This window comes from Typopeltis vanoorti, chromosome 2 (assembly GCF_054136105.1).
Source record: "Typopeltis vanoorti isolate ZY-2024b chromosome 2, IOZ_Tvanoo_1.0, whole genome shotgun sequence".
NCBI lineage: Eukaryota > Metazoa > Arthropoda > Arachnida > Uropygi > Thelyphonidae > Typopeltis > Typopeltis vanoorti.
Window position 1 is genome coordinate 168,172,346 of NC_143550.1, and position 144,179 is coordinate 168,316,524.

The window sequence follows — 144,179 nt, forward strand, 5'->3', positions numbered from 1 at the left end:
ATGTGGCTGTTCTTCAAGGTTAGAGTTTGCCGAGAAAAGGACATGACTGGAAAGGGCGCTCGCTCGTGCTCTACTGTAGGAGATGTCACGTCTATGTTCCTCAAGACGAAGTGAAACAGATTTGTCTGTCTGGCCAAAATAAGGTCGACCACAGTTGCACAAAACTTTATAAACACCAGGAAAATGCAGATGGTTGTGTTTTGGTTTTGGTCGACTCAGAAAAGAACGAAGTTTTGGCAGCGTAGTATAGTCGGTCTTTATGTTGAATTTTATGCTGATAAGAGTATCTTATCAGCATAATTTATTAAATAATAATATGTGTAGAAATTTATGATAACTAAATATATATGTAAAGTAACGAAAAGTGTATTATAAATAATTGTATACGTAATGAAAGAGCGCTGATTAAGTAGCTCAAATATTCTGTTTATTCTTATTTGTGAAAATGTAACGTTATGTAATCACTTATGTAAGAGTAGAGCGTTGTGTTACATTAGCGAAATGTTTACGTTCATGCGTTGTCATGGAGACGCATGAAATAAACAAGCACGAGTCGAATACAGCGTGACCTTCGGACTGAAAGGGTTGGAAAAGAATAGAAGATTATTAATTAGAGAGAAGAGAGGAAGTTTTTGCGGAGCGGAAAGGAAGGTAGGATACAAGCAAAAGAAGTGGAAGAAAATTATAAGTTCTCTAGGGCAGAAATTCATGAGAATAGTGTTTAGAAGTGAGCCAAAACATAGTGAATCATATACTTAGCTGCAAGTGAAATCAGCTGTGGTTATAGAGGAAAATTGATGTCGTAATCGGATAAATAAAGAACTGGACATTCAATGGGAAATTCTGATTAGTTCCAGTTAATCTTGGATTACGTCTTAATTCTGTGTTGCCCTGAGAAGAATATAATGAATTTATCTAGTTGCAGAAAAGTAAACAAGGAAGGATATCAGTACCATATTGCTGTTGTTTAGAGTAGTGAAGCGCGATTAGCAATAGTTCAGTTAAAGCGTTGGAGAATTTTATTTAATGTGCTCCGCTAGCTCAAATAAGTTAATTCATAAGTGTGTTCGCAATAAATTGATGTATTGAAGATTGTATCTGGTAAGAGTAGTCATACTTGTTTGTTTGTTCTAACATTAACATATCTTCGAAGTTCAAGGTCCGAAATAAGATTGCTTGGAATAATGTCTACCTTGATTAGTGCCTGCTGTGAATTTAAACATTAAGTACAACTGATAGATATGTGCAGACTGATCAAATGAGAAGTTTTGTTTTATTAACTTGAGTTAAGAAAGCTTGTAATTTTGAAGCTGTGAATTGTATGTTAAAGTTTAGAACATTGAATTGGAATGAGTGACTTAGCAAGATGTATTAAGTTATTTGTATTGTTTCATTTAAAAGTAGAATTCTTGTATTTGTTATATATCATATATTAAATGTTTTATTTTGTTAATCTAATTATTGTGTTTGCCTGAATTCCTTTTTATTGCACCGTTCATAAATATTCGAATCTTGCAGGAACCCCGAGTAAAATAGAAATAATTCGGCCTAACTAATGAGAAGACTGCTAACTTAATTAAGAATTGATCCTACTATTTTATATACTAATCTAAAAATAGGGTGGCGCAGTATAATTATAAATTTCTCTATTTTTTGGATCGGTGATCAATTTGCGATTAAGTGTTATATTGATAAAAGTGACTTGAACCAAGATGGCGGATTTAGAACATAACATGAAAATAGAACGTCACGACAAATGGCGCAGCAGTCGACAGGATGTGATTTAATAGGTAGGAATTAAATTTAACAACTATAAGATAAGAAATTGAATTTAAGTTTAGTGATAATAATCGTAGAATTACTCCCTGAAATTTTAGAAAGTGAAATAATTAAATCACAGTGAACTGGTTATAATTTGGACTCAGGCAAAGATAAAAGTTAATTTTAAAGTAAAAAGATTGAATTAATTGAGATAGTAATTTATTAATCACTATGGCTGTCACATCAAGCTCTGAAATGAATGACAGTGAATTCTTTCGTACGGTAAACCCGCAACAGGTTTTTCCCCAATATTCAGGTGAAGAATCAGATGATGTACTATTTTTCTTTACCTATGTTGAAAAACTTAGAGAAATTGCAGGTTGGACTGATTTTCAATTACTAGTTCTGATTAGAAGTAAATTGGTAGGTAAAGCAAAAACATTTTTGCATTCTTCTCCAATACTTCGAGAAACTTTTGAGTATTCCAAATTTAAAGACACCTTATTGTCTCAATTTTGTAAACTTAGAAGTGTAGGTCCTAACTTATGGAAATTGCAGAAAATTGTTCAAAAGGATAAAGAGACTGTTACTGATTTTCACAATCGGTTATTAACATTGGCCAACAGTTTGGATGTTACTGGTGAAGATAAACCTCACTTAGATTGGGCTGTGTTCCAACAATTTAGACAAGGTGTTAGGCAAGAATTAAGAGAAACAGCCTACAAGAAGAAAATTTCTACTTTAGAAGAGTGTCTCAAAAGTGTTAAGGAAAAAGAACAAATACTAGGTGACCTTTATCCCTCAACCAATGCAAGTCTTGTGAATGTCGTGAATAAAACTGATAGTTCATTCAACCAATCAGAAATAGAAAGGAGAAGTAAAGTTGAAAAGGGAAAAGCAAAGACTAGTTTCAAGTCACTTTTATGAATAATACAACTAATTACGAAATGATCACCGATCCAAAAGTAGGGAAATTTATATTTATACTGCGCCACCCTATTCTTAGATTAGTCTATATAAATAGTAGGATCAGTTCTAAATTAAGTTAGCAGTCATCTCATTAGGCCGAATCATCTATTATCATTTTTACTTGGGGTTTTCGCAAGATTCGAATGTTTATGAACGGTGCAATAATAAGGAATTCAGGCAAACACAATATTTAGATCAACAAAACAAAACATTTAATATATGATATGGTCAACAAATACAAGAACTCTATTTTAAAATGGAACTATACAATTAACTTAACACTTCTTCTTAGGTCACTGATGCTAATTCAATGTTCTAACTTTCATATACTATTCACAGTCTCAAAAACACAAATCTTCTTATCTCAAGTTAATATAACAATTTCACATCTTATTCAGTCTTCACAAATCTATCAGCTCAATGTTTATATTCACTGCAGGCAATAAACTACGTAAGCTATATTCCAAGCAAATATGTTCCCGGACCTTGAGCATCGGAGGTATATTACAGTTAATGCTAGAATAGAGAAACTTATACAACTACTCTTACCAGACAAATTCTTCAATACATCAAATTATTGAGAGAGCACTTATGAATTAACTTAATTAACATTAGCGGAACACACATAACAAATATTCTCCATAGTTTAAACTGTATTACTGTAAGTCGCACTTCACTATTCCAAACAACAGCAATTAGGTACTAATATCTTTTCCTGTTCACTTTTCTCCAAGTAACCAATATAACCTTTTCCTAGGGCAACATAGAATTTAATCGTAATCCAGATTAACTAGAACTAATCAGAATTTTCGCATTGACTGTCCAGTTTCCTTTTATCTGATTACGGCATCAACCTTTCTTCATAACAACAGCAGTTTTCGCTTATAACATTAAACTTTATGTTTCACTACTTATAGGTTCACTTCCGAACACTATACTCATAAATCTCTGCCCTGAGGATTATATAATCTTGGTTCCGCAAGACTCTCTCCTCACTGGCTTAATAATAATTCTTCTCTCCCTTCCTATCTTATCTATGACCTTCCCTCTTCTCTCCCTTTTTCTCTAAGTTTTTCAACATAGGTAAAGAAAAATAGTACATCATCTGATTCTTCACCTGAATATTGGGGAAAAACCTGTTGCGGGTTTACCGTACGAAAGAATTCACTGTCATTCATTTCAGAGCTTGATGTGACAGCCATAGTGATTAATAAATTACTATCTCAATTAATTCAATCTTTCTACTTTAAAATTAACTTTTATCTTTGCCTGAGTCCAAATTATAACCAGTTCACTGTGATTTAATTATTTCACTTTCTAAAATTTCAGGGAGTAATTCTACGATTATTATCACTAAACTTAAATTCAATTTCTTATCAGCATCTCTTATGCTGATAAGAGTGCTGATAAGAGTGCTGATATTGTATCAGCACTCTTACCCCAAAACTAGCTAAGATTCTGAAAAAATTCAACATAAAGACCGACTATACTACGCTGCCAAAACTTCGTTCTTTTCTGAGTCGACCAAAACCAAAACACAACCATCTGCATTTTCCTGGTGTTTATAAAGTTTTGTGCAACTGTGGTCGACCTTATTTTGGCCAGACAGACAAATCTGTTTCACTTCGTCTTGAGGAACATAGACGTGACATCTCCTACAGTAGAGCACGAGCGAGCGCCCTTTCCAGTCATGTCCTTTTCTCGGCAAACTCTAACCTTGAAGAACAGCCACATCAAGTTGATTGGGAACGCACTACTAATTTATATATTTGCAAGGATGAATTCGAAAGAAGAATCATCGAATCAAAAGAAATAGTTCTGGACCCTTCACATTTAAACAATAATCTTAGCTACAATTTACCCGATTCCCATAGCGCAGTAATCCAGTACTGGCGCTCAAAAATTAGCTGTCGCACACATTCTACTCATGCCAACGGTAGCACGCGGTCACCTATTCAAATATGACTGTTATTATTCTGCTTTTTATTAAGCTGTAAAGTTCATTTTTTACCGTGTTATTTTATGTCTTATGTTTTTATTTTTTATTTTTATTTCTCACCTAAAGAAGTCGGATCACCGATGAAACTAGTTGTGATGTATTAAAGGTTTTTGTTATACTTTCTCGGGTTCTAGTCAGTTAAATTTATTTTTATAAATATATATATATATATATATATATATATATATATATATATATATATATATTAAAATTTGAAAATTAAATTAAATAAATATTATTATTTCAAATTTCTGTAAAAACGAAAGTAAATCATCAACTTAATAAAAACAAGGGAAATATATATTTGATGAGTTAGACAAATTAAGATTAAATAAATCTGGTAATACTGAAACGAGAAATTCATCTTCCTACTATGAAAATCATCAATTCTCTATGGACTACAGTTGAACTACATCCAGGAATATCATGACCGATACCATAAATTTCTTCAATGCTTTGTAATTAATTCTTCCATTTTATGAGCGCTTTACTGCTAGTCTGCCAACCAACTAGACAAGTATGACCTTCAGCTTTTTGAAAATTGATAGAAAAATATTTAACATTGCTGCACTTGTTATCCGACAGAATACGTAAGACTAATTTTTCAAAAATTCTTTTTTGATTTTTATGAAAATATTGCAGAACCATAAACACTTTTCAGGATTTATTATGTCTGCACAGTCTACGTGAATCGAATGAGATTTTCAAGCACAAAGTACAAGTTTTTTTTTGTACATACATTCTTATTTATTTTATTTATTTTTATATATATATTTATGTGTAAATTTATTTTATTTTTGGTTGCGTGTATTTTTATTTTGTATTAAAATAAATATAGATGGAAAACTGAAGTAAGTTATTATAGAATTCATAATAATCATTATGAAGTGATAACTTCTAAGGTACGAATATGTGTTTTTTTTTTGCTTGTGCGTTCGCGCGCGCGTGTGTCTTATTGATCGTCAACTCAGTCCTTAACAGTTATTATAACTAACAGCATTAACATTATAACTAATTAACATTGAGTAAATTTGCTATCCATACGACAACATTTTTAAGTTCATATCATTATTTTTTATTTAACTAGGTTCTATACAAACAGTAATTATGAAAATAGCGATTCTGTTGCTGTTACCCTCCTGCATTGATCAGAGCTTTATATATATATACAGTATGTTTAAGATGAACCATAGGGATGGTTTGCTTAATCTGAACCTTAGTGGGTTTTTTTTTTTTTTACTAAGATAAAAAAATAATATTTTAAATAAATTAATGTTAAGCTAGAATTTAAAAAAATAAATTAATGTTAAGCTAGAGTTTAGGAAATCTTTAACTATCCTCAGACGCTGATTCTCAAATTACAGAACCTTCTCATACTTTCATTAACTTCAAGAACCAATTTTGAAAAATAGTGCGATAAAAATTCGTGTTCTGTGATTGTGTATATGTAGGAGTCAGCTGTTGGTGATAGTTTACAAGGAAGAAATTGCCAGTCAACCCTTTTGGTGTTCGGTGAGGAAAAACAAGCCGAATTTAAAACGACTGAGTCGTATGTGGGTACATAGCACATCAATAAGATAAAATATCATTAGTATATAATGGCGTCCATTGAAATAATTCTGTCTAGTAAAATGCGTGTTAATGTGCGTGGCCAGGTTTCGAGTCTTTTGAGGAACAAAAAACCGAAGTTTCCTGAATAGAAAAATGCCTTCTCCTCACGAGGCCGGCTGGTTCACCATTCCACTTAACTGTTTACTTCAGAAAGTTATCCATATCAAATGCAATTTTACTTTTAAAATTTTATTTAAAAACGCTATTAAATCAAAATTACATCTTATTCGCATGCACCAAACTCAATAGTCAGATCTTCAACTCGTAAAGAACTCGCCACCCATGAAGTGTTATACAGTGAATGTACGTAACACTTCAATAAATAAAAACTAATTTCAAGTTTCTGTTACATTTGGGAAAGACAAACAGACTCACCTGATAGGTCATACAATACGGAACAGCAGATACATGAATGCTAATGTTGCGTGTCGAATAGACATTGTTTCTTATTTTCAAATGATATATAATCGTAAATGTCTCGTTTTCTTTCGAAACTGAATAGTTTAAGATAATGATATCACTCCATTTCACATAACTACATGTTATACTTCGATAACAACTGCTGCCTTATCGGCAAACATACATTCCTTTTACTGTTACTAAGTTGCTATTTTAACCAAAAAACTACCAGGATTGAGTAGAACGAAAATTGCAGTGATAATTTTTAAGAGTCTGCACTCTGCTGTTTTGTTAAATAACTTCGGTTTAGCTGGCTTGTCGTATGCCAAATGAAATTAAAAAGGTCAGCTGAAGCGCTCTCATTGTTACCCAACTCCAGCTGTTTAAATTCAGCCTTATGCTATGTAAATAACGAATCAACTTCCTGTTTGCGAATTCATCATTCTGTAGTGACAACCGGAATTTGTTAATCGAAGTTTTGCGATTGATCCAACCTGACAAAGTTGCCAAATGAGTGCGCGACAAGTGGCGACACCTGATGGATATTTACGACAATTGCTGAGCTTAAACTGTAATTTGTTCTCAATAAATGAAATACCCAAAATATCGTCCATTGATCTTAATGGATAATGAATTTTATTTTATTTTACAATTTTCGAAATTTCTTTTTGACCATCTTCTGTTAAAACGAAATTCAGCATTTCTGAAATGAAATAAAATTCGATATTTAGGATAAACTACCTTCCTTTATACCAAATTAGTTTCCAAATTTCCTACACTAATATAACGTAAAATTTATAATTAATTTAATTCATATAATGATTTCATTCATATAAAAAAAAAATCCGCTAATGAATTTTGTTCTCCAAAACCAGTAGGCAAGGCCATTTAGCCTTAACTTTTGGAAACTGAAGGCAGCCAATCTCCATCCTTAGCCAGTGACAGAGAGCTTATCAAAGACTCTCAATCATTTCAACTGAAAAGAGAATATGGCAAACAACTAATACCATTTCTTGGTCGCTAAACCTAACAGTATCAATTATTTTCTTTAATAGTGTTAGTTCTAAGGCAGATTTTCTATTCGATTACTTAAATGAAATTGAATGATCATATTTCAGTCATCGTATAAAAATATATTATTAATTATCATTATCATCCCTATATCTCATATTACCTAAAGAAAAAAAATATATACTTTTTCCCAAAAATCCAAGAAGTGAAAAACCATATTAGGCCTAGCATGCTACTACATGTATAGCACACTTACATTAACTAATACATAAAAAATTACATACAATGCAATTTTTTCATCTTCAAATGAATTACCTACAAGATATATTACCATGTGGGACTAGAAAAGTGGCACTGTAATGTTTAATGAAAAAATTAAATTCATCAAAACAGAAATATAAAGCTTCAAAATATTGCATCTCCTTTCCGACAAGATTTCCGACTGTAGCAAATCTTATTGTCATATTAAGGCGCTATATTTTCTAAAAAAATACCAAAGTACAATAACTATTCACATCAAACTGAGCAGACACGGTAAATTACCATTTAATTCATATGATAGAGTAACTAAGTAGTTAGAAATCCCAGACAATGTCGAGAAACTCCCACATGATATAAGACACTTGACATCTATTGCGATCCTAAAGATGGCCTTATTTATTTATTTATTTTTAAGAAGCAAATTCCTGTAGCAATAAGAACGATCTGCACGCATTCATAGCACTTTTCAAAGTTTTCAGTTTTAAGCTTCACTTTTCTGCCGCTAGGGGAGGTCTTCATAATTAAATGCAGCAATAAATTTGCAGTGAAAATGGAGAAGGGTGAGGAGACAATGGCATTGATCAAAATATCACACAGTGATTGGTTTCTGATTTCAGACTCGTTCCACTAATTGACGATTTACAGTCGTGGGTCACCCAGACTTGCCTCTATCCGATCTGAAATGAAAGCAATATTAATTTCAGAGAAGATGAAACATATACAAGAAGGTTTGATTAAATAGCATGTGTGAATACCAGCTGCTTAGTTTTTTTTTCTTTTTCAAATGGCACCTGCTTTAAAATTTCTCTTAATACTGATTACTTTGAAAATCCAAACGTCCACAGCAATGTATGCAATAGAAAGCCACCTGGTATACGCAATCAGAGTTCAACGGTGAAGCTAATAATAATACATCTGTTTTATGGAAAAAAAAGAAAGAAAGAATGCAATTATTTTATGGAAAGACAGAAAAATCTAAACACTTTCCAGCTTCAAACTGCAAGTGCTAATAACAAATATTTTAAACTTCCTAATATTAGGCTAAATCTGCCAACGTCATCGTCTCTCCGCCCACCTGTCAAACTTCTACCTAAAATCTTGAAGGTCAAAAAAATATCTTTTCAGGAACGAGTAAGTCATGTGACGTCAGTAGTGACACTGCACTTTCTACTGTCATGTGATTTGCTACTTGACTGAAATCTACAACTGATGGTATCATGGGAAATGGACACGAACCGGACGTTTTGGTAAAAACACAACAAAGGTGAGCAATTTTGTAATTACATTTAAGAGAAAAAAATTTGTGTAACACCTTTCCCGTTTTTACTTCGCTAAATAAACGAAATGTTACGATACGTTGTCTTTCCTCGTTTAGTATTAACAGTTGTATTTATAGAAAATGAGTTAATACAATCGCACTCACAAAACCTTTCTTTCCCGTGAGTGATATTTTCATAAAATATAAGGACTATCCTGTTGTATTACCTCTAGACGCATTTTAATTATTTCAATAAAATTTTATAAAGAAAAAAAAATCAAAATTTAATATTAAATATAATATATATTTTAAATCATTTAGCTTTTTTAATTACTTTATTTTTTGGAAGTTTATTGGAAATTTTTAGTACACCTTTATATTTTTTGTATACAAAATTATTATTTCGTTACTTTCCGAAAAAAAAAAAAACTTTTGGATGTAAACCAAGTTTCTGACGTAGGATTTAACTTTTGATTGTGAGGCCTAATTAATTTTAATTATGTAATTTATACAGAGTCAAAACAAGATATCCTTCAAATATATATTTGTGTTTTAATTTTAATTAATGATTTAATTAAAATATAATCTATCACAGTGGTTCTCAAATTTTTTGAAGTCGGGGCGCGTTTAAAATCCTACAAATAATTGTCGGCACACTATATATACAAATTTCTGAGAAATATGTTATAATAATTAAGTCAAATATTACAGAAAAAAAATAATGCGATAAAAAAAATAAAATGAAACATACCTTAAGTTTATTCATTCTTGTGTTTATGAGAAACATTAGCCTAATGTGTCCTAGCGATTGCTTCAATGTTTGGGCATATATTTGAAAGGCAAACTCTCATTTCCTCGTCAATACATTGAAGAGTTCCTCTCTTTTTACACAGTTGTGGTGAGGGTAGAAAATCCTAATGCACATAAATATGATGTTGAAAATTGTAGTAAAATGTTCAAAGCTTTTTTAGATATTGACACATATTCGTCTTTTATAGAAATCCAAAAGGTTCAAGAGACAATTCCTTATGTTTAATCATCAATCCACGATCAGTGGATATAGCTGCCAGTTCGTCTTCTGTTAATGTTAAACCAAAATCACTTGAAGTTTCCATAAATGGGTCTCTAATCCAATCGTATTGTTCAGTGTTAAGTGATGGAAAATAAGAACTCAATTTTTCTTCTAAACTTGTTAAATGTTCAACTATTATTGGAAGTGTTTCGTTTATGCAAGTGTTACTTACCAATGGAAACATTTCCAAATTACCTTCAACAGCTTTTCTTTTCCAAATCTGTAGTTTTCTTTGAAACGCTTTCATTTTGTCAGTGGATGTGAGAATATTTTCTTCTTTCTCTTGCATGCTAGTATTCAAAATATTGAGCTGCTGAAATATATTGGCCAAATACTGTAACCTGGCAATCCGAGAATTGTTTCATCTCTTCAAAAATCGCAAGAAGTTCTTGTCGTAGCTCGTGTACACGGGTAAGTATTTTCCCCCTTGACAGCCACCTCACTTCAGTGTGTAAAAGCAGCCGTCTGTGTTGTGAATCCATATCGATACAAAGTTTTTCGAATAAACGCGATTTGACAGGTCTTGTTTTAATAAAGTTTACCATCTGAACAACTTGATCTAAAACTTCTCTTAATTTTTCTCCCAATGTTTTTGCCATCAAGGCCTCCCTATGAAGAAAGCAGTGAGTTACGATAACATTCTCATTTTTTTTTTTTTTTTACAAAAGATGTAAGACCCTTAACATAGCCTACCATGGAAGGGGCTCCATCTGTACAAATGCCTTCACACGACTTCCATGTTAACTGCGATTTATCAAGAAAGCTATTCAAAATGTTAATAACGTCCTCACCTTTTGTAGACACACTTAATTCTTTGAAAAAAAGAAACTGATTTACTATTTGATCTTCATTAATAAAACGGACGAATGCTGAGAGTTGCGCCTTGTTGGTAATGTCTGTTGACTCATCAACTTGCAATGCAAAATTTAAATACTGAAGTTTATTACTGCATGCATTTTTCTCGATATCAGAAGACATTTCTATAATACGCCTGTGAACTGTATCGGTGGACAGGGAAATCTTGCTTATTTTCATTGCTGCTTCATTTCCTAGCATTGTCATGACCATTTTTTTTTGCATGCAGGCAAAATAAGTGACTCACCTAAAGTATGATCTTTCATATTTTTTGCTATCAGTTCTGAGACTTGATAAGAAGCGATTTGAGCTTTATCAGAAACGGTCATTATACTTTTAAAAGAATTCGCCGCTTTTGTTTGCTGTTCAAACAATCTCTTGAAAAAAACTTACAGATTTATCTTGTAAATTAGAGTGTATAGTTTTAAAATGTTTACTCAATTTACTAGGAAGCAATGATTCTGCCATTTTACATCCACATACTAAACATAGCGGCAAAGGATGATCTTCACTTCCGGTCCAAGTGAAACCAAAGCTTAAATAACTTGCATTATATTTGCGAGTAGGCCGCGATTTTGCTTTCTTGCTTGCACTTAACTTTTGCTCACTTCCAGAATCTGATTCTTCAATATCACGCTTCTTTTTGAGAAAGCTATCCATTTTATTTGGGTGTATTTATCTGAAAATAAATAATATGTACATAACATCCACTTCCAACACTTTTGAAATAAGTAATATACACAACAAGAATAAACCATATTTTGTTCTCTTTGCAAGAAAAACCGCTGCTAATTAACATAATAATGATGTGTTGACAAAAAGAGCGGTATATCCGTAATGAAAAGGTATAATAGAGTAACTATATTTATTTTTATATCTAGACACATATTTCTCTGGAATACCACAGGGCGCACCCTTTGAGAACCACTGCTCTATCATATAAAATGATTTTCAAGATATGAAGATGTGGATGCAAAATGTAATGCAACTGTCTATAAAAACAACTTTGCAATCTTAGCAAAAACATAATTATCAACACTGTATTTATTATACTGAGGTTTATTTTTTTCATGATTAATTTCATTATTTGCTCTTTATACCAAATTGCATCACAATCAGTCAAGCGGTTTAACAGCTGATATTAGGTTACAGAAAGAAAAGACAAACAAACAAACAAACAAATACAACATTTTAATGCTGATCTGAGGCTCGAGAGGATTAAATTAGAATATAATAGTAATGTGGGTGGATGTAAGATTATAAAAGTTTGGATTGAAAACTTACCTGCGTGTTTGCACTTTATTAGGCAGTGAGTAAGAAATCAATTCATTTTATTTATTTTTTGTTGAAATGTGTGTGTTGTTTTTACTCTACAAAAATGCTGAACAATGTTTTAAAGGTTATCAATCTTTGCGCGCCTATAATTCTTTCGTTCCTAACATCGGAGTACCTATGCTTGGGCTTAAAAGTCAAGCATTCTCACTCAACTCACCAATACTTAATTCGTAAGCAAACGTTCTACGACGAGTAGTACCGGTGCTCAAATTCAGAAGAATTTTTTTTTCAGCAGAGAAGTGATTTCAGCAGTGACATGGCACTTTATTGCATCACTTTTGCATTCTGGAGCACATATTAAACTCTGCCATCGCTTCGGAAATAAAAAAAATAAATAAAATAAAAAGTGTTTTTATCAGCATTTGAGCTGCAAAAACACCATAAAACAGTGCCCTAATCAGGTTATAATAAAGATAAGAAAATCATTATTTAAAAAATGGTGTCTCCATATAGCAGAGTATATAAGTTCTTTTCGCTATACCCTTAGCATTATTTTTGGTCTAGCTACTCACTGATGAGATCTCAATAAAGATCGAAACCGTTCGGGGTAGTGACCTCCCACCATAATGTATAACATCATATATCTCCTAGGAAGTGTTTTTAAATTATGGAAAATACTAAGAATAGCGATCAGAACTTTCTCCACCTTTGCTTCGAGTTGCTCTAGTTTGTATTGCGTACTTGGACTACGTTCTTTAGCTCACGCTAGTAGTCGCCGATACTTTTATAGTTTATTATACTATATTCGGCATGAAACTCTTTGATTCCGATCTTTGAGTTTCTTATTCGGTTTTGAAACAATGTGGGATTTAATATCCCCTTAATTTAGCTAAGAAAATCGACATTTTTTTACATAGTGAAGCTTATTAGAGGGCTTAGAATTTCATTTGTTGCTTACACGATCGATTTATAATCGCAGACCGAACAAAAATTGCTTCAAAAACCAATTATTTTTTAAAATTTTTATATTTATTTATTTATTTAATTAGAGAGAGAGAGAGAGAGAGAGAGAGAGAAGAATATTCCTGGAAAATGTTTATCCATTCATTTTTTTTTTTTTTTGGCACATTTTTCCAGCTATTTTTAACGTTGCATTTTATTCTCTAATGGAGACATTTTTATAATAAGAATAATTCTTTAAAAAGACCTATCCCCATTTTAAGTGGACACCACTAAAATGAGCAACTAACAACACGTGTCAGACACGTTTACGAAAATGCTTAGTTGTTGATTACATCCTGGAGATAGTGACTGTTCGTGTGTGTATGACAATGGGAAGGTCGTAACCGGACGGATTTCTAACGAAAGCAATAGCTTGCGCCAGACCTCTTGATAACGGTATCTGGGAGCAATCTTTTACTAGAACTCATGCAGTATACCGAAAATGGTGCCAGAAACGGAAATCAGCTAAAATTAGCTAATGAATACTAAATATAGGTGAAGGCCTAGTAAATAACACAGCACAGTGTTGCAGTTGGCCAAATGAATGCTCAGAATTGCTAACGAGTGTACAATTGAGGGTACCACTCCTGCACAAAAAGAAGCAGTTACGGCTGAGCTGAACAGACAAACGTCAGAATTGGACAGCTGAGGAAGGAAAAAAGTCGTATAAAGGGATAAAACTGATAATTCCTAATCACAACAAAGCAGGGTATTGCTGTGAGGTATTTGCCTGAGGCATGATTTTCTGGTATTATCAATACCAATAGAAAGAGAGTTAAATGGGGTCTCTTACGTGACCATTGTTGTCTAAGAGAATCCCCTCATAATCATTTATCGTGTGCAGGAAACAACCACCCGATAATAAGCTATCTTACAAGTGTTCCATGAATGGTTATAGGAATAGAACAGTGAATTTACCTTAATAAATGGAATCCTGATTCACACGACCTCAATTACATTGAATACTTTTTGAATGTGGAGCCAGACGTTCGTGACAGGAATCCCCTGCTGGCACATCGAATGAAACTACGATTTCATGTTTGTTTGCGATAATATATCTGGATTGCGTTTCCACATTCTCAAAGAGTAGGATTCTCATTACGTTATTGGGTGAATATCCGCCAACAGTCCAATTGATTGGCTTCTGCAGAATCATCAGTGTGTGTGTGTGTGTGTGTGTGTGTGTGTGCGTGTGTGTGATACAAATGTCGTTGCTATATTTTCTCTTCATCATATGGTTCGTTGCCTTCCTTGCTGTACCGTTGGTATTTATGACTGTAGCCGTGTTCAGGGATCGGTTTGCCTGTTCTGAGAGAGAAAAAATCCAATTACTGGGATAAAATCCACCACCTCCTTATGAGACCGGCTAACTCACCTTCAATCAAAAGAGACCAGATAATGGTTCCTCACGTCCAGTGGCGAATTCTCCATGCTTGCTGCGCAAGCTCATTAATTGAGAAAGAAGTACTATTTATTTGTTAATAAATGCATGCATTTATAAGCATTCCATTTAGGCTTTTATTTTTGTAGATAAAAGCCTAAATGGAAGGCCGATGCTTGCTCGTCTAATCAAAGCTATCTTGGCTTGCTCGGTTGTAGGAGCTTCCAGGTCCTCGCTGCAGCACTGTGATTTCATGCGAGCGCATAGCCATTTCCGCTCCCTTCACGTCGTCTTAAACACAGGCCATACGCAGTCAAAGTAGCTCTAGCCAGTGAGCTTCAGCCAGCCATTACAAGTGTGCGTATTGCTTGGGAAAATTAAGTTACAACCAACTTTTTATGACGATGTTATTGACCAGTTCATAAAGTAGAACCGTAGGGTAGAATTTGTATTCAAGTAGCTAAATTGAAAAAGATAGAATATCATTTGTAAAATAAATGTTGTGTTTGTATGATTAAATGTACATACATTTCTAAATATATAATTTTAAAGGGTCAGTAATTCATTATTCATCTACTCAGACTTCAATCACACCTCTCACTCCTTGAATGATAACAAGAGCAAGCGTGAACTGACGGGAATCGAGCTCAGGTTTGTCCTACCAAAGGGCTTCGTATCGTATCGACTGAGATACGGACTTTTACTGATATAGATAATATAATTTAATCTTAGAAGTATTCTCTCTGATTTTTTTTTTTTTTTTTTTTTCCGGGACAGTTGCTTTGCGCTTCGCAACCATATGCCTAGGGAAGGAGTGTCCTAAGTTCGATTCCCGTCAGCGACGAGAGGAGCGTAAGGATCTTCCTCAGCCATAGCCAAGTTAGCCGGTCTTGGGCGTGGACAGCAGGGTTCTCCCCCCCCCCCCCCAGTTTATCTGCGGTTTTTCATCCCGCAAGCTGGCAAACCGGCCTCGTGAACACACACGGATACATTCAGGAATACTTAAGACAGTCCCTCCAGTCATAGGCCGGAATTGTCAGCGATGGCGGTCCCGAACCGGAATAAAAATAGGGGGGATTGAGGTGGTACCGTACCTCCCCGTCAAAGGGACTCAAGGCTGTTGAATTGCTATACGAAATGAATAAAATACTTTCGAGACATAATGATTGCAATCACTTTTTATTCCATTTCTCTTATTTTTTATTTCTTAAAACAATAGCAATAAAATAGCATTTACATGTTTCGCCAATGAGGTATTCATGGGCTGGTGACGAGTGGAATAGATTACCCCTCCCAGCCAAGACAACCCCACCTTCAGTTGGTACAGCCTGTTCACACGAAAGGAGAAAGAAATCTCGCCTTCGATTTAACAGAGTTCCGCTACCTTCTAAGCATTCTTCTCCCAGGTGGAGTAAATAGCAATGTCGTCTAGGTGAGAGATGACTTTCATCTCCAAATGAAACACCACCACCTCATGCTAATGATGGCGTGCAGTGGCTGTTGCTGAGCATAACAGTTTGCAGGGGATACTGTCGTGGCCACGCTTGGATTGGAGTGTGAGGTTCCATGTGAGAATTGTTGTTCACAAATCCTCTACCCCTGCCGCATGATCTGTTCTACAGATGTACCCAATATTCTACTATCAAGTTAAATTAAAATCTTCACCAAAACTAATAAAATATTAAAAAAATATCAAAATGAAAAATGCAATAAAAATCGCAAATATAAATCCAAAAATCCAACGGACCAACGAAATTCCATGTAAAAAAGCATCTTTCACATCGACTTTTTACCAACGTCCAGGCTTTCAATACTGAAGTCCATAACGTGCACGATTATTTATAGGAGTCCAAAACCGATTTGTTATTCACAATTGAACCTCAACTGCTAATATCCACAACTGCAGCTCACCCTCAGCTTAATATTGCTTTATTTCACTTGGTTGCCTTCACTGGCTGCCGTTACCGTTTTCCTAATTCTGATGACTACACTCACCATTTAAACCTTTACTCCATCCACACGGCATTGATATGCTATAGGTCTTGCAACCTTTCGTCTTTGATCAGAATTGCCCAAATAGTGGCTTAATCTTCTTGGAGATTACAATTTCCATAATTCACACTGGCTAACGTTCTTTAACCTCATCACAGACGAAGCTGCAAGAGAAGAAAAATGATGTTAGTAACGATTTAACACAATTCGTTCGCCTGTCTGGAAGAATACCAAGATACGTCATCATTCATCCAACAGCTTGGACATTATCATAACTAACTTGCCCTCCAAATGTACAGTTGATGTTAGCACTCATCTTCGCAACTCTGATCTTTAACTTGACCACGCGTTCTTTTCTACAGATCGTCCTTCTCCCAGCCACGTACCCTATGCACTACAAGCTGCCCAATTAGAACAACCCATCTGGTGGCTTTAAACCCTAAGAACGGACGGTTTTGTAAACCTATTCATTCTGGCACATTGTTCATGTGGCAGGAAAAATGCCCTATAGGGTGTTGTAGTGAAACATGAACAATGAAATTCATCTCATATATTCAATTAATTTCTCAGTGTCTGTGAGTTCGGCGGTCGATTTTTTGAGATGCGAGTTAAAAACAAATTTTTCAATTCTTTTTCGGGCATCCTAGCACCATGGAAGAAAAGAAAAAAAAGCTCCATCTCTACATGGCTACACAATTATGATAATCATAATTATTGTAAAGAAGTCATTTAAGTCCGCTAAGTGGTACTACTCTATCTAGTGGACTTAAACACAGACAACAAATCACCATCGGTCCATTTTTATAGTCTAACAGATATATTTAAGAAATGGGCTAATAATAATAAGAGTACTTTGTCGTGTTCACTTGTTTTTAACTTTAGTTAATAATTCTGTAATTTCTGCTATTGTATTTTATGAATAATTTAAGCGTTTCATGTTGTTTTACAGGCGCTGATCATGGATAAAGATTTGCTGTCTCGCGGTATCAAGGCAGCCTGCAACCAGCGTTTCATTGAGCAATTCTCGATTGTTTTGTGTGGTGTGCTAATAGGTGGCGTGGCGATCACACTTTGTTATTTTTTCATTTGGTGGAGGAGAATTATTAGAAATAGAAAGTCAACAACGCCTGCACATAATGAAACCGAGAGATCCAAATCCTGTCCAAATTCCACTTCACTCACCACTATTCATGAAACTGGGAGTAAGAAAAATCAGGTGAGCAGTAGTCTCTCCTTACCTACCATTTCTGATTCGAAGTTTAACACCTCGAATCAGAAACGCAGGAACCACGTAAAAATCAAGCTCATAATCAGACAAATATGAAAATTTACTTAATTTCCAATAATGCTTCAACCAAATGTTGTTCGTTCCTTCATTTCCAGGACACTTGACTATATTTTAAATATCCTCTTTCAAATGGCAATTGCTTAGTATTTAACGCGACTACGTCGCTAAATATTAGTGTAACGAAATCTGCGTTCGAGAGTATATGGCGCCTGTCGATGAGCACAGCGAAAAGTGCTGATAAAACCGGTTCTCTACATGACTACCGCTAGCCTGAAATCCGCTGCGCGTGCTATTTCGCCATTGTATTTCAACTGCAGTCATCGCCTTAGCTTCCTCTCCTTTCGTACTTGGAATTTATTTGTATTAAAGGGAAAAAAATAGATCTGTCTCTGAGATTCCCGATGAAAATCCAGTTCAAGGTTATAGCAAGTCAAGTAAGTATATTTAAAATATATACGGCTTGTGAATAATCTTTATATGCTTTATTTTTATTTGGCAGCAATTAATAAAGCGATTTGTTTGGAGAACCATGTTGTGGTTGCCATGGAAACCAGACGAAGCTGGAAAAGTCTGTACAGATTATCATACTGGAGGAAGCAGTTTCTTCAAACGAATGAACCAGCTTAAAGCAGGAAAAATATGTCAGTGAAGAGCAATCATGCAGAAAAGCTGAGATTTTGCAATAACAACGAATGTAGATCACGTGGCAATGCTCTCATCTTGTGCTTCTTTGCTTTCTTGTATTACTTTTTTGGTTTTAAAAGTAGAAAAATATTTTCCAAATCTGTAAATAGCTTTTTTTTTCTTTCAAATTAATGTGAATATAATTACACGCATTTAAAATGTCTGCTCAATTTACGCTTTTAAAGAACCGCTCCTAAATAAATATTTATACCACTGTGTGTGTCATTCAAATGCGCAATAATCCTGGCCTCATTAACTGCGCCACACTGATGACATCATTACACGTGACAGCTATACTGAAAACCTATTTGTGCAAGACTTTAACGACAGTACATAAAACAGATGTTCCACGTTATGTTAGGCAGTTGTCTCGATTATTCGCTTCAGAGCTACGATCATAAGTGAGTGTCGTATTATTTGCTGCTATAAAAAAATTTTATCTTTCAGTCATTTAAAACTCAAAAGGAAGTTTGATTTTTATGCATTCTCTGTCAAGGCTGATAATTTACAATTTTTTTTTTATTATTATTCCATAACGAAACTGCATATAGATGGCGCAATAATTCTACTTACTGCTCATTGCAGTGACTGCGTTTCATTCTGTTGTGTTTAATATTATTAAGTAACGGACGTCCATTTCTTTTTTTCATCGACTTGTGCAGTTTTATTAGCCCAATTATTTTTGTTTATTTAAATGTATCTATTATTATAACTTTGAGGAAAAAAAAGAATGTCATTTCAATATTATTTTATAATATAAAATAAAATTATTTTTCAATAATACCTCACTAATTATTCTAATGATAATTATTTATTATTTTATAAAATTAAAGTAATATTCAAATTCTTACACATAATTTTAATTTTAATATGTCAACAAAATAGTTTTCAGTTTTTCAATAAACCGTTTTGTCCATGGATCACATATAAGAAAAATTCATGAAAGTTTGAATGTAGGTTTATTTCCTTCTTCTTACTGATTTGTAATGTTTTATATGTTCCTGACATGACAGCGTGTGTGTGGTAATTTAAATAGAACAACGACGAATTTTCGTTTCTAATGTCACCATTTTCAGGTGATTTCTACTGTCAATGCCATCTCTTCACTCTTCGTTGTTTTTCACAGAACTCTTTATCTGTCGTTCCTAGTCTTCGGCCAGCTATTCTGCTTCTAACCCACCTTAAGTGTCAAACTAGTCTGAATTTCCTATTTTCATTGCTAGTTTAGTGCTTTGACCAGTGACGGCTCGTGGCTTGAAATCGTGGGGGGTGCTGCAACTTTCGAAATATGCATACACACTGTAAGTACAGTGCATACGTCGTTGGATAAAATATCAAAATTATGTAAAAATTAAACATGTAAAAATATTGTTTATTATCGATAAAATTATACAGATTAGTATAATTCAAAATTACTTAAAAATGAAAACCATTCTTCTTGTTTTATTTCGAGCGGAAGGTCAATAACTTTTTCCTTGATGTTCGTATGACTGTTGAAGAATGTGTAGTTCACTTACAGTCACTACTGTCACAGAACTTATTTCTTGAGGTTGCATTTCTGAGGTCATAATTGCCAATAACCTCAATAATGTTCTAAAATAAAAACTATAACAAATGTTATGTCTTTACTTGTAATGTCCAAATATTTAAAGAGACAGAGTAAACACGATAAGCACTACCAACACTCTACTACTGGCGCAAACTGCATATAATCAAGAGCGGAACTGCGCCATTGACAGTGCCGCATTACGCTAATAGCTCGCATCTCACTCTGACGTGCATATGCTTGCGCGCGTAGCAATATGACACTGCGGTAAACACAGCGCTGCTAGCGTCCTTCGTCCTCCTAAGTGCTACAAGATGGATTTTTGTTATTTTTTATACAAAAAAAGAGAATTGTATAGGATTGTTGATGATAAAATAAAAGATTACACGCAAATATAAATAAATTAATAAATATATTTATATATCGGGAAAAATTGGGAGTGCTGCAGTACCTATGCACGAGCCGCCCCTGAGTATAACACTATTTACATAAATTAAAAAGCTGAGTTTAATATCCGCAATTTTGATTGCAGGCTTAATGGTGCTTTCCTTCATAATGTCATCCATACAGATAATAATTAACAGCATAAATATCATGCACCTTCTTTTACATCTGATTGTACAACAATCTCTCCTGCACATCATTCATTTTTAACTGCTCCTTAACATTCCGTATTTCAGACGGTTTCAGCAATGTCCTTTGGATGGAAAGATCTGTGATTGAATCCCCTATAGTACACAAAGAACCGGTTATTAGGACTTTTCAGTTAAAGGTCAGTTAGCGGGTATCATATGCAAGTGGAGAGGTTTTCGTCACAGGAAGACTTTTTCACTCCACAAAACAGGTAAACCAGCCACAAGGACATGCGCAGTTAGTAACCGAATCCTTCTATGATGACAAACTATGTGGATAGGATTGCAGCTAATTAATTAGGTTTCAAAGAAGCCGAGTTACCTGGCTTTGATTAGCTATTGATCCTAATACCCAAAGGGAAAATGGACTAAACTAATACAGGTCATTTGGCGTTGTATTATAATTTACATTTACATCACGTAATTCTAGCGTTTTGAACAGCTTTTCTCTTCGCACCTTGTCGTTCCATATCTACAAAACGTAATTGCCATTGTAATATGCTACGACAATTTTTATATATCTAATTACGTATTTCCAATTAAATTTGATACTGATGCTAAGCAAAATGTTGCCGATAGATGTCGCTGCCAATCTACTTGCGCGCGCATCTCTGTAATGGAGCTTCAGTGAACTATGTTTTCGTTGTTTACTGGAATTTGTGCAAATTAATATTAATCGAATGGAGGTTTTATGTATCGTCTCTTCATCCATCTCCAAATGACGATTTAAAAATAGAAATGTATGATACTAATCCTCTCAATCTCCCATGATACTAATCTTAATATATTAATATTAATATAGTTGAATGATATAAGTAATAAATGGGTACTGGTGCAGTTATTAATATAAATATAATATAAATATTGAAATTGATTAACTATATCATACAAATGATAATTGTATATTATTATTATTATTATTATTATTATTATTATTATTATTATTATTATTATTATTATTATTATTATTATTATTATAAATGTAGTATAAATATTCATATTAATCAACTATATTAATATACTGTATATATCTGCTTTTATCTTAGAATTGGTTTTTACTTGATATTAATATAAACTTTGATTTGAAAAGTGAAATCATTGACCACAACTCAGCTCAGTTTGCGTTTATATTTCGGATGATACTGGATGAATTGAATCCAGTTAGAGTTGAGACCTATGATTGTAGTACTACTACCAATATTTCATGTGGCAGTGAGTTTGAAGTCATCTAGTGTGAGATGGAATCTAACAAGATGAATTACATAGTGGGGTGTTGTTACAGACCTGGTGGATCGGTTGCTAGTGATGAAGAAATGCATCACCCAATAGACAAGATGAGGGCGAAAAGAGTAATCATAATGGGAGACTTTAATTATCCAAATAGTAGCATCTCTCAGGAGAAGAATGAAAATGCATTTATTGAGCTGTTGCGGGACAACTTCCTCAAACAGAAGGAACTCGAGGTCAAAGAGTGTTAGATTTGATTATAGGGTCAGAAGGTCTTTCAGTTAAAGACGTAACTATTCTGCCTCCGGCTGGTCACAGTGAATTTGCGGTACTCACTTGGGAAGTGACTAAGTTTATGATTGTTTCATTCAGAAAAGGTTACATGCTCAACTACAAAGCAGGAAATTATGACCAACTGAAGAGTATACTGAGTTCAGTGGAATGGGATCGGTTGCTGGATGGAAAGGATATCGACAGTGTATGGGAAGCATTTAAACAATATTTAAATGATGCGATATCAGAATGTATCCGGAGGGTTTGAAGAATAAATAGGGTAGAAGTCAAATGGATGTGCAATCTTATTAAGCAAGAGATTCGTAAGATAAGGACGATGTGGAAGGAATGCCGTGTGCATAAGAATGCTGTTCGTTATGAAAATTATAAGCAGCGCAACTGTTGTATACGGAAACCAAAGTCTGAGTATGAAAAAAAAAAAAAAAAACTCGCTCTAAATGCTAAAAACAACTACAAGGATTCTATCAATATTCTGCAAGTAGAAGAAAGAATGAATATGAAAAAACAACTCTTCTAAATGCAGATGATGTGAGGGTATCAGATGCAGAAGTTGTTCAACTAATGAGTGCCCATTTTGTTAAAACCTATCAGCTGGTGTACATGACATTGAGCTGACTGTTACCTCTTCACTGGATGAAGAAACTCAGGTGTATGATGACGAGGTATTTGAGCTGTTGCACAACCGGAATCAGAATTTAGCAATTGGAACTGATGGGATATCAGCACGTGTACTGATATCCCATCAGTCAGCTGAAGTGGCTATTCATTTAACCAGGCTGTTTAATATGAGTCTCAGAACAGGGAAGATTCTGCAGGAATGGAAAGAATGTACGGTAATTCCATTACACAAGGATGGTGCAAAGACCGATGTGTCCAGCTATCGACCAGTTAGTATCTCAGGGGTCGTGGTGAATATTTTGGAAAAAGGTTAGGACTGGCTCTCAGAAATAGGTTGGCAATGAATCTTTACTTTGCACTGAGCAACATGGGTTTACTAAGAGAATGTCATGCTTTTGCAACTTGTTCACATTCTATACTAAAGTTACCATTGAACCGGACAAGGGGAATGGACACACCTAACACCTTTGGATTTTGCGAAGACTTTTGACAGAATACAGCATGGAAGTCTGTTGCATAAACTAGAAAATATGGATGTGAATTATAGAATATTAACATAGATAAGAACAATAGCTGACTGACAGATATCAAAAAGTGGTATATGCGGATGTTAGTCTGCAAGATTTAAAGTAGCCAGTGGTGTACCACAAAGATCAGTGTTGGTCCACTGTTATTCAATCCATACATTAACCATAGTGGAAAGGATATGACAAGCAACATACAGCTATTTGATGATAATACAAAGAAAGGTAGGGTAATCAGGAATGCTGCTGATATGCAGTACTTGCAGAATGATTTCAATAGGCTGGAATTATGGGCATGGGAAAATGGATGTCAGTTTAATGCCATTAAATGTAGTCATTCACTTAGGCATGATTAGATATCCAATGTCGTATTATATTGGTGGGATTAGGCTAGAAGAAAGTAACGAGGCTAGGGATCTTGGAGTATTAATAGACAGAAAGTTGAAGTTTAGGGGGCATGTGGCAAAGATTGCAAATACAACTCAAAAGATAATTGCAATGCTGAAACGAACTTTCACATTTATAGATAAGAATATAATTTTGTCTCATTACAAGGCATTCATAAAGACCCCACTTGGACTACTGTGAGCAAGTCTGGTTTCCATTGTGATTTTGAAATAGTGGAGAGAGTGTAAAGAACAGTGTTAAAATAATATCAGGATTGTGGAATACTGATTTTGAAGAGCGATTGAGAATTTGTAGACTGCAGACACTAGCAAACAGGAGAAAGAGGGATGATATGATTGAGACTTACAAATTTTGAAAGTGTCATACAGGATTTTAGTTGATGGAAAATTTCAATTTATGGAGGGTGAAGAAAGGACAAGAGGGCATCCTTGGAAGCTGAGAATGAATGTCGCTATGAAGGGGGGGAGGTGAGGATTAGATTTTTCTTTCATATGGTGGTGCCTGATTGGAATGGATTGCTTTTGGACGTTGTGAATGAATTCAAGAATAAGTAAGATAGCTGGTGCATGTAGTATGTAGCGTCCCTTGATGAGTCTCTGACTCCCTGGAGGCCTTTCTTAATATTATTATTGAGTATGGTTATGAATCTGGTGAATGGTTAGAGATGTGTTCAGAGACAGATACATTAATTGGAAACGAGTGTAAGCGTGTGTATTTTTAGGAAAGACAGAAGAAATATGAAAGGGGACGTAGGAAGTACTAATGATATCAGGCTATTTAAGCGTAGTTTGGGTAGAAACTCATGAAAGCAAAACAAAATTTAATAATGTCCCATATAGTATTACGTTTGAGGTTAACTGCTGTAAAGTGGAAGCTAACAGGATGAATATACGGTGAAGTGTTGCTAAAGACTTGGAGGTTCAGCTGGTGAGGATGATGAAATGAATTGCCAAATTACCCAGATGATTAACAACTATTACTAACAACGATTACTAAACAAGTAATCATTATGGATGGCTTAAATTATCCAAATAATGATTGAGTAACAGAAAAAATTGACATGAATGCACAAGAATTTATTGAGTTGTTGCGAGACAACTTTCTCAAGCGGTATGTGCACAAAGCAAATGAAGGACAATCAGGGTTAGTTTTGATCACTGCGTCAACAGATCTCAGATAATAATGTGACTGTTTTACCTCCAGCTGGTGAGAGTGATTATGCCATACTGATCTGTGAAATGAGATACAAAGCTGGAAGTTCTGTTTGCCCCATGGAATCAGTTACTGAATTGGAAGGATACCAGCTTTGTATAAAAGCTTTAAAAGGTGATTAAATGACACAGTATCTGAACGTTTCGCTAGAGTTTAAAGACTCAATAGGGTGGCAAATGGACGTGGAATCTCATTAAGCAAGAGATCCTTAAGAGGAAGATGATGTGAAAGGAATATCATAAGAATGAGAGGGCATAAGAAATATATAAAGCGCAGGCAAGAAAAGTTTCAAGTAACATACAGAAGCTTAAATCGGAGTATGAAAAGAAATTGGCTGTGCAGGCTCACGACAACTCAAAAGAATTTGTTTTATCATTATGCTGCAAGTAAAAGAAAGAATAAATGAGAATGGTTGGGTCCTAAGTTGATGCTGTTGTTTAGATGATTACCGCTTACTCCACATTAGATCAATGCTGTAGGATTACCACTCTTGTATGAAGAGACAGAGCTGAATGAGAAGAAGGTTCAAGAGCTATTGCATAACCTGTTACATAGGATTGGAATATAAACTTCGCAATTAGATAAGTGGATAGGCTACAGATACATATCACAAAGTGGTATACAGTGAGCGTAAATCTCCAGGACTTAAGATGACTTGTGGTGTACCATGGAGAAGAGAACTTGGACTACTGTTGTAAAATCTATACATTAATGATGTTGGGAAGGACTTGACACAAATGTCCAATTGTTTGCGGAAAATGCAAAGATGCTACCGATATACAGTGCTTAGAGAATGATTGAATAAGGTAGAACGGGGGGGGGGGGATTGATGAGCTATTCAATTGAAGGCTATCAATTGAATGTTACCAAGTGTGAAGTTATGCACTTTAGTGTGATGAGATTTCCAACGACATAACTATATTGGTGGTATTATGATTAGCGTAAATGACGAGGCTATAGATTTTGGAGAGTTATGGCGGATAGAAGGTTAAAGTTCAAAGGTCACAGAACGAATATCGCAAATACAGCTTAGAATATAATTGCAATACTGAAATGAATATTGACGTGTAGGGATAAGGAAGTTATTTTGCCTCTTTCCAGGGCCTTGATACGACCGTATTCGGAGACTAGTACGAGCATATTTGATGTCCTGAGTGAGTTCGGAAGGCATTAAAGAAATTGTGGAAAGAAGAGTTATGATGATTGTATCAAAATTATGGAATGTGGCTTATGAGGACAGATTGAGGGTATGTGGATAATAATAATAATTTAATATTTGTTGCTATTTACTACCTAAAGAACCCATTTTAAATGATGTCACCTTATCCTGATTTCACCATATGGAATTCGTATCTTCACTTATCTTCCCCTGTGGTACATTTTTAAATCTTTTCCACTTCTTCCCAAAAGTGTTACATTATTTAAGGATGATCCCATGTGTGTTTAAAATATACTGAGGTTGATATGTTACTTTTTCAGGAAATGCACAGATCCAAAGACTGAATAAGGATGGAAATCTTCGAGTTGGTTTTCGTTTGTTGCAAGGCTTGTGTGGACATTTCCGAATCTGCATTCTACTATCAACCCTCTTGCTGCTGCTGCTGCTGCTGTAACAACAAAAAAGATCCAAAGAAGAATCTTCATTCAATCCCTTCGGCACAGGCAAGTTCCACTTCCATTCGCGATGAAACTGTTTTAAATATGCTCACTGATAATCTTATTTCACTGAACATTGACGAAGAGAACCATCTCCAAAATAACTGTACCGCACCTTTGACAACGACGCGTACAAGTGAACCATACGACAAAATGAATTCAAGGGTAGACTTTGAAAATGAACAGGATATTCCGCCTCCCTCATATAGTGAAAGTCAACTGCTAAACAGCGATTACAAGACTTGTATGTGAATAGATGAGCAATAAAAAAAACTTCTCATGTTTTGTTAAATTTTATTCTGATATCTAATCCTGGTCAAATTAAAACTTGATCGACAATCTTTGAGAAATTAGTATGGTATTTTATCTCAGCTAACTTCATCACATACCGTTGTTTAATAATATATACGATCTCCAGCTTTTAGTGTACAGAACTAATTTTTTTCCATTGTAAATTTATAGTATATGACAAATACTTAAATTTCCTCTGTAGCCCTGACACGATGTTCTTTGGTTGACATTGCATGGGTCCGAATCCCGTCTAGCAATATGATGAATCTTTGCAGGAGTTCTTTAAATAAAGAGGAGTCAGTCGATCTCATGCGTCAGAAGATTTTTATTTTCTCTTTTTCTTTTAATGCTAACAGTCAACCAACTGGCTGTGAGCATTCTTGTTTGTGAATGTGTTTGCGTGTGGAAACGACCTTCATCGCCCGGTGTGAGGAGGTCCGCTAATTGGAGGCCTCGATTCAACGATTGGTCTGTAGAGTAAGGTTTTCAGACTGTGTAAAATAAAATCAAAAATACCAAAAAAATCTTATCTGGTCCGTGGTGCTAATGTACTGTACTGTACGTTTAGATCCCTTCTTATGTAGGAAATAGAGAGAGAATACAAGCATTTCACAGATATCCAGACTTTACAGACAGAATTAACTATCCTATCGTAGTTAAATAATTAGGTTTCGATAAAGCCAAGTCACTTGAATTTGCATAAGACTAACATTTTGAGAGAAGCTGAGATAATAAATAATTTAAATTGCGCGCATGTTTTCGATAATTTTTAGGGTTGTTTGTGCTATCGTAAAGTATCATAATGCGGTACTGTTTTTCAAACGATTAAGTATAAAACAAACCTAAACATTCTTTGCCAAGCCATTCTGAGAGTGAGTGAGATAGAGAGCACTTCAAAATGCATCCTGATCGTGGATGTGCAGCATTCTATTCATTTTTCTTTTGACATTATCATTTACGATATCGTATCGTTCCAGATTCTTGGGATCCTAATGAGAAAGAGTCCACCTGTTTGAAAAGAATAAAATAAATAAAGATAGGAGTAAAGCATTTATATATTCTTAAGCTTTTATGTTGGCATTAGAAATAATTATAAAATAATTTTATCAAAATGGTTATTTTGCATCTTTACGGTCTGCCACATATTTGCATATCATCGAAAGAGTATTTTTGGCTATAAAATAATTTGTTTGTTTAATTCTTCTTTTCAATCAGTCGGAACAGCATTCATGCTATAAGGTTTAAGGGACCTCTTTGATCACGACTCTGATTTCCTCTCTCTCTCTCTCTCTCTCTCTCTCTCTCTCTCTCTCTCTCTCTCTCTCTCTCTCTCTCTCTCTCTCTCATGCACGCACGCATTCTTCCATACATTATTCAATAGATTTTTTCGCCTTCACGTACTGTCGCTGTAAGATCAGTCACACCATAGGTGGAAAATTCCATTTTAATTTAGAAGTATTTTTAAGCTTAAGGACTAAAATAAGATTACTTTTTTTTTTTTTGAAAAAGAAGTAAACAGTATTTTGATTTGACATTCTTTTAGCATTATGGTACTTTGATACAGTTAAGTCAATATAGCGAATTGGAATATAACTTCTTAAATTTCCTTACTGTTAAGTTAAAGGAATTCTTTGTCTAACTCATCTCCATCAAAGATAAGATCGTATTGGTAAAACATCCCTTTAACTTGTCTTGCTCATTTTGTGCTACATATTATTATTATTATTATTGTTACAGTTATTAATATATTAATATTAAAATTAATGAAAAATAACTAAAAAAATAAAAATATATAACGAATTCCTCTCAAACACCAATACAAGGACACAAACACGCCCTATTCACACCCACCTTCTTCAAAAAGGATGAATGAAATCTACATCAGGCTCGCGATGGGTTCTGAAACAAAACCACGAAACCAGCGCCACCTATTATCTTCCTCAGATATATACTGTATACGCTGTATACTAACAAACCTTGATGTTGATATTGAATTATTATTACTATCATTATTATTAAGTTACATGTTGTAAAATACTTTATTAAATTATATAATATATAAAAATTACTAATAAAATCCTCACCGTCTGCGTAGCTAAATAATAGCAGCAGTAGAAAACGACACCTGTAGTACCTGTCAGACCGCATGTTTTCGCTTCAGACAACCATAACGATTTAATACTAACAGCCTGGATTTTGTGTTTAGTATGCTGAAGCGAAAGTAAAGCATCGTATCTTGTACGATCGTGAATGCAAGTTTTTTTTTTTTTTTGGCTAGATTGGTGAAGCAAAAATGCTTTTCTTATTCCCCATTATCTGTAAAGAAAATGTATGGATAGGGTAATCAGAGCTTATAGCCCTATATTAGTTCACTTGGCAGGAGGGTAACGGCAATAGCCGAGTCTCAGTTAAAACTTCATTGGCTACAGCAGTGCCATCCATTACTCTGCCTGGGTACCCATTTTTAGTCGCCTCGTACGACATGCATGAGCTATATTGGGGCTATTCTTATTCCGGTCACCACACGGGGTGTAGACAAAAGTTCTTAAAAGAACTGGGCGATGGACTGAGTCCTTGACTCTTTATCCCGTCATCTGAATGAAGAAAATCTGTGTGGATGGGGTGTTATTGAACTAAAAAGCTTTAGTTGGGTAACGGCAATAAGCCGAGCCTCAGTTAAAACTTCATTGGCTAGCATTGCCATTTATTACCCTGGCAGTCCTAAAAAGGACTGTTCGTAGAGAAAAGTCCTTATAAGGACTGGCTTAAAGGGGCGAAGCAAGAATGCTTTTCATCTTCTCCGTTATCTGTAGATGACAGTGTAGGAATAAGGTGTTATTAAGCAATTAAAGCTCTGATCATGGCAGGAGAGAAACAGCAATAGCCGAGCCTCAGTTAAAACTTCATTAGCTACAGCATTGCTATCCATTACCCTCCAAGGGTATTGGAATGAATCAAGCTCCGGTTCGTAGAGAAAAGTCCTTATAAGGACTGGCTTAAAGGGGCGAAGCAAGAATGCTTTTCATATGCCCCGTTATCTGTAGCGGACAGTGTAGGGATAAGGTTATTGAGCTATTATTAAAGCTCTGATCATGGCAGGAGGGTAACAGCAATAGCCGAGCCTCAGTTAGAGCTTCATTAGCTACAGCATTGCCATTCATTACCCTCCAAGGGGTATTGGATTGAATGAAACAATCCCATCGTAGAGAAAAGTCCTTATCCTTATAAGGACTGGCTTAAAGGGGCGAAGCAAAAATGCTTTTCATATTCCCCGTTATCTGTAGAGGACAGTGTAGGGATAAGGTGTTATTGAGCTATTAAAGCTCTGATCATGGCAGGAGGGTAACAGCAATAGCCGAACCTCAGTTAGAGCTTCATTAGCTACAGCATTGCCATTCATTGCCCTCCAAGGGGTATTGGATTGAATGAAACAATCCCATCGTAGAGAAAAGTGTATTTCTTTTGTTTATAAATTGTAAAATTATATATTTAATTTTTTGGTGGCTAAAATATAAAATTATAAAAATAAATTGAAAATAAAGAATAATAAATATAATATGAATTATTATTAATACTTTAATACTTGTTCATTTTTATTATTTAAAAGTTTCATTAAATATTTAGAAGATTGAAAAGTAAAGAGATACTCAATGGCACTTATTTTGATATTGTGACGGAGTCGACGGAAGTTATTTTCAGTGTGAGAGGGTTTGTCTCCCGGAGACTCGAATTTTTCGTCCCAGAGAACGCGTGCGCGTAAATTAGGACAGGACTCACTATTACCTTTCATTTCATTCTAGCGTTGATTCGTTAAACATTAATTCCAAAGAAAATTCGCATTGCATGTCGAACATCAAAGCAAGCAGAAAAATATTTCGTTGGTTATACATGGATGACCTCAAGCTATACGGAAAATCATCTACAGAAATTGAGTCACTGCTCAATACAATTGGAATCTTCGGTGAAGATATTTGTATGGAATATGGACTTCAGAAACTCGCAGCTCTCTCCATAGCTCGAGGTGAAATAACAGGCAGCCAAGGAATCTCATTTGCAGATAGAAAGGCAATTAAAAACTTGTCACAGCACGAGTCCTATAAACACACCGGAATTCTTGTGGCAGATGACATTTTGAATTTAGAAGTCAAAAAGAAAAAAATGTCTGAATATCTGAAAAAAAAAAACTAAAGAAAATGAAGTGAACGAGAACATTTCATTTTCCTTCTTAATAACTCAAGCCAATTCATAAATAGTTAGGAGGAGCATATTGCATATACAAACATATATAGGTTTCGTCAAACTACAAGGGCTATACTTCAGTATTTACGATCCCCTAACTATTGTTGACTTTTGGGCTGTCTTAGGGTTAGTTATCACCTGGATCTCTTTCCTGAAATAAATAAAATTAAATTAAACTGGTTTTAACATTTCGCTGATGTTCCTTCATTAGAAATAGCGTAATTCTTTGAATTCGTAGCAGTTGTCATCTTAGACGGATTACCATAGTAGAAGGGTGAAATAATAATAATAATTTGGAATTAGATGATTTAGCTTAGCAAGTAGATTTAACTTTGTTAAATCTGTAAGGTACAAATCAAGACACCACATTGAGTCTCATGTTTGGTATTTCTATAGGACTTTTTGTTAGCTGAAACTCTTACTTCATTCAACGTGCAACTTATTATGGGAAAAAAAAAAATAGAAATTTCTTGTTTTCTTGTGTCCCTCAAAATTAATTAATTAAAATACTGCGATCGTAAAACAATTGGAAGGATACGACAATGTCACGTTTCTTTATTTTCTTTATTTATTTTAGTTATTTGGTTTAATGCACTGCATCGGAGTGCGAATCCTATTTGTTTTTATTAAGGTGGAGTGAAACAACAAAAAAAAAATATTAAGCACTAACGTTTATAAACACTTCATAAATAGTAAATGTGTAAATCTAATTATTATGCAAAAAACGAAGTGATTAAGAATACTTTAAAATTGTTAAAATTCACTTGCAGTGTACTATTTACATGAGAGCTGGATATAAACACGTGACGCGAGTGACGTCATAACAACAGCGACAGTTGTTCTGTTTTGCTCAACGACTGAGGAAGATTATTGCTTCATTCGACTTCGAAAAGTTCGCCACGTGTAAGTAGAACTCCAGCGAATTTGAATTGTGAATTTCTGTTATTTTCTAGAACAAAAGAACTTCTTAATTATTTGATTATCTGTAAACCAATAGTTAATTAACTTTCTAATATACTACAATGTTTTACTGATTATCCAATTGCGCTAGTTGTAATACATTTCATATCACGCTGAGTAAAACAGAGCTGACAGATGTCGCTGTAATCTACTTGTTGTTATATGCGCGCGCATCACTGTAATGGCTATTGCTTCGGTGAACTTTATTTTTAGATGCTTCCTGGAACTGTGACATGTGTCAAATGTAACAGATTCCGTTTGACTTGTTAATGGAAAATACGATTAGTTTTACTGTTATTGTATTATTCTAAACTACGAGATACATTTATTTTTATGTATTTATCTTTTTTTTTATACATAATTATAATAATACCAAATCCTAAAATATGTTAATATATTACTCCACTGATAATATATTACTGCACGCTGAGTAAAACAGAGCTGACAGATGTCGCTGTAATCTACTTGTTGTTATATGATGCGCGCGCATCACTGTAATGGCTTTTGCTTTGGTGAACTTTATTTTTAGATGCTTCCTGGAACTGTGACATGTGTCAAATGTAACAGATTCCGTTTGACTTGTTAATGGAAAATACGATTAGTTTTACTGTTATTGTATTATTCTAAACTACGAGATACATTTATTTTTATGTATTTATCTTCTTTTTATACATAATTATAATAATACCAAATCCTAAAATATGTTAATATATTACTGCACTGTAGATAAAAGTGAAACTAGTTGCTCTAACTGTGAACAGATGAGCCCCAGGAGCTGCCACAATCAGAATTAGTCGCTCGAGGCTCTTTAATGCAATTTAGTACTTCATTTCCTCCTGCAAGAATTTTCATAATAATAATAATAATACTGTTGCTTTGTCTGGAAAGTTGGTTATATAACAAGAAAAGGTTCAGCACTTTTCTTTTCCTGAATTCTTTGGTTCGTGTTGTCCCTAAATTTCAATCTTGCTGTTCGCAATCCTAAATTTAGGAAAATTTTCAAAAGATTCAAAGATTGTCTAGTGGAGCTATCCGCTGAAAAAAATAAAGCATCGAAAACCAAAGAACCAGTCCCTGTGCGCTTATACTGAAACAGGAGAGGGAACTTCACCAGTCAGAATAACAACAAATAAAATCTCGTCCTCTCTTAAAAGTGACCCATTAAGTTGCATCTAATTTAATCGACAGCAATCCCTCCGATGGCCATCACGCAGTGTCTAGCGGGAGAAGATTAACAATGCGGGTCACTTTTCAAAATTAGTAAGCAGATAGTCTGCACTCACCTTAAGACTGTGATCATCGATATTTGATTTTATTTTTGTCTACAATTTGTAGATGTATTGGTAACGAGAGCATGGCACACAAGTATTGTACTATTGTTCGTTTCATGCAGTTTTCTACAACCTATCTTTGTGAGAAAAGAATTTTCATCTCTGCTTCAAATAAAAACAAAATACAGAAATCATCTTAGTGTGTGTGTGCCGATCTTCGACTGAAGTTGACCAATATTGAGCCAGATATCCAGCAACTCTGCAAGGGCCGAGAAGCTCAACCATCTCATTAAAAGTAAGTAGTAACATAAGTATATCATATTATTTATTTGTTTAATAAAAAGTAAAGCTTTCTTCAATGATAATACACTTTTAATCATTTACTTCCATTTTAATTAATTATGTTTCGATATGTATTCAAAACATGCTTTTAGATTTATTATATTATAAATGGCATAGTTTTCCCCAGATGTTGGTCATCCACACATAGGTTTTGTAAAAACAATTACATGACGTAGTGGTCCGGAGAATTGTTTTAGGGATTTTACTGGTCCTTGGGCTTAAACAGGTTGAGGGCAAAGCTACATCTAAGACATTACTGTCTTAGATGTATCTTTGCCATTCTTTCTTCCAAAGGGAAATACGCTCACCATTATATTTACTAATTTCTGTTTAAAATGAACATCTCATTTGCGACATTTCCATTTTACTTTAGAAAGGCATTGGTAGATATATGATAGACGAAAGATTTTTTGAGGAATTCTGCGTCTTCTTTGTTTTTAGAATTAACGGAAATGGTTCTGTTTATAGATTCTTGTGAGACAAACCGGGGTGGGTACTTATCCCCACATTTCACATAGTAGAACTATGTCTTACAGCATCACTACGCATACCCAACTCTTTCACACTAGAATGAGTGGTAGATGATCCAAGGATGACAAGGGATAACCGCTTTTTCCTACTCGTGCATTCCCTCGCTGCATCTGTGGGTAATGCATTATCACTGGCAAGCGAATTCTTCTCCACCCCATCCCCGTTGACTTGACCTCTGGGAATCCTTCATAATCTATTTCCTCTTAGAAAGTGGATTGAGATGTTGAGCTGTGATTGAATTCTTTGGATTATCTTCTGTCCTCACACGGGATGTGTTTGATGACACGATCTGTATCCGACCGAGCCATTTGGCCTGCAGCAATTCACCACCCTTTCGAACAGGACAACGGATTGATTTTAAAAAATAAAAATTAAAAAATGCACGCTCAGCGCCTAAGGTCACCCATTAGGGAAGAACACGGTCATGGCTCTTCCGAAGAATGAAATCTCATAATAGAGACTCGCCGTAGATGGGTAATTCCAAAAATGAGCTCAGCATTTACTTTCATCAGCATTGCAAAGACAAATATTCAGTGCCGTTATTTATTGAAATCGCGAAGTCTTTTGACTTCGCGATTTCAATAAATAACGGCACACGGTTCAAAATTAGGAAAAAAACACGGTTCAAAATTAGGAATTTTGAACTTCATGGTCCTAGCAAACATATTCAAATGATTAATTTTTGGAATATCTTCAAACATTCAAATTTAATTCAAAAACATCTTCATTAATATCTTTCTAATCTGTTCAAATATTTATTCAAATTCAATTTAAATCATGATTTTTTATATTTTTAGTTTACAATCTTTCCCAAATTCGTCAGGATCTAAATGCAAATTTAAAATGTTATTATCCTGACTGTTAAAATATTTATATTTAATACTTTATGGTTTCTAATATATAAGATGAAGTATATATTTTTCTTTCATTTGTATAAAGATATAATATGAGATGTTTATATATTAATTAATTTGCTAGTTATTTATTTATTTATTTCTATATGTTGAACCTGTGATTAGGTCGTACGTCTATTTCACTACTACAGTGCTATTAAATAGGAAACTTCTAGTTCAGAAAATCATAATACAGTTTTGTATTATGATTTTTTGAACATATATATATATATATATATTTAAATTACGTGATGAATTTATTTTTATACCTTTATATTACTTTTATATAGTCCCAAACAGGGGCGGCTCGTGCATAGGCACTGCGGAACTGCAGAACCACCAATTTTTCTCGATATATAAATATATTTATTAATTTACTTATATTTGCTTGTAATATTTAATGTTATCATCAACAATCCTATACAATTTTCTTATTTTGTATAAAAAATGATAAAAATCAATCTTGTAGCACTGTGTTTACCGCAGTGTCATATTTCTACACGCGCAAACATATCCACGTCATAGTGAATTGCGAGCTATTAGCATAATGCGGCACTGTCCGTGGCGCAGTTCCACTGTTGTTTATATGCAGTTTGTGCCAGTAGTAGGGTGTTCGTAGTGCTTATCGTGTTCACTCCGTCTGTTTAAGTATTTGAACATTACAATTAAAAACATAACATTTATTATGGTTTTTATTTTAGAATATTATTGGTGTTATGCTAATGGTTTTATTTTAAAGTAATTTTGAATTATACCAAACTATAATTTTATCGATAATAAACAATATTTTTTCATGTTTATTTTTTTTTATTTTTTTTTTTTTTTAATTTACCATAATTTTGATATTTTATCCAAACACGTATCCATTGTACTTATAGTATGTATGTATATTTCGAAAGTTGCAGCACCTACCACGAGCCATGAGCAGCTACTGGTCCCAAGATGTATATTGATATATCGACACATTTTAGATAACTGAGCTACTGTGAAGATAATTATTTGTAAAACTTATTAAAATATAAGAAAGGGAGTGAAGTACCCCTCGTAATAAAATATATGCAAGATAGGGACAAAAAGGCTACCTGAACGTTAGAAGCACTACTTAATGAGTATGAAAAATTTTGACACAAAAAGTTTTAATAAGAATTTTTGAAAAGTTTTTCTTATTATGTTAATTAATATGTAAATGATACTTTCATTTTCTTTGATACCTCACGATGTCAACGTTAAGCCTATTTAATAAAACATAAACAAATATAATAATGAATGCTCTTAAAATACCCGCAAAGGTTATTTAAAGCTTTTTTTAAGTGCGCATATAATTTGGGGTCATTTTCATTCAAATGTTATTTAATAGTGTGGCAAATAGTAAAAAAAAATTGTTGACCATGTATATGTGACATTGGATTACGTAGTTTCATATTATTAGAATGGCGTTTAATAATATATTTGCAAACACGCTGTTGGAATTACTTTGTCGTCAAATATCAAGAAAGGTCTTCAGCAGATCTGATAATTATGTAAATATGCTGATCATAAAAATCTAATTCTGGACGGTCCGGTTTTAAAGATTCTATTAGGCATCAAGTCTCTTAAAAATAATAAGACGTATCAAAAATCTTCTCAAAAATTTGTTAAAGAAAAAAAAGAAAAGAAACAATAATGAAACATCTATTCGTAAATGAGTCTTCAACCCAGGACCGAACTTAGCAGTTAGGCTAACAACCGCTAACCTTTTGTAAGCCTCTCCTTAAAATGGATTCTCAAGCAGTATTTTGTTTTAATGATGTCGTTCACTTCAGCGGACCTTCCCCTATTGCCGTGAAACGTCAAGGAAGCGACAAAGCCGGATGAACTTTCTATTTCCTTCCAGGCTTAGCAGGAAGACCTCATCCAGAATTTTCCTTTTCTCTCTGTCATTGTATTTACGCCACAGAAGCGGAAAAGCAGCGTAGACTTAATTATAAATAAAACCTATGTTTCAGTGATAAATAAATGATCCTGAGACCTACCAGTTGCATAAGGATGCACTCCACTGCTTTTCCTGAATGGTTTTCAAAATGTCTGTTTCGATGTGTGATATTTCAGTTGGTCGATGGCAAAAATGAGTAAGCGAGTCTGCTGATTACGTGGGGAGACAATTGGAGATAAAGCACTTCTTGAATAGACATTGTGAACCTAGCAGATCTCCTAAATCCTACCGACACATGACTGCAAGCGTACCAACGTACAGAATATGAGGCAACATTCAGAAGACAGTACATGGATAAATAAGAAAGAAAATATATGTGTGTATATATATATATATACATGTATATATATATATATATATGATTTACATTTCAGCTGAAAAAATGAGTTTATTTTACCAAACATCTAAAATTAAGCACACAGCAAATATTTTATTACTACACTCTTTAATTGTTTATATAATAAATATATAAATTACACTCGAAGTTTTTTAAATGAAACATGAAACAAGGAGGGTAGAATATATAATTAATTAATAATTATACATTGCCATCCATTATCCATTACCCTCTAAGGGTATTGGATTGATTCACTCAATCCAATACCCTTAGAGGGTAATGGATAATGGATGGCAATGCTTGTAGCCAATGAAGTTCTAACTGAGGCTCGGCTATTGCTGTTACCCTCCTGCCATGATCAGAGCTTTAATAGCTCAATAACACCTTATCCCTACACTGTCCTCTACAGATAACGGGGAAGATGAAAAGCATTCTTGCTTCGCCCCTTTAAGCCAGTCCTTATATAAGGACTATTAAACGAAACATGAATCGACCGTGAGATGCGGTGATTAATAATATCCTTGGAGGGTAATGGATGGCAATGCTGTAGCCAATGAAGTTCTAACTGAGGCTCGGCTATTGCTGTTACCCTCCTGCCATGATCAGAGCTTTATATAGCTCAATAACAGCTTATCCTTACACTATTCTCTACAGATAACGGGAAATATGAAAAGCATTCTTGCTTCGCCCCCTTAAGCCAGTCCTTATATAAGGACTATTAAACGAAACATCGCCAGGTATGAATTTAAGAAAAAAAAAAGATATCTGGCTATGTTGTCGGTTAAGAACCATTGATTAGCAATAGGTTCTGAACGAAACTAATAAAGCTTATGCATGCATTAATTAGGAATCCACATTTTTTGACGATTTTATTCATTGACTTGAACTCTTATTAGCATTCTTTATTGCTGTTGTTCATAATTGTTTAACTTCATGTTTGTAATAATTTATGTTTAAGTTTATTTATATTTTTTACTTCCTCTTGTTTGCTCTACTTAGATGTATTTATCTTTTATCCCAGTTCTTCCCCCCCCCCCGTTTTGTTGTTTAAAAGGGAACCTTCTTGAGGTTTATTTTCATCAGTTGTTATTTTTTCTTTTTCTTTATACTGAGCTACTCACATTAACAATATTCTCTCCGGCTTTTTATAATTATGATTACTGCTTATGAAATGTCTTCACTGCTCGCTTAAGATCTATGCTTTTAAAAACCCTGGGTTGGAATCGTTGATGAAGCGAGTTCCTTTATGAGCTATTCTCAGCTGGCTGAATTATGCGCTCATCATCATCATTTTAGCTAATAAAAATCATAATTACTACTGCAGTTATTGTATTACATTCATAGTTTCAAACATGTAAGTTAAAATCTGATACACTCCAGCTGCATAATTACCAAACTCTCTCTCTCTCTCTCTCTATTCTTTCAACGTCCACCTCTATTTCTAGTCCGTGTAACTTTGTGTAAGACTATTTACGATCTGGAATCTGCTCAGAATGTATTATTGTATTCCTTTTTGTGTTCTCGCCATCTACCGACTCAGTAATCACTTACGTGGGTGGTCTGAAATGTTCTCGGCCTCCACCATAAATGGCAATACTATCGGCAAGCTTTTTTTTTCTAAGTTTGCACATCTTTCATAAGCATCCATGTGAAATTGCAAGTCATTCTATCAAGTAGTTTGTTTCATACAACTGTCTGAATCAAAAGTGTAGTCTGTATCCTCCCTTGAAATGGATAAATTGAGTGTCGTGCGGTTATAAAATTCTTTGTAAAAGGAGGTTTAACGCCAAAAGAAATTCATTCGAAGTTCATAAAAGATTATGGGCACCACACTCTTCTACTTCGTTTTCGACAATTAAGAAATGGACTGCTGAGTTTAAACGTGGCCGTACCAGCCTTGAAGATGATCCACGTGAAGGACTTCCAAGAAGTGTAACAACACCAAAAATCATTGATCTAGTGCACGATATGGTCTTATATGACCAGAGGGGTCAAAAGGCGTGACATTGCTGAGAATATAGGCATTTAAAAAGAACGTGCAGGATATATTTTGCATGAAGAATTGCAAATGAAATTGCTTTGCGCAAGATGGGTGCCACGCTTGCTCACAGCAGATTAAAAATGCACTCGCATGAAAATCTCTGAACAGTGCTTGGAGCGTTTTAACAAGAATAAAACTGATTTTGTGCTTTGATTTATTACTATGGGTGAGACTTGGATTCACCATTACACACCAGAATCCAAACAATCGTCAAAACAGTGGACAGAAGCCGGTTGTTCAGCGCCTAAGAAGACAAAGTCGGTTCCATAAGCAGGAAAGGTCATGGCATCGATTTTTTGGAATGCAAGGCATTTGTTTATTAATTATCTTGAAAAGGGAAAACATTAACAGATTTAAAAAAAAATACTATCTTCTATAAAGGGGTTAGACGTTGATCATCCGACCTGTTTAAATAATTACAAAGTTGCACATGTTCCTTTATAAAGACGCTCTATGAAGAAAGGACTCTTCTCCTGTTCCAATAAACTATGTTTACTACAGTATGCTCAGCAAGTCCATACTGTACACACTCGTAATATAAAAGTTGGGTTCTTCTAGATGAATATACGCAGATCGTCTAGCTTTTCGAAAATACGCTTGGATAATTGAGATGGGGAATATTATCCTCAGGAGAGAACGGAGAATGGTGGAGATTTTTCTAATGGGTGAAAGGCAACAAAAATATTCTGCGGTTTTAAAACTTTCGCTGTGCGTTCAGAAATTCCTTGCTCATAAAGAATATGATTGCGAGGTATGTCTTCTGCATTGTAAGAAGCAGAGACACCATTACTTATAGATGTTTAAGAATTCCTTCTTCAAAGAATGCGTAACACCATTTGATAAAAAAAGGTCGATTTAGCATATTGCAATTCTTTCTGTAGAAGGTCATCAGATGAACATGTGCACGATGTAATAAGCTCTTAATAGTTCCAGCCTTTTGATTAAGAAGGTGGTGAGATTCATCATGTATATAACCCACTGGGACTCTTCTTCCTAAAAATTGGAAACTGTAAGTTTCCATCTGGTTGACGAAGAATTAGATCTAAAAAGGCTATCCGGTTATCTATTTCTTTTTAAAGGTGGATTGGATCATGGGATGAATTAGGGAAGAAACTGTTGTAACGCGGACGAAGAGCCGGTCCAAACTGCAAAACATATCATCTGCATATCTGCATCAAGGTTTATGTGAAGATACGTCATCCAAAGTGTTCCATGGAAAAATTGTCAATGGTAGGAGAAATAGGACTGCCCGAGAATGTATGTAAAAAGAAATAGTTTAACGATATTTGCAGGAAATTCTTCTTGAAGTATTTTTTCAAGTAGTAAATAGTAAATCAATTCAAATAGTAAATAAGGATACAAGATCTAAGCTGATCATAACATTGGCAGTGCCTACACGAAGATCGCAGATTAATTACAAATTATACATCCTGTCAAAAAAAAACACCAGATATCCCGAGAATGTATGTAAAAAGAAATAGTTTAACGATATTTGCAGGAAATTCTTCTTGAAGTAATTCAAATAGTAAATAAGGATACAATATCTAAGCTGATCATAACATTGGCAGTGCCTACATGAAGATCGCAGATTAATTACAAATTATACATCCTGTCAAAAAAAAAACCAGACTTTTCGAAAATAGAAGAAACTAGTGGCGCCACCTATCGTATCTTTTTGTTGTCGAAAGGGGCGCCCTTCATTAGTGTTGTGTCAACTGTTTATGACATTTGTTTCATTAGAAGCCGAGTTATAGTACCAAGAGTGACTGTGTGTTTCACGAACGGTCGGTCGTCACGATATTCATGCTGTACGCGGCGAATTCTCGATATCAATCGCTTCAAAACTTCCAGATTAAACTCACCATTGACCGTTTGGCTAGGCGGAACGAATTCTTTGGGGATAATGCCCTTGGAATCGTAGAAACAAATCAGCATTTTCTTTACTTTTGACTTCTCCAAGCGACTTTTTTTTTTTTTTTTGGATGCCCCTCTTCTGGTGGTCTCCACTCAGCACTCTGGCGCTTTGTTTCGGGCTCATACTCAAAACACACCACGTTTCGTCACCAGTAACGATTGTTTTAAGGAAGTTTCAGTTCTTACGATTTTAATGAGGTCCTTTCAATGTTCAATTCGATACATATTTTGATCGTCGGTCAACTTATGGGGAACAAATCGCGAATTCAATTTACGAAGGCCATTGTTTTTCGACATTGTGCAATGTATTAACGTGAGTTTGTCTCAGTTTATTATTATTATTATTATTATTATTATTATTATTATTATTATTATTATTATTATTATTACTATTATTAAGAAAGACCTCCAGGGAGTCAGAGACTCATCGAGTGATTTTACAGTTATTATTATCCCAACTCATGGTATTCCAATATTGAAACAGATTTTAATCTACATTAATACAATACTGTTTTGAAAGAATTAAAAAATTCAGTGAAACCAAAAGACTGTTTTCTTCAAAGGCTATTGCTTAGAACACACCACGTAAAATTCCTTAAGAGTGAGAATGTGCAGATGATTCTTCTCTTATTTCATTTCTAATGTTCTTCGAAAACTAATGGAAGATGTGAAAGAAAGAAAAATAAACAGAAATAAGTTACTCATTCAGGTGCTTCGTATTGGTTAGAAGTAAAAGTTTATAATGGAATTACGATCAAAATGCCCACTTTGCATTTTTGTTTTTAAATTTCTGAAAACGGTGTTTTTTTCCCCCAGTTTATCTGGGGTTTTTCATCCGAAGAAAAAAATCTCATTTGGTTACAAAAACCTTTTTCTGAATTCTTCTACGGACTGGAGGAAAAATTTACATTTTTTTTCCACTGAAAAGAAGTTGAGGATCTTAACCAACCGGAGAACAAACCCAATTCATAGGCAACAGACGTGTCTTCTAATATGAAAGTTGAATTTGTATCTTGGAAAAATAAAACTAAAGATAAAACAATATAAAACACTTAAATTCGAATTATTTGCATTTATAAAACACTATTTTTGATTCTATAGACCTCTATCTTATTAAAATTTTGAAATTTCTCCTCCAATACCCAAAAATTAATTACATAAGTATAATTGATGAGAACGTTCACTGTTAAAATCCTTTGGACGCGAGTAACAGACTAGGAATTGAGTTATCAGCAAAGTTATGCGTAAAAATGAGTTTATCAGCAAAGTTATGCATAAGAATGAGTTTAGGGAGAGGTCATTGTTGTAAATAAGGAAGAGTATATAAGAAAGCACAAAACCCCTGAGCTACCCACGTATTGCTATAAAATATAAAACAAAAATACAGAGACGAAACTATCTCACGCAGTGTACCCACTAGGAAGAATTTTGGGACCCAATCGCAAGAGGTAGAAGAGAGACAATGAAATGCAGGCTGAATTAGGATAGTGTTGGTATATAAATCACTTCTGAGAGGTTCCTTATTCTCAGATGTTTTAAAACATAAATTAGATTATTATAATGAGGGTCTATCCATATTTTCTCTCCAATTAGATCTATCCATATTTTACACCCTAATATAGAAAAAATGTTGAGGCCTGTGAAAGCTAATCTCAATACTAATAAAAGTCGAACTACGTGCTCCTGCAGCTCTTATGGCAAGTCAACTCCGGTGAAGAAGGTTATATTGCCATAAGCCTTTTAATAAGTCTTGAAAAAATAATGTTTCTGTATTTGGATATTCAATATGAATGGAACTATAATATGCTCAAGTCTAATATCTTACTTATGGAAAGATTAGAGGGTTCAAACTCTACACTCATACTTGAGCACAAATTGTAATTCTAAAATAATATAAATGTACTTTATAAGTTTTACTCACAGAACACTGTGCATCACTGAAGGACTTAAAGTCCTTTTTAGGACTTCCAGGGTAACAAATGGTAATGCTGTAGCCAATGAAGTTTTAACTGAGGCTCGGCTATTGCCGTTACCCAGCCATGACTAGAGCTTTTTAGCTCAATAACACCCCATCCACACAGATTTTCTTCATTCAGATGACGGGATAAAGAGTCACGGACTCGGTCCATCGCCCAGTTCTTATAAGAACTGTGCATCACTGAGGAGAAGAATGGATCAATCGACCGTGAGATGTGGTGATTGATTCATTCAATCCAATACCCCTTGGAGGGTAATGAATGGTAATGCTATAGCCAATGAAGTTCTAACTGAGGCTCGGCTATTGCTGTTACCCTCCTGCCATGATCAGAGCTTTAATTGCTCAATAACACCTTCTCCACACACTGCCCTCTACAGATAACGGGGAAGATGAAAAGCATTCTTGCTTCGCCCCTTTAAGCCAGTCCTTATAAAGACTATAAGGACTGTGCATCACTGGGTATGCAAGTATAAGCAGTGTAATTCCCGGCAATGTTGTTGCCAATGAAATTCTAACTGGCTATTGCTGTTACCCTCCTGCCATGATCACAGCTTTAATAGCTCAATAACACCTTATCCCTACACTGTCCTCTACAGATAACGGCGATGATGAAAAGCATTCTTGCTTCGCCCCTTTAAGCCACTCCTTATAAGGACTGTGCATCACTGGGAAGGCAGTGATTAATTAATACTCTTGGAGAGTAATGGATGGCAATGCTGTAGTCAATGAAGTTCTAACTGAGGCTCGGCTATTACTGTTACCCTCCTGCCATGATCAGAGCTTTAATAGCTCAATAACATCATATCCTTACACTGTCCTCTACAGACAACGGGGAAGATGAAAAGCATTCTTGCTTTGCCCCTTTAAGCCAGTCCTTTTAAGGACTGTGCATCACTCAGGTTGGAGACGGATCGACCGTGAGATGCGGTGATTGATACCCTTGGAAGGTAATGGATGGCAATGCTGTAGCCAATGAAGTCCTAACTGAGGCTCGGCTATTGCTGTCACCCTCCTGCTATGATCAGAACTTTAATAGCTCACTAAAATAAAATAATACCTTATCCCTGCACTGTCCTCTACAGATAACGGAGAAAATGAAAAGCATTTTTGCTTCGCCCCTTTAAGTCAGTCCTTATAAGAACAGTGCATCACTGACAGAATCGACCGTGAGATACGGTGATTAATACCCTTGGAGGGTAATTGATGGCAATGCTGTAGCCAATGAAGTTCTAACGGAGGCTCGGCTATTGCCGTTACCCTCCTGCTATGATCAGCACTTTAATAGCTCAATAACACCTTATTCACACACTGTCCTCTACAGATAACGGGGAAGATGAAAAGCATTCTTGCTTCACCCCTTTAAGTCAGTCCTTATAAGGACTGTGCATCACTGATTCGAGTGTAGTCCGCGCGGTTAGCCTAGTGGCTTTGCGCTTCGCAACCATATGCCTGGGGAAGGAGTGTCCTGGGTTCGATTCCCGTCGTCGACGTGAGGAGCTTAGAGCTTAAGGATCTTCTTCTGCCATAGCCAAGTTAGCCGGTCTTGGGCTTGGACAGCAGGGTTCCCCCCTCCCCCAGTTTATCTGGGGTTTTTCATCCCGCAAACGGACCCCGTGAACACACACGGATCTACAGCCATAAATACTTAATCCCCCATGAGGGGGCTCAACTCGCCCCAATAGGGATGGGGGAGATAAGGGAGGAAACTCCATATGAATAAATAAAAATTCGAGTGCAGAAGCGCTTCCAATTGAAAACCCTTCGCAACCTTAAGTCCATTTTAGGACTTCCAGGGTAACAAATGGCAATGCTATAGCCAATGAAATTTTATCTGAGGCTCGGTTATTGCTGTTACCCAGCCCTGACTAGAGCTTTTAGCTCAATAACACTCCATCCACACAGATCTTTTTCATTCGGATGACGGGATAAATAGCCAAGGACTCAGTCCATCGCCCAGTTCTTTTAAGAACTGTGCATCACTAATGTTTGATGGAATTCTGACAGAAGAAGAGCCCTTTTTAGGACTTCCAGGGTAGCAAATGGCAATGCTGTAGCCAATGAAGATTTAACTGAGGCTCGGCTATTGCTGTTACCCAGCCATGACTAGAGCTTTTAGCTCAATAACACCCCATCCACACAGATTTTCTTCATTCAGATGACGGGATGAAGACTCAAGGACTCAGTCCATCGCTTGGTTCTTTTAAGAACTGGGCATCACTAACTCATACATGTCGTAAAAGGCGACTAAAATGGGACGCAGAGTTTCCAGAGTTTCGTTCTCTTAGGTTTCTTCCGGAATTTTGTTCTCGGTGAGGTGGGCTTAGATTTCGGAGGGAGGTTGCCCTGAGAGAACATTTTGAGTCTCTGGGGAGGGTGTTCTCCAGCGTGGCCCGTGAGGGGTTTTGTTGGTGGATATCTTTACGTGGAATATGAGCAGTTGTGCTCAGTGGAGGGGGGGGTCACTGAGTGGAACCAACGCCGAGTTGGACGGTCTTTTGGTTACTCGTAGGGAGTCGCCTGGGCGATCATGTTAAGTTTTAGAAAGGGCTTTACTTAAAAATCGCCCAGTTATAATTTTGTTAAAATGGACTTCGTGAATGTGAATTCAACTAAATTTTAGATTTTCTATTTCACCTACGACTAATACGTTTCATAATTGTCTCAGATAATTTCTGTAATTAATTTATGCTTGTTGCTATTTACATGATGTGACCTCATCCCGATTTCGGTATATAAAGCTTCGAATATTCCCTTTATTCATATCACATTTAAAAATCCCTTTCACTTAATCCTAAAATCGTTGCATTATTTAAGGTGGATCCTAAGTAACTCTTTGAAACATAATTATGACTCGATTTTAATTTTTCAGAAAATGCACAAATCCGAAGCTTGAGTGTCGGCCTGTTCTATGGAGTATTTGGAGTTGATTGCAGCATGTTGCAAATGCTGTGTGGCCATTTGCGAATGTTTTGCCTTGTGTCAACGCTGTACCTGTTGCCGAAATAAAGAGCCCTGCTCCTGTTGCATCAAAAGAGATTCAGGAAATTCGAATGCAGTTTGCTCTCCACCTTCAAGTGCCCTTAATGTAAATCACAACTCAAATGATTCAAATCTACTCACTTCTAGTCCTACTTCATTGAACGCTGCAGAAGGAATCCGTATTGAAGATAGTTGCACGTCATCTTCGGAAAAGTTACACGCACTTCCACCGTCAGATAAAGGAGATTTTAAAAATCAACAGAATATCTCACCTCCATCTTATGCCGAATTATTCAATACCCAATAAGTGGTGAAAAGACTGTACTCACTGAAAGATTAATAAAAAAAAGGTGAAAACATTGGACTCTTTCAATAATTGCAAGTGCCATTTACAGTTCGTAGGATAAAGTGATAAAAAAAAACCTGTCTTACATTTTATACGTATTCCCGTCTAGCCTAGTGGTTATAACTCCTGCTTACATATTCGGATCGATATTGATTCCTACTTTGGGAATATTTTTTTCAGCCTGTTAACCGGAGTAGTTAGCGTACTCGCTCTCCAACCAACAGACTGGGTTCGAATCCCGTCGTGGGCATGGATGTTTGTGATTGTCTTTACGTGGTAGATGAATGTTATCGCCTAGTGTGAAACCACGTCCCCGCTTACTGGAGACCTGAAATGGCTTGGAAAAGTTCAATGTTTGTTCTCTAGAGCACGTGTATTTGTAGCAGGTAGAGTTGATATACACTATCTGATCAAAAGTATCCAAACACCCCTCTGTAATTCGTAAAATGACGTCTAGATGTCGCTACTACCTCACTTACCGGTATAAAAGGAGGCAGGGAGCTGTGTGTTGTTTGGTGATAAGAAGTACGAGCAAAATGGGTAGATCAAAGGAGTTCAGTGACTTCGAGCGTGGACTAGTTATTGGTTGCTACACATCACTAAGAATGTCCGAGACATTCAACCATCCTCAAGTCTCCCAAGTCAACAGTTGGTGACGTGATTGCGAAGTGGAAACGTGAAGGCACAACCGCATCAAATCCACAGTCGGGTAGGCAGTGTGTAATGATAGAGGGAACCGTCGAGCGTTGAAGAAGGTGGTTCGTGGAAATCGCCAGATATCGAGTTGCAACAATCACCTGGGAGTTCCTCAGTTCTACTATCTGTCCACCCACCACCATGACTGTGCGTCCAGAGTTAAGAGGAATGGGCTTCCATGGTGAGTAGCTTCCCATAAACCAAAGATTTCTCCTGTGAACGCTAAGGGCCGCTTGCAATGGTGTAAAGAGCAACGCGCTTTACCCTACAGGCTGCACCTACCAAGGAACACTCATAGGAGTTTGGGACCTTTCTGTGACTCCCAAGATCCCTGCATTTAAATCCGATCGAATCTCACCGGGATGCCGTAAAGCGAGCCATCAGATCCATATATCCAGCACCGAAGTCTAAGGTGCAGTTGTGGACAATGCTGCAACAGGCATGGATGGAATTAACTCTGGAATCTGGTGGAGGCAATGCATCGGAGAGTACAGGCTGTTATTCGCGCTACAGGAGGACCAATACGCTATTGGTAGGTATTTCTAATGTTACGTCCACTGAGGTCACATATATGTTGAAAGTTTATTTTTCACTTGGTTAGAGTATAATAAATTTAGTTTAATCCTTTATCCAAGTGTGAGCAAACAAAGTTTGCGCCTGAAAGTATCTTCAGGACTGGGGTAAGGTGGTACAACACCAGGACACTCCTTGCAAAGGTGGATCAAGCTACCAACACTCCTATCTCAGTATCTCCCATAATGCAAAACACATCTCCTTGCGGATATGTCTAATGTTATGCATTAAGGGAAGGGCCACAACCCAGACTAGTTTCGACCTTTATTGAGGTCTCTTCAGTGGGAGCCAGGCCCAAGTGGAGACAAGTGGAGATATCAGGCAGAAGTATTAGCAGGTCATCTCTACTTATAGGAGTATATTGCAAAGGTGGATCAAGCTACCAACACTCCTATCTCAGTATCTCCCATAATGCAAACCACATCTCCTTGCGGATATGTCTAATGTTATGCATTAAGGGAAGGGCCACAACCCAGACTAGTTTCGACCTCTATTGAGGTCTCTTCAGTGGGAGCCAGGCCCAAGTGGAGACAAGTAGAGATATCAGGCAGAAGTATTAGCAGGTCATCTCTACCTATAGGAGTTGCTAAATGGTGTGCCACCCTTTTTTAATAAATTACTCTGGATTTAGAGAAAGATGTTGAAAGTTTATTTTTCACTTGGTTAGAGTATAATAAATTTAGTTTAATCCTTTATCCAAGTGCGAGCAAACAAAGTTTGCACCTGAAAGTATCTTCAGGACTGGGTTAAGGTGGTACAACACCAGAGCAACTTGTTGCAAAGGTGGAGCAAGCTACCAACACTCCTATCTCAGTATCTCCTATAATGCAAACCACATCTCCTTGCGGATATGTCTAATGTTATGCATTAAGGGAAGGGCCACAACCCAGACTAGTTTCGACCTCTATTGAGGTCTCTTCAGTGGGAGCCAGGCCCAAGTGGAGACAAGTAGAGATATCAGGCAGAAGTATTAGCAGGTCATCTCTACCTATAGGAGTTGCTAAATGGTGTGCCACCCTTTTTTAATAAATTACTCTGGATTTAGAGAAAGATGTTGAAAGTTTATTTTTCACTTGGTTAGAGTATAATAAATTTAGTTTAATCCTTTATCCAAGTGCGAGCAAACAAAGTTTGCGCCTGAAAGATGTGTTTTGCATTATGGGAGATACTGAGATAGGAGTGTTGGTAGCTTGCTCCACCTTTGCAAGGAGTGCCCTGGTGTTGTACCACCTTACCCCAGTCCTGAAGATACTTTCAGGCGCAAACTTTGTTTGCTCACACTTGGATAAAGGATTAAACTAAATTTATTATGCACATATATGTTATGAATACATTTGGTAATGACATAATTAGCTATTCAAGCGTTTCGAATTGTTCTACTACTTGAAGGATGAGGATATCTTATGGTATACATTAAGCGCCGAAATACGCAGAAAGTAAAATTTGTGAACCAACACCGATGTGTGGATTTTTTCATTAAAATATAAAAAATAACAAAAAAATAATGAAAATTAAATACGTTTCTTTTAAGATAAAAAAAATCTTCTTAGTCTTAAAACATTTTAAATTGGTTTTCGTTATTTCATTGCCCCCCAAGGGGGCCGCGGTCCACAGTTTGGGAAGCGCTGGCCTAGAACACACACACAAACATAATTGAATCTGGAGATTCATTCTGGTAGACTTTAACATGCAAATTAAAAAGGTGTACCTTTTACTAGGCACATATGCAGATTAAATCTACCTTTTATTAGTACAACGGGAATGGTGAGCTTCGCTTAACCAAAGCGATGACACTTTCACTTAATGTCCTCTTTTCAGAGTGAGTGAGACTGTCTTACAATGTGTGAATATGTTCGGATAGCAATTACATGTAGAGTTATAAACTATGAATGTTGGTAGTTCATGCCTTACCATGTTGATGGACCTATGCCCATATTCCCTCAAATTAACTCTTAAACATGAAGTTATCCTTAAAATAAATTAAATAAGCCTTAAAATCTTTGGCCATATATGTAGAATGAACAATGAGAGGAAAATAAAAATGCTGCTGTTTGGGATGATTGAAGGAAAGAACAAAAAAGGAAGACGAAACAGAGAATGGGGCAATGTTGTCAAATGGTGTGGAAACTCTATACACAAACTGAGTCATCTTGCACAAAATAGAATACAATGGAAAAATCATATCAAGATGGTATCAGACACCTGCGGACATTGGATCCATGGTTGTTGATGATGAATTCTCAGACAGTTGGAAGAAGGAATATTTGGTGACACATCAATGGAATACTAATGTAGTGTGCCTTTTTCCCACATTTAAAACACACCATTTAGTCTGCATAAAAATGTACACAGTAAACAGATATGTCACAGAAAGTCCGCTGCTTTATCATATTCTTGCACAGTAGCATACCGGATGCATTCCAAATAAGAATATGAGAAAAATCCTAGTTAATCACATAACGAACTATTGAATTTGAAGTTAAGAATCACCAAAGCAACTAAAGTTGTGAGAACAGTACGTGATGTGTGCAGTTACGTGCGTTCTCAGACAGCTTCACAAGGTAAAGTCTAAAGTTTCCATTGGAGTAAAAGTTTGTCCTCCAAACGAAATTCACTAATTCGCCTTCAGTTAAAAAGATTAAATCATGAAAAAGGTAAACTGTAATGATTCCCAATTTGAGAGAATATTTAGTGCTGTTTTTCTATAAAAGGTTTCATTTTACAACCGCAACATGTGATGTGTAAGAATTTTAGTTGTGCATACTATCTAAAAGGGTTAAATCGCCTTGGTATTCTGTTCCACCTATTTCGATTGAATCTTTTAATTTTCATTTTTCATATTAATTACCTTATTTTTTGGAAACAAATTAAGGAAAAATCGGTCATTTTTCTCACAGCATAATGATAAGTGCTGGATTCAAAAAAAGGCTAAATAGAACGTTAAACCAAATGAAAAAGTAAGATTTAAGAATCTTGTTTATTAGGATTCGAGGAATGAAGTTAAAATCTCACAGATCCACAGTCAAACTGAGTCACAACGATGTTGAAATACATGTACCGATGGATAAACAACAAAATACATTTAGAAGCTTTTAATCTTATCTTTGTTCTGCCTTATCACTGCTGCTCTTTTTGCGTTTGGAAAACAGTGAGTGATAAGACAAAGTATAAAAACATTATTGTTATATTTCTGGGGTCATCTCCAAAGAAGAACACAGAAAAAAATGAGCAGTGAAGTTTTAGTCACAATCTGCCTTACAAAACATACATCAAAGTGGAAACTATTACGTCATCTCACTGATCACGCATGCGTGTGGTGCAAAACTTTTGAAATGACCCATATCCAGTTATTCCGATTTATGGAAAGGAAATATAATGGAAAGTATCTAGCATCTGTTACGGTGTGATCTTTATAGACAAAATGACAGAACATCCTTTTCACGAGATAGTAAAAATTCTGATGTATATTCTTATTAAATATTTTTTTGCGAAAAAAATTCTACAGTGGAAATACAAATTATAGGTCAAAGTGGTGTAGATGTTCAGAATAAATATTTACATTTAATTCATATGCTTTTGTTATGCCATAACCTCAATTCCACACGAAATCGTAACAGAACTAATTTCAAATGCGCTTATGGAACATGAGAATTTGGTCTCTGTGACCTTATTGACACAAAACTTGTGATGTTTGATCTGATATGTGGGTGAAAAACTACACTGTAGACAACCTGGCCTGAGATATCTAAAGATAAGAGCAATATTTATTACTTTAAATGAAGATATAAGAATGTGCACATCGGATTAAGAAGTCAGGAAAAGGACAAGTTAGTACAAAATGATAAATTATGTTTATTATTTTATACTAACCTTGAAGGCATTGCAAATCGTCTGATCGAAAGATAAGTCACAAAACAGACTTTTCGTAAAGGCAAAGTAGTACAACTTGGAGATTAAACTGAAGAGTTTATAAAAGCCGCTAATAACACAGACAGGAGGCTTGTGAAGAGACCTTCAGATGACCAGAATTATTATGCTAAATGGAATCAATGATAACAAGTGCGACTTAATTTGTTAGTAAGTTGTATTACAAAATTACAAAAGCAATTAGTAATAACTAATGCTCTGATCATGGCAAGAGGGTAATGCTGAGATAGAGGAATGAGTTCTGAATTGAAAAGTGGTGAATTGTCGGATGAACAGGAATTATTTCAAAAATAGGATATTAAATCATGCGTGTTGGATGAGCGTAAAGAAAATAATGTAAGTCAAATAATTATATAAAAGTATTTATATTTTTTTACAAAAATATTTATTTATTAGATTAAATTCAAGGAAGTGTTCCGTCGATAGCTCAGTTGGCAGAGCGGTGGACTGTAGATGCATCATAATACTGATATCCATAGGTCGGTGGTTCAAATCCGCCTCGACGGATGTTCTTTTATTTTTCACAACTGCCATCGATTTGCAGTGTGCAAGAGTCTGAAAAAAATCAATAATTTGCTAGTGTTTATCATAAAACCCACTAACAGCATAAATGTAAAAATAATAACAATGTCGTCAGTTATGGTACAACACGGTTCAAGTACATTCGTATAATATCTTATAAACAGTAGTTAAGAAAGGAATAGAAGCAGGCTTCAATTTAAAAGAAAAAATTAAGTAGCTTTTATTCTTTTTTTATTCACCTATCCTGTTTGGATCATTATCTGTTAGTATATTTAAAAAGACGATGATTACTCTGCTAATTACATGCATGGTCTGTTTTATTCCTTGCAATAGTCCAATATTCTACAATTTTCTTCGCCATCGCTTTCTTGATTGTGCGAAGGTTACGCACAGCTGTGTTGCGCTGAGAATTCTTAGGAGAGGAGGGGGGTGGCGGCTTAGAATGCAGTTCCGCCGTGGTGCAGAAAGGCGGTTGTGAGGTTGTTTCCAGTGTACCATAAAAAGGTTTCATGTTTGGTCTCAAGAGAAGGGCTGGGACCAGTGAAGAAATGAAGAAAATACGAAAAGATTATAAATTACAAAAATACAATATTTAGTCCATTCACTATACTGTTGTTGTTGTTATTATTATTATTATTATTATTATTATTATTATTATTATTATTATTATTTGTAACCTCCAGGGAGTCCAAAGACTCATCGAGGGAGGGCATCCACTCTACAACTCTGCTTCCACCACCCACAATCCACCAACTGACCGGAACTACACCAACGCCATCTTCCGCCGACCACCACCACTAGTATTTCCACAGACAATCACAAACATCCATGACCACGGCGGGATTCGAATCCGCAGCCTCTTGATTGGAGAGTGGACACGCTAACCACTCGGCCAGCCTGTAATAATATACTATACTACTTTTCGTGGGTAGGAGCCACATAAAAAATAAATTGTCTAGCCCCGGGGTAAAATTCCTCATGCACTACTCTTTGAATTAATCAAACTGATTATAATTCCCGTGACATTCGACTGCACTTCCTGTGGATTGCCATTCAAATGTTTTGAGTCGCCTCATCAGAATTTCTCAAATGTTTCTTTTAATGATGGAAATGTGTATGGGCATCTTATCAAGCCTTCAGTAAAGATTGATGCACGATATCCCTTTCACAATGCGATGGAGGGAAAATTGGCTCCACTTTACCCCCACTCATTCATGGCCGAATCGATTGATATTGATTCAGTCAATGGCGTCAGGGATTTTGATGAATCCTTGCTCATCTAAATATCTCTTTGGCACACTGAAAGCGCATTTCAGTCTGTGTATTATCTGTACTTCGTTAGAACTATAAATTAGTCGGCTATTCTTGATTAGCTTTAGTAAAAAGCACGTGCTTCCTTATTATACTCCTGTTAAGTCAGCCCAAATAAATTACCTAAACTTTCAGAATAAAAAATATTGACGAGTCAGAGAATTGCGCATTTAGACCATTGTACAGCATAAGATGTAATTAAACTGTACATCTATATAGTTTAATTACATCTTGAACCTGAATCATGTTTATCTCAACACATTCAACTAACCAATTAAAAAAATATATTCAAATTTGATTCGCTGTACACAAAATATTGGGAAATCCAATCAAAAGTATATCGGGTGTAAACAGACACGGCAAGCTTTCAATGCCGAAAAATAGGTGCTCAAAGAGTTCAAACGCGAACGAGTGGAAGCCAATGTCATTCGAATACTTTGCCAAAGAAACCGACTCACACAATTGAATGTAAGCCGCCAAAAGTCCAACATCGCACAGGATGGCTTGTAGGCTGCATCCTTGCTGATGTAGGGATGCAGCCTACAAGTGCCCTGAAAATTAGACTGTGCAGCAACAAATCTACTTTCTTAGTGTTTTTATTTGATGGAAGAATCTGGATCCGGAAAATATTTTCATCCAGTTGCAGTTGATGCTAGAAATATTTTCGGTAATCACATCAGATAATCTTTATCAAGCATAAGATTCGATGCATAATACTCTCAACGCCTCAGTAAACCAAGCTTTATCTCCGATGATGTGGGTTTATTATGAGACTCCTTAGATCTTTGAATAATAGTAAATGCCCCCAATCAGAATTGGTGACGTATGAAGACTGAAGGTTGGATCAGCAAATGGCGGTCATAACTCAACTAAATATTCTGAGTTGAGTTCAACAGACGCGTGAGAAATCCTTTGTCGAAGTCATGATGGTGATTGAATCTTTTAAAGGGAGGCGCCGTGAGAGCGATAATAAACTGCTTCCTGTGAAATATGCCATTGGTATTTAAGGTGCTCCCATAAATTTCGTGTCCTGTTGTAAATTGCTGAGCTATTACTACATGAGGCGCAAAGCTGAGCTTTGCAATTTAAAGATAAGTATTAATTATCAAAATTTCTCTTTCTTTCTTTCCCTCTTTTATTATGAAGAACAGAACAGGATGCTTCGAGATTATGATATCGCATTCTCCGCTAACCTTGTCCTCGTTGTGCGCTAAGTAGTTTGTTTAATCAGTGCAACAGACGTTGCTTAAGTCACTTTGTTTATGACTGAAACATAAAAATGAAATCATGAAGTTATTTCTTTAGGTCTCCTTTATCCCCATTATTTCAAGCCACTATTCATGATATAATTCTTGAGAATGCCTTTAGTGAGTTGCCAAACAACTTCCGAGTATTTGACACTAAATCTCTGTTAGATATGTAACTATAATGAAGAACTTTGCCACTTCCATTGGATAAAACAATAGGGTTCACGTGAATATGATAATGCATGAGTTTCCTGCCTAATTTATTATTTCATATCAGCTCGCTGATATGAAATAATAAATTAGGACATATAAGACATATTAAGAAAATTTACCTCACTCTTTCTTGTATGACACATCGATGTATGACACATCGCCAAAAGCCTTTAAGTGCTTTCCTTTTCCGGACACGTTCCCATTGTTCAGTTCTCAGTGGGAATGTTTGTTGAAGACTTGTGACCAATTATCTCGTGGACACATGATGTTGCCTTAGTAACTATCCCTAAAATCCAGCAAACACCACCATTTGAATATCTTGTTTCTTCAATTTCAGCATTTTTGTAATTATTTTCAGCACGTGCTATCAAAGTTTTCGGTTCAAAATGCGCAAAGATACGGCGTTGTCGGAATCGAGGGTAAAGATGGTCGTGCATTTGAAAAGGTGTAATAAAAGATGAAATGGAGTCTAATTATCGCATGTTTTTCTGTTTATATCTACGCAGGTTTAGTAGAATTCATGTTGACGTTTTCTGAAACTATTAATATACAAGATGGCCATAATTAAAGAGGGGTGTTCAGAGCCCTGTAGCGTAAAATGCATTGGACGAAATTCAATCAAAAGTGTAAGTACAGTCTGGAACATGGGATTTTGATTTACAGAAGATAAAAAAGAGTACAAAATTCTGCCGCCAAGGGACATTTGGCACCGTAAGCGCGCGGATGGATTTGGGATTAATTAAACAGTATTGATAGAAGGGACAACAAATCAATTTTCGTGTTCGTATAACTTACAGATATGGTTCAACAATCCTCCTTTCAGATGTTCTGAGAATTGAATTCTCTGAATGGCTTTCTACAGCGGAATGGAACAGATTTGCCTCACATGCTGCGTTATTCTGTCTTTCAAGGTTGCTAAGTCAGGAACATGTCCTTTACACATCATGCGTTTCAATGGCCCCACAACCAAAAGTCACAAGGGTTGAGATCAGGCTAAAGAGGTGGTGCTGTGGGAAATTCACGACTAATCACTCTGTGTTCTGTGAAGTGTTTTCGTAACATTTGCTGTACCGACAATCCAATGTGAGGTGGTGCTACATCCTGCATGAATATGGTAGGGTCAAGGCATCTTCGCTGCTGCAGTTGCGGAACTACACAGTTGCGCAGCATCTCTCGATACTTAACAGTAGAGACGATAGATGTCCTGCCGCCTCTCGGGCGAAGTTCTTCATAAAAGTACGGGCCGATAATAAACGATGCAGTGAAACCACACCGCACTGACTTTCGGTGAGTGTTAACGGGTCCGATGGAACATGAGGATAATTCGCAGCCCAAATGCTGCAATTGCATGAGGTAACACTATCGTTCAGATAAAACTGTGCCTCGTCACTCCACAAGATCTTCCACGGCCATGCGTCATCCGCCTCCATTCAAACCAAGAACGTCAGGGCAAAGTTCAGTCAAGTTTCCACATCAAGCAAAGCTTGAGTATGGAAGATCTTGTAGGAGATCTTAGCTTCTGACGCAGGATTTTCCACACAGTTGACCAGTTGCCTTGATCTTACTCGAGAACTGCTGGATCCTTGTGCGGTATTCATTCCGTGTTCCAAGAGGCCAGTTGCAAGTTCGTCAACTTGTTGAGGAATAATCCGTTTGCACCCGCGTTCTGGCTTCACTGCCACATTTTCTAAGATTTGTTATTGTAATTTGCGCCCCTTTTCTCCTATTCTTTAAACTCAGAAATTCTCAAAACGCGGCGTTAGCGTTACCACGTTGTTGATAGTAAAGCTTGACTAGCAACGCACGTTCCGCTAAGGTGAGATCCATAGCACTTCATTGCCATCAGAATGACGCGAATCCGTTTCTGTCTTCATTATATCCACCAACTCTTTAATAGAAACAGTGAGATTAAGCAAATATCATGCGATTCTAGCGCCAAATGTACACTAGTGGCAGAATTTTGAACCTTTTTTTTCTGTAAATCAAAACGTCATGTTACAGAGTGTACATACATGAAGTTTGGTTGATTTTAGTCCAATACATTTTTCGCTACAGGGATCTGAACACCTCCTCTTTAATTATTCCAATTCAGTACTTTATTTTAATCTATTGAACTAAATATTTACTAAATTAACGTTTAAATCGCTCAAGTAGCATCATCTAGTCCTTAAATACAGTAAAATAAGCCCACTTGGATGAAATGTCGTAAGACCAGGCAACGTCTTTCATTTTATGAGTGTTGTACTTTTTGTTGTGATCTTGTTTCATCAGTAACTTGGAGAAAAGTGGAGTTCAGTACCCAAAATTTTATTTAAAGTTAAACCACCTTTTCTGTTTTCAGCGAAAAAGAATTTTGCAAGACTTCACTTGCTTCTAGGAACAGCCTTTTTAATTTGAATTTGACTTATTAGATAAGTTTGCTTTACTTCTGTTGTCCCCCCCCCTCTGAAAAAGATACATTTTCTAGAGAAGTGAGTTTGTCCACTCTTGGGAGGGCTCTTTCTCATAAGGTATGTATTGTTCATCTCGATATGAAGATACGTTAATTGTAGAGTACAGAGGAAAGGAGGTGACATCATTGAAACCTTCCAGTTGCTGTGCACAAAGGGGATTAGACATAAAGTGGAGGAAGATATGGCGAAAACTCATGCACCACTCCTCTGAGAGTTGTACGGGTGGGAGGTTGGTCTAATTTATTTGTAAGGACTTCAATATAAGGTTTTAGACAGTCACTTTTTTTTTTTTGCTTTATTTGGATTATATAATTTCTATACCTCAAATGTCAGTGCGTTTTAGGTGGGCGTAAGCCTTTGAAAAGCAAACCTTTGAAATGGGGATAAGATATCATTGGGAATGAAGATTGGTTTGGGGTGAACGTTTTTGCTAGGCTGCTTAAACTTACTATGGGTTAGAATCCGTTAGCACTATAGGTCATTCATTCATTTCATTTCGTATGGTGATTCAACGGCCGTGAGCCCCTTTCACGGGGAGGTAAGGCACAATCTCAATCCCCCCTATTTTTATCCGGGCTCGGGACAGGCATAGCTGACAATTCAGACCTATGGCTGGAGGGATTGTCTTAAGTATTCCTGACTGTATCCGTTTGTGTTCACGGGGCCGGTTTGCCTGCTTGCGGGATGAAAACCCCCAGATTAACTGGGGGAAAACCCTGCTGTCCACGCTCAACACCGGCTAACTTGGCTATTGCTGAGGAAGATCCTTAAGCTCCTCACGTCGTCGACGGGAATCGAACCTACGACACTCCTTCCACAGGCATATGGTTGCGAAGCGCATACCCACTAGTCTAACCGCGCTGACAGTACTGTAGGTGAAGGCAATTAACAGCGTCTATGATAGCTCTCCAGTTTGTTCCTGTAGTAGCCTGGACTTCGGACAGTGCATTTCTGGAACTATCAAACAGGCTTAAAGTTTTCTTTACAATAGAACGTGGATTTCATTCACTGGCATAAAGGATGAGCGATCTCTTTTTCTTTAAGTTTATGGCCGTAAATTTATTTAATATGATTTCAGACCTTTACATTCTGGAAGAGATTTTACATTTCACCTTCAAATAATTTAAATTATTTTAAATGCTAATTGATGATGTCATTGTATATTATATTTGAATCAGGTGTTCATAAAATATTATAAACGGAAGTTATAATAGTAAATAAAAAATGACACTGCTAAGTGGTGATGTAGACCAATGTAAAATATATTTGTAATTTCGAGTTTTGTTTTCTTGGTGCGATCTAAAATTGAGGGAAGGGAGGTATGCTCTCCGAGAAAGAAATACTGAATAAATAGAGTTAATAAAGTCTCTTGCTTATCTCAACGTTTATTACACTTTTTCCATGTCCAGAGGTTGTCGAAATGGTGAATGTTGAAGTGTTTGGAATGTAAAATGTTGCGTTAAACTGGGAAAAGGTGAAATTTTCTTTCTGGAATGCCACTTCAGTACCCCATGCCCATTTTCATTTGGATTAATTTTTAAAAGAAAACACAGTCCAACACAATTTTTACTGACTTTTATATGAGACTTGTTTTTACTAAATTGGGTGCGCTGATTTCAAATATCAAACCCATGTTTCTCTATCACGTCAGGTTTTTCCTCTATGGCATTTTCTTTTTGCTAATTTGTAAGTTTTTGATAGTTTTAAGAAGGAAGTACTATTTAGAGGATCAAAAAAATCGATTTTTTAATATTATTTTCTGAAAGTATGTACTTTTAAAAATCTGTTCCTAACTTTTTATCAAGAAATCCGAAAAATACCCGAAGATATAGCCTATTATTCAAAGCGGTGCGCGGATCAGAATCACAGCGCTAACCGCTCTCGCCTGTTAGTAAAGGAATAAATGCATAAGAACTGCAACGGTACGTACTGGCACTTTGAATGCGAGAGAGGCCTAACTAAACAAAAATAGCAATCATCTACGTGATTTTTCGGTTTACGCCAAATCATTGGAATGCCAAAAGCTAATTTTTGGCGTTTTCCCTTGCTCCACTGTTGTAAATTTTCTACACATGACTTACACACTTTATTTGGAGCCCATGACTTGTCCTGATCTGCAATTGTTACATCAGTGTATGCAAAGTACACTTTCTTAACGAAATCAGCGATATTTGTCCTTTGACTGGGAACAGTAAAGCTGCCACAAATGTAGCAGAAGGAATCTACACTATTGATGCAATTTCGAGTAGTAGACATGATGTATTTTCTTCACTGCCGACTAACATGCAATTAACAAGACAAAAAAAAAAAAAAAAACCAGAGACTTTATTGAAACGTTATAAGCGCTCATCATACTTTCACGATCGATTAACGATTGACTGATTTCGATCGTTCTTTGTCCGCTATATAGCATATAGCATTCATTTGTTTTAGGCAGTTGTCATCGCCTACTTTTCATCACCTAAATGTATTAGGTCGGTTATCGGCCTCTCTCGCATTCAAAGCGCCAGTACGTGCCGTTGCAGGCTCTTGCACTTTTATTCGTTTACTAACAAACGAGAGCGGTGAGCGCTCCGATTCTGATCTGCGCACCGCTTTGAATAATAGACTATATCTTCGGGAATTTTTCGAATTTCTTGATAAAAAGTTAGGAACAGATTTTTAAAAGTACATACTTTTAGAAAATAATATTAAAAAATCGATTTTTTTGATCCTCTAAATAGTACTGCCTCCTTAAAACTATCAAAAACTTACAAATTAGCAAAAAGAAAATGCCATAGAGGAAAAACCTAACGTGATAGAGAAAAATGAGTTTGATATTTGAAATCAGCGCACCCAAATTAGTAAAAAACAAGTGTCAGATCATAATCAGCAGGAAAAAAATTTTTTTTTGTTGGCCAGTGTAATTAAAAAAACTTAAAGTATCATATCTAATACAGTAACATATCAATATAGTAGTTTTGACATTGAGTTAGCATACGGTTGTACAGCTGCCATGAAGCCCGCACGAGCAGGTAAAGCACCATCTAGGAAAACCATATAAAGTTATTAGTTGTAATGTATTTTTGTCTATCAACTGAGTGCGTGCTCTTGTCCAGTTTGCCTGGCTGTGGGAAGAATAACTTGAGTTTACGGGAGTGAAGAGTCTCTTCATATAATACCTTCTAACTGACGTTCAGTTGAAAAGTCCTGATAGAAATTCTTCGCATCGAAGGCAGCCAAAGGGCATCGTTGAAACTGAGGGAGCTATGGAGGCCCATGACGTTAAATGATAAATATTATTTATAATTTTTTTTAATTTGATTTATTTTTATTTTACCTGGTTTCTAAATAAACGAATTTAAACGAGTACATTTGCTAGTAATAAAGTCAATGTTATGAAATCCTTAGTACCGCGATGTGTCTTTCATCATCTCGCAAATAAAAGAGTTACAGGAAGCTTACTAGAAATCTCTTTTTTTTTTTTAATTTACTCATTGATCGAGTATTCCCAATGGGTTTTGCCCACATTTAATCCCCCCCGTACATGTAATGAAGTATGAGATAATTCTGATAACTGTTCAAATTCAACACCCCCCCCCCCCCCCCACAGACAACATAATGCCCCTGAGTTGGGCATTCTCCTACACCAGTCCCACAACTTGTTCGAGTCGTGTCACATTTTCTTTGCTTCATCTGTCGTTCTAAAGCTGCGCGTGACGTCACAAACCTGTCAGCTGCTTACACAAGAGTGCCCTCTGACACCACGCTGAGAAAACACTATCGGAAGAATGACGGAGCGAGACAAGTTTGCGTGAGCCAGTTCCACCATCTTCGCAGCTGCGAGGGTCAAGCGAATAAGCGATATTCTCTTGAACAAGTGCGAACCCTAGACACGGATATCACTCGAACACACGAAGATGCTATCATCTTGACTCTGTAAACGGTCTTAAATGAAGAATTTTTTTGATTTGTTTCCGAAATGAGAAGGTAAGTACTTCAAGAATAGTTTCAAGTTTGCATAACGTAGGTGTTCAAGGTTAATAGGGAAGGAGTAAACAAGGAAAAATATTCTTAAAAGAAACACGCGATCAGTTTTAATTGGTATTCGAGTAGGAGATTCATACAAACTATGAATACTTCGTTACTTCGTTTGATCTGTTTTTATTGAATGATTCAACTCGTTTACTCAACGATGCAACAGGATTTTAATTGTTGCGTAATAGCATGTGCAATAATCTTGGATATAGGTGATATCGAAAAGACAAAAAAAAAGCCTAAATATCTCTGTGTTCTTTTAAAATTTTTAAATTTTAAATGCCACGATCAGAGCTTTAATAGCTCAATAACACCTTATCCCTACACTGTCCTCTACAGATAACGGGGAAGATGAAAAGCATTCTTGCTTTTCCCCTTTAAGCCAGTCCTTATAAGGATAAGGTACTGACGTAAATACAGATTAAGAACATTCAATCCAATACCCTTGGAGGGTAATGGATGGCAATGCTGTCGCCAATGAAGTTCTAACTGAGGCTTGGCTATTGCTGTTATAGTCCTGCCAAGATCAGAGCTTTAATTTAATTTCTCAATAACATCTAACCCGTACGCTGTCCTCTTCAGATAACGGGGAAGATGAAAAGCATTCTTGCTTCGCCTCTTTAAGCCGGTCCTTATAAGGTACTGATGTGATTTTTCTTATATTATGATTAAGATCATGACATTTTGACTGTTTATTTTCTACATTCGAATTAAAAATTATGTCATCTTGATATTGTATTGTATACATTTTTATTTCTATACAGAGATTGTTCAATTTCTTCATTTGTTTTGGGTTCCATATAGTATATCCAATATCTTTCTGAGCAATTTCATTTTGGAAGTCTGAATTCGCTTACATCTTCGTTTTATTGACATTTTAATAGTCCATGCTTCATTTCAGTATAATAAACGTGGTTTTAACAAAACCTAATTATACAGTAGTCATTCTAGTATGTTTTTTTTTATTTCTTTTACTTGGAATTGCTTAAATATATTATTTATTATCTAATTTACTTTAATAAATTATTAAAAACTACAAAACTTCAAATCCAAAATTATATCATAGAGGAGTCTTAGTTAGCGTATATCGTAAATAATATAAGTATTTCATTAAATTCGACTAAGTTATTGCCAAATGTAATTTTGAAATATTTTCCTCGCAAAATATGGTTTGAAATAAATAAATTGTAAAATACATGTGACAGGTGATTACAATAGGATTCTAATTGGAGATACAGGATTTACATGATTGAATCTTGGTTTCGAGGAACCACTTGGAAATATACACTGGTTTCTTCCCTATGCAGGTGAAGATGGGAATCCTTTATCCATCCTCCCGAGGCAACGAACTTGAGAAGATGGAGCCATCTTGCCAGAGAGAGAGAGAGAGAGAGAGAGAGAGAGAGAAAGAGAGAGAGTTCTTGCTGTCGTACGTCTTCTTGAGAAAACACTTTTAATATCACTGTTGTAGGAGGTACGGAAAGATATAGTGTTTGTCTCAGGAGAGTCTTTCTTTTATTGTGATATGCATCTGTATTATTTAGCTTGGAGATTTCGAACATACCACGAGTAACTTTGTAGTTCTTAATTTCGTTTGGTTGGCTTCGTAACGTTCATTCACTGAAGAAAGGATAATGAATTACGGAAGAACGTTCTTAGCTACTCAAATTGGTAGCCATGTGAATAAGGCAGAAATATTCAATGATAAATTCGTACACGTATTGTATGCTGGTGCTGAAAGGGCCGAAGAAGACAGTAAGAATGCAAAAAAAATATGAGTTTCCTTCTATATTGAGCAAATGCTATCATAAAAGCATTGGATGAATGAGACATCATCTTCCTTAATTATGTCAGAGGAACAATTCAGGAGTTAATTGGTCTCTGACTTGGTTGTTAAGCAAAATTCCAGCACCAGGAAACGTCTCTCATGAGTAGAAAGAGGAGGAGGAGGTGTGGCTACACTACTCTGAGTAGAAAGAAGGATGGCACTATCATTTTTATGTAGATGATTATTGTTAGATACATAAAGAAGTTCCAAATCAGAGGAACTCTTTTCTGAAGCAAACGTAACTCCACAGTGACTTGGCCGTTGGTCTTTGTGGGGCTCGAGTGGTAAAAAGGTGTGTACTGTCGTTCTGTACACAACCCTCTGCCACAAGTTGGTTTGTATATCACAAAAAAACTAGTTTGATTAGAGAAGAAATCTATCCACTAGTCAATATGGATTTGTTAAAGGAATGCGTAATTTAGTTGCATTTCACAATAAGGTGTGACAGCGTACTGGATATGATCGAAGGCTATACCGTATTTCATGAATTTATAAAGTTAAAGCCCCGCAAAGTAGATTCATTGGTATTGAAAGTGTGGGGGATGGGGACAGAAAATAGATTGGTAACACGAAATGGAGTCTAGATAAATAACAGATATTAACATATTCTGTGCGGTGTGCAGAATAGGGCGAGTAAATAGTGGGGTGTCACTTTGAAAGGCAGTCTTTTCCGAGGAATCAACAATTGAAATAGAAAGCATCTTTATATATATATAACTTAAGTTTTTTTTTGTTTTTGTTTTTTCAAATTATGTGTTTGGAGAAGATACATTTTCGACATGTCCAAATTGTTCGGTCTCAAGGAATTTAATATAGTTTAGATGCTCGTCACGACAACTTTAATTTCTACATGCTGCGGGATTGTGTCTCTGAAAACCCATCGTATTTATTTGCAAGCCGTTACTCTTATGGCAACTTAACGAGGCCAAATAAGGCACGGTATTTCTCCAGAAAATATTTAATATTGTAGATTACATACGGAATCCTCTACAACACTTTTATTGATCAACAAAATAAACGGGTTTAATCCTCTAAAAAATTGTCTTCCCTCACCACCTGCTATTAAACACATAAAATCATTTTTAGTGTTTAACGGCAATAACAGAGCCTCAGTTAAAACTTCATTGGCTACAGCATTGCAGTCCATTACCTTACCCTCCAAGGCTATTAATCACCGCATCTAACGGTCGATTTTCCATACTAAATTACGTTTATATTCCTTATAAGGACTGGCTTAAAGGGGCGAAGCAAGAATGCTTTTCATATTCCCCGTTATCTGTAGAGGACAGTGTAGGGATAAGGTGTTATTGCGCTATTAAAGCTCTGATCATGGCAGGAGGGTAACAGCAATAGCCGAGCCTCAGTTAGAACTTCACTGGCTACAGCATTGCCATCAATTACCCTCCAAGAGTATTGGATTGAATGAATCAATCACCGCATCTCACGGTCGATTCGATTTCGGAAAATTACGTTTAGTCCTTAGTCCTTATAAGGACTGGCTTAAAGGGGCGAAGCAAGAATGCTTTTCATCTTCCCCGTTATCTGGAGAGGACAGTGTAGGGATAAGGTGTTATTGAGCTATTAAAGCTCTGATCATGGCAGGAGGGTAACAGCAATAGCCGAGCCTCAGTTATAACTTCATTGGCTTCAGCATTGCCATCCGTTACCCTCCAAGGGTATTGGATGGAATGAATCAATCACCGCATCTCACGGTCGATTGATTCATTCCAGTCAATTATCGGAAAATTACGTTTAAGTCATTGTAAAAAAGTTGTAATAGTATGATGTGAAATAAATAAAGGTGTGTTTGATATTTATTAACACATTTAGAAAATATTAGGTGTCTTTAAAACTTCTTTAGAAATTAGAAGTATAATATAAAGTTGCTTTATTATTCTAAGAGAAGTAAATGTATTTCTCATAAGCATTTAAGCATAATGCTTACGATGCCACTTTCATCTCTATCTAATCTAACTTCTATTATTATAGATACAAAGCCATTAAATAACTTCTTTTTGTAAATAATGAGGGTTTACTTTTATCAGAATGATATTATAAGTACCTTTTGACAATAACTACATTGGCCTACCGTCTCGTAATGTATGCTTCTATAAAACACTTGCTCTTTCTCCGTATTTTTATCAGAATTTATAACCAGGTATTAATTGCTGGTGTGTGGGGAAAGAAGTAGTAGCAGACTAAACAAACTGACAGTAAACACTTTAAATAAACTGTTGCCTGTTATTATATTAGGCACTTCTTTCTTTCTTTGTTTTAAGTATTAGATCAAATATTTGATCTCATCATTAAGTACCTCTGAGAACGCCATTTCTTGATGTTACTTATGAAATCCGATTGAGTAACGCGAATGTCAAAGGTTATTCCGAATAATAATAATAACAACACGCAGGGGGGACGCGCGCACACACACACACAAGATAATTTGGAATATCATGACGTCCCACTGAACTGGAATGCTTGAACTAATATATAGCGTTTCATTAAGTTTGTAAGGTGTGTAGGTGCGTATTTCTTTTCATTGTATGTCCGTAAGGCTCTTTTCAGCGTATTGTAGTTTATAAGGCTATTCAAACGGTAGAGCATGTCTGGGATGTATTAGCTTCGAGTGGCCTTTCCGTAGTGAATATTATATTTATATGTGATATAATTAGTTGTCTGAGGTCTTGTTATACGGTATGTATTTCTGGCTGTTCTGTAGTTGGCATCGAAATAATGTTTTAGCAAAGCTACGTAGTGACATAAGTGTTTTGCTGTTAGTATTTTGTGTTTTGACACTGCAGTGTAAAGCAGGTATTGCCTTTCTGTTTCCAAAAGGTCAGTTTTATCATTTTGTACTGTAATTATATTAATCTATTTAGTTTGTAGTGTGCACAAAAAGCATGCGTTGTTATAGCATATCATAGTGCTTTGTATATTAGTGTTTTCTAGCGTGTGGGAACTATGTCTTTTAACCTGTACAGTTTGCCAGTTATTGTTCGGAGTTTGCTTTTGACATGGTTTATGTGGCTATTTCAGTTCATATCTGCATCGAAGTAAATTCCAAGGTATCGTATTGTTTCAACCTGAGTATTTGTAGTAGTTTTACTGTTAGGTGTGTTTTTTTATGTTGGAGAGTGGATGTTGAATGGTTATATATATATATATATTATCGACTGGTTGACTCAGTAAATTTCTGAATATAATGAATTTTATTATCAGGGTTTAGGTGAGCCAGTCATTGAGCAGATTTATGTCAAGCTGTTTAAGCTTTGCTTGCATTATTATGGATGGATATTAAAGCTGTATCGTCTGTATATTGGAAGATCTTGCCTTTGAGAGGTAGCAGGTTAATATCGTAGATAATATGCTGAATAGAGGTGGGGAGAGAACAGCTCCCTGTGGCGCTCCACAGGTTACTGGTAGCTCTCTACTGCGGTTTGACCCAATGTGTGTTCTATAAGGACTATAAGAATATTTATTGCTGTGTTCAATATCAGCAATGGTATCATCTTTTTTTCGTGACTTTTTTTTTTCAATAAGAATCCCACCTAAGAAGGTACATTACTTCAGTATGCGGAAATGGTCCCTTAATTTTCCCATTGCCAAAAATCTTTTGTGGGCAGGCGCATTGTCCTAATGAAAGATGATTTTTTCCTTCAGCAAACCGGGACTTTTCTCACGGATGTTTTCGTCAAGTCTTCTTAAAAGATCGGAATATTCACGCATTATTCCCCGGTTATTGTTCTACCCTTTTCAAGATAATTAATAAATAAAATGCCTGTAGCATCCCAAAACACCGATGCCATAACCATTCCTGCTGATGGAACCCACTTTGTCTCCTTTGGAGACAAAGTGGGTTCCATCAGCAGGAGCTGAACAACCTGCTTCTGTCCACTGATTTGACTGCTGTTTGGATTCTGGTGTGTAATGGTGAATCCAAGTTTAATCCATAATAATAAATCAATGCACAAAATCAGTTTTATTCTTGTTAAAACGCTCCAAGCACTATTCAGAGATTTTCATGCGAGTGCGTTTTTGATCTGCTGTGTGCAAGTTCGACACTCATCTTGCGCAAAGCTTTTTCATTTGCAGTTCTTCATGCAAAAAATATCCTACACGTTCTTTTGAAATGCCTATAGTCTCAGCAATTTCACGCACTTCGATTCACCGGTCATCCAATACGATATCGTGCACTTGATCAATGATTTCTGGTGTTGTTACACTTTTTGGACGTCCTTCACGTGGATCATCTTCAAGGCTGGTACGGCCACGTTTAAACTCGGCAGCCTATTTCTTAATTGTAGAAAACGAAGGGGAAGAGTGTCGATAAACTTTTATGAACTTCGAATGAATTTATTTCAGCGTTAAAGCTTCTTTTACAAAGAATTTTATAACCGCACGATACTCAATTTTTTCCACTTCAAGGGATACAGACAACTTTTGCTTCAGACAGCTGTATTAAAACAAACTACTTGATAGAATTACTTGCATATTCACCTGGATGCTTATGACAGATGTACTAACTTTGAAAAAAAAAATCTTGCCGATAGTGTAGTCGTCTATGGTCGATGCCGAGAACTTTTCAGAACATCCTCGTATCATAGTGTATTATATAGTATATAATATTATATAAACGCATGTGTGTATATATATATATATATAATAAAATAGAAACAAATATTGTTTAATAAGAACAAACTGAATAATGATATATCTTTAAATTCTTATAAAAAGATTCAAACACCTTATAAATTATGTATGTATCTAAATATGAATAAGCTATTGCCAAATTTTAAAATGTTTCGAGCTGGGTTGAAGAAGATTTTTTTTTTCAAAGTTAGTACATCTGTCATAAGCATCCAGGTGAATATGCAAGTAATTCTATCAAGTAGTTTGTTTTAATACAGCTGTCTGAAGCAAAAGTTGTCTGTATCCCTTGAAGTGGAAAAAATTGAGTATCGTGCGGTTATAAAATTCTTTGTAAAAGAAGCTTTAACGCTGAAATAAATTCATTCGAAGTTCATAAAAGTTTATCGACACTCTTCCCCTTCGTTTTCTACAATTAAGAAATAGGCTGCCGAGTTTAAACGTGGCCGTACCAGCCTTGAAGATGATCCACGTGAAGGACGTCCAAAAAGTGTAACAACACCAGAAATCATTGATCAAGTGCACGATATCGTATTGGATGACCGGTGAATCGAAGTGCGTGAAATTGCTGAGACTATAGGCATTTCAAAAGAACGTGTAGGATATTTTTTGCATGAAGAACTGCAAATGAAAAAGCTTTGCGCAAGATGAGTGTCGAACTTGCACACAGCAGATCAAAAACGCACTCGCATGAAAATCTCTGAATAGTGCTTGGAGCGTTTTAACAAGAATAAAACTGATTTTGTGCATTGATTTATTACTATGGATGAAACTTGGATTCACCATTACACACCAGAATCCAAACAGCAGTCAAATCAGTGGACAGAAGCAGGTTGTTCAGCTCCTGCTGATGGAACCCACTTTGTCTCCAAAGGAGACAAAGTGGGTTCCATCAGCAGGAATGGTTATGGCATCGGTGTTTTGGGATGCTACAGGCATTTTATTTATTAATTATCTTGAAAAGGGTAGAACAATAACCGGGGAATAATGCGTGAATATTCCGATCTTTTAAGAAGACTTGACGAAAACATCCGTGAGAAAAGTCCCGGTTTGCTGAAGGAAAAAATCATCTTTCATTAGGACAATGCGCCTGCCCACAAAAGATTTTTGGCAATGGGAAAATTAAGGGACCATTTCCGCATACTGAAGTAATGTACCTTCTTAGGTGGGATTCTTATTTTGAAAAAAAAAAAGTCACGAAAAAAAGATGATACCATTGCTGATATTGAACACAGCAATAAATATTCTTATAGTCCTTATATATAAGGACTGGCTTAAAGGGGCGAAGCAAGAATGCTTTTCATATTCCCCGTTATCTGTAGCGGACTGTGTAGGGATAAGGTTATTGAGCTATTATTAAAGCTCTGATCATGGCAGGAGGGTAACAGCAATAGCCGAGCCTCAGTTAGAGCTTCATTAGCTACAGTATTGCTATCCATTACCCTCCAAGGGTATTGGATTGAATGAAAAATATTTCGTAATAGCTTATTCATATTTTGATACATGCATAATTTTATAAGGTGTTTTAATCATTTTAAGAAAATTTAAAGATATATGAAAAGTATTTAAAATATCTTAGTTAATCTTTATTATAAATATTTGTTAACATTTTATTATATATATAATCTTGTATATAATATGAATATATTGTGAATTAGTCCAAAAAACTCGAGATGGCCTAAATCCTGTTTGTTCTTTCTCATGTTTCTTTCAGCATTTTTTTTCCAGCTATGCTTTGCATAAATTGTAGCAAGGCAATTATAGATAATTATAGATATTAGAATTATAGAGAGTTATCCTACTACAATTAATGCAAAGCATAGCTGCAAAAAAGCATAAAAATGATGAAAGAAATTTGGGAAAGAACAAACACGAGATTTAGGCACACAGGGATTTTCAGGAGCAGTCTGCACTTCAACACACATATTCGAACAATTACCAATGTAATAGTGATCTGTGTTTATCATAATCATTATTAGATATGTTAATCTCAGCTCTCTATTCACTGCAGGTGATATTATAATACCCTTAACAGTATCAAAATTATTTTACTAAATTTAATAACTTCTGTTAAATATTCTGTACCAAATATCAGCAATAAAAAGACAAAATGTTTAAAAATAGGCAGCAAAATGGAAAACATCAAATACATTTTCAATGGGAAGGTATTAACTCTCAACTGAGAATGGGAAGTTAGTTTATAGAATTTCAGCTTTTTAGGCACAGTTTTTAGTTAAGATAGCAAATTATATATGCAAACAGATAATAAAATAAAGGAATCTGGTATAATAGTTTAAACCAAAGACTAAATATCGCCTGAGAGAATTCTAAGGAAAATAGAAAATATCGGAGCTACAGACCCAATAGCAAATCACATGAAAAATGACAATATAGAAATGATATTGTAATAGTTTACGTTCTACAATTTTGTTTGTTCTAAAATGTTACCAAAACGGGTGTGTGATGCCAATCGCAGAAAAAAATGCCCATGTGAAGGTTTAATCAAAATCAAGAGTGATTAAGACAATCAGCAGGGCATTAAAACACTGTATTGTAAAATCTGACAATATCAAAGAACTGGTATTTAACGAATATATTATTATATCTAGTGTATTAACCCGATATGAGCTTGGAAGAAAATTATTAACAAGATAGTAATGCAGACTTAATCATGTAGCACTCTCTGAGAATCGAGTACGTATCAGGAAGTGATGATGATGATGATGATGATGACGTGTATTATATTTACAACTGTAGCGTATTCTTAAGCCAGTTTTCGATATTTAGATTTAGACGTACGACTACTTAGATGCACATTACCGTTTGTTGATTGATGCTCATATTTCTGGATAGTTATAAGTTAATTACTAGATTTCGTTTGTAGTGTTCATGTTAAACCTTTCGTTTGAAAGCAGATCCAGATTATTTGATTCTATTTTATTTCTTCTCTTTCAGGTACTAAATGATTTCAAGAACTGTGGAAGCTCTCAAGCGCCTCTACCGAACAGTTATCAAACTCACTCACCATAACGATATAAATATGAATTTTCCCAAGAACATTTGCAACGCACTTATCCTCAAAGACATTATTCGCTTAATGATTACCTCTCTGTGAATTTTGAGAAAGAAGAGAGAAAAAACAAGGTTTTCATGGATACCACATTGTCCACTTTTATGACTGTGTTTTTCGTCTTGTTTGTTCTTATTCTGGCCTCGGTGTTGTGCTGGAACTGTCCATGTCCTTCTAAATGCTGTCGTAAAAAATCTTCGTCCAATAAAGAAAACGACAATCCGCCCATGGAGGTGTCCACGATTTCCTCTTGTGAAAATGCTCAGTCTGAATCCTCCAGCGAATCATCCAATCATCTTTCCAAAGGATCTCAATTCCTTTCTCCTACAGATATAAGGAACTCGTCTACCAATGACTCCAATACGAAGACCCAGCATAGCCTGACTTACAATGAACTCTTAACTCAGATCTTGAGTGGCGCTACGGTGAATACGAACAAGGCTTTTAATCTAGACCACGAAGAACTCCCGCCTGAATATATTAAAATTTTTTCCAGTGAATCAAATATATAAATAAATTCTGTTACCACTCAAATATAATTGACAAAATAGAGAAGATTTTGAGGATATTTCCATCATTCCATCATAAACACGTGTCAGTTTTCCTTCAGGTCATCAAAAGACAAAAACAGAAAGATAGAAATTTGGCTCTTTTTTAAAAACATTTTACTTTAGAAAAATTATCTCGAATATAACAACTATTAAAAGGATGCTAATTACCACAAGAAAAACAAAATTTTAACCTCATTACGAAATTCAGAAATACTGCATTTGGAGTCGGTTTTGTATAATGTAAATTTACTTTTAATTTTGAAGTAAGTGTTCAATGCGAATGAATTTCGTAGCATTTTATTTACTTTTATTACGAAGGATTCAAGAATTATATATATATTGCTTTTAGAATGTATATACTTTTGTATATTTATTTATTACTTTATTGTTTATATTTATTTTATGAAATACATATATAAGTAAACGTGCTAAAAGTTGATGTACTGGATTCTTAATTTTAAAAATATTCATAATAAATATAAGAACATATAAAATATTTTGACGTGATGTATTCAAATAATTTGATATAATCAACTACTATGCGTAATAATATTTTAAATATGTTAATAACTAGTAACTTTTTTGATTGACAAATATAAAATATTTTACATATATTGTTTTACATACAGTGCATATAATTAAAAATTCTTTTGTGTAGCATAGTGTTTTCCACTTAATTTCTTTATCATATTTTCAAAATTAGCTTTTTTTTAATTCTCCATTATATTCATGATTCCTAATTATCATATTTTCCGTTAGTCTTAATTATCTTTCGATAGTCCAATGATCGCTATCACAGAATGATTCTAATTAAGTAATACGGTCCATCAGTAATTCTTTTTGATGCTGCTAAGACTTCTAAGATCCTATCCCTTTCTAAAATGGTTCACGTACATGCTATGCTGTTTTAGAATTTATTACCAGTTTTATTGCCTGCTGTTTCATCCTTCCTTGTGAAAAAGCCGTCATTAACACGATTTCCTGTTTATGTATTAGGCCCATAATATTATCCTACTTCCGCTACATTATAATTACCATGATGCACTTCGATATTATGAAACGTCATCAATAAGTAGATAGTCAGAAATTAATTTACTGAATATGTGGCATAATTTCATTTTATGTAATTATTTCTATATAAATGAACGTGATGATATTCAAAGTCCTCTTATATATATATATATATATATATATATATATATATATATATATATATATATATATATATATATATATATAAAGTATAAAAAGTTTATACTTCTTTAATGCATATCACTACACATATCCGCAAGGAGATGTGCTTTGCATTATGGGAAATACTGAGATAGGAGGGATGAGTGCTTTCTCCACCTTTGCAACGAGTTGCCTGGTGTTGTACTACCATACCCCAGTCCTGAAGACACTTTCAGGCGCAAACTTTGTTTGCTCACACTTGGATAAAGGATTGAACTAAACTCTTTATACTTCTTTATTTTATGAATAATTTGAATTCTAAAATTATTCAGGAATACATTATACAAACAGAATTTTAAATTATTCTTGACTAAAAGTAAAAACACCTTAAAATATCTTTTATTTTAAGGTGTAAAATTAATTCCAGTTTTACTTCCGTTTAAAAGTACTCTCCACTTAATGTGCAGTAAAGAAAGTGGTATCTCCGCTTATGAAAAATCATCTTTCAGTAAAAAACTAGAATTTCGTTAGAATTATCTATTCTGATTAGTTATTTTCAGTCTCAAAACACATCCTCTACTAAACAGACCTGACGAAATGATCGATAAATTTACTAGAGGAGGAAGTGGGTAAGAAGATAAGTGACTATACATAGGGCAAATAAATAAATCTTAGAGACAATTACAGTTCAATCGGGTAAATTTTTCTACTCTTCATGAAAACTTTCGTAAAGAATGAAACAAAGTTATTTTATTATTTTTTTTTAAATACGAATAATTTGTATCAAACATTAATATTAAAATTTTGTAGTCCGCGAACCTATTAGATTATATTTTATTGTGTTTAATTATCTTAAACGTGATGTAGTTAACATATGCTAGGGTTCTATGAATATTGCTAGCATTTAAATCATCAAAGGATCTGGTTCTGTTATCCCATTAAAATAAGATACATTCGGAGACTATTTCAAACCAAGCTAAACAGTGGAGCAAAGCTCTTGCAAAATTAATAAATTAAGTTAAAATGAAAGAATAAAAGATTTAATTTTGAATATATTCAGGAACTGTTTTCATTAAACAGCGTTAAAAAGGGTTAACTAAAATAAAATAATCGAAGTTTTAATTTTGAATTTGGTGAGAGACGACTGTTTTCATCGACAGCAAATTTATTCAACAAGGAAATATGGAAAATCGTCTGCGAAACAATCAGGAACTGCTTGAAGCAACTTTAGTTTCGTAATCTAGTTTCATGTCCTCATTTCGAAACTGGCAATAAAGGTGATAAAAGTTAGAATAGTACATATTTTATTTCCGAACAGATTTAAAATACAGAATGATGATAAATAAAATATACTTTTTTATGACCACTGTCTCCAGAGATAACATATCATGGTGACTATCGAATAATTTTGATGTATTCGAGAAGTACAAGGCATGGCTAAAAGAGCTTGTAGCGCCATCTCATGTTCTTTATAAGAAATATCACTTCTTTTTTATCTTTTAATAGAGTGATACTTCGAAAATGTTCAAAAATATCAGTAAAAACAGATAAAGTGTAATTATAAAGGCTGGAAACGCATTTTGATTGATCATTTTACTTTGTATTTTATGATGCGTAAAATAAATTAGTAACGAATCTTCCTAAGTGGAAATTTAATATTCCGTGAATTAGCATGCAGTTCTTAACAAAGTGAGGAACAGAAGGGGGGGGGAAAAGGAATGGTAAACAATAAATATTCAGAAGAAAAGTAAATAATCATGTGTTTTTAATTTCAGTATTTATCACAGGATGCAAGCCTATAATTGTTTGTATCTTCTACACCTGAAGGTGTAGTTAACTTTGAGCGCCATCTATTGTTCTATATAAGAAATAATGCTTATCTCACTGGGAATTTCTCAATTAAATTGTTTTTATTCATACGGGATTAGAATATCACTCAACATGGGGACGCGATGTAAGTTGTAGACATTTACTCATCGTGTAAATTACGTACGACGCATAGTTCTGATTAGATTACCTTTACATAAAAGTTATCTATAATCAAACATAAACCTCTGATTTTTTTCTTTGTTCTTTATCTTCAATGAGTAGATGTTTAAAAAGCTTTCTGTAGTAGTTGTTCTGAGCACTGAGCCTGCCTGGATGGACAGTGTCTCCGCTCTAAATTTAACCAGTTGGCTGTAGATGATCCTCCCCCCCCCCCCCCCCCCCCCGGTATTTGAGAGCATCACCGCCATCTCTTTTACGGGAGACCTGAAGCGGCTTGATAAAAGTTTTATGTTTAATTTTTTAAGAACAGTTCGGGTATGCCGGTATTATCTAACCCTAAGCACAATCACATTCGTAATATTAGGGTTCAAACCTTTTGTTAGCGGGGAATTTACATAAAAGAATAATACTTCATATGAAAGACTTTTTTGAGTTACTTTAACTTGCTTTGATATCGCTAACAAATTCCGAATTTGAAGGATCGATATATTAAAGGAGTTAAAGACTTCAGAGGAGTCACAACAAACCTCATCAGTGTCCATTGTCATCCAAGTATGAGAACTAATCAGAACGCACAAATGCTGACTGCTTGTCCTCAATCACCTTAAGTCCAGTGGACCCACTAGGTTCCCGAAGTAAGAAAGATTTGGTTTGAACAACAACAAAAAAGAAAGAAAATTTTCTTGCTTTTTTAATCATAATTAAATGTTAAAATATTATTCCAGCTAACGCCTTTTATTCCCTTATAGGGAGTAGGCGGCGCTGTTTTAACCCTATCTAGCTTTTGGAGACCGAGTGGGCAGTTCAATCTCCACTGGTAGCCAATGAGCGATAGCAGTTCCAAGACTAACCATAACACAATATTTTTTGTTTGAAATAGTGTGGGCACTCTCCGATCGATTATCTTGCATTTACAAGACAAAAAACTCGCTTTCCCCCTTGCCAGGGTTCGAATAACTCGGGAACCTGTCAAAGAAAGAAAGTGAAAGGGTCTAATCGGCGATTAGAATCGAACCTTGGCCGCCAATCTTCGGACAGTCTAGCGCATGGAAGTTCAAACACCACTTCCACTGAACTACACATATTACAATTATATTATTTATTTTTTGGGATTGTGTCACATCATATATTACCGACACCTAATTATTTTAAATTATAGGCCCTACTAAATCGTGTCAGTTGGACTCTGCATTTGCTAGGATTGTTCGTGGGCAGTACTGCAGTTGGTGCGTTCTCAATCCGCGTTCAATTTCATCATTAGACTCAAAATATGGGTACGTTAAGTGTGTTACTGATACACGGAGGATTTATTGACGATACAATAAACCCTGCAATATTAGAATGATAGAACGATTTTAATGTTGTTTTTTTGCCAACAACTGTTATTCGTTGGCAAAAAAACACATCAGGATGACGTTAGTTATTTAAAAAACATTCGTTTGAGTCAGGAAGCATTTTTATTTTCTGAAACAACGTTTATAATATACAGGATTGCTTTATCCATCCACCCACCCGTTTGGTATCAAAGTATGATAGTGTCACTCTAGCTGATAGGATTCTGGAGAGCTAAGGTTATGAGGTGAGTATTTTGCATCTTTCAGTTACATGTGTCTGTCGTCTGGTATACGTCTGTTTGTAGAGTGGAAGCACAACATCCGGTCTGTGAGAGGTAGAACATATTTCTGACCGTATTCAAGCTCACTAAAGGAATTATAGTTTCATTTAACTTGGTGTACGGCTATCAACTGTACGACATGAATTTCTGTAGGCTCTTTGTACGTCTGATAAATCGTTTCTGCGTCGGATTTTCGTAATTTTCATACTACTCTTCCGAACACTCTTTAGTCCTTTGGTTTAAGCTTGTATGAATCTTCCGCTGCCTTTCTCGGCTAAGGTAACATCCTCAGGTTTCCATCAACACTGATAATGTTGATTTTCGAAGATGCATTCGTTTACTAATGGCAGCTGAGCAACCAGTGTGACATCTCTTGCAATATTTGCATGCTCTCTCTCTCTCTTTTGTTATCAACTCTAATTACACAGAGGTCTCAAGACCTACAACCCGACAATATCATGCGTATGTGCGTGCATGCGTGCGTGCGTGCGTGTGTGTGTGTGAGGAATGCTCTTCTTATCTGTGTTTCTTCTATAGGCCATGTGTAACGAAAGAAATATTGTATGTTTCATACATACACTCCCAAAACTCATTACAGCACGTAAAATATTTCCTACAGTGGACCGCCAAGGCCCCCATTAACCAACTGTAGGATAACAAAATGTTACTCTGTTGGCAATTTTTACTCACTTAAAAATTCCTTGCCACCATAAAAGGCTAAGCGCCTTATGTCTTCAATTTAATAGTGCATCAGGACAGTTTTCTGGACTGATGCACTATTATCACACAGATCAGGACTGTCTCCAGTGGATACCAGTTTATGTAAGGATACCTGGAGATGAGAAAACCAACCACCTTACGAATTATAAGACAAATCCTTCTGCCTTCATTAGAGCAGTATCATTTTGTCCACAGAAGACCACCGTCACATTCTTAGCCTCCTCTTACCAAAGCATCAGATTATTTTAGGGGCTCGAGATAGCAAAGAAAATTTAAATTGCATTGCTAATTCACAGGTTTTGTTAAAGGTCTAAAACAAGAACATGATAAATATCATCAATATTTCAAGAATACAAATAAATTATTTTATATCCGAAATTATATCTTTTTAAATTAAGAGACAACTAACAAATTACATCAAAATTTTGATGTAATTTATTCCTCATTGATTCCATTTCAGAATCAATGAAAATCATTGATTCTGAAATGGAAAAGTGAAAGACTGGACTACGATGTGCCAGTTGTTTATGTTTCGGAAATTGGATTTCATTTATAAAATCCATGTGATGGCAAACGATTCGATGCGTAGGCTGTGTGGAAGGAATGGGTGCAAGTTTTTGGATGTGTGTAGTCAGTTTGAGGGGAGACTGAATTTGGTATCAGGAGTCTAGAAAAACGAATAACTGGTATGAGACCTAACACATAGAGTCAGGGGAACTAAATAATAAAGGGAAGAATGATGTGAATGTGAGTGTAAGAGCGACAATGTTATATAACTGTGTTAATGACGGGAATGGGCTTTGTCATGGAAATGATGGCGAGGAGAGAACGATTTCGAATTTGTGTTCCCTATGTGTGGACCCATCAAACGTGTACAAAGATGTTTACATCTATAAGGCACTAAAGAAGAAAGAGATTTGCAAGTTGTCCAACTGTGTCAGCAGACTGCAGACAAGAGTATACAAAAGAACATGCAGGTAGATTATTATGGCTGTACACAAATGCTAAGAGTATCAGAAACAAAGGGGTAGAGTTTGGTGCCTTGGTCAATATGTCGCGACCTCAGATTGTAGGAAGTAGTGAGACCTGACTATCTAAATCAGACCTATTAACTGGTATCGAGTGTCATGGGTGCAGTATTTTTAGGAAGGATAGAGTGGATAGGAGAGGAGGAGGCGTGCTGCTAATGATATCGGATGACTTAAATCCAGTTAGAGTTGAGACCTATGAATGTAGTAACACTACTAACAATATTTCATATGGCAGTGAGTTTGAAGCCACCTGGTGTGAGTTGGAAGCTAACAAGACTAATTACATAGTGGGGGTGTTGTTACAGACCTGGTGGAGAGGTTGCTGGTGATGAAGAAATGCATCACCAAATACAAAAGATGAGCGCGAAAAGAGTAATCATAATGGGAGACTTAATTTATCCAAATATTGATTGGGTAGCAGCAGAATCTCGTGAGAAGAATGAAAATTCATTTATTGAGCTGTTGCGGGACAACTTCCTCAAGCAGCATGTGACAGAAGGAACTCGAGGTTAAAGAGTGTTAGATTTGATTATAGTGCCAGAGGACGTTTCAATTAAAAACGTATCTATTCTGCCTCCTGTTGCTGACAGTGATCATGCGGTACTCACTCTAGGGACTCATTCAGATACTGTCTTATTTTCAAGCACCTTCTCGAAACTCTTCATGTATTGCTGACATCCGAATTTATCGTTATTTTGTTGGAGCAAATCATTCTAAGATCCCTTCTGATGCTATTATCAAAACTAGCACTCTTTGATCTCGAGTTCCTTCTTTTCGCAAGCTGCTTGAAAACGTTGTCTCGCAAGAGGTCAATAAATTCCTCTTCATTCTTATCATGAGAATTCTCTTCAACCAATCAGTATTTGGATAATTAAAGTCACCCATAATGATCATTCATTTGTTACCCACCAAGTAAATTAGCAAGGCATTTCATTATCCCCAGCAACGGAACCACCAAGTCTGTCGCAACACCCCAAAATATATATTTCACCCTGTTAGCCTCCACCCCACACGTTTTAGCCTCAAATGCACCGCTACACGGGACATCATTACTATGAATACTTTAATGAGTTTCTACTCTAACTGGATTCAAGTAATCTGATATCATTATTCTTACTTCCTCCCCCCCCCCTTACTATCTCTTCTATCCTATCCGAATGGCTTTAACAGGTCTTTAAGGCCCACAACCTTCCAAGCATGCTTGGATTTCGTAATGTACGAGGATAGGATGGTCAACCCTATGCCTCTAATTATTCCTGGCTGTATCCCTGTGTGTTCACGGGTCCGGTTTGCCTGCTTGCGGGATGAAAAACCCTACATAAACTGGAGGAAAAAACCCTGCAGTCCACGTCCAAGACCGGCTAACTTGGCTATGGCTGAGGAAGATCCTTGATCTCCTCACGTCTCCGACGGGAATCGAATCTAGGACACTCCTTCCCCAGGCATATAGTTGCGAAGCGCAAAGCCACTAGGCTAACCGCGCGGACTACTATCTCTTCTGCCATTCCTAAAATTATTATACCCTTTATACTCGATCCCAGTTACAATATCTGATTCTGATAGCCAGGTTTCACTAATGCCAATAATCTTAGTCCACAACGTATTCAAAAAAGCAACTAACTCATTCTTTCTATTCCTGATGCTCCTGACATTTGTGTATAGACATAATAAATTACCATCAGACGTTTTTCTTATACTTATCCAATAGGCCGAGCAGAATTTCTTCAAAAGTTGTTCAAATGGGCCAAGCAGACTGTAGATCAATCTGCTTGGCCATAATGGACAACTTTCTATTTTTTCTCGCTAGATACACTGACTCAAACTCAAAGCGTACATTTCCACCTTTCGCCAGATACATAACCACGCTCAGTGCCATTAATATCGTTATCATATTTGCATACCATAGATGAACTTACACATTCTCATCGTTCCTCCCATGATGATTCAGTTTTCCTAATTCTCCGCATTTAATCTTAATCCAATTTTAATGGCTCCGGTCTCACGATGACAAATCCATTCAAGTGCAGCCCGTCTCTCTCTCTCTCTCTCTCTCTCTCTTATACAAAATCTTTCCTAGCATCAAAAATTCAATCCACCCCTCACGTCCAAAACCTCACAGCCTGCATTTTGAATCATTTGCTATCATAGTTCTTTTCGACTCATTACCATCGTGTCTGCAAATAATCTACCCGTTTTTACTTTCTCGCTTTTCTTTCTCGTTTCTTCTATCAAGTCGTTCATATTTTCCCTCATACTATATTTATCACTGTTTAAATCATTAGTTCCAACAAGAACATCATACTTTTCTTTACGGTTTCTCTATTGCGTTTGTTACGTCCTTTATTTCCTTTATTTTACTTCCAAGCAAGCTCGATGTAGTGACTCCGTCTTTAAAGGCAAATTTAATTATGGAATCACCGTACGTGTTACTTTTCCTTTATGTTTTGATTGGCCTAGGTTTATTATTATTATTATTATTATTATTATTATTAGTAGTAGTAGTAGTAGTAGTAGTAGTAGTAGTAGTAGTATTATCTATTTTACCGCTTTCCTACCTTTTATCATTCTAGTCAGTTTTTTTTTTTCCATCCTCTCTGAGTTTCTTTAAACATTTGTCGACTTTTCCAATTCCTTCGTTAATTGCCTAATATTTTTTTTTTAATCGTGACATTTTAAACGTCAACTGATCTTCGTTTATGTTATCAACACAACACTTCTACTCAACAGGACGAAGGTTATTTTCTCTGGCACTATGTTAGTACGTGCTTTTGACATCACTCTGTTCTGACTAGTTCTTGGCGCCATTTTAACATTATTTTTAACTAAAATATTTCTAGATTTATATTACTAAATGCGCTAAAAATAATAACTCTACTAAAAACGACAATAGTATACACTCTAGTTAATCTAAGGAAACACAGAATAAAAAAAAATCAGTTTTACAGGATCTTAGTAATAACATGCCAACACTTAAGATTTCAATGCATATATAATATTATATTAATTTATTTATTATGAAACATTTCTTTCTAATTTATAGATAGCCTGCAAAAATCATTAAATATTTTTAATTTTCAAGCAACACCAATTAGTAAAACAAATCATGAAATTAGAAAATAATTTGTTAAATTACTTATAAATTACCAGTTCTTATAAGAACTATAAGAACTTTATTATTATTAAATTAATAAAGATTATTAAAGAACTTCAACCCTGTAATCGAGGAAGGGGAGATAAAACAAGAGTCCTAAAATGGACTTCAGGGATAGCGGATGGCAATGCTGTAGCCAATGAAGTTTTAACTGAGACTTGGCTATTGCCGTTACCCAGCCATGACTACAGCTTTTAGCTCAATTCACATTCATCCACACAGATTTTCTTCATTCAGATGATGGGTTAAAGAGTGAAGGATTCAGTCCATCTTCCAGTTCCTTTAAGAACTTTATTATTATTAATGAATTTCATTTGATTTGACTTGCAAAATGCTCATGTTATAAATCATTGCTAAGTGCTTTGAAGTGATGAGTTTATCGATCCTTTTAAAGATTCAGTGATGTTGCAGATCACATAATTTCTTGAGGAGTTATCCTCCCGCACTTTAACAGTACTTCAATATGCAAGCAGTCATCTGGGTAGAGTATTGCAAGGAAATATTTGATTTTAGATAAGTCAAGTCAGTAAGAGGATCCTTAATGATAAGGACTTCAGATAATATCATGTACAACGGACATAAGTTAACGGAACACTGAATGAATGCATAGAAATTCAACTCTTCGTTTCATCTTTATTAAAATCCATGTTTATACAAATACGGTTACAATTATATTCGTGGCCAATTTTTCATACTGAGTTTTTATATTGTATTTTTTATATTACTTCCACACACACAAGAGGCAGCTGGATCTACGGCAAATAAATACCGTGTGTGAAGGAGTCAGGAACAGAGTAATCTCTTGATTTCCTTTCTTAGCCCTGAAGGACGTATTTCTTTGGAAATGCTTCACAGAACTAAGGTGGGTGGAATGAATGATGACTGCGAGTTGGTAAGCAGTTTAAATGTAAAGGGTTGTTCTTCTGTTGTTGTTTGAGTTCTTGTAGATCTGAATTGCGGATATGTAAGGCAGAATCGACGCTAGTTCTGCTGAACAATGGTCATGGAAATAATTCTGGTAGAGATAGTGAAGTGGTTGAACACAGTCCGTAAGAGATGTTACTAATCAACCGAAATGTCCTTTGCTGAACAGCATCAAGAATTATTAGGGAAGTCTTAGGTGCACCATCCAAACATGAGAGTAATATTTCAAGTTTGGCTGGATTTGGGATTTATAAAGATTGTCTTATAACTGCCACCTCAAGCATGGCATAGCAACCTATATCCGGCCTGGTCTCAAGGATAGAACCCAAAGTGTTCCTGATACAGAATACTTCATAGGTATTAAAGTTCAAAATATCACATATGGAATGTCTACAAACCTCCATCGCAATCCTGGCCTGATCAGATGAACCGACCTCCTCCTCACCCTGCTATCTATGTTGGTGACTTCGATTCCCATCACACCATGTGGGGCTATTCCTCTAACAACCAGGATGGTAATAATCTAGCTATATGGAGGGATACATATAACTTGTATTTGAATTATGATGCCAAGCAGGACGGCACTCTTTACTCAGTCAGATGGAACAGAACCTACACTCTCTACTACCACCCATACCACCCTCTACTATCACCCAGACCACCCTCTACCATCAACCAGAACATTCCTTAACAGAGTCCCTAATAGTCAACATCGTCCTACATTAATAGAGATAGGAACATCACTCCCAGTCATCAGTGGAACACCGATCTTTAGATGGAATTTCCGCAGGTCCAACTGGACCCACTCCTAATTGCTATCCTAGGTTTATTAAACTACTCAAATCGGCAGCAAAAGCCTCTATCCCTAGAGGCTACAGAAAACAATATCCCATGTTGGAGTAGGCAAAGTGAGGAACTCCTAGCCAAATACGAGGAAACTGAGGATCCAACTGTTGCGAAGGAGCTCATATCAACCCTGGCTCAACCATCATATCAAACTATCTTTCCTTTCTGTAAAACAGAAAGGAAAGATGGATCTCAACCATCAATGAACTCGATTTCGTCACATCTAGTCAGAGAAGTTGGTCACTTCAGAGAAAATTAGGTGGAGAAGAGCCAACGACACACAAAACAACAGAGATAACTCCTGATCAAATGGCTAACCATTTATGGAAACCTCCAAGATTCATCTCAGCTCTACCAGAAAAATTGCTGTACAAGCTTCCACCAGACAAATCCTGAAGACGGAACCAGCTTCCTGAACTCGTACACCCAGTATCTCGGGAAGAGGTACAAATAGCCTTAAAACTTACCAAGAATAGCAAAGCTGCAGGAGTGGATGGTATACTCCATGAGTTCCTAAAACATCTTGGTCAACATGGCCAAACATGGCTGGCTGCTCTTTTCTTAGAAATCATCATGACTTGTAAACTACCAAAGCTGTGGCGGAAGCCAAAATAATTGCCGTGCCCAAACCAGGGAAAGATCCGAATGATGTGAAAAATCTGCGGTTTATCTCCTTGCTTTGTACCACCTTTAAGCTCTTTTAAAGAATTCTCCTTAAACGAATTTCACCACTCACCAAAAGAGCACTCCCGACTGAACAAGCTGGCTTCAGGCCAGGAAGAAGTTGCTGTGACCAGGTCCTGGCCCTGACAACTCAAATTGAAACAGGCTTCCAGAAGAAACTTAAATATGGAGCCACTTTCAATGACCAAACATCTGCTTATGACACTGTCTGGATCAGGGGCCTCCTCCTAAAACTAGGAAATATTATAAAGTGTAAAAAAAACTTTCCAACTTTTTGATTCTATTCTCTCCAACAGAAAGATCCGGATCCATATTGGCGGAAAAAAGAGCAGGCCCAGATTCCTTCACAATGGTCTTCCTCGGGGCTCTGTGTTATCCCTTATACTTTTTAACATCTACGTGTATGATCTACCTCATACAAATACTTGATTGATCTGATACGAGGTAGATCATACACGTAGACGTAGACTAATCTTACATCAATCCGCCTTATTTACCAACCTAGAATCAACCTTGAATACAGACCTGAACACCCTGGAAGAGTACTTTAAGCAGTAGTACTTGAAGCCATATCCAACGAAAACAGTGTCCTCAGTATTCCACCTGTACAATGCAGAGGCGAATCGACACCTCAACCTTTCTTCTGTGGAAAAATGGTAGAACACCTGCCTCACCCAAAATACCTTGGGATGAGCCTGCACAGAAGCCTAACTTATAAAAGGCACGTCATCAACCTCTCGAATAAAATTAAAACCTGAAATAATATCATTTCAAGGCTTGCTGGAGGAACCTGGGGTTGTGGTGCAGAAGTCCTACGGTCATCTGCACTAGCCCTCACATTCTCTGCAGCAGAATACTGTGCCCCTGTCTGGGAACGAAGTACACATACTAATATTATAGACACCCAGCTAAACTCTATCATGCGGACAGTTAGTGGGACAGTGAGAGGCATCCCTTTCTACTGGCTGCCTGTTCTATCTAACATCGCTCCACCACTCATACGGAGAAGACAAGCCTCGATTAAGGAATTTAATAAAGCAGTGAGCAACCCACTCCTGCCTCTACATCAGACTCTCATAAACCCACCTAGTCTACGCCTCAAATCTAGAAAGTCTCACTGGTCCATGGACGAACTCTCTTCCACTGCGCTGCCATCAATATTTGACATATCGCCGAGAGAACACTGTTCCAACAATCTACCAACAAACGGCTTCCTGGTAAAAGATCCCTGTGCTCCGCAGCATGGTTTTTTTGATCTTACTGTGAAGATTTCGTCATCCATAAACAGGATCAGAACTAGTCAGGACAGATGTGGCTATCTTTTACATAAATGGGGGCTGTCGGATAACCCTTATTGTGATTGTTCTCCCGTGGATCAGACGATTACGCATATTGTGTACGGCTGCCCAATGCGCAAACTTTCACGGTGGTGGCCTACAAGACATTCACAAAGTGACGGATGAGGCCTTGAATTGGCTTTCCAGCCTGGACCTTGACCTGTAGTTCGTGTGGAGGTGGTTATGAAGGAAACAGAAGATCACGGTCCCGTCTCACCACGAAGACGTTAATCTCGTAGTCACTCTCATAGTCCTCGTCATGGTATCAACAGAACTCCTCCTCATGTTAGAAGATTATGATGTAATGTGAAATGGGCCCCTCTAATGGATCAAGTTTTCTCACACAAGACACAACTGCTCTCTAATTAGACCTAGGATACAGCTACATTTATGTTGTGAGAACATGCAGCCTTGTCATACTTGTTACAGTAGGACGATAATTGTCCCTGGCTTGTATTATGACAAGTTACTTTTGCATTATTTAAAAAAATAAAAAAAAAAAAAAAAAAGGAAAGACTTAGTAAGCTGGTTGCGCCTTTTATGTATGTAACGAATTTTTATATGTTAAGATTTTCAATTGGAAATTGTGATTGTACTTTTCGCTTACCAGTTTCATGTAGCCATAAACATAAATAAACAAATTTAAAAAATAATTAGGTGTCTTAACCTTTTAGTAGTTATTTACTTAAATAATGTACATAGAAATTAAAAAAAAAATAATATATTCTTCAATTATATACATACATATATTTTTTAAGTTAAAATACAGAAATTTTTGAAATTAATCACTGAAAACCAAAACATTACCAAAAGATTACCAAAACAAGCCTTAAAATACAAGCCATTAGGAAGAAGAAAACCAGGACGTCCTCTTAAACGATTCAACGATGACTTCTAAGGCCGGAACAGGCCATGCTAGGCCTAAATCCTTGATATGCATGATGATGAATCACTGAAAACCAATAAATGAGGTGTCTGGTGGAATAGAGTTAAAATTAATTCCTTGATTGCTGTGATGCAGGTTTGCAGTCAATAAGATCTTGAGAATCAATGAGAATTATTTTAATTTAATAATTAAAGTAAAATAAAAATAGAAAGATTATATTTTAATTACGTAATTGAAAATTACATTTTTCATCCTCAGGCCATTTTCACATAGTAATGTGAATATTGTTTGTTTGGTTATATATTTACGTCCACAAAAAGTATTTATGAGAATATGAATTGATATTAATGTTCATTTGTGAGTAATTAATACAAAATGCCATACCGTGTTGCAAAATATATAGACATACCTTTTTTTCTCTCGCATGCTTGACGAATACATAAAGCCAAAGAATGCACTAAATGAGGGGGACCGTGAGATGCGGTGATTAATACCCTTGGAGGGAGGGTAATGGATGGCAATGCTGTAGCCAATGAAGTTCTAACTGAGACTCGGCTATTGCTGTTACCCTCCTGCCATGATCAGAGCTTGAATAGCTCAATAACGCCTTATCCCTACACTGCCCTCTACAGATAACGGGAAAGATGAAAAGCATTCTTGCTTCGTCCCTTTAAGCCAGTCTTTATGAGGAATATAAGAACTAAATGAGGGTAACGGATAGCAATGCTGTAGCCAGTGAAGTTTTAACTGAGGCTCGGCTATTGCTGTTACCCAGCCATGACTAGAGCTTTTAGTTCAATAACATCCACACAGATTTTCTTCATTCAGATGACGGAATAAAGAATTAAGGACTCAATGCATCTCCCAGTTCTTTTAAGAACTAAATGACTGATGGATGGGGACAACAATGTGACTTTTGATGAGATCGGATGTATTATTTTAGACTGTGACTGATTGACTTTTAAATAAGATTTTTCGGGAATCTCACATTGCACTGGCGCTAACACAGTTCGAAACCTACTGTCTCCCCCTCTGCATGAAAAATGCACGAGGTCTGATGGCCTTGTAAGCCCCACCCGCGACGAGGATCAGTGGTGGATGTATGATACTTTAGGGAGGAAGGTTTTCGCTCTGTGGTCAAGTGAGTTCTTGACACTCCTTTCCCTGTTATTAGGGAATTATAAATTTTAACATATATTGTTTTGCTGGTAGACACCCGTGTGGGTCTACAGGATTTGCCAGTGGACCCTCCAAAGTCTACAGGATTATCTATAGACACCGGATTATTCTCCAACAATATACGGTGAACAAAAATGGAAAACATAAAAGGCATCAAGGACGCCATTCAAATTTTAAACATAGATCTCACACTCGACGTTCTTAAATTTACCTTAAAGAAATTTGAGGCAGAATATCCTGGCTGTCTGAATCTCTACACTCAGGTTAATGACACGGAAGAAGGTGATGTGGAGGGGACTTTACACCTGTTCCACCACCAAAGACTCCCCTACATGATTGTTCCCAGACGGAACAATCAAACAAAAGGCGAAGAACATCTGAAGATCATATGGAAGAGGGTGTAGAAACACAGGATACCTAAAACGAAAAGGTTCCTCCGGTTATCCTCCGAGACAAAGAGAAGTGGACCTCACTCTCTAGATACCTAGGAGAACAAAACATCAACTTCTCCAGGGCAAGAAATACTGATGAGGGTGTAAAGATTCATCCTGCTACTGTTTCAAATTATAAGATGACGAAAATGTTAAACAACTCCAAATTGCCGTTCCATACCTTCGCACTAGAAAGTGAAAAAAATCTTAAAGTAGTGCTTAGAGGGGTGGCTGAGGGCATCACAACTGAAGAGATCACTGCCGGCCTCATCAGTCAAGGACTGACCCCAATCAAAGTCAGCAGAATGCTGAGATCCGATAAAAGGTTAATGCTACTGGTGTTGGTCGAAATCAACATCACACAGAAAAGGATTATACGAACAGACAGATATTTGCAGGCTCAAAATTACAACCGAGTCTCTAAGGAAGAAGGCATCGGCAGGGTAATGCCATAGATGTCAAAAATTTGGGTATGCCCAAAAGTTGTGCAGAGCAACCTACAGATGTCTGAAATGTGGAGAGGGACATCAGATCAGCACCTGCACCAAGCCAAGATCTACACTTGCCTGTTGTGCTAACTGTAGGGGACCACATCCCGCCAATTATAAGGGGTGCCTTTTCCACCCAAAAAACCGTGGGTCAACAAGAGTGAAGCATGCTCTCCCATGGAATGGCACCATAAGGAACCAAGCAGGTCACCCTCCTGTTCGAAATACCTCACCATCAGAAGCGCAGGAAGGCACGCCCCCCTTCAACCATGATCAAAATATACACAGAGGCTGCACGATCTCAGATTCCTACATCTCATGAGCAAACAATAGTTCACTTAAAATGTTTCACTTAAACATTAGTTCTAACTGCTTCACTTGCTACCATGCTGAATGATTCAGCAAAGCAAGCCCCTCATCATCTTCCAGAAAGAGATTCTATCGAGAAACCCAATCCATACTGCCAGCTCTTTAAAATGTATAAAAAATTAAAACCAAACTCACTGATGATAATAGCATGGAATGCTGATGGACTAACAAATAAAATTCTGGAACTGCAAGAGTTTACAAATAGACATAATCCGGACATAATCTTCATCCGTGAATCTCACCTCAGAGCATCTAATAACCCAAGATTAAGAAGATATATACTATAAAGGACAGGCACTCTTAACTCTACTGTTGGTGGCACAGCCATTGTTATTAAACATTATTTAAGCCACAATGTTTTAACCAACCCTGAAACTTTAAACCTTGAAGTGACAGGTGTGGGAGTGCACACAAACAACGCAGATAAACTTAAAATCTATGCAATGTATAATCCTCCCAGCATTCCACTATTGACATCGGATTTAGACTCCATCCTCTGCTCCACGGGATAATCATAGCAGGAGATCTCAACTCCAAGCATACAGCTTGGTTCAGTTCGTCAATCAACTCCAAAGGACGTACTTTATTTAACTACACGTCACTCAACTCTTCAACAGTAGCTGGACCTACCGAACCCACCCACTACAGCCCATCAGGAAGCTCAGATGTACTAGACATATATATCCTCAGGAACATCAGATATCAATATCAGCTGGAGACATTAGAAGAGCTTAATTCAGATCATAATCCCATCCAGCTCAAGCTAGGAACCCAGGATCAACTCTCTCCTCAACACTCTTTTATAGCATGGGATAAACTCTCTAAGGTTCTCCCAGAGCACATCGGCCCACCTCCTCTCATTCGCAAAATAGAAGATATAGACTTAACTGTAAGCAATCTAACAAGACAAATTAACACAGCAATAGCATCATTCACGCAAACCACTGTCTTCCACTCGTCCAGTTAGATTACCGAAGAGATTATGGACCTGATCAGATCTAAAAACAAAGCCAGAAAGCGATACCACAACGTGAGAGTCCCGCAGGACAAAACAATTTTAAACAAATTGAATAGACAGGTTCGGGAAGCTCTTCAGAGACATATGAATTCGTAATGGGAATCTAAACTTACGGAAATCAACCCAGAAGATAACTCCCTATGGAAATTTCTAAAAACTCTAAGTACCAAAAGATAACTCCTTCTCCCTATGAAGACCAAATTTGGAATTACACACTCAGATGAAGAAAACGTAGAAGCCCCAATAAACAACCTGGAAAACCAATGCAGGCCCATCTTACGAAAACTTAAATATCAATCTCATTTATAAAGTTCATCATCAGGTCAGAAAAGCCTTAAGACAGCCTAAGGATAATTCAGATCTCATCATCCCCACTACTCCAACAGAAATAATCAACATTATTATTGGTCCCGACGGCATCACCAATAGGATAATAAAATTACTGCCAAGGAAGATCATAGTTAATCTAGTTAATATAACCAATTCCATATTAAGACTCCACTACTTTCTCTCAGCTTGGAAAATTGCTGACATCATCCCTCTGAAAAAGCCTGGTATTAACCCACAACTCCGCCAAAGCTACAGACCCATCAGTCTTCATTCCAGCCTCTGTAATGTAACAGAAAAAGTCATCCTAACAAGGCCACAACTAGCACTGGACAAACATAAAATAATCCCAAATGAGCAATTTGGTTTTCGCAGGGCTGTGCAACAAATTCACCGATTAACAGAACATATCATCCATGGGTTTCAACTAGCACCTTCACATTGCTGCTGTGTTTTTCGACGTTGCCAAGACCTTCGACACCAATGCCTTATCTTCCAACTTATAGAAAACATATTCCAATTAAGCTAGTAAAATTTCTCAACTCATACCTTAGCGAAAGACTGATACAGTCAAGTCAAGATTAACGGAATTGTTTCATCAAGGCGCAAAATTCTAGTTGGTGTACCTCAAGGCTCACTTCTAGCCCCAATACTGTTCTCAGTTTACGTATCAGACATCCCCTCTAAATTCAAGAAACCATTACAGCCCTTTATGCCGACGACACCCTTGTTCTAGCAAGGTCTCTCAGCCCTCGCCTGGCAATCAGTAGACTCCAAGGAAGTATGAACGCACTGGAAAAATGGTTCACCAACTGGAGGATTCAAGTAAATACCTTGAAAAGCTCGGTCATGTTATTCTTTAGAAAAAAGGTCTGCATTAAAGAAGACATCTTGCTTTCTGGTCAAAAGATCCCATGGCAATCAGAGACCAAATATATTGGGTACTACTTGAAAAAAAAAAAACTCCTTTTTAAGAAGCACATTGGCTCATTGGCTCCAACTCATTGGCTCCAAGATATCCAGGGTAATAGCTTACCTCTACCCAACGATCAACTGCAAGAGTAAACTGAACCTACAAAACAAATTAACATTACCGGATGGTTATACGACCAGTTATTATCTACGCCTCACCAGCATGGAGTCACACTTCACGATCAAACATTTCAAAACTACAAAGAATCCAAAATAAGTGCTTAAGGATAATTCTAGATGCCCCATGGTTTATCAGAAATTCACAGATTTATCGAGAAACCGGCATTGCACACACATCTCCTCCCTTCGCGATCTCCTAGAAAAATTCTTCGTCAAGTTCGCATTCAAGCCCGCTGATCGAACAAGCTGTCAATTACAACGAAGCAGAGTACTACAAATACAAAAGACCGAAGACTATTGTACTCCCAGCTGATCAAAACTATTATAACTGCCCCCAGAGGGCGAGCGTAAAGCTCACAAAACTCCCTTTCCCAAATAACTTCCTTTACAAACAAGGTGGAACATGAAAAGCATTTTTGCTGCACCCATCTTGACAGTAGCGTTATGCGTTACGCTAAATGATTGATTGCAAAAACGTAAAATACCTCAGCGAGACACAGTTAAGAATTGACTAACATCAAAATGTATTAACTAACACGGACTGTCATATTTATTATTAATCAGATTTTCGGATTGCAACACAATTAGAATATCGCAAATCAACTGCCATCGAAGCTCTTAAAAGATAAAAACTTTATACCCAGAAAAAATCCCTGAACCAGTAAAATAAACTATTTAGATTAATGAAAAGCCAGTCTAGACAGAGTGTTGAACGTAACTAGACAAGAGAAATCAGTTCAGAAAGAGAAAATAATTAAAAACATCTTAAATATCATCAAAACTGTCTAAACTATTGTCAAATCCCCTCCTTAAAAGGAAGAATTTCGTATAATATCCTAAATTAAGCTGTCATCTTTAGGAGGAAACAGCAAGGATTTTTATCCTAGAAATCCTCTTTTTCATCTTGTAAAAGAGGTCGATCTGTTGAGGATATATATTTAATACTTCTCTGACTATCCGAGCTATCAAAAGATCTCTCCAATTGTTTATATACGTAAAACTGGTAGGATTTCCATAAATATTCTCACGATAATTAGTCCTTTATGTGAACAAGTCAGTCCAGCTAGTTCGATACAGAATTAGCTGGATTGACTTGGAATCCAGCTAGTTATACACTGTCACTTTTACTATTAATATTGCGTCTTTTCCAAAGTTTACTCAACCCGAGGGCCTTCTCCTCTTACAGTAAGAAATAGATTTGTTTTAAAGAAAAGAAGGGCATAGGAATTTCATTTCGAATTTTTATCGTTATGCACCAAACGGACGCAATTTCAATGTTCGCTATTCTTGGGGAATTAGTTTTTTTGTTTCTTTGAAATCAAAATGTGTTAGTGGTGTGATGTATTACCTAAACTGGGATTGTATGATGCTAGCAGAGTGGATTATTATTACCTCTTCCAGTTGCTGTTACAATTATACCTGTTCTTTACTTTGATGATCCCCATGCTCTTAAAGAAAGCCACATCGAGAAGTTCTAGAATAGTCACTAAGATGGTCGCAATTACTGTAACGCAGCTTGCATTGAGTTATTATGCCGGCCTAATTAGAAGAGGAGATAACAAACCCGTTCTCCTACCAATAGGTGTTTATGTAATAGATGAATTTCATCTCTCAGGCGAGGATTGACCACCAGTGCTAAGTGGAGCTTTGAAGTAGATTGAGAGTGCTCGGCTTGATCTTTAGACCGTTTGTGAATAGAATTCACATTAAAAAATTACAGCTCATTAGGATTTGAACATCCTGTGAATGAAAGACATGAAGATTGATATTCATCTGCTAGTGACTAAACCCCTCTCTCTCTCTTTCTCTCGCATAAGGTTATCTTAACCATTAGATGTTTTAGATGTTGAATATTTTGTAATGTAATAATTTAAACAACAATTTTGTTCTCCATGAATCTGTTATTTGTAGAGTCCCCAAAGTGCTTTTATCGCATGTAATGTTTCAGTCTTCTAAGCCACAGCCAAGGAAATCAATCCACGTACTGGGTCATTACATTATCTTAGGTGCTATCGTTGTTTTGTTTTGTTTGATCGTAATCATAATTAATATTATATTCTGAAAAGGAAGAGGGGATCTTCATTGATTTGTGTAACATGCTTCATAAACATCGTAATACAATATTCAGAGTGGTTGGCATGGTTTTATTGCGGATTCAATCGTAGGCAAACGTTTTTGAAACTGGTGTATCAGAGATCAAAGTAGCATAGTTTAGTTAATGCTACAAATAAAAACATGCGACAAAAAATTCTCGACTTATTCAGTTATTTTCTCCCAAGAAGCTGCGTTTAGTGACAAATACTGCAAAATCTTTTGTGCAAATATTTTGACAAATACCAATCACGTTCGTCGTATGTAATAATGGAATATGGGCGAATTATAACTTCTTTATTAGATAGAACTAACTTAGACTTATAAGCGTTAAGATCATGTGCAAATGCAAATGAATTTAGTGGTCATTGTTTATACCAAACACGCCCTTGTCCGTATTCTTTCATAAGAAAACATGGTGTAGTACATCGTTCTATATCCACTTGTTTATGAGTTGGTACTTCCGTCACATGATGGCTTGGCGAATCCAGTAAGAGACATGAGGAGTCCACCTGATGGTCCTGCTCATCTCATTTCCTAATATTTATCAAATAATTCGCTATAAGAAGGTGGAGCATCCTCAGTTTCTACTTTGGAATCGAACTTGTTCTCAGTTGCACTAAAAGGAGGTGCTGACATTTCTTGATAGGAAGGATTCACCCCTGGAGGAGGTGCTATGGGAGGCACTGCAGATCCCCTGTAGGGCTGCTGTGTGATGATTGGAGGGGGATGTGCGAACTGGTCGTAACGGGTAGAAGAAGAGTCGTCGTTGCAGCAGGCGCAGCAGTCTGCATTCTCCTCGTCTTGCATGCATAGAACGCAAAGAGGCAAACACTCGAGGCAGACACGGCAGCAAATGCACGTGATAACCAGGCACGCTTCTAACCCCTGATCACTCATCGTCAGGAGCACTTGGTGGAGGGAGATGATCACACTGCACACCAGTGATGATCCACTCTGAAATAACAAAATTGTATAAAGAAGGAAATTAAGAAAATTGCATTTTGCTCATCCAGCATTTCTATTTAGAATTTTTTGTTTTTGCATTTAAATGGATAGAAAGTTGGGATACGCATATTTTGGATATGAGACAGTGAATTAGTGACCACTCTTTATGCTGTAATAAGGTAGAAAGAAAGCAGGGTGGTAGCCCTAGCGGCAATAATTGATACAAAATACAAAGCAAATTGTATTAATGGTCATTAATATTTTATTTGAATGGATTAAGTTCGTGTTTCATGTAGAAGGGACTCTTTAGTTAGAGGAAGTGAATAATTAGTACTTTCCCTTAGTCCCATAAAAAATCGAAGGGAAGTAGTAATTAGCATTTCGTGTGCAGACAATATTTATAAACATTCTTGACAAAATCTGGAGGTCATCAGACACCATTTTGTACTCTTAATGGTCCTTCCCGTATCCTGTCCCGTAGCGTCATTGCAGTGCTGTAGATGCTCTGATGAAACTACCAACCTTTTGAGTTAAACACCAAAATCATTAATGGAATATTTACGAAACAATAAAAGAGCCACACACATAGATATCATTCCAACGTCTTTTTTGGGAAGGAGCGGGGAGGCTGATAATCATTTCAAAACAGGATGATAACCCGTGCAACATCAGAATCCCGAATCTTGTTTTGAAACTGAGCGAACATTGCAAGCGAACGCAGAAACGAGTGCTTTGTCACCGAACGATTACGATTATGTCATAAAGTCCTTCCCTCGTTTATTAACCATCAGAGAACACACACACACACACACACACACACACACACACACACACACACACACACACACACACACACACACACACACACACACACACACACACACACACACACACACACACACACACACACACACACACACACACACACACACACACGTTTGTTACGCGACTTTTTCGATTATCCCTTATTTAAATTATTGTAACTGGTGCCAATGATTATCACAAATGCAAAGAACATTGAAGATATCAAATGAGTGTAGTTCTGACATGGATCTCGGATAGCAAATATAATATAGTTATGTATAACATAAAGCATTTTTGAGACTTGCAAAAATAAAATACGGAATTGTTGTCCTTGTTTGGACTGCCATTTTTTATAAGTTTAGTTAACTAAGTAGGATTAAAGATACCAAGAAATTATATACAGTGGTACCTTGGATTGCGAGTGTTTCGCCAGACGAGCAAAAATTTTTAATAAATTTTTACTTGAAAAACGAGCGACGTCTTGCAATGCGAGTACTGTATTACCTATACGCTTTGTCTGCCGAGAGTCACGTGACCACAAGCCGCTCGGGATTGTGGGTAATCGTCTCGCATGCGCGGTCTCAGTCGGCATACCTCATTCGTATAGTTAACATTGGTGCTAGCGTTGTGACCATGTGTGTGTGTGCGTAAAGCATTTTTTTATTTTGTGTCCAAATGTAGTGACTGCTCTTTATTAACTGTAATACGACAATGGCCCCAATGAAGAAAAGGGTTCAAAAGGAAGGCGGTAAGAAGAAGGAGATGATTACGGTGAAAAGTTAAGAAGGAAATCATCAGGAAACACGAACAATATATGCAAGTGGCCTCCATCGCAAGATTTTATAAGAAGTCTATGTCTAAGAAGTCTAGGGAGGTGTGTAAAATGTGGGAAACAGTGCAAAATTTTGTAGAAAAGCACCACCGAGTAAGGCTGTGGCAGTGCGAGCGATGAATCTGTTTAACGACAATGCAATGTCACATTTCCGGGAAATCCTCAAAAGGAGGCAAAAGCAAGTGTCGTTGGATAGGTTCCTTGTTAAAATCGCACAAAAAGAAAGAATCAACAGATAGCAGTGATTCCGTTAGTGACAATGAACGTCGTTCTACCCAATACAATTACTGTAATATGTAATGTAATTAATAAATTCGATTACTTTATGTATTTTGTATTAATTTTTATATGAATATTTTTGAGTTTTGGAACGAATCAGCTGAGTTTCTATTATTTCTTATGGGGAAATTCGCTTTGATATACGAGTGCTTTGGATTACGAGCACGTTTCCGGAACGAATTATGCTCGCAAACCAAGGTACCACTGTACTTGGTTTGATCCTTTAACCAAGTGTAAGCAAACAAGTGCCGCAGTCCTGCAGTATTTTCAGGACTGCGGCAACTCGTGCTAAAGATATAACCTCACATCCATTGCCTTAGTATCCCATAATGCAAAGCACATATTCTTACGGGTATGTATAATGCTATGCATTATGTGAAGGGTCACTACCCAGATCCGTTTCAGAGGTCGACACGGGTCTGGCAAGAACGTGCAAATATGAATGTGAAATGAGTTTCGTCTATGGAAGCTACATAAATAATAATTTGTGAGTTCAACAAATCTTCATCATCGGCCTGTAGAGTAAGATAGGCTGAGAGTCAGCAGATAGTGGGAGAGGAAATAAAGATAGAGTGCATAGTGGTAGAGTAGGTAAAAAGAGGCCTCAGTTTACATTTTAGCTGTTTGCCCCCAAGGGGTGATTCTAAAACGGTCGTTGATTTTTCACTTTAGAAAAAAAAAGGAAAAATCCTAAAAAGGAAACATGTAACAAAAACAAAAACATGAAGTACAAAGAAAACAAACTATAGAAAGGAATGGAAACCAAAATAGAAAGGTGGGGGGAAGGGTCTGGCCTGAGTGATGCAGCTCTCAAGGAGCTGCATCGCCTCGCTGTAGGCCTTCGCCGCTCAGGTTCTCAGGCCCTCCCCCACCTGTGGGAACTAGAGAACAGTATAGCTGTGGACGGGAAACCATGGGATGGTTATTGTGACTGTCGCTTTTTATGAGCAGTCATTATTCTTTTAGCCACTTCGCTTCCCTTGGCCATGTCTAATTTGGAGAGAGCTATGAAGAACGCCGATGCCGCCTCCTCATCTGTGTCCATGGCTACCTGTGCTTGCTCAGGGGTGATTTGGCTGATGTCTTCAACAAATAAGTCACCCCATTTTGCACTAACTACGTTGGAACCATACTTCCCTGTGAGGAGAAGCTCAGGTTCCCCTATTCTCACCATTGCATCTTGAAATTTTTCTGCCACCCCAGGGATACCTTTAACTAGATGCTTTAGAGTCTCCTCTGCTTTTGCATGAGGAGTCTCTAATTCTTCTGTTTCTGCTGGTTTTATTTTTTTCATCTTTTCCTCTGGGCTTAGTGATCGTTTGAGGGGGGGGCACTGTTTGCCTCCATTTCATCATATGAGGCAGCTTGTTTATTGGCTGTTTCTTCTGCATGGATTTCTCGTTTCTTCTCTTTCTTGGGTGTGAAGGCTATGGTTTCTGTGGCGGCTGCCTTCTCTTTTGCGGCCATTATTTTGCTGTATGCTTCGTTTGGAGTTGGAAAAACCGGGTTTCCCGACTCTTGTTCTGTAGTAGCTGTAGGCTTCTCTACTGAGGAGACTGTGACTGGTATAATAGCACCTCCCATCCTTTCTGCATGCGTTCTTGATGGGCAGGTGTTAACTTTGTGGTCTTTGGACCCGCATTTGAGGCAAGCCATGAGACATTTGTCCAGTGAATGACTTGTTGTTAGGCAGTTTTTGCATGCCAGTTTTGGGCAGTTCGCTCCTAGATGGTCGAAGGATCCACATCGGAAGCATTGCTTCTTTACTCCAGGGTAGTTTACCATTACCCTAGCGGACCTGATGCTGACGGAATTTGGAACTGGTGTTTTCATCTCGAGTGAGATGTTTACTTCCCCCGACTTCCATTGGGGGTTGTCTGCATCGTTTAAGACTTGTATGTTTCGTACACAACACTCCATTTTCCGAACACCTCGTAGATGACTTTTTCGTCACATTGTATATACTCCAAGGGGAATCTGGGGATTTTGAGCAGTTTGATAATGCTCTCCACCATGAACGGAATAATTTCCTTTCCATTATACATTGGAAGCCTTTGAGCAATTGGTCTCTAGTCTCGGCTCTCCTTACTACAACTTGGTATCAGCCGCCATCGAAGGGAGCGAAACCAAAAATCTGGTCCGCACCGACGCAGTCAATAAGGGCTTTAGCCAAAGGTCGGGTCGTAGATCGGCGTCAGTTTCGATGCCTAGAGTCCGTGTGCGCGGCAAAACATTGGCCATAGCTGGCTATGGAGGGCCTAACTCTTCCCATCACCAAGTGTTTATTATTGTCCCAGTTTGGGGTTTATTCTATCTGTGCTACTCAGTTAATACCGCGAAAGCCTGGTGGAGTCCGTGTTCGTAATTAACCTTGCAACACAGATACTACATTTAGCTCTTAAGCTTGTAAGAACAGATACTACACTTTCGCTAATCACACTACAGAAACGATGCTGTGAAACCTAAGAGAGCAAAACCTTTGTGATGTTAATCTATGCTTGGTTGGATCCAACAAAATCCAAGTAACAAAATGAACATGAACAATCTGACATTGTGGAAAGACCACCTGAAAGATCCCTGAAGCCACTTCACAAGCCTCTTTTTGGAGATACATCAGTCAGCTGTGTAAGAAAATTGTATTACATAAAACTGTGATACTAACGGCAAATGTTACATCATGCAAAAGTAGTCCTTATAAGGACTGGCTTAAAGGGGCGAAGCAAGAATGCTTTTCATATTCCCCGTTATCTGTAGCGGACAGTGTAGGCATAAGGTTATTGAGCTATTATTAAAGCTCTGATCATGGCAGGAGGGTAACAGCAATAGCCGAGCCTCAGTTAGAGCTTCATTAGCTACAGCATTGCTATCCATTACCCTCCAAGGATATTGGACTGAATCTTCCTAATCTTCGTCCTGCAAAAGTATCAAATGTAAAAAAGTCATATTTTCATATATAAATTTCTAAAAGGTATCATAGCTTATTATTAAAATATACTAGATTAGAGAAAGATATTTGAGGATTTTCCATTTAATTTTACTAAAAATTAAAGACTCCAAAAGATTATATAATAATAAATGTCAAATATGAGTATCGTTCTGCTTACTACAGTCAAAACCGGTTTTCGATTATTTGTTTTCAGATAATGAAAAGCAAATCGATTGCGAAATTGCACATTTGCAAACAGACTTTTGTTATAAACTCACGACATATACTTTAATTGAACTGTCATTATGAAGCCGCTGTGACAACTTTTTCCAATTTTATTTCAAATACAATCATCTGACATTACAAAGCGAATGTTGGAGGTGAAAGATTGTACACTAAAAATTATTCATTTTACAAGCACCTCTTTATATATTTATGTATTATATATATATTTATGTATTATATATATATATATATATATATATATATATATATATATATATATATATATATATATATATATATATATATATATATATATATATATATATATATATATATATATATATATATATATATATGTTAAAAATATCAAGCTATTTTAAACCTGGTTTCACTCCATTTCCCAAGTAAGCAAACAGACAAGTCAGTCAAGTTTGCTTCTGCAAATGTTGCAAGTCTAGCTGACCCTGCACGTAGTGCAAACCAAGGCAACTCACGGTAAAAAATCTCAGGAGGAGATATAAATGTAGAAAGTATTTAATAAACATTTATATCTCCTCTTGAGGTTTTTATTTAATAAGGTTAAAAACACCTTATGGTAACTTGTTCTGGTAAAATACTTATAAGCTCTGTATTACTAAAATCTTGGTATTTCTAGCCTGGCTCTCACTGATGAGACCTCAATAAAGGTTGAAACCGGACTGGGTAGTGGCCCCTTGCCTTTAATACATAGCATCATCATACATCTCCTCAAGGAGATGGGCTGTGCATTAAGGGTAAATAAGGATAAATATTAAGAATAGTGGTCAGAGCTTATTCTACTTTTACCATGAGTTGCTTTGGTCTTGCACTACGTGCAGGGTCAGCTAGACTTGCAACACTTGCAGGCGCAAACTTGACTTGTTTGTCTGTTTGCTTACTTGGGAAATGGAGTAAAACCAGGTTTAAAATAGCTTGGCATCTTTAACGTACATTATACCCAAGGTAAAATACTTTCTATATATATATTTGAAAAATTCCATCAATTGAAATCTTGTATGACCCTTTCAGCAGTTTGTAATTCTCAATCATATCGCCCTCTTTCTCCTGTTTGCTAGTGTCTGTAGTCTACACATTCTCAATCAATTCCCAATCTGTCTTCATAATCAGTATTCCACAATGCTGATATCACTTTTAACACTCTCCTTTGCACTCTCTCCAATATATCAGCATCACAACGGAAACCAGTAGACCAGACTTGCGCATAATAATCCAAGTGAGGTCTTATGAAGGCCTCGTGAAGAGGCCAAATTAACATCCTTATCTTTGCATGTGAACTATCGTTTCAGCATTGCAATTATCTTATATTTGCAATTGAATTATATTTGCAATCTTTGCCACATGGCCCCTGAACTTTAACTTCCTATCTAGTAACACTCCTAGATTCCTAACCTCATAAGTTTCTTCTAGCCAAATCCTACCAATATAATACGACATTGAATATCTAATCACGCCGAAGTGAATGACTTTACATTTACTGAAACCAATTTTCCCACCCCCACAATTCCAGCCTATTCAAATCATTCTGAAAAGACTGAATATAGGCAGGATTCCTGATTACCCTACCTATCTTGGCATCATCAACAAATAGCTGTATGTCGCTTGTCAAATCTTTCTCAATCTCATTAATGTGCAGATTGAATAACAGTGGACCAAACACTGGTCCTTGTGGTACACCACTTGTTACCTTAAACCTTGCAGACTCAGATCCCTCATATACAACTTTTTGATATCTGTCAGTGAGCCATCCTCTTGTCCACGTTAATACCGTATAATCCAAACCCATTTTCTCCATTTTATGCAAGAGTCTTCCATGCTGTATTCTGCCTTAGCAAAATAGTGTATCTATTCCACTTGCCACGTTCAATGGTAACATTGTTATAGAATGTGAACAAGTTGCTAAAACAAGGCCTACCGTTAGTAAACCCAAGTTGTTCATTGCAAAATAGAGATTCTCTGTCAACCCATTTCTGAATGCGAGCCTTAACCAATTTTCCAAAATCTTCACCACCACTCCTGAGATACTAATTGGTCAATAGTTGGATACAGGGGTCTTTGCACCGCCCTTATTCAATAGAATTGCCATACATTCCTTCCAATTCCTGCGAAATCTTCCCTGTTCTTAGGCACATGTTAAACATCCTGGTCAAAGGAATGGCCAGTTCAGATGAACACTCTTTTAACACACGTGCTGATATTCCATCAGTCGCTATTGCTGAATTCATATTCTATTTGTGCAATAGCTCTAATTCCATTACACATTTGCGTTTCTTCATCTAGTGAAGAGGTAGCAGCGAGCTCAAGGTGGCATCACCAGGTTGATAGCTTTTAACAAAATGGTCACTTATGAACTGACCAACCTCTTCTGCATCTGTAACCCTCACGCCATCTGGATTTATTCTTTCCTATTCATTCTTTCTTTTATTTGCAGCATATCGATAGAACTCTTGTGAGTTGTGTTTCGCACGCAGATATAGTTTCTTTTCATACTCAGACTTTGCTTTCCGTACAACAGTTGTGACTATTCTAGCCTGCTGCTTATAACGTTCATAACGGACGCCATCCTCATGCAAACGGTGTTCCTTCCACATCATCCTTTTCTCACGAATCTCTTGTTTAATAAGATTACACACCCATTTGACTCCTACTGTATTTATTCTTCGAACTCTCGGGACACATTCTGATATCGCATCATTTAAGAATTGTTTAAATGCTTCCCTTGCACTCTGATATTCTTCCCATCCATCAACCGATCCCATTCCACTGAATTCAGTATACTCCTCAATTGGTCAGAATTTCCTGCTATGTAGTTCAGCATGTAACGTTTTCATAAACTTAGTCACTTCCCAAGTAAGAACCGTATGATCACTGTCACCAACCGGAGGCAGAATTGTTACGTCTTTAACTGATACGCCTTCTGATACTATCATCAAATCTAACACTCTTTGATCTCGAGTTCCGTTTGTCATATGCTGCTTGAGGATGTTGTCACGCAATAGCTCAATAAATGCATTTTCAGTATTTAAATTAAAGGGATATTTAATCCAACATTGTTTCAAAACCGAATAAGAAACTCAAAGATCGGAATCAAAGAGTTTCATGCCGAATATAGTAACTATAAAAAGTATCGGCGGATACTAGCGTAAGCTAAAGCATGACGTAGTATGTAGTACATAGTACAAACTAGGGCAACTCCTAGCAAAGGTGTGTAAAGTTCTGATCTCTATTCTTAGTATTTCCCATAATCTAAAAGCCATCTCCTAGGAGATGTATGATGTTATACATCATGGTAGAAGGTCACTACCCAGACCAGTTTCGACCTTTATTGAGGTCTCATTAGTGAGTAGCTAGACCAAATTAATATTAGTAGTCAGGGTATAGCGAAAGGATCTTATATACTCTGCTATTCTAGTTGTCAAACAGGTGCATCCATTAAATTACTTAAATAAATAAAGAGCCAATAGGCTTCATTTCGGCGATGTAACATTATTATGTATTTTTATGCATTACTATGCATTATAACATGCATTTTCATTCTTGTTATGAGATTCTACTGCTACTCAACCAATATTTGGATAAATAAATTCTCCCATTATGATTACTCTTTACGCCCTCATCTTGTCTATTTGGTGATGCATTTCTTCATCACTAGCAACCGATCGCCCAGGTCTGTTACCACACCCCACTATGTAATTTGTCTTCTTAGATTCCACCTCACATTTGATGGCTCCAAACTCACTGCTACATGAAATATTATTATTATTATTATTATTATTATTATTATTATTATTATTATTATTATTATTATTATTATTATTATTATTATTATTATTATTATTATTATTATTATTATTATCTGAGATCTCCAGAGAGTCAAGGAACTCATCGAGGGAGGCTGTAAATTACCCAACTCAGCTATCATACCTTCCCTTAAATTCATTTACACTAGATGCACTCACTACCCCTAAGAGCAAATTATTCCACTCACTCACTGATCTCTGAGAGAAAAACCTAGCTCTTACCCCTTTCTTGACTGCAAATAAATTTAACTTTCATGGATGGAAGTTAAATTTATTTAGAACTCGGAAAAGGGAAAGAACTCGGGGAAAGAACTCCCCGAGTTCTTTCCCCGCCTTCATACAACGAAAAATTTCATCATTTGAAATGCTATAACACCCATTCAAAAGCTTATAGACCTCTATCATATCACCCCTCTTTCTCTTGTTAACCTCTGTAATCCACATACTCGCAATCTGTTCTCATAATCTAAATCCCATAATCCGGATATAATCTTTGTAGCTCTTCTTTGCACTCTTTCCACAGCTTCTTTATCCCCTTGGAACAAGGGAGACCAAATCTGCGCACAGTAATCCAAGTGTGGTCTTATCAAAGCCTTATAAACAGGAAGAATTACTTCCTTATCCTCACATGTCAAGGTTCGCTTCAGCATAGAAATTATCCTCTGAGTTGTATTTGCAACTTTGTTACTAGTACTACTACTAACAATATTGTTAGTAGTAGTACTACATTCATGGGTCTCAACTCTGACTGGATTTAAGTCATCCGATATCATTAGCAGCACGCCCCATCCTGTCTATCCTTCCTAAAAATACTGTACCCATGACACTCGATACCAGTTAGTAGGTCTGATTCTGATAGCCAGGTCTCACTAATTCCTACAACTTGAAGTCGCAACATATTGAGCAAGGCAACAAACTCTACCCCTTTGTTTCTGACACTCCTATCATTCGTGTACAGCTATAATAATCAACCTGTTTGTTCTTTTGAATTCTCTGGTCTGAAATCTGCTAACACAGTTGGACAACTTGCAGATCTCTCTTCTTCTTCTGTAATGTCTTACACATGTAGACATCTTTGCACACATTTGATGGGTCCGAACCTGACGAACACAAACCCGAAATCCTTCTCGCTTCGTCAACATTTCCATGACAAAGCCCATTCCCGTCATTTTAACACAGTTATATACCATTGTCTCTCTTACACTCACGTTCACACCATTCCTCCCTTTATAATTTAGTTTCCCTGACTCTCTGTGATAAGTCTCATACCAGTTATTAGTTTTTCTCGACCCCTGGTACCAAACGCATTCAGATGTAGGCCATCCCTCTTATACAAATCCAATTTTCCCTGAAACTCAATCTACATCTAAAAACTCGCATCCATTCCGTCTACATAACCTACGCATTGAATCGTTTGCCATCGTAGCCTTTCTTTTTAATTCATTTTTATCACAACGAGGTAAAATACTAACGATTTTCACTTTCTCACTCTTGCCTCTTCCAGCAACCCTTTGATGTCCTCTCTCATACTGAACTTATCGCAGTTAAATCGTTCGTACCTCCTTCAACTACCATGTCATTTACTTTTCTTTTCTGTTTTTGAATTACTTGAGTTATATTTTCATTTTCGCTCCAGGAAAACTCAATGTTATAACTCTCTCATCTATAGCACGTTTCAATATAGAGTCACCATACCAAATAACTTCTTTCTTTTTACTAACAACGTCGCTTACCTGATTTTCGCTATTTCCTGACTTACCTGTTTCCTTGCTTTGTTGTTTCTTATTTTCCTGTTCATTTTTCGTTTTTTATATGCTCATTTAAACGTCTCTCAAACTTTTGAACAACTCATATAACAGTCCTAATATATTTCTGAATGATTAAACAGATTAAAAATGATACCACTATCTTTATAAATCATCGCAACTTAAATGCACCTAATCCACTATATTTATCAGGAAGAAAATTCTGACACTTGCCTCGTATTTCCTGCGATGAGATGAGATTCAGTAAACCCAGAACTGCTATTCTGAAAATACACAAATATGAAATATACTGTTGTAACTTCGCGATACACCCACTGAATTTATCTTATCTTGGGATAACTTATCGATCTTATCATAGCTTCTCTGACGTCACTGCCTCTTTCAGGGATAATCATGGGATCGACAAACAATTTGAAAGTTGCTCTATAAGACAATTTGAAAGTTGCTCTATAAGACAATTTGAAGTTGCCCATTGGGTGAGGCAACTTCACTCTCTCCGACTTAATAAAAATAAATAAATTAATACTATAGAACGGGCATATCTAAGAACGAAAAAACAAATTAAATATGTCTCTTCTAGAAATACTTCGGGAGATAGTTATTTTACGGATCTTTCAAATTTGAAAAATAATAGCCTCTTTCGAATTTGTCTGATGCAGAAAGTCTTCACATGATTCATTGAATATCTGCATATTCAAAGGAAATACAACGATAAATAGTAGCATTTACTACCACTTGAGACGGTGGTAAGTGTTTATGCGCGACTCGCCTAGTTTTGACAGACCATGTTTTCGGAAACGGATGTAATCCAAGTGTTCTTGAAGCGTTCATGTCCGACCTTAGTAGAAGTCAGTTTGCCTGAAGTAATTGAGGCGAACATGATATGGAATTCTGCAAACACCAGGAAGAGACCCAGAATGCATTTTGCCATTGACAGAAGAGTGAAAATAGTGTAGTTTTAATCCGGAAAGAAAGAAGTGTAAAAGCAAATTCTGGTAGAATATGAATAGTTTTTTTTTTTTTTTTAAATCAAACTCACGTTTTGAATAGTTATCTTTTGTTTCAATTGGAAAATTGTTTTAGCAAATAGTTATCAATATCTTATTATTAATAACTTACCTATATCTTATTAATAATGAATATACTGTAGATATTTAAATAGAAGTCAGTATATGATCACATTGAAGCGCAAACAGTTAATCAATAGAGCAAATGACATCCGATCGATGGGCAAGTGTTATAGTGAGGCCAGAGTTCTTCTACTAGTGGGAGAATGGAGTTGTCACTATGGATATTTGTGCGAAAAGCAGATTTCGTTTTCTGTTTTGAACTTTTTCGTTCCTTCACACCTTTATTTTTACAATGTTTATAAAACTTGAACAGTTTCCTGACGTCAACATTCGAATGACAACACGTTCTCAGTAACGGTGCAATCAGAATGGAGACTGACGTGAATATTTGTCTGTTGTCCCAGGCACAACGCAACGAACCCGAGCAGTTAGGAAGACAAGTTTAACTACAAATGAACTATGATGATGATGTAGAAAGCGCATTCTAATGTGATGTGTTTAATACTCTTATGCGCAAATTACCTTTTGTTATTTTCCGTGTTACACTTGTATAAATATTAAGTGATTTAAAGTTATTTATTTCTAAAATCTTCCACCGAATCGTATTTATAACCAAACATTTTTTTGGAAATGATTTTTCAGCATAAATTACAGTTTGACATTTATTTTACAAAATGGACGACACGATGATCAAGCCAAGTTTTCTTAATAGCCAGTCTTCAAATGTAAAGGTCTCGGGCAATCCAATAAAAGCAAAGGCCCGAATGATGGAAAATCTACTATTCAATCTGATTCCTCGATGTCTCACAAACATTTCGCTGAACGATGGAGGAGCTTCGTCGTTTCTTTCTGGGAGGACAGCTTGAGCTCTGTGTCAGTAAAAGGAGGTTCTCTCATTTCTTGTTGTTGTTGATCAGAAGGTGGTGCCGCATCTTGAGAAGGTACTGTGGCCAAGGAAGCTGTGGACACACTGGAGATCTGTTGTGTAACCGGAGGAGGATTTTCAAGTGGGTCGTAGGGAGAAGATGAGGAAGTCTCGTTGCTACAGCAAGTTCAATTCTCTTTCTGACACTGTTAGGCGAAAAAAAAGGTACTCACCCGGCACAAATCGAAAGCACGAAGGCGGTTATGGATAAACATGCCGCAGTCGCTTCGATGCCATTCATTTTCAACAGCAGTGAAAGAAATTACAATGGTCACTGTTGACCTGGTTTCGATTTCTTTCCACTACGAAAGAAGAAAATCGCATAAACATTAGACCTTAAAGAACTATTCGTGATTTACAAGGATTTGTTTCTTATTTTAATATGTGAACGAACTTTAAATCAATTAATACGCAAGTTTTCGTTTAATTCTAAACGTACACACACACACACACATTTTCGAAGACAAACAGAAGGCAGATTATCAAGATATTGATTTGATGATGTATTTTGTAGTGTATGTGGAAAATGCATTGCTAATACGTGAAAAATAAATTTTGCTTCTTTCATAGTTTATAAAGTATGAATACCTAAATATGCATATAACAACAACAGATGTAGATCGCTCTATTAAATGAATGTAGTACAATTTGTTTCTTTGTGCCAGTTGGTAAATGGATGTCGGCGTATGAGTCTTATCATCAAAAAAGAAATTTAAGTTATTTTGAAAAATTTAACTGTTTTGAGTAAATATCCCGGTTTAATGCTTGCTAACTAAGTTTTTCTTCTTTTTGCCACATCTAATCCAAATGAACGAAGAAGAAGATAGGAGAAATTAATTTTTCACTTGCATACTACATAATTACCTATCTGAAGATGTGCGTAATCCAATTATCTGAAGAATGCAGAACAAAGCAAATGAAACACGATATTATTTAGGACTTCAAGAAATTTTCAGTAGTCGCATAATAATATTCCAATTTAAAAGTATTTTGTTTGTTGGCAGCTGTGATTTGATTCATCTCAGTGATGAATAAATACATTGTAAGAAACGGAATAAAAAACTACTATCAATTTTCCGTTGATCTCTGCAACTGAGCCTTTTTTGTGCATCCGTGAAGCCTCGGGGTTCATCTTTCTGAGCCTGGCTAACCAATGGACTGTTTCTCAAAAAGAGGCTTTAGAGTTTTTGAAATGGATCTTGTTCTTAAGGTCGACCATATGAATGGAGAAGACTTTTAATGACTCCAAACCAATTGAGCCTAGAGAATGCAGAACAAAGTATTCGAAAGATTTTTTGTGAAAACTTTCTAATATGGCTGCAAGAGTTGAAAAACAAAATTATAAGCCCATAACTAAAGCCGAATTAGCTAAGAGTGAAGAGAATAATGGTAATCCTGGTATTTAATAAGCATAACAAATGCTAACAAGCATAGTAGGGTGTTAATAAGGGAATGCTTTCCCTTTATACCACATCTTTTATTTAAATTAAGGGATATTACATCCCATATTGTTTCATAGCCAAATAAGAAACTCAAAGAGTTTCATGCCGAATATAGAAACTATATTAGTTGCCCTGGTGTTGTACTATCCAGGTATTTCCTTATGCTTGGACACGCCGAACTTTATATAGTTTCTATAGTCGGCATGAAACTCTTTGAGTTTCTTATTCGGCCGTGAAACAATATGGGATGTAATATCCCTTAATTTGAATAATTTGCGTCGCCGAATGGAAGCCTATGGCTCTTTATATATTTAGCATCTTTTATTTATTTATTTATTGTTATTTTCAACAGTACAGTACATGTGGTAATCTATTTTTGCTATAACCACCCTAACCTATTTTTTTCCATCAAGGAAGATATTTTTGCATTTATTAAAACTTAACTTAGCATATTCAAATGGCAACAGCACGCACACACACACACACACAGCGAGCGAGAGAGAGAGAAGCCTTGTGAGTCTAACATGACGCATAACTCTTTTCATAAATGTTTTCTCAGTAAAAATAAAGAAATTGGTCTTAGAAAATACGCTGCACCAACACTGCAAAAAAAAAAAAAAAAAAAAAAAAAAGATTCTACTACTTTAATAGTGACACCACACGCATTAATTCCTCAATAACAGTTACAGAAATCAATCTGTGGTGATGCATTCTTCAAAATCATTGGTGTTGTTATTCAGGCATTTTCAGTCATACGCCAGACGAAGGCTTTTCCCAAATTCTTCCATTTTGCTCCACCTTCAGAGCATTGACACCACTGACGTCCAGACACCTGTTTAACCTCATCCTCTCACCGTCTCTTTTGTCATCCTGTAGTCAATCTTTCCATCTCTAGGATACCATTCAGATACGATTCTGAATTCTTCGTATAACTTGATTCTGCACAGCTTCCTTCTACTATAATCTTGTGTCTTAAGTAAATATAAAATATTGCTATATCAAGGTCTACTTTATTGTTTGCTCTTTCCGTCTATATTTATTAACAAAAATACAGATGTGTTTTTTATACATTTTTAGTATCTCACGATAATTCTAACGCTGATGATTTAACAATCTAAACGTAAGACATGCCATATTACTGATACGTCACTGTGGTTACTTGCGTAATGAAACCGATGCTTCCATCTTCGTGTAGAGTCATAGTTATTATCGTTCGATTAAAAAATAATAAAATTGTATTGCTGGACAATTTTTCCTCAGATCGAACTTACAAATATCCAGTTTTATCAAAACTCTTAATACAAGTTCATCATTTCTCGGATTGTGGTTCCAATGGCAACAAAAATTGCTTCAAATTCCTTTAGAAAGGATTACTTAAAAATAGTATTGTGTAAAACTTTAAAAATATTGAAACCATTTACTACAATGGAGAATATTATGGATCCATCAATGTTTTATAGCCAAATTTAGAAACAAAACTAAAGAAGTGTCGAAAGATTTGCCCGAGAGCTAATGAGAATATTGGAAGAATCTCAGAAGCCCGTATGTTCACACTTTTAATACTGTAAGCAATCTCACGGCAGAAGAAAGTTTTTGAAACTTTCTAAGTTCGTTTCTATATTTAACTATAAAATATGCCTGGATCCATAATACCCGGCATACAAATATTTTATCTAAGTCAAATTTAAGCAGGCTGGATCTGTACTTTCATAAGTTGAAATTAGTATAGGGATGGGATAACTACCAGTTGTAGAATAAAATTATTTCTTTGTATTTTCTTGTTCTGTACTGCAAAGCAAACAGATGTATCTCTCGATCGACGGTATATACAATATAGTGCCATCGCAAACAACGTCGATAAGAACTTACTTTTTTAATTTCATGTAGACTATTTAGGATTAGTGGTTATGGATACTAATCCTAAACAGAGAAGCTCCTAATATAAACGATACTAAATAAATATGTTTAATTCAGTGATTTATAACTTAAATAATAGTTTAACAAAGGCATGTACTGTTTATATAAATTAAATATATAACTTATTTTTATTTTAAATATAAAGAAAATGTCCATTTATTCTACAGTTTAGGAGTATTGTTAAATTTTTTAAAATAGTAAAAACACCATTATTAATCCTTTATACTAATAATATAAATGAAACTTGTGTAAATTGTCGAAGTTAGGGAGTGGGGGATCAATCGACCGTGAGATGCGGTGATTGATTCATTCATTCAATCCAATATCCTTGGAGGGTAATGGATGGCAATGCTGTAGCCAATGAAGTTCTAACTGAGGCTCGGCTATTGCTGTTATATTCTCCTGCCATGATCAGAGCTTTAATTGCTCAATAACACCTTATCCATACACTGTCCTCTACAGATAACGGGGAAGATGAAAAGCATTCTTGCTTCGCCCCTTTAAGCCAGTCCTTATAAGGACTATATAAGTCGAAGTTAGGGTATTGGAGGCAATACAATACTTTTTATTTTAATTCTTCACAGGATCATTTCTGTACTGTGGTTAGCGTACCGTCCAGTGTGAATCCAGTCGACGCGCCCATAGATGAAAGCTGCTGTTTCCAAGTCGTGGTTGGTAAGATCCTTTTTTTGCTTCGTGCGTTTAGTAAGTCCGCCTCTAGCCTGCCCAGTCGGAGATTTCTGCTAAAGGGGAACTTTTGGCGACTCTATGTCCCTTTGCTAGTAGGCTTTTAGTCTATATTTTTTTTTTTTTTTGCTGGTAGGACCTCTTCCTACGGGATTTTCTCTATCTACTCTACCACCACGGTCACAGTCCCCTACGCTTTTTCATCCTTTGACTTATTCCTAGGACTAGCTATGACATATCTACTTTCTAGGGTTAGAACGCTTGGGTTCGATACCGAACCCACTCTGCATAAGAGGTATATCTGTCAAGCACTATGCGAGGCAGTAGGCTCCTCAAACATCTATGGATTTACCCCGTACGGGCCCGGAATGTACCAGGTAATCGTCAAAAACAACGAAACAAGGGACAAACTCCTGGAAGGTTTCAAATGTGGGGAGATTGAAATCAACCCCTTCTTAGTGGGAAGCCTGTGAAGAACAGTGAAGGTCAGCAGATTCCCCCTTGAATACATCGAAAAAAGTGATGATGTCATTCACAAGGTGTTCTCTAAATGGGGAACGGTCAAGAACATAAAACTGGGAACCGATCCCGACAAACCGGAATGGAAATCAGGAGACGTCACCTTCACAATAGAGATGAAGACGCCCGTTCCGAACTTTGTCACTATTGGCTCAGCTAGAGTTATGGTTAATTACCCAGGTGTGAAGAGGCAATGTTTTAGGTGTAGTTCCTATGAGCACCTGGGAGCAGAATGCGGTAAGGCAAAATGTAGTAATTGCGGTGATTCTAGGCATTCCCTACAACAATGCAATAACCCTTGCAAAAAATGCCACCAGGCAGACCACAGGTTCAACACCTGTACTCAGAGATCATTAGCAGAACGTGCGGGGGGTTCGATACAACCGCTCCCCCCCCCTCCCCCCATCCCAGACAATACGGAAACACCCATAGAATGCACCTCCGCTTTTCCTCCTCTACCCACAACAGGGTCCAAATCTAAAGGGGGGGGGGGAACAGGAGAATTTCAAACAGACCATACTGGTGCCAAGAAATAAGCCCAAAAGCCAAAGAAAAGCAGAAAACAAGAACCCCCCCCCCACAAACAAGACGCAGCCGAAGACACACAGATAGAGGAAATGGAAACCTCTACTGTCAAACGCCAGAGAGAGCATGCGGAAGAGGAGCAGGCTACATGCAAAAGACTGCCCATTGGGGGAAATCCAATCACCCCCCCCCCCACAACTGACACAGGAACAAACCCCCGTCCATTTCCCAGAATAATAAAAGGGGGAGCTGCCATTCTCCAACTCGTTCAAACAGACCAAGAAGGTCATGAAAGGTTTGTCACCGCTATAGAAAGGGGCGGCGAGCCACGTTTCTTTACCCACTACCAGGAGGGTGCATCCAAACCCTGTGTTAATCTGGAATGGGGAAACTTCGTCGTGCCTGACATTCTTCGTCGTGCCTGACAAGTCCTGTTGTTCGATTCAGCGAACAACAGGACTCCTTCAGGAACACCATCATAGCCAGTAATCTGGGCTTACACGAAAGTGACATAACATCACTACACCAAGCAGTAATTGAAATAGCAAACGGGGAGGTACTAAACCTCAACCGTACCTTCTAAAACTCAACTATTAACATGAACAACAAATTTCGCGTCGCCACTCTCAACATTAACGGTCTGCGCTCCGTCTCCGCACAACGCGCTGTTTGGAGCCTACTCTTACTGCATGAGGTTCATGTACTCTTTCTTCAGGAGACGCACTTTTATCAGTACTGGGACATAGAAAACTTCTCCAGAAGCTTCCCCGTTCAGAGCTTCTGGTGTTTCGGAGAGCGCTGTGCGAGGGGGGTGGGAATCCTTGTCCGTCAGCCTATTCTAGGCGGGTTTTTCAATGTACAGAAAGATGCTGCAGGACGTCTAGTCTCTATAGACTGGAAGTTTGGAGGTAGAGTCATCCGCTTACTTAATGTATATGCCCCCAACAACGCCCACCAGCGAAGCGGGTTCTTCATGTCCCTAGAACCCTATTTACACGGGGCTCAGTATATCATCGCCGGGGGGGACTGGAACTGCATCGCTGACGTAAGATTTGACAAAGTTGGTGGCAACATCAACTCCGGTACCGGTGGCTCTAGGGAACTGCAACTCTGCTGTGATAATGTCGACCTCATCGACATCTGGAGGGAACATAATCCAGACACAGTGGGTACCACATGGGCGAGCGGAGGAGTCGCAACGCGACTAGACCGCCTTTATATTTCCAGGAACCTTGGGCCACGAGTTATCTCGGTCAGGCATATAACGGTTGGTAGCTCGATAACAGACCATAAAATGGTTCTGATGAACATCGAACTACCCGAGGTCGTAGAAACATCGAGAGGACCCTGGAAAATGCCTCCAAGCTTCCCCAAAATTTATAGCAAGGATTTGCAGCTGCTATGCGAAGGAAAAGGGCCCACTGGGACTGGGACGCGTGGGCCCAGTTCAAAACCGAGGCAAAAGAGCTCTTCCAAAACATCTCCAGAGAAAGAGCTCACGCGCAAAGGAAAAAAATGAGAGAGCTGTACCGAGAGCTAGGGTGGCACCGGGCTAACCAGAGAAACGGTATTCCTAGCGATTCGCTTATTAAAGCCGTGGAAATCGAACTCGAGGCACTTCGACGAAAAAAAGTCGCCGAGCTCGATTTTCGCACGAGATTGTTTCTCCGGCAGGCGGAAACACCTTCGGCCGCTTTTTATAACCGGCAGCGCATAGCAGCACAAGACGGGAAAGCGGTTCGGCAAATTCATGCCAACGGGCAAACACTCACAACCACGGGAGACATCCTGCGGCAATTTTCCCAGCATTACACGAGAACCTATTCCGACGAAGCTGAGGAGACAGGCGACCTCGGAATGTGGAACATTGACAACATGCCTGAACACCTCAGAACTCTTCAAAAGAGACCAATCACTTCGGAAGAGGTTACTCGAGCCTATAAACAGCTTAAGCTACGGAAAACCCCTGGCCTGGATGGGCTAGGCGTTGAGCTCTATCGCTCAGCCTGGAACTTCATCTTGCCTATCCTGGTCTCACTATTCAACAGCTTCCTATTCACTGGTGACGTGCCTGCTGACTTCGTTAGCGGGTACACAATCTTCATCCCCAAGAAAGGGAGAGACCTGAATAGCATGGGTAGCTGGAGGCCCATTTCCTTGACTAACACAGACTACAAATTATTCGCAAGAGTGATTTGTAACCGTCTGAAGTTGGGCATTGGGAATGTGCTAACCAGCACTCAAGTATACGGAGTTCCGGGAAGATCGATGGCGCTCAACCTCTTCCTGATAAGAGACCTTCTTCGCTTTGTGACGAACAAGGAACTCCCACTTGCACTCGTATCAGTAGACTTAGATAAAGCGTTCGATAGTGCAAAGCACAACTTCCTGCACTATATCCTAGAGCAAGTCGGAGTGGCGGCTTGCGTAAGGGAAGCAATCAAAAGCATGTACGGTAAAACAACAACGCACATTGCAATTAATGGGTTTCTTTCAGAACCCATTCCCATACGCAGAGGGGTTCGGCAAGGCTTCCCCCTTAGCACTCTTCTTTTCTCTTTAGTACTAGAGCCTCTTCTAAAAAAATTGATGAGACGCGCGCAGTAAGAGGAATACCATAACCCTTAGGCTCCAAACAGAGCAAAACTGTCGCATATGCCGATGACATTGTCGGAACCCTTAGGGATTCCGAATCGATTTACATCTTCTTCGGCATACTGCGAGAGTTCAGCGTGCTCAGTGGTCTTCACAACAACCCAGAAAAAACAAGAATCAAAATTTATGGGAAATTCGACCCTGCCAGTCTTCCGTATGGTCTGAAACCCACAACCGGCCCATTAACAATACTAGGAATTCCCTTCCTAGAGACCCCAGTGTTGCAAACACAACACTTAATAGAAATGTGTCGCAAAAAACTCAAACCCTTCAGTCCCAACTACCTATCATTCGAAGGTAGAGCAACAGTTATCAAAACAATCCTAAAACCGATGTTACTGCACACCATCAACCTCACAAACATAACAGACACACAAGACAACGCAATTCACAAACATATCACTAATTTTTTCTGGAACAACAGGAAACACGAGGTGCGCAGGGCATTTCTCCATCTTCCCCCCACACAAGGGGGATTCGCCCTGCCAATCCTCAAATACTGCCACCTAACCAACACTGCTCAGACCATACGGAAAGCACTGGCATCAAATCACCCTTCCGGCAATCTGATTAAATACTTCTTAGGCATTTTCCTAACCTACTTCGGGATCACTGGCCACGCCGGACCATGTGCGGAGACGGTGCCTGAGTGGTACTACACAATATGTAAACTTTTTAAAAAATTGGCAACGGATGGAGTTCGAGTGCTTCAGCTCAGCTCAAACAAGCTGTACTGGAAAATTTTTGACAGCTTTGACTGGGAAAAACCCGATCTGGGCACAAACAAAGAGGTGCTGTTCACCAACATAAAAAACAGCTGGGGGCAACCGTTTCACCGGGACTTAGCCTGGAGAATCGCCTACGGCAGACTCCCGGTGAAACTGGTAAAATCAGCCTACAACCCGCGACCATGCAACCCCTTCTGCGACGTCTGCGGTGCGATAGAAACCGTAGGGCACCTCTTCTTTCACTGCCCGCCAGCACAGCGTGTTTGGCACAGACTGGCTGAGGTGCTTGCGATCCCAGCGCTCACATTCGCCGAAATAGTCTTTCTACAGTTTCCTCCCCCAGTAACCAAAAACAAGAAACACCTGATTTTCGTAATAAATGTGATTAAGCACCACATTTGGAAAATCAGGAAAAAACACCTTCTTAACGAGGGGGATCGCATCTATCTCCGTGTTAAGAACTGTCTCTCAGCCTACCTCCGCCGCTTCCTGGAGCAGGAAAGGTACTTACGGGGAGAAGAGCGGTTCCTGAGGAGACGGTGCGATCCACCAACCATCTGCCAGATCATACAGGGGGGAATCCGGTTGTGTCTGCACCTATAACATCTTCAAGTTGTAGGTGTTGACGCTATCTCGATCTTCCTTCCTGATCAGCGTTTAACCCACAGGTATGTCTAGTCCTTTCACAGTTGAAAGTTTTTCTGTCCCCAGGTTGGGGTTGACCTGAACAAACCCGGACTGCGAAGGCCAACATCGAGGTGGTCCCAAGCCCTTTTCAGGGCGGGGTCTTCCGGGCCAGGTCATCTCCCTTCTTTTCCTGGTTATACTGTTCTGGGTTTGCTCGGCAAACTCATTCCTCTATAGAATTGTCTTCCACATAGTCTTTAGATTTATTTACTCTTGTTAAATTTGCTTAGTCTCTCCTTTTTTTTCCTTTTCAGGATTTTTCCTTTTTAAAAGTGAAAAATCAACGACCGTTTTTAGAAGCACCCCCTGGGGGGTCAACAGCTAAAACAAGTCAGCTGAGGCCTCTTTCATCTACTCTACTACTATGCACTCTATCTTTATTTCCTCTCCTACTATCTGCTGAATCTCAGCCTATATTACTCCACAGGCTAATGATGAGATACGTTGAACTCACAAATTATTATTATAATTCGATTTTTCTCGGCCTTTTGGCTTAGATCAGTGTGTAGTTCATTTTTGTGAACTTTCCCCATAAGTGATTAGCAAATTGTTTAGCTAAGCGCAAATTGTAGTATATGTTAGCTCAGTTATTATCGGCAAAGCGTCTCATAGAGGCATTTGATAATAAACTACAGCAGCAGATACAGAATAAACCCCAGACTGGGGCAAGAACAACACACTCGTTGGTGGGAATAGCTTAGCCCCCCCCCCCTCCTCACCAGCATGGCTTTACCGCGTACGCGGACCCTTGGAATCGAAGTGGAAGCTGATCTACACCTCGATGTTTGGCCAAAGCCCTCATCGAAAGCGTCGGCGCTGAGCGGATTTTTGGGTTTACTCCCTTTGGTGGTGGCCGCTTCCAAGTAGTAGTAAGGAGTGAGCAAACAAGAGACAAATTACTTGCAGGATTCGAATGTAATGGAAAAATAATAGTTCCATTTTTGGTAGGGAACATTACCAAACTACTTAGAATCCCCAGATTCCCTTTAGAATATATTGAAACGGATGTAAAGATCATCCACGAAATATTCGGGAAATGGGGCGTTATACACAAGGTGGAAGTCCTAAATGACGCAGAAAACCCCAAATGGAAGTCGGGTGAAGTCTACATCTCACTCGAGATGAAAACGCCCGTTCCCAACTTCATTATTATTGGATCCGCCAGAGTAATGATAAATTACCCTGGTGTAAAAAAAACAATGTTTTAGATGTAGTGCTTTCACTCACCTTGGGGCGAACTGTCCTAGAGTGAAATGTAAAAACTGCCTCAAAGCAGGCCACAACCAAGAAAACTGTGTGTCAGCTTGCCTGAAATGTGCGGTAATTTACCACAAAGTGGACACATGCCCATCCAGAACCCTTGCTGAGAGGATGGGTGGTGCAATCACGCCAGCAACTCCACCAAGCAATGGAAATGACACACCACAGGAAGCTTCTCCTCCTTTCGAGGCTGCTCCTGATATAACAGAAATCCATACCTCCACGTCTAAGATAAACCGAAAGGGGAAAAAACTTCCACAAGCAGTAAAATCCAACAAGAAGAAACAGTCGCTATTGAAACCATCAATACCAATATAGATACTAATACAGATGATATAGATAGGGAAGAAGGAAAGATGGAGGTGAACACCAACACCTTCAAACGGCCATTAAGCCCACAGGAAGAAGAGTTGGTAACGCCCAAAACAGCAAAAGTATCTGAGACCGCCCACCCAGAAGTCCATCACGCGAAAGCAGGGGAGACTCTCAGCCATCTCATCAGAGGTATCCCAGGGATGGCGGAAAAATTCAAAGAAGCGATAAAAAAAATAGGAGAACCTGAACTCCTCCTCACAGGAGAACATGGATCTGACATCGTGAGTGCAAAATGGGGTGACATTTTCGTTGATGACATCAGCAAAATCACCCCTGAGCAAGTATAGGTAGCCCAGGATTTAGACGAGGAGGCAGCTTCGGCGTTCTTCATAGCTCTCTGCAAACTAGACATGGCCAAGGGAAGTGAGGTGGCCAAAAGAATAATAACTGCCCACAACAAAAGAAAGACACAGTAACCACCTTGTGGGGTTTCTGTACACAGCTTCACCGGTTTCAGCTATCACAGGTGGGGGAGGACCTGAGAACCCGAGCGGCGAAGGCTTACAGCGAGGCGGTGCAGTTCCTTGTGAGCTGCATCACTCGGGCCAGATCCTTCCTCCACCTCTAAGTTTAACTTTCAATTTTTGCTTCTCTCTGTACTTTTTTGTTTGTTTTGTTACATGTTTCCTTTTTAGGATTTTTCCTTTTTTTGTAAAGTGAAAAATCAACGACCGTTTTAGAAACGCCCCTGGGGAGCAAACAGCTAAAACAAGTCAACTGAGGCCTCTTTAACCTACCCTACCACTATGCACTCTATCTTTATTTCCTCTCCTACTATCTGCTGACTCTCAGCCTATCTTACTCTACAGGCCGATGATGAAGATTTGTTGAACTCACAAATTATTATTATTTCTGCATGAGGAAATGTTACCATTAATTGTTCTTTTATTGCATGAGATGGAATGGAATAAACCCTGGGAAGGTAATGGATGGAATGCTGTGCCAATGAAGGTTAACTAAGGTTCTGCTGTTTCTGTTATCCCCTGGGGCGCAGAGATTCGGAAGTTTGAGTACGCTCTCTTAAGGTTTTTGCCTTAAGAGAGCAATTTGAGTCTCCGGGGAAAGTGTTCTCCGGCACGGCCCGATAAGGCCAACGCCGAGATGGACGGTCTTTCGCCCACGATTGAGTGGCCTAGGGATCGTCCGAATTTTTAGAGACGGCTTTACCTTTAAATTTAAATATGGTGATTAATAACCTTGGAGGGTAATGGATGGCAATGCTGTTACCCTCCTGCCATGATCAGAGCTGCAATAGCTCAATAGTACCTTATCCCTACACTGTCCTCTATAGATAACGGGGAAGATGAAAAGCATTATTGCTTCGCCCCTTTAAGCCAGTCCTTATAAGGACTGTTATTATTATTTCACACCTCCAGGGAATCCTAAGACTCATCGAGGGAGGGCACTACCCTACAACTCTGTCTCCACCACTCAATCCACCAACTGACCTCAACTACACCAACGCCATCTACCACCGACTACCACCATATTTCATAAATGAAATGCACAAAGATTCGAAAATAAATATTAATGTTATATAATTATATAACAAATATAATTATATAAAACAAAATATATAAAGCAAAATCTGATACAGTGCCATTTTTCAAATTTTTGCATCGCATATTAGTAAGCAGATTACTGTAATCATTTGAACCGACAACTTCTGCTTAGAAAATCATGTTCTGGAAATAAAAAAAAGTAATTTGCTAATTTAAGATAAAACTGGAAATACATACAGTGCAGATATATGGACATAAAATTCTTAAATTTTAATAAATAAAAATAAATGAAGTAAATTGTTTATCATAACACAGTCATCATAATTTCGTTTATCTTAAAATAAATAAAGTATTTTACAGTATTTGAAAGACACCACTCATGTTAAAGATATTGCTTATTATTATATAGTGAGAAGGTAACATAGAGCGAGGAGGGTAGGAGAAGTTATGGTTGAAATCCAATACCCTTGGAGGGTAATGGATGGCAATGCTGTAGTTAATGAAGTTTTAACTGAGGCTCGGCTATTGCTGTTACCCTCCAGCCATGATCAGAGCTTTAATAGCTCAATAACACCTTATCCCTACACTGTCCTAATATAAGAGCGAGGAGAAGGAATTATGAATTGGAATCAATCGACCGTGAGATGCGGTGATTGATTCATTCAATCTAATACCCTTGGAGGGTAATGGATAGCAATGCTGTAGCTAATGAAGCTCTAACTGAGGCTCGGCTATTGCTGTTACCCTCCTGCCATGATCAGAGCTTTAATAATAGTTCAATAACCTTATCCCTACACTGTCCGCTACAGATAACGGGGAATATGAAAAGCATTCTTGCTTCGCCCCATTAAGCCAGTCCTTATAAGGACTATAAGAGCGAGGAGAAAAAGCGAAAAGTCCCTTTAAGGGAGCACTTAAGGCAAAAACCTTGGTCGGGGAGCCCGTCACTGAGTGGAACCAACGCTGAGATATGGACGGTCTTTCGCCCACTAAGAAGTGGCCTAGAGATCGTCCGATTTTTTGAGATTTTACCCTTTACTTACTAATCAGGGTAACAAATAGCAATGCTGTAGCCAATGAAATTTTAACTGAGGCTCGGCTATTGCCGTTACCCAGCCATGACTAGAGCTTTTTAGCTCAATAACACTCCATCCACACAGATTATCTTCATTCAGATGACGGGATAAAGAGTCAAGGACTCAGTCCATCTCCCAGTTCTTTTAAGAACTAGAGCGAGGAAAGAGCCTAAAAAAGTCCTTTTTAGGACTTCCAGGGTAACAAATGGCAATGCTGTAGCCAATGAAGTCCTAACTGAGGCTCGGCTATTGCTGTTATCCTCTTGCCATGATCAGAGCTTTAATTGCTCAATAACACCTTATTCCTACACTGTCCTCTACAGATAACGAGGAAGATGAAAAGCTTTCTTGCTTCGCCCCTTTAAGAAAAAAGAAAAAAAAATTGGTTTGGCCAATGTCGTACGCTTGAAAAGACCTTTATCATGGTTTTTCAACGAAAGATGAGTTGGTGGCTTCATACGGAGGGGGAAACGTTTTTCCTCCCAGAAATTCAAAACGTTTGTCTTTGAAAACAGAACCAGCCAGAAGGACACACACCCAATAATGCAGCATAGGAGACTATTGGATATGGATTAGCCACTCTATTCCATCGATTCTCTTTCGAATACCCTCATAGTACAGTGTCGGTCTTTCACACAAACGTAAAACAGATCAGAAACAGGCATTAGGAACAAAGGTCTTCTGGTCACTTCCACATTAGGTCCCTCAAATGCACAGGAGGAAAAACACTTTGTTTGAAAGACAAACAGAATTCCGATGAATTTGGTATATTACGTTTCGTATGGGTTGGATTTGTGCAAATAGAAAGATAAAAACAGTAAAAAAACGAAAAAAAAAAATATATATACTAAACCTAGATACTAAAAATTACAAATAAGTTCAGATTGTCTCTAATCAATTGGACTGCATCCGGAATAGCGTGGAACAGGTCCGTCAATGTGCCCTTAAAAGTCTGCAGTAGGCAGTCCTGAATAATATGATTGATGGTCTGTTGATGAATTTGGTGACCGACTTTCTATTTAACCAGAAATTAAACTAACACTTCTTTAAGTGTTAGTTTAATTTCTGGTTGCATTGCTCCTATGCTAGAAATAGGCGTCATACTATTACTTTCTGCCATGTTGTTAACTCGAGTAAAGGATAACCTCAAAATACTGAAAGCAGCATATAGTTGAAACGTCGCTGCTAAATTGCTAAACCGATAATTGAATGCTGATATTAGGTACCTTATTCGAGAGTAGCAATGATGCCACTACTTTGTCAAGAATTCAGCGACCTCTTGTTTGCCTAATTTTCTTCTTCTCACATATAATCCAATGGAAAAACAAACGAAGAACATTTCTGCGGAATGTAAACTAGATATTCGCTAAGCAGCAAAAGAAACAGGAGATCAGTCTTGATTTGAAGAGATTTTCAATTAAGAGACTTAGTAATATTCCTAGATGAAATAATTTCTTTTTTTTTGAAGGAAACTGATTCTGGTTTAATTCCAGATTCTCAGATGCTCACGTGGTCCCTAATGCTAGCAATATGTTTTACTGTCTGAAAACAGTGGGGATTGTATGGTCGATGTTCTTGAATTTACGTTACAAAAAACTCCAATATCGTGGGGAAAAAAGAACCGCTTGTCAGAGATCGACTAACTCGGGAACCGATCGACAAAAGGCTTAGAAAAAAAAAGTTTCTTTAGTCGTCAACTATAATAGAACTTGCTCCAGTAGTCTTCTATCACTTTGGACGATACACGGCACTTCCACTGAGCTACCCAGCGTTGTTTCAGAAACAAACTACACTTATGTCCAAAACCTAAGGACTTTCTGAAGACTACAACCGCAAATTCAGATCAATCAACTTACGGCAAATTCTGTAACTGACAATTTCGAGTAGCAAGCGGGAACACATTCAAATTTTCGAATCGCCTGCAAAGGAGTCACGTGGTAGCATTCAATAGGATAAAAAGTAAATGGCTAAGCTAAGTGAATTGTGTTGGAAGAAAGCTCTTTTCGTCAAGGAAAAAAGTTGCAAACTTGAATGTCTTGTATTGTCAAAGACATCATCTAGATGATTCCAAGAAGGGAAGAATTATTTGAATGCTTGAAGAAGGATTCAGAATTAGTGATATTCACAAAGAATTTGGAATCTCAGATAGCGTTGTATCCAGGCTCCAGGAAGCGTTTCTAACCAATGTATTGTCTTCGGACGTTTGTTAAGAGTTCGTCCTCACTCTACCACGGAGTATGAAGAGAGATTTTTGGTTATAAAACAAAACGCAATCGACGCACCACGGCAGGTCAATTTCAGTTGGGTTCCATTCAAGCACAGGTAAGCACGGATATCTCGACAAACTTGGGAAAAACGTCTGAGATAAGTAGACCTATACGCTCGAAGACGTATAGTCTGCGTTCTCTTTATCCACAGCTGATTGTGCAGCATGTTCTCCGTGGTGTTGGACAAGACACCAATGAACTAATGTATTCTGTACAGATGAAAGTCATTTGAGTCTTTCCTCTGATTCTAGACGACACTTTGTGTAGATGAAGTGAATGGGATACGGTAGATAAATGAGGCGATGCTGGGGTCATGGGGTGGTAAGGGATTATGCTTAATGGAAGAGCCGAGTTACAAATGCTGGAAAAAAGAGAAGTTCCTCAACGCAATGTTCGATTTTTTTCTTGTTGCTGTTAGTAAAGAATTCATTTTTATGGATGTCAGTTTCAGACCACATCGTATACGAGCAGTGGAAATACTTCTGGAGGCAGGTGTCAAACCATACGGAAGATTGACAAGGACAATTTTTCCAAAAAAAGTTTGATTTTCGTTTTCTCTGGATTTGCGCGAAGGCCACTGAGCACACTAAACTGTCGCAGTATGCTGAAGAAACTCTTCTCTGTAGACCATAATATTTTTTACTGAGAAAATATTGTTTCTACAGGCGCTGAGGTGCTTGGTATGCTAAGAGTATATGCCACCAGATGGAAATATTCTCAATCCATCTTTTTTTTTTTCGTATTGAATTGTGCAAATATATCGGTCTGAAAACATTTGTCTTTCACTGCCCGTTTCCGGGTGCCCTGCGTTTTTACATCAAGCACTGTGCGTTCTGTCCTTGAAAAGAAGTGTTAGTTTATTTTTTTTTCTTACATTGCTGTGTACCACGCACACAGCTTTTGCAATGCAGTACTTCACTATGAAATCAAAGATGAAAGGGGGTCGACCATTTTAATATGCTACAAATCGATGCCTGCAGTCAAACTATTATAGTTGGTATTCATTAAGAATATAGTTTTCTTTTTTTTGAATATCCATAAAAAAGTAACATCTAGGCAAAACGATTCCAGTGACCACAAAATATCTCAGTTCTTCGTCCATTTATTTTTCTAAATAATAATAATTTGGATTATTTGAATATGTCAATAGCATGAAGGCCATTGGCGCACGCGCACATGCACACACACACACACACACACACACACACACACACACACACACACACACACACACACACACACACACACACACACACACACACACACACACACACACACACACACACACACACAGAGAGAGAGAGAGAGAGAGAGAGAAGGGCATATCACAAAATATCCAGTAGCACTCTTCGCTCGTTATATATGTGGAATTCATCTCGATGTGATGACACAGCATCCTTTTGCTGTAGCTATCCCTGAAACATAAACGTAATATCAAATCAAATTTAAATTAACTGAATTACGAGGGTAGTTTGATATGTTCTCAGCCTAACAATGAAAAAACTAATTTATAATTTCGAAATTTTTTTTTTCAACATAATCTCCTTTAAGACAAATACATTTATTCCAGCGATGCTCCAGCGCCATTATACCGTCCCTGTAGTGGTTCTCAGTAAGATCTGCAAAATTCCCCTCTACAGCTGCAATCATCTCTTGATTCGAAGAAAAACTCTGACCAGCGAGGAAGAGTTTTAGTTTTGGGAAGAGATGGAAGTCAGAGGGAGCGTAATCTGGGGAATAGGGTGGATGTTCCAACAATTCATAGTGCAGATCCTTTAATTTTCTCATTGCCAAAACACCTTGGTGGGCAGGTGCATTTTCCTGATGAAAGATGATTTTTCTCGTGGTCTTTTCTCGTGACTTTTTTCGTCTAGTCTGGAATAATATTCCCCGGTTATTGTTTTATCCTTTTCAAGATAATTATTAAACAAAATGCTTTTAGTCACAAAACTCCGATGCCGTGATCTTCCCTGCTGATGGAACCGACTTTGTCTTCTTTGGCGGTGAACAACCGGCTTCTGTCACTGTATGTATTCTAGTGTGTGTAATGGTGAATTCAAGCCTCGCCCATAGTAATAAATCGACGCACAAAATCAGTTTTATTCTTGTTAAAACGCTGCAAGCAATGTTCACCGATTTTCATGCTTGTTCGTTTTTGATCTGCTGTGAGCATGCGCGGCACCCATCTTGCGCCAAGCTTTTTCATAAGCAATTCTTCATGCAAAATATATCCTACACGTTTCTTTAAAAAGGCCTATAGTCTCAACAATTTCACGCGCTTTGACTCGCCAGTCATCCAATACCATACCGTGCACTTGATCAATGATTTCTGGTGTTGTCACACGTTTTGGACGTGTGACAACACCTAGATCACCTTCAAGGCTGGTACAGCCAAGTTTAAACACGGCAGCTCATTTCTTAATAGTCGAAAACGAAGTCGAAGATTGCCCGTGAACTTTTATGAACTTCGAATGAATTTCTTTTGGCGTTAAACCTTCTTTTACAAAGAATTTTATAACCGCATGTTACTCAATTTTATCCATTTCAAGGGATACACACAACACTTTGGCTTCCAACAGCTGTATAAAACAAACTACTTGACTTGCAATTTCATATGGATGCTTACGACAGATGTACCAACTTAGAAAAAAGAAAACTTGACGATAGTGTCGCCATCTATGGTCCAGGCCAAGAACCTTTCAGACTACCCTCGTATATTATACGTGAAATATGGTTTGGTTAGAGTATTATTGTGTTTTTATTAGAATTACTAGTAATGCGATGTTGTATCTATATTAACGACATGCACTGCTTACGTAGAACAATAACGTCATCCAGGTTTAACGAAACTCCTATTAGTTTCGAGTTAAGGTTTCTGTGGTTTGATATTTCCATGCTTTTGTTTTTGGCGAATACCACTTCCCACAACCTTTTTAAGAATTTATTACATATGTATTTAATAAAGAGCCCCCTTAGCTCAGTCGATATAGACGAAGTCTTTTGATCGGAAAGACCTGGGTTCGATATCCTTCCGTGACATGAGGATCCTTTATCTGGTCTCTTTCGAAGAAAAGTGAGTTAGTCGGACTCATAGGATTTTTTCCCTACCCGGTAACTCGGGTTTTTCTTCCCCCACAACAGTCAAACCTACCCGGTAAACACACACGGATTACAGTCATGAATACGCCTTTAGGGGATGCACCAGAGGAGAGACGAATCCACTGCAATAATTCATCGGAAGCTCCTCGTTGGGTGGGTGGGGATGGGGGACTTAAATTGTCCTTAGGGAGGGATGGGACCGTAACAGGACACTGGGCCTATACGTAAAGGAAGAAGCAGATTATTTAATTAACAGTTTCTCACACCATTTTTGTGTACTTCTTCGGATAAAGAAACAAAGAGAAAGGGAGAGAGATTTGAATGAACAACTCTCGTTGTTCGAGCTGAATTTGAATAATAAGAGTTGTAACAAAGACAACTGTTACAGAAAGCTGTTAAATAAAAACCAACACAACCAGCCTACCTTCATTCATTTAGTATCGTGATGGATACCGAACTTTCCTTCTCCCATGGAAGAAGTAAAGCCAGTTCTCTAGCAATAGGCAGTCTTTTCCCTGTAATGGCTGAAAATACACGCTGATCATCATCATCACCAGGAAGGAATCTCTACATTTTTCATATAATTTTGTCATTGATTCCATCAGTTCATTCCCCTTGATTTTGTTTTCTCTTATCTGCGATATCTGTATACTTGATCAACTGTTTCATGGAGACGTAAACGGAATGGAAGGGTGTGGACGACTGTTCAAATCCGGAATGACAGAAGACCCAGAAGAAGATCAAGATCTAGGCAGGACCGGTTTAATCATTAGGAGAACCTAGGCCATCGCCTACGGGCGCTAAGACTTCGGGGCATCAGATTCATAGTTTGGGGAAAATTACAACCTTCGAAAAAAATTAGTAAAACCTTGATTAAAATTTGAATTATAGTATGAATTAAAGTATAAATATCCACATATGTAGGTGTGCTTATGTGAGTATGGCAATATATATATATAGAGATAGAGACAATGTATAGGGGCACCTAAAGTTTCTTTGCCTAGGGGCATTATATACTCTCGGACCGGCCCTGGATCTAGGTGGATTGATTCTTTGCTTAGAATTCTGGATTTTTTTTTTTAAATATGGTATTTCAAGAAACCAACTTCACATAAAACTCTCTCGACTAGAATTTCAATCCTGCGCGGCGCACATTCTCCTTGAAGTTAATTTTAAAGGGAATTGGGTTGAAAATCCTCACATGGTTTTCTTTCGGACGGGAAAGTTATTAGCTTATTTAGCTAAATTGATATTTAAGTTAATTTAGAAAGAAGAGGGAAAATATCAATTTTCTTATGAACAGCAATGTAACTCTCTAATATACTAAATATTCATCTATTTTCCTCGAGAATCCTGACTTCTGTGCGGCATCTAAAGTATTGCTTACAAGAACTTTAGATCGGAGAGACACTCGGTTATTTATCCATAGAAATATTGCGCTATTTCAATGAGAATAGTGCCATCCCTAAGAACTATTGATGTTATCTTGTATTTTGCGGTTAATTTGAATGACTCTTATCTTATGATAAATTAGCATTGGAATGTGGCCCCATCATGTTTCCAACATATAGGATGGTTATCTAAACGGCTTTCATGAAATCTCATCCCACTAGGAGATTTCAATCAGCAGTACGCGAGTGTTAAAATAACACATTCTACATTCGGTTAACCAGGTCGGATAATATTTTATAAAATATTCAGTATAAAATAATGCATTTATACATTGGTGTCTTTATATCGTATAACAACATTTTTGACACTATAGAGAAAGGCTGTTAACTTGCGTGGCAGAAAGAAAAAAAAAAAAAAAACGTAGTTCCAGAGAATATCCTACCAGAGAATTTATTACACGCAATAAACAGACATAACACGCTACATTTCATAAATCAGTGCTTCCCAATGCAGTGTTCAACTATTTGCCTTTGTTAGTGGGAATTTTCAGGACTTAAATATTAAAAGATAAGAAGACTTTCTTCACAAGAAAGTGGGTTATTTGTTTAGGATCAACCTGTGAAGAAACTCAGCCTATGAGGTCAATTAATTATCTGTTGTTAATTTCGTGTGTACTTATGGCCGATTTGTCTATTATGCATAAACCCTAAATTCCGAGAGTAAAAATCCTTTCACTGAATAAATATGTCACGTTCGTTTCTGAGTGTATCAATTTTGGTCAGCGAGCAAAAGAGAGAAAAAAAATTCAACACTGCTCTAGGGAACAATGAATAATTTAAAAGCAATTTTGTCGGCCTGGTTGGCCGAGTGCTCATCACCCAAAAGGCTGCGGGTTCCAATCCTGCCGGGTGCATGAATGTTTGTGATTATCTGTGAAAATACTAGTGGTGGTGGTGGGCAGTAGAGGCGTTGGTGTAGATGATGTCATTCGCTGTGGTTGGTGGATTAAGTGGTGGAGACAGAGTTGTAGAGCAGATGCCTTCCCTCGATGAGTCTTTGGAGGGGTCACATAATAATAATAATAACCATAGAGAACCAATAGTTGCTTTCTTTTTAGATGCAGTCAGGTCTATGCTAAGTTTTAAACTTTAAACCATAACTGGATTACAAACATAGACCATCTGCTCATATTTGAAGATATTTCATTGAAGCAATTTGATATGATTCCAAAGGATCCTTTGGCTAGTAACAACTCCATGCTGGACTGATCAAACGTATGGCATTTAATCAACCGAATGTAATGCTAATGTTCAAAGATTTGCTTGTAATTTGAACAACCTACCACACTGAAGCAGAATAAGTCGCATGATAATTACATAAACGCGTGGTAGCAACAAGGGACAGGTTTATCTTCACAAATGGGGACAGCAGGAATCTTTTATTGTGCGTGTTTGTCTTTCAGTGACAAAACTGTTAGATCTTCAATAATAACAGGTTAAGTATATGAATGACTACCTTAGAAGTGTAATCATGTAAATCAGAGAGAGCATCCCACTGTGCTGTGAATGTTTGAAATTCTTTAAACGATATATTAATAATGCCGGACTGGTTGGCAGAGTGGTTAGCATATCCGCTCTCCAGACTGCGGGTTCGAATCCCGGGTAGGCATGGATGTTTGTGACACTCTCCCAATGTGGAGTAGGTCACCATGGGAGTAGAAGACCCCAAACCTCCCCCAATGGGAGAGGCATTCACCCTGCAGTGGGTAGAAATATTAACTGTTCAGAGCAGTTTCTGCATATATGCAGTTGCTGACCAACATTAAGGGGATGAAATTTCCATCAAAAACAGACATGAAAGTTACAATAATTAATTTTATAATTTTTCAACCCTCCTTGCATTAGCATGATTCCACCACCGTCCTATTTTCATTTTTATTTCCATTCAGATCTTAAATATTCCTGTGTCTTCATTTTTCATTTAAAAACACAGTCTAAATTCGTACTTTTCTCTTTTCAGAACCAAACTTGTGAGCAGGTTCCACAAAAGGCTAATCTTTATCGTTATCACCAAATGCCTGATATGGACCCTCAAGAGGTTCATAGGGTACTATCGCAGTAGAACCTTGAAAGTTTACATTATTATTAAATTACCAACTTCCTGTGGATAATTTTCCTCTAACTTAATCTGTTTTTAAGAGTGTTGTTATCTGTAAGGATTGGAATATATTGTACGATCTTATAATAATGAGCCTAAAAGGCTTCATTATGGCAAAAGTGAGTTAATAAGAACTGTTATATATCAATTATTATTATAGCGAAATTCAATATTTTCCTGATAGCTTAGGAGAATATCAATTTCCGCATCCGAAATGACTCGTTTTCAGCATTTAAAAGACATCAACTCAGCACACGAGTCTATATTCTTTGCCCGTTATCCACATATATGAACTTTTGACATACCTACCAACAGTTCACTTTTGAAAAATATTATTGAACTCTTGATATGTCTATCGAGATTTGAGTTATAAAAAACATAACTTTCTGACACGAATTCTATCGGTGGACACAGGATTATTACTCTCTTAAGATTTCTGCCTGGTCTCTGATTAGAACCAACAGTTTACTATCAGTGAAACGCACTAAAAAGGACAAATATGTGTGATCATGAGCTGAGTTCATGTCTTTTAAGTAATGAAAACGAGCAAAATTCAGATGCCGAAGTTTATATTCTCACAAAGATATCAGGAAATTCGATTCACGGCATTGGAAATACGTCTTTCTTTTGTTATTTTTTAAAAATGTTTATTAGTTATTCGTGTCAACAAGATAAGTAACTAATCTCATATGCCGCGTGTTTAATATTATTTTTAAAGATTTTCTAGATTTGGTTGAACTCTGCGTTTTCTTTAGAACTCTTTTGGTTACCTTTTCTTCACTAATAAAGTGATTTAGTATTTTCTTCTTGTAACATTTAGACTTTCATTGTTTTTATTTCGTATTATTTATGTCTATGTTACTTTTTAATTTTTTTTTAGAATCAGAATTTTCCAATACGTAGTATTTAGTGATGCTTGTACTCGGATGTGAGTGAAGAAATAATTTTAAGTTTAGGATATTTTCTCAAGATCTGCTGTGGAATGAGAATGGTAAAATGCATACAGATGGACTTTTCTTTAACTAGTAAGCTTCTACGTGGTGAACAAGTTGGTTGTTGATGACTCTTTCCCTGTTCTTACTCGTGAGAAACGAACTGCGTAATTATCACAATAAGAATGGAAAAACCAAAGGAATTTTTCACGAAACTTGTTGACATCGTTCATTATTCAACTTTGACTGTTTAATTTTTAACTTCTCGACACCAGTGTCATTCCCTTAAATAGTGACATGAGTTAGAGGTTATCCTTTAGCCAAATCGCCGACAAAGCAGAACGTTGGTTATACAACATTTATTTTACGGTAACAAGAAACGACATCGAAATTGGTAGTGCGAATGAGCAATAAGTGAAAGAGTTTGGGAGAAGGCAGGGAAAAAAATTAAAAGGTGTATTTCAGAACAACACAGCAATATTGAATTGAACTTTATGACTGGCTCAAGATGGAAATGATACGAACCACGGGATCCTTTGGAATAACACCAAACTTCTAGACAACAGCATTTAAAAATATGAACGCTTATTCAAAGAAAGTGCTAAAGCTCTACTTACATCGACCAAACCTACTAGTCGAATTTGAATTATCCTGGCAATGATACCGGTAGACGAAAGAGATTTGAAAGATAACTAATTAAAACTCAGTAATACGATACGAAGATCAACCTACAGTGTCAAAAAAGAATAAAAATATACAAACAACATAAAAAGCAATAAAATGTAAGAATGCTATGAAGAAAAGTCCGTACGTGAAATCACAAATGGAAGTTTTAAAATGTATTTTTTTAATAAATTATATTATTAAAAATATATAATTTTAATAATATAATTTATTAAAAAAATATATTCCATGAAGATACGCATATATATAAATATTTTATTCGGCGATATATATTCATTAAAAATTAAAATATTAAGGCAATAATGCAGTTAGGTGATAATGTGTTAAAATGATTACTAGTATACCTCGAACATAGAAATAAAAAATGATATCGAATATATTTCAAAATTCTAATAAAAAATCTGAATAATTCCTTCATAATCTATCGGAAAAGTTATATAATTTATGAGGTTTGAACTCAAAGAAAAATTAAATTTCATTTCGAAATAATAATAAAATTTTGTATGTAATAAATTTATCGTCAGATTTTAATAAAAATTCAGCAGCTTCTCACAAAAGAGATTAAAATACATAAAATATTTATTAATATTGTATTAATTCGAATAGTATTATTTAGTGCAGAAGAAGTCTGATTCACCTTTTCCAGGTGTTCGCAATGACTAATAATTCCTTAGGCTTGCTTATCGTCTATTGGTCAGTTGGACATATAAGCACCCGGATGATGTGACGTAGTATATATTGCGCCAAGGATCACATCTTGTTTAAAACTCGTAGCAGTTGGACGCTTCTTATCAGACAGAATCTTTTGTGAAGAGAAAATTTAGCTAAGATATATTATAACGATTAGTATTTCTGACCCATTTAGTTTATTTTTGGGGCAGGATTCACAATGTCTTCTGCTGCAGATTCAAGTCGACGTTATGAGCAAGAAAGAATGAAAGAAGCGGAAAAGAGAAAGAAAGAAAAATTAGTATTAACGGAGGATGAAAGGTATGTTCAGGTTTCAGTAAATATAAGAAAATTGATTCAAAGATAATAATTATAAATTACAAATAATGAAAAAATGTTAATTAGCTGTGACTCGTATCATTGTAAATAATAATGCCATATTTTTTTACGTTCAGTTTACCGAATAAGATGATTCTTCATCCAATTTTATTATTACTTATCTGATAAATGGTATTTAGTTTTAGTTGCTTCCATCTTCTGCTTTTATTTCTTTGCCTAAATTCTTTTATTATTAATAATAAAAAGACAAACCGTATTCAGTTAGTTGTACGTATGCATTAGCTTTAGTGAGCAGTGCGAGGCAATTGATCGAATTATGGAGACAAATGGTTATCTCGTTGTCATCCTCATGATTTTCAAGGATTTTGGCCTAGAGTGGTCTGTTTATATTTTTTATTTTTTCTGTTACTGGTTTAATTTCTTTTGTGATCGTATACTTTGCAGTTTTTCTCATAAACTTCATTTCAGCTGGTATTAAATCTTCGTTTGTTTTATTGTCCAGATTTCGCTTTCATACAGTAGAACTGGCAGGGCTAATGTATTGTATGCTTTTAGTCTGGTTTGGTTTAAATACAGAGTTAATTGCACTCATTAGTTTTAAATATTTCGCAAATTTTAGGTTTTTATCGTTTTCATTTCCATACGTAATCATACAACCTAGATAGTTAAACTGTTCTAAGATCTTGTTATCTATTACTATTTTAGTTCTTATTGGATCTTGTCCTTTAAAGGCCATCGATTTGGATTTTTCTGTTGATATTATCATTTCCATAATCTTTGGTAATCTCATTTAAATTTAAAATGACTTTCTGTAAGTTATCTTCGGAAATTGTAATTATTATTTGGTCGTCGGCAAAAAGGAGAGTGTTTAAGTTAACTTTAGGAGAAAGTTTAATTCCTTGATGTAAATGTTTATTCCATTTTATTATTATTTCATTTAAGTAGATATTAAAAAGAGTTGCTTAGAGGGGACATCCCTGTAGGATCTTTTGGTTTATCTCTCTCGTATATGATATCTCATGATTTAATCTTATTTGTATTTGATTATGTTCATATATACTTATAATAGCTTTTAGGATATTATTTGGCATTTGTCTTTCTTTTAACATGTTAAATAATAGGTTTCTTTTAACTTTGTCAAATGCTTTTTCAAAATCAATTAATGTAATACGTGTTTTTAAACTGTTTTCTCTTCTTTTCTCTATTATTAATTTTAGGCAAATGGCCGGGTCTATACATGATCGTCCTTTTCTAAATCTATTTTATACTTGTAAAATAAATCCTTCAGAATATTTTATTAGTTTGTTATTCTTCTGCTATATGTTTTGTAACAGGAATTTAGAACTTATACCTCTATAACTTTTAGAATCATCTCTACTACCTTTTTTTAAACACAGAAATCAGAACTGCTTTTTACCATTCCATTGATGGGTTATTTGTTGAATATCTTTTATTATAAAATCATCAAAATCTTTCTTTGAAATTAATTGTATTGTATTCCTTCATATTTATATAATTCTGAACCTAAATTATCTTCACCAGGTGATTTTCCATTTGGTGTTTCTTTCAGGCTGATTTCTAATTCAATATTGTCAATTCAGTGTTTATTTTTACACTTTCTTTAGTATCTGTACTTAAACATTTCAAAATCTTTTAGACACTGGATCTGATTTTAAATAAATAAATAATGTCCTCAATTAGAAACAAATTTGTTCCATGATTCTCTTTGTCTCTTTCTGACTTTTCTTTTGGCTGTAGCTCGTTGTCACAATCTAATTATAATGTCATGATGTGAACTCTTAAACTTTTCCTCTTTGAGAAACACACCCTCCTGCTTTTGATTATGATCGATTGTAAAATCCCGTAGCTTAGTTTGGTTGGAATGATATATATGTCCATCGAAACCTTGTTAAAACCTTACAAATCAGTTAAAAGGTTTCAGCTTGCTGCAAATAGCCTTCCTCACTGGTAATTTTAGCCGGCAGGTCTGATTTATGTACCGATACCCCCTATCTAAGAAATATTACCCCCTCTCCTAAGAAATTAATTATGCACCGAATAATTATTAATATCTATCATTCTTAGTGTATTAAGACAATTTGAAATATTTAGCATAGTTACGCAGCAAATTGTCATATGCATTATGTAGAGTCGAAATCTGATAGGAATATTATCGACAATAATCTGCACTCCCCTTTTCAGCGCAGGGAGTAACCCTTATGTCCGATCGACCGAGCTTCGGAATTATATATCCAGAGTAATGAGTGTAACACCTCTTTAACATAAATAATGATTTCTAAGACTTATAAACTTTTAGATTTTACATGACAAACTTGTGTGTGACACTTAATGTGAACTGAAATACTCAACATTATTCTCATTTTATTTCCAGAATATATAAAGACGTGACATTTGAAAACCCAAGAAGGAAAACCAACCAATCGTGTGGTAAGTATGGTTCCCATGATATAAACAGAATAGTTAGCAATACTTTTGATTCGAATAGTAACATGTGGACTTTCCTGACTGGACGTAAATTGCCTATAAATGAAAAGGGCAGTCAGGAAACGTCCCCTGAACATGTTAAGAATAATTCTGTTTCTAGCGAAAACCACTCCTTAGAAGATTCAATCAGTAATGATGGAGTTGCACCTCCCTCAAATAAAGCTATCAGTTTCGAATGCGATTTACAGCGAACGAAAGAAGAGAAAACAAAGTCCATTCCAACTTCTTATCAAAGAGTATGTTTGCCGATTGGAAACAAACCATCTGAAATCGGCAAGGTCAAAGCGGAAAAGAGTAAAGTGCCCAACAATATTGATAATGAGGAACCTACTGGGTCGAAAAAGATTCGACTTAATGTGTCGGGTACAACTAGAGCGACTGCTGATGATTTTAAGTTTAGCAAAGTTGCTGAGAAAATAAATCCTATTCCTTCTACTGATCAAAAAGTAATTTTGCAAATCGCGCAAAAATCGTCTGAATTTAAAACCAGCAAACATCAGTGTGGTTGGTCTGAAATTGCGATGGTCAAATCTAAAAATAGTCCTGTATACAAAGGTGTCGTTGAGGAGAAACCGATTGTGCTTGAAAAAGCTATGAACAGTGGTTCTCGTATGTCAGCTCCTACTTCCCTCGGGACTAAGAAAATTACTGAGAAAACAAAACCTATTCTATCCGAAAAGGGAACTTTGCAGATCGGGCATAAATCCTCTGAATTTAAAAGTAGTAAGCGGCAATGTGTATCGCCTGAAATCAGAACGGTCAAAGCAGATGATTGCACTTCGCAGAACCGTATCGTTGATGAGAAATCCCTCTTATCAGAAAAGACTCACCTTAGAGTTTCATGTAAATCTAAGGCTGCTGCTGCTGCTTTTGAACTTAAACCTAAAAAAGTTACCCACAAAACAAATGTTGTTCCATCTGCCGATCTAAAAGTAAGTTCGCAGATTCGGAATAAAGTAAAACGTACTAATCCTTTGGGCAGGTCAGTTGAAAGTAGTACGGTCGAAGCTGCAGATGTGCCTAAAGGTATTGTTCATGAGAAAGTTTTGGTGTCTGAAAAGAATCCCTTTGGCGTATATTCTGCGTCAATTGCTGATAGACCTCTTAAGCTTAAGAAAGTCAGTTCTGAAAATAGAAATCCTGTTCCATCTTCTGATCAAAAACAAAGCTTGCAGATTGTGCACAAATCCTCTGAATGTAAAAGCAGAAAACGTCGACGTAGCTCGTCTGAAATGCCAACTGTTAAGGAAAAAGATGCCACTCTGGAGAAGGGTATTGCTGAAGAGAAAGCTATCGTGTCTAAAGAGACTCACGTAAGCGTCTCTAGTACTGCTAAGGCTGTGGTTGCTGATCTTAAGTGTAAGAAAGTTACTAACGGTAATAATACACGTTCACCTTTGAAAAAATACAAAAAGGAAATTATCACTGAAGTTATCCCTCCGTCCATTTGCTCTTCGGAAAGAGGGAACAACGCCAATTTTAAAATGTGTCACGGAGAAGCAAGCTTCGAAGTAATTGAGAATAAAAGCCAGGAGATCTTTTCAGATGGCCCAAGAACTCCAAAGCATGATAAAGCAAAGAAGGTATCTTCAGTTAGTAAGGAAGAGCTGAGCTGTAGAATAGGTGAGAAAAAGGAATCCTCGAAAGTGGTGTATAAACTATTTGAACTCGATCTTCCTCCAAGAAGTGGCATCGAAATGATGTTGGATAAACTGGATCCTTCTGTAGCAAAAGAGGATCCTCGTCTTCGAAGATATTTAAAAGGAGAAACTGATAAAACGAAATCGAGTTCTGAAAGTGCCACAGTTTCGACGGATTGTAGAAAATCTCATCATAAAAGACCAAAAGTCAGTCTAAAGGTAATTCCTCCAAAACAAAAGTCTTACAAATTGATGAAGCACGGACTATCTTGCAGAGTTCATTACCAAAGTATTTTACAACAGCTGTCAACTGATATTATCCAAAAAGATCCTCGTCTGAGTAGGTATTTAAGTGAATCCAGAAATAATGTGGACACTCAACCAAGGAAGTAGTAAAAGAAAAGAAAGTTATTTCGTTGGGACTGCAGACAATGAAAGGAATCTTTCAGTGGTGAGCAACACTCTTCATAAGTGATGTGATATGCAGAGTTAGCCCTTCCACTTTGCATATTAAATCACAATAATTGAAGATTACTAACGCTTGACGTTTGAGAACAGCCTACGATATTTCTTTCGCATGAAAGATATTTTAAACCTTTTTTTACAGATTTTATTGTAAAAATAGATTTGTCTTATATATGGAAAATATGTATTGATTAATTCATTTTAGATATTATTATTAAAGTTTTTATTTTATTTCGATAAATATTATTTTCTATTTCTTTCAGTTATGATTTATATAAGGACGTAAGGTATAAATATAAATTTTATAATGAATAAAAACAATCTCCATCATTCCACAGATAATTTTCTCCTGTTTTTATAGAAAACTGACGTGTATATTTTTGTACCAAATCAATGCATTTCATATCAGGTATTATATTATTGTAATTTGTCGTTTGTTCGAGCCTTTTTATATACATTTTTGCAATTAATTTTAATTTCTTTTAATCATAAAAGATGGGTGCTGAACTGTCGTGAAATACCTCCTTGTGGTGCACCTGGGCGACGTCTTTGGCGGCTAAACTTTCGCGACTATTGGGAGCCAAACCTGTGAATTTTTTGACCTCCCGGCTGATCTATTTTCCTTTTCAGCCGTTGTCGGCCGAAGGGGACTTCGTAGGCATTGCTCACAAAACATACTATACTATACAACGTTGTGGGGGAGAAACCCGATTTTCCGCGTGAAAAAAAAAAACCCTACCTCCATATGAGACCAGCTAACTCACCTTTAGTCGAAAGAGACCAGATAAAGGTTCCTCACATCACTGACGGGAATCGAACCCAGATCTTTCCGACCAAAGGGTTTCGTCTATACTGACTGAACTACGAAAACCTCGCGGCTAATATGTGGAAATTGTAACTGGAAGAAACCAAGCACATCTTTTCGACAAGGTTTAAAAATGACCAAAAAAATAAGGGAAAATGAATTCACCCTACTTTCTACAATTTTTTCTACAATTTTCCTTTGGAGGAAAATTGTAGATAGGAAGTTAGTAATGATGTGATTTTTTCATGTAGTACTGTCATATCCTGTACACCCCTTGAGGGTACATGGCAGGAATGATGATGATGATGATGATGAATTCACCCTACGGATACTGCAAATCAATATAGAGAGTGGCAAAAGTGAACTTCTTGGAAAAATCTGCAGGACAAAAAACATTGATGTAATCTCTGTCAAGGAAATTCTCTGCATATCAGCAAAGAAGATGAGATTACCACAAGAGTTAATATACAACATTGGCTACAGGTCACTGGGCTGCATCCTGTCGCCAATGTAAGGTTCTACTATATACGTGCGAGAGAACATGGAAAAATACAAAATACGATCCTTTTCTAATCATAATAAAATCGAGATCATCACAGGAAAGGCAGCCGACAGAACTACGGTGTCGGTTTACAAACCACCAAAACAAACTTGGTCTCCTCCTGTTCACCAGTATTCTACATAGGAGATTTTGACAATCAATATTCCTCATGGGGCTATTCTAGAAATCATATCAACGGTACTGGACTGATGAAATGGGTTGAATGCCTTGGGCTGTGTGGTTTTTGATGCAAAAGACTCTGGAACATTTAAATCAGGTAGATGGAACAAAGACTCAGACCTTGACCTCTGTTTTGTCACTTGTAACACCGAAGATAATCGTTTACCCACTGACAGGAAAGTACTTTTAAACTTTCCAGGATCTCAACATAGACCTGTTATAGTCACTATAACAGGTCTATGTTGTAAATCCCGATTTTACAATCTGTGGAAAGATCAAGATGGAATTTTCACAAAGCTAACTGGGAACAGTACTCTAAACAAATTTAATCCAACATTCGTTGGGTCAAACCTGAAGTTGAAAATTACAAACGTTTTGTAGGAGTACTGATAGGCGTTACATAACGATGTATACCAAGAGGTTTCTGGACACAGTACATCCCATGCTGACCTCCTGAAACTGAGGAACTATTCAAAAAAGATCCAGATCCTCAAATTGGAAAAACAATTTTAGAAATGCTTAATGGATAACGAGGCCGACGTTGGAAAACCACAACCGAAAATTTAGACTTCATCCAATGCAGAGGTACCGCCCTACTTCTGTGGACAGATCTCTCTCATCATTTTCCTTTCTGCATAAACCCTTTCTCTCGAGCAATTCTGAAAGAGCTCTGTAAATCCTCGTTATACATTTTAGGGAAATTTGGAGGAAACATCCAAAGGACCTCAGAAACTTCGAACTTAGTTTGATAATTAAGAGAACATTTTGTGTCTGTTACTGAACTGCCAACGCCTCACTGTAATGAATGGTGGCTCTAAGTTTCTGGAAATGTAACCACGATCGAGTCTCGTTGAGACTCCTCCACACGACCGTGAGGCACCGATTCTGCCTGGATTATTCTCTCTTCGGATGTCAATGAGGTCGAAATTATCACAGCAGTGTTGCATTTCCCTAGAGCCACCGGTGTCAGAGTTGTTGTTACCGCCTGCCTTGTCATATCGTGTGTCTGCGATACAGTTCCAGTCCCCCCCCCCCCCGCGATGATATACTGAACCCCGTAAAAAATAGGGTTCTAGGGATTTTAAGAACCTACGCCGCTGGTGGGTATTATTAGGGGTATAGACATTGAGGAAGCGGATGGTTTCACCTCAAAATTTCCAGTCAATAGAGACTAGACGTCCTGCAACATCTTTTTTGTACATTGAGAAACTCGCTTAGAATAGGCTGATGAACAATAATTCCCACACTCCTAGCGCAGCGTTCTCCGAAACACCGGAAGCTTTATAAAGGGAAGTTTCTGGTAAAGTTGTCAGTGTGCCAAAACTGATAAAAATGTCTCCTGAAGAAATAGTACATGAACCTGATAAAGTGAAAATAGTCTCCATACAGCGCGCTGTGCGAAGATAAATCGCAGACCGTTGATATTCTGGATGGCAACGCAAAAAAGGGGAATTGTTAGTCATGTTAAAAAATTTTAGTATGGTAAACTCCCCCCCCCCCTCTATTTTACTATTTCGATTAATGTCTCATGTAAGTGTGTTATGTCCTTTTCATGAAGACCCATCTTTGAGGCTGAAATGAAGTTCTTAAAAGAGTCTGATGAAACAGTTTTTATATTGGTTATGGAGAGAGTGGACCATTCCACGTTAACACAGGGGTGGACCCGAACCTTCCTGGTTGAAAATGTAAAATGATGGTTCGCCAAACCTGTCGATTGAGAAGCCTTTCCATTGCACCAGATGTTCCCGGAAGGAACGAATTATGATTGCCCTTGATTGTACTCAGAACTGAAGGGGTGTTTCTTTTACTGTATTAGAGTAGGTGGACGGGCTTTATAAATCATCGCACTTTTCTACGGCGGACGACGTAACTGTGGCGGGAAGAAACAGCTCTTCCACGGAAGTAGATAATGTGTTGGATGTTTGTCTTTTTGATTTTATATTGTCCTCCTCTGCTTGATCTCTTTGTCGTTTAGTTGTTTCTTTTTCCCCCTCCCTTTTGGGGAGATGACGTTGATGGTTTTTCGACTGATGTGTCAGTTTTTGTTGGGAAAGTCTCGTATTCTGTTTTACGGTTTTCGTTTTTCCAAGCGACGTCTGTAAATTCTGCCCATTTCACCACCTCAGAATCAGCTATCGTTGGTAGCGATGGAAAGTCAGGAGCCCACTTTGTGTGCTGATCTGAATTAGCCGATGAAGGAGTCGAAACTACTTCAATAGTACCACCCCAGCTGTTCTATCGCTGTCCGTATCGAACAGCGACAGCGGTTTGTCACTGTTCGATACGGACACGTGCTGATCTTGTGGTCTTGTTGCTGGCATTTTCTGCAAGGGCTATTCCAGTGCTGTAGGGTGTGTCCAGATTCAACACAATGGCGACATTTGACTCATGTACCCTCTCCTATCATAGGAGCCACACCTAAAGCACTGCCTTCTGACACCCCGATAACTAACCATAACCCTTGCAGAATCAATTAGTACGAAATTGGGAACAGGGCTCTTCATTTCCATAGTGAAACTAATCGCTACAGATTTCCTCTCCGGTTTATCGCCATTGTCAGTACCTTTCTTGAACATTCTTTAACAGTTCCCCATTTCCAGAAGATCCTGTAAATATCGTCGTCACTGTTTTCAACGTATTCTAAAGGAAACCTATTTAGTTGTTCTAAGCAGGGTTCCAACCGGAGTTATTTTGGCCCAAGCGCATTTGAAACCTTGTAGCAATTTGTCTTTCGTTTCTGTATTCTTAACCACTATCGGAAATCTTCCCCCACCATAAGGGGTGAACCAATAAATATTGCTAGATCCTGGTGCCTCGCATAAACTTGGCATACTACTCTTTTCTCTATCTTAGCGTCTATTTCAAAGCCTGGCATTCTTACCCTAGAGAACGAAGCCATAAATTTAAACTGTTATAATTTAAAAGAGAAGAGGAAGAAAGTAAGTATAGTACTTAGAACCACTACAGTGTGTTTCAGAGGAAGTCCTACCAGCAAATAATCGTGTAGACCCGAAAATCTACTAGTAAAATAATCCTGTAAGGACGAAAGCTTACTAGCAAAAGAATCAGAGTACGAGAGAAACTAGATAAGACCAAAACCTCACGAGAGTCGTCTGAACGCTATCCTGGATATCTTGAATTTTATGTTGAGCAAGGTGCTACTGTTTAATTCCGTAATGGGGCGATCATTATAAAATATTTTAGATGATAAACTCAGCAGACAAAATAAATGTAATGATTAGTTATATTAATGGTAGTGCTAGAATTCATGATCTTAATCAAAATCTAATAAAAATCATATCTGTGTACCAGAATTACTTCCAGGTAAGTTGTAATAATATTAAAAGGCTCCGTATCCACATAATGTGCTTTACATTATAGGTTTACTGAGGCAAGTGATGTGAGGTCATACCACGAGTTGCCTCAGTCCTGAAAATCCTTCAGGCGCAGACTATTTGCTTACACTTGGATAAAGGACTAAACGAACTAAAGAAAAATTCTTTTTTAATTCTTTAGATTATTTTTTAGATTTAGATTGATTTATCGAATCAGTACATAAATAATAGATAATTTTTTAAAATTTTTTTAATAAAGCCACATAACATGAAATATCGGCGAGTGTATTCCCGTAATCTCTCTGGTCAAATTTCATACGAAACTTTTATAGTTTCTGTATTCGGCTTTGAAATATGCTGGATTTAATATCCACTTGATTTATATAATTTTGCATCGCCGAAATTAAGCCTTTTGGCTCTTTGTTTAGTAAATAATTTTACACAGCGACCGAGAGTTCGCTTACGAAAAATACACATCTACGATGCTTCAAGTTCCTTAGTACTTTTTTGGGGGTGTGTGTGTATGGGGGGGAGGTCAATTGGTATGATTGACGAGAACGGACGTGTTCATTTCTCTCTACTAGATAACTGCACTCTATTAGGTTTTACTATTCTGCTATCGGGGGTGTTTTGTGATTCTTGTATTGCAATGGCTCCAACCCTGCTTAAATTCCCCCCCTCCCCCCATGCACGAAATGTGTCCATCGGGTAGTCCCCCACCCGCCACGAGGACCAGTGGTGGATATGGTTTCAAGGGAAGTAGGCAATTTGTGCTGAGCCAAGTAAGAACATGACATCACCACACCCACACGCATTCATATCTATTATTTTTAAAGTTCTATTTCAAGAGAACACGATATTTTTTGCTGTTTGCCATCATTTGAACTTATTGGTAGTAGCCTGATTACTAATAAGGATGTTTTTTTTTTTGTTTTGTATTTTCGATGTCACATATATCCATGAGTATTGCACATACTATTACGCAACAGTTAAAATCCTGTTGTATCGTTGATTAAACCAGTTGCATGTTTCTTTTAAGAATATTTTTCCTTGTTTACTCCTTCCCTATTAACCTTGAACACCTACGTTACGCCAACTAGAAACTATTCTTGAAGCACTTACCTTCTCATTTTAGAAACAAATAAAAAAAAAAAGTTCTTAATTTCAGACCGTTTACAGAGTCAAGATGATAGCATCTTCGTGTGTTCGAGTGATATCCGTGTTTAGGGTTCGCACTCGTTCAAGAGAATATCACTTATTCGTTTGACCCTCGCAACTACGAAGGTGAAACTGGCTCACGCAAACTTGTCTCGCTCCGTCATTCTTCCGATAGTGTTTTCTCGGCGTGGTGTCAGAGGGCACTCTTGTGTAAGCAGCTGACAGGCTTGTGACGTCACCCGCAGCTTTAGAACGACAGATGAAGCAAAGAAAATGTGACACAACTCGAACAAGTTGTAGGACTCGTGTAGGAGAATGCCCAACTCAAGGGGCATTATGTTGTCTGGGGGGGGGGTTGTCGAACTTGGATAGTTATCACAATGATCTGATAATTCACGAGGGGGGAAGGGATTAAAGGTGGGCAAAACCGTTTGGGAATACCCGATCAGTGAGTAAATTTAAAACAGAGATTGCCAGTGAGCTTCATATAACTCTTTTATTTGATGACATACACATCGCTGTACTAAGGATTTCATAACTTTCACTTTGTTACTAGCAAATGTAAGTTTGAATCGGTAAATCGCTTATTTAGAAACCAGATAAAATTTAGGAATTAGATTGTAAATCAGGTACAAAAAAACGCTAAATAAAATGTATCATTTAATATCATGAGCTTCCATAGCTTAGTCAGTTTCAACGATGCCCTTTGGCTGCCTTCGACTCCTTGGACACGAAGAATTTCTATCAGGGCTGGTCAACTGAAGGTGAGTTACCAGGACTTATATGTGAGTTTTCACTCCCGGAAACTCGGTTTTTCCTTCCCGCGACCAGGCAAACTTAACAGGAGAACGCACGTAGTTGATAGAAAAAAAATACATTGCAACCAATAACTTTATGTGGTTTCATTAGATGGTTTACTTGCTTGTGTGAGCTTCATGGCCGCTGTATCACTCTAAGTTAACTCGATGTCAAAGCTACTATATTTGTGATATTATCTTAGATATGATACTTTAAGCTTTTATAATTATTTTTTAAAAATTAATTCAAATGAAAATCGGCGTGGGGGATTGAAGTGACCTTTCAGAAAGAAAACTTAATCTTTTCCCAGTTTAACACAAAATTTTACATTCAAAAACACTGCAACATTCACCCTTAAGACAACTTGTAGGTCACTGGATATGGAAAAAGTGTAATAAAAGTTGATGGAAGCAAGAGAGTTTATGAACTCATTTGTTCAGTATTGTTTTCTTGGAGAGCATACCTCCCTTATTCCCCTCAAGTTTAGGTCGCATATTTGTAATTCGAAACTCGAATTACAAATATATTTTACATTGGTCTACATCACCACTTATGAACACCTGATTCAAATATAATATTCAATAACATCATCAATTAGCATTTATTATATATTTGTTCAGCAATATCAAGGCAACTGGACATGCCATACTCAACTGCGTGGAAAATGCTGAGAGTTTTCCCCAACAATCTCCATTCTCAAGATTTGCTTGATGATGAGGAAACTCCATTGAGTTTGCCCTGACGTTCTTAGCTCGAATGGAGGAGGATGCATGGCCATGGAAGATATTGTGGAG

The 144,179-nt window shown here is 36.9% G+C and overlaps 1 protein-coding gene, 1 long non-coding RNA gene and 1 other non-coding gene across 6 annotated transcripts in view; 2 read left to right on the forward strand and 1 right to left on the reverse strand.

The window, feature by feature from the left end:
* LOC150109632 (uncharacterized) overlaps positions 1-6,918 on the reverse strand; it is a 14,611-nt gene extending 7,693 nt beyond the window's left edge. The window contains exon 1 of the mRNA XM_090409361.1: positions 6,716-6,918. Within this exon, the coding sequence (XP_090265487.1) occupies positions 6,716-6,727 (12 nt within the window). The 5' untranslated portion in view covers positions 6,728-6,918. The remainder of the gene's footprint in view (positions 1-6,715) is intronic.
* A 2,296-nt stretch (positions 6,919-9,214) lies between these two features.
* On the forward strand, positions 9,215-72,433 carry LOC150109633 (uncharacterized). 4 transcript variants are annotated; one of them, XR_016549952.1, is made up of 7 exons: positions 9,215-9,275; positions 17,796-18,568; positions 26,381-26,526; positions 26,759-26,941; positions 32,236-32,368; positions 46,574-48,257; positions 71,419-72,433. It is a non-coding gene; the product is annotated as an uncharacterized LOC150109633 (long non-coding RNA). The 4 variants fall into 4 exon arrangements; XR_016549953.1 differs by lacking the exons at positions 9,215-9,275; positions 46,574-48,257 and having other exon boundaries at positions 17,856-18,568; positions 71,419-72,425; XR_016549956.1 differs by lacking the exons at positions 9,215-9,275; positions 32,236-32,368; positions 46,574-48,257; positions 71,419-72,433 and having other exon boundaries at positions 17,813-18,062; positions 26,759-27,531.
* Positions 52,642-52,732, forward strand: TRNAY-GUA (transfer RNA tyrosine (anticodon GUA)). Its single transcript is given in 2 exon segments — positions 52,642-52,678; positions 52,697-52,732. It is a non-coding gene; the product is annotated as a tRNA-Tyr (tRNA).
* Positions 72,434-144,179: the final 71,746 nt, after the last annotated feature.